General features: G+C 43.6%; 5 protein-coding genes and 1 long non-coding RNA gene across 6 annotated transcripts; 5 read left to right on the forward strand and 1 right to left on the reverse strand.

The window, feature by feature from the left end:
* Window positions 1-5,936: 5,936 nt before the first annotated feature.
* Window positions 5,937-63,851, reverse strand: LOC142256988 (uncharacterized). The gene is made up of 3 exons (XR_012727586.1): window positions 63,799-63,851; window positions 6,657-6,808; window positions 5,937-6,167 (listed from the first exon to the last, which is right to left on the reverse strand). It is a non-coding gene; the product is annotated as an uncharacterized LOC142256988 (long non-coding RNA).
* On the forward strand, window positions 9,667-59,486 carry LOC142256987 (indolethylamine N-methyltransferase-like). Its single transcript, XM_075329025.1, has 5 exons — window positions 9,667-9,831; window positions 14,884-15,091; window positions 46,877-47,210; window positions 48,126-48,333; window positions 58,982-59,486. The coding sequence occupies exons 3-5, from the start codon at window positions 47,060-47,062 to the stop codon at window positions 59,403-59,405; spliced, it is 783 nt and encodes a 260-aa protein (XP_075185140.1). The 5' UTR covers window positions 9,667-9,831; window positions 14,884-15,091; window positions 46,877-47,059; the 3' UTR covers window positions 59,406-59,486.
* A 1,287-nt stretch (window positions 63,852-65,138) lies between the features above and the next one.
* On the forward strand, window positions 65,139-71,592 carry LOC142256986 (nicotinamide N-methyltransferase-like). Its single transcript, XM_075329024.1, has 3 exons — window positions 65,139-65,322; window positions 67,292-67,499; window positions 71,092-71,592. The coding sequence occupies exons 1-3, from the start codon at window positions 65,172-65,174 to the stop codon at window positions 71,534-71,536; spliced, it is 804 nt and encodes a 267-aa protein (XP_075185139.1). The 5' UTR covers window positions 65,139-65,171; the 3' UTR covers window positions 71,537-71,592.
* A 9,802-nt stretch (window positions 71,593-81,394) lies between these two features.
* Window positions 81,395-85,073, forward strand: LOC142256650 (indolethylamine N-methyltransferase-like). Its single transcript, XM_075328456.1, has 3 exons — window positions 81,395-81,566; window positions 82,109-82,316; window positions 84,318-85,073. The coding sequence occupies exons 1-3, from the start codon at window positions 81,416-81,418 to the stop codon at window positions 84,739-84,741; spliced, it is 783 nt and encodes a 260-aa protein (XP_075184571.1). The 5' UTR covers window positions 81,395-81,415; the 3' UTR covers window positions 84,742-85,073.
* Window positions 85,074-93,349: 8,276 nt separating this feature from the next.
* On the forward strand, window positions 93,350-108,618 carry LOC142256649 (nicotinamide N-methyltransferase-like). The gene is made up of 3 exons (XM_075328455.1): window positions 93,350-93,515; window positions 95,582-95,789; window positions 108,180-108,618. Exons 1-3 carry the CDS (start codon window positions 93,365-93,367, stop codon window positions 108,601-108,603), a joined length of 783 nt encoding a protein of 260 aa, XP_075184570.1. The 5' UTR covers window positions 93,350-93,364; the 3' UTR covers window positions 108,604-108,618.
* Window positions 108,619-114,506: 5,888 nt separating this feature from the next.
* Window positions 114,507-120,154, forward strand: LOC142257034 (nicotinamide N-methyltransferase-like). The gene is made up of 3 exons (XM_075329086.1): window positions 114,507-114,672; window positions 116,648-116,855; window positions 119,702-120,154. Exons 1-3 carry the CDS (start codon window positions 114,522-114,524, stop codon window positions 120,123-120,125), a joined length of 783 nt encoding a protein of 260 aa, XP_075185201.1. The 5' UTR covers window positions 114,507-114,521; the 3' UTR covers window positions 120,126-120,154.
* The last annotated feature ends 24,025 nt before the right edge of the window (window positions 120,155-144,179 follow it).

The following is a 144,179-nucleotide window of genomic DNA, read 5'->3' on the forward strand; positions in this document are numbered from 1 at the left end:
GGGCGTGGTTGCCATGAGGTCATCAATGACATGGCGGTTCCGGATAGGTCGCTGGTGACGTCACTGATGACATAGCACTCTGCTATTGGACTTTGGTGGTTCCACCCTGGGTTTGGGGCGGACCCAGGTTATAAAAGGGGCTGGAGACAACATGGAGGTGCGCAGTTTTCGTTTATAGTTTATGGTGGCATAAGCCTTGTTGGAAGCGGTAGGTAGGGCTAGGCGAACGGTGCCTGTCACGCCAAGATTCGTGGCTCAGCGCATGAGGGTCAGGCACCGTGCTTCCTTGCTACCATTCCTGTTGTGCTATAGCAGTCCAGTGGCATTAACTGGGCTGCGGCTGCTGCGTCACCTGTCCAGTTGTGCCTCCTTCGCACACGGACAGAATACCTGTTGCGTCACCTGTCCGAGAGTGCCCTCTACGCACACGGACAGTGTACCTGCTGCGCCACCTGTCCGGTTGTGCCCTCTACGCACATGGACAGCGCACCCCAGAACCCCTGTGAATTTAACAGGGTGTTCCTGGATTGGGTGTGTGAACCCTATTATCCTCCTCGGCTTCCCAGTCAAATGCTACTGGTGTGATTACCTGGTCTGACATGTCCTTTACACATGTGGCCAGTCGAGTGGTGGCCAGAAACGCTAATCCGAGGACCGCTCGGCCTGACGTGTCTTACACACGTGGCCGACAGGGCGCTGTCACAGTGGTCTTCTTGGTCAACGCTAACTGGTTACCATCCGGCCTGACGTGTTCCCTACACACGTGGTCGGAGTAGCGTCCGCTCCACCGAAATGCTAACTGGGTTGTCGTCCGGTCTGACGTGTTCCTACACACGTGACCAGTACCCTGGGTTATCTCAGAGCCGTCCAGCTCTATAGTCTCCGCCTAACCCACAGGGCACCAGCAGCTCCATTGCCATCTGGAGCACGGTGGACCCCGACTGGCGATTGGGATATATACCCCCTGGTCCTAATCCGCCGGTCCCCCGTAACATAAGACTGCGCCAGGGTCTGGCTGGCATGGCAGAGATGGAGCAGCTACGTCAGTTCATACTGCAGCTTGATGCCAGAGTGAGGTCTCTGGAGAAGTCTGCTCTTGCTGCTGATATGGATGATGTGGCTCAAGCGGCTGCAATGGTGTCGGTCACCAAGCCTACTCCAACCCTTCCTCACTTCTCGCTGCCCAACAAGTTTACGGGGAACAGCAAGGCATGTAGGGGATTCGTGAACCAGTGCTCAGTCCATTTAGAGCTGTTGGCTGCACGGTTTCCTACAGAGAGGTCGAAGGTGGGGTTTATCATCTCCTTGCTCTCTGATAGAGCACTGGAGTGGGCTACTCCATTGTGGGAGAGGAATGACCCCATAGTACAGGACTCTAAGGAGTTTTTGGAGACCTTGCGGCAAGTGTTCCTGGGGCCTCAGGTCACTCATGACTCAGCCCTACAGCTACTGACTTTGGAGCAGGGGCGTACCTCCTCAAGTCAATATGCTGTGAGTTTCAGGACACTTGCTGCTGAACTGAGGTGGTCAGAGAGGACTCTAATTCCACTGTTTTGGAAGGGATTAGCCTCGCACGTGAAGGATGCATTAGCGTCACGTGAGGTACCAACTACCCTTGAGGGCCTCATGACTCTGGCTACCCGCATTGACCTGCGTTCCTCCAAACGTCAGCTGGAGCGCAGGTCAGAGGGTCGTTCAGCCACTGTAGTGGTCTCTCCTATTTCACCTCCCTTAGAGGATGTCTCTGTCCCTATGGACATCGCTAGGGTTGGTGCTGCTAGGTCATCGAGTCGCAAGGGCATTTCCTGTTTCGCTTGTGAGCAGTATGGTCATTATGCGAACCGTTGCCCAAAGCGTCAGGGTAAGCGACTGCGATTGGTGACCATAGCTGGAGGTAGACTGGACTCTGCGTCATCCATTAGGGTGACATTTCCCGCGTCCATTTCCTTTAAGGGGTCAACATGGTCCACAAGGGCAAGTGTGGACACAGGTGCTGGGGATAGTTTCATCTCCTCCTCTTTTGCCCGGCGGCATGCCATCCCGCTGGTGCAAATGCCAAGGCCAATGAGAGTCTATGTGGTGGATGGGTCCTTGTTGCCCAAGGTAATTCACCAGCGGACATTGCCCATTACCCTTGCCATGTCATCTGGGCATAGGGAGACCATTTCATTTCTGGTTCTCCCTAAGGGTGCAGATGATATTCTGCTGGGTATTCCTTGGTTGAAGCGGCATTCCCCACATATCGACTGGTCGTCTGGGGTGATTACGCGGTGGAGCGAGTCTTGTAGCTCCCACTGCATGTCTCCATCTTCCGCCCGTCGCTCAGTGGTATCTGTGGCGACTATAGACCATTCGAGTGGGAGGGCCGCTAGAGGGGGGGTTGTTATGATCCGGAACTATGGCAGACCACCACAAATCATTGGCAAAAGGTGATAAGAGCATTGGCAACTAATCTGGCCGCCATCCCCTTACTAACCATCACAACTAGAAGTAGCCGAGGGGTGAACTAACATCCTGTGCACCGCGAACCCAGCCAGAAAACTAACTATCCTAAAGGTAGGAAAGATGAATAACTCCCTGCCTCAGAAAATAGACAAGAATAGCTAGCCCCCCACATTCAAAGACTGCGGTGATAGAGGAAAACACAATACACAGGTAGATGACAGGATTAGCAAAAGGTGAGGCCCCCGCTGACTAAAATAGGAAAGGACAGGAAAGGGACTGATGGTGGCCAGAGAAAAACCCTGCAAAATACCAACTTCCTGATAGTACAAAAAGGCCCTCAGATCGCACCATCTGAATTCCGTCCTATACCAGGTGCCCTTGTCATACCAATGAACAGAAAACAAGAATCATAACAAATTCAACAAGCCACAAACACATGGACCCAAAGGAGATATACTCCACACAGAACTGCAGGGAGTTCCCCAACAAACCACTGAGGGGGAAAATCCCTGCAAGCAAATAAACTGAAAACAACCACAGCAAATGACAAACCCAGATAAGCAACAGAACCAGACAATAAATAAAGAGCAAGCATTTATCTGGAGTAGATGAGGTGAAGAGCAGGATGAAGCAGGCTGGAGATACAAAGAACAACTGACATCCGGCAACCGCCTGCAATCAGACCAGGATTTAAATAAGCAGAGAGTTAGCAAAGGAAACACCCATTGCACAACACACCTGGTCCAAGTCCAAAGCATTCCTAGCCACCAGAGGGAGCCTCCCAGCAGCCAAAACATAACTAACATTCACAACAGGGGGTACTGTTACGAACCGGCGCCGCCATAGCTGCAAGCAGTCTGCTGCGGTTCCTGTTGCGCCCAGGCGCCGGCTGCCGTTCTTGGCAGTGCCTCGGGTCATCCAGTTGGCTGCTCTTTCCACCACATCTAAGTGTGGAGAGGCGGCTAGTGCGCATGCGTGCGCCGATTTACCCCAGCTGGAGTCTAAGCCCGGTGTTTTGCCTAGTGAGCATGCTCAGCCTGATTGTGTTATTTCTGAGACTAAGTCCTCAGTTCAGGCTACTGAGCATGCTCCCACAATTAACCCTAACAGCCTCTTTGCACAGGTACTTGGACTTCGTGCTGTGTCTAAGTTCTGGGATGTGCCAACTGAGCATGCTCAAACTGATAGTCTGCTTTCTGAGCCTGTTGCTCAGGCTACTGAGCATGCTCAGGCACTTAGTGCATAAGAGGCTAGGTCCGATAAGGACCTCACTGAGCATGTCTGTGAGGTGGCAGGCCCTGATAGGGCAGAGGGTGTCAGGTGTCCTGATGACGTGGCAACTCCGGACTGGTTCGCAGAGGCCCGCTCCTATGATCTGGCACCTCACAATTGGTCATCAGACGATGACTGGTGAAGTGTTTGGGGCGTGGCTGCCATGAGGTCATCAATGACGTGGCAGTTCCAGATAGGTCGCTGGTGACGTCACTGATGAGATGGCACTCTGCTATTGGACCTTGGTGGTTCCACCCTGGGTTTGGGGCGGACCCAGGTTATAAAAGGGGCTTGAGACAACATGGAGGCGGGCAGTCTTCATTTAGAGTTCATGGTGGCATAAGCCTTGTTGGAAACGGTAGGTAGGGCTAGGCGAACGGTGCCTGTCACGCCAAGATTCGTGGCTCAGCACTTGAGGGTCAGGCGCCGTGCTTCCTTGCTACCATTCCTGTTGTGCTAGAGCAGTCCAGTGGCGTTAACTGGGCTGCAGCTGCTGCGTCACCTGTCCAGTTGTGCCTCCTACGCACACGGACAGAATACCTGTTGCGTTACCTGTCCGAGAGTGCCCTCTATGCACATGGACAGTGTACCTGCTGCGCCACCTGTCCGGTTGTGCCCTCTACGCGCACGGACAGCGCACCCCAGAACCCCTGTGAAGTTAACAGGGTGTTCCTGGATTGGGTGTGTGAACCCTATTATCCTCCTCGGTTTCCCAGTCAAATGCTACTGGTGTGATTACCTGGTCTGACGTGTCCTTTACACACGTGGCCAGTCGAGTGGTGGCCAGAAACGCTAATCGGAGGACCGCTCGGCCTGATGTGTCTTACACACGTGGCCGACAGGGCGCTGTCACAGCGGTCTTCTCAGTCAACGCTAACTGGTTACCATCCGGCCTGACGTGTTCCCTACACACATGGTCGGAGTAGCGTCCGCTCCACCGAAACGCTAACTGGGTTGTCGTCCAGTCTCACGTGTACCTACACACGTGACCAGTTCCCTGGGTTATCTCAGAGCCATCCAGCTCTATAGTCTCCGCCTAACCCACAGGGTACCAGCAGCTCCATTGCCATCTGGAGCACGGTGGGCCTCGACTGGCGATTGGGATATATACCCCCTGGTCCTAATCCGCCGGTCCCCCCGTAACAATACCCTCATACAACCATCTCCACAACAAAGTTCCTCTTGGCAAAGAAGATCAAGGTGCTCAAGAATTGGCCAGCCCAGTCAACAGACATGAACATCATTGAGCATGTGTAAGGTTGGATGAAAGAGGAAGCTTGGAAGACAAAACCAAAGAATCTAGATGAACTCTGGGAGGCATGTAAGACTGCATTTTTTGCTATTCCTGATGACTTCATCAATAAATTGTATGAATCATTGTTGCACCGCTCATGGAAGTCACACAAAATATTAAATGTGGCTCTAATAGTACCACAATTTCATTCACCAATGTTATGTAACATATCTTTGTATTAAGCGGGCTTTACATGCTGCGGCATCGCTAGCCGATGCTAGCGATGGCGAGCATGATAGCACCCGCCCCTATTGTTATGCCGATATTTGGTGATCGCTGCCGCAGCGAAAGTTATCGCTACGGCAGCGTCACACGCACTTACCTGGTCGTCGTCGTCGCTGTGACTGCCGAACAATCCCTCCCTCAAGTGGGAGGGGCGTTCAGCATCACAGCGACGTCACCGCGACGTCACTAAGCCGCCGGCCAATCAAAGCAGAGGGGCGGAGATGAGCGGGACAAACATCTCGCCCACCTCCTTCCTTCCTCATTGCTGGCGTGTGGCAGGTAAGGAGAGGTTCCTCGTTCCTGCGGCGTCACACGTAGCAATGTGTGCTGCCGGAGGGACGAGGATCAACTTCGCACACGCGACAGCAGCGATATTTGAGAATGGACTCCCATGTCAACGAGGAGCGATTTTGGACGTTTTTACAACAATCCAAAATCACTTCTTGGAGTCACACACAACGAGATTGCTACAGCGGCCGGATGTGCGTCACAAAATCCGTGACCCCAACGAGATCGCTGTAGCGATCTCGTAGCGTGTAAAGCCCACTTTAGAATTTAAATATTTGTTTAAATTTCACATTACTTTCTGTGGACGACAAAACTTTTGTCTTGCCAAAATCTGACCTTTCTGTGTTCATTAAATCAATATTTCAGCTTTGCAGCAGCTTTATTTTCATAACCTAAACCAAATTTGGGAGGGTTTAAGCTTTCAAAAGAGTAATTTATAAAACCAATGGATGAATTTAAAGTCAGGTTATAAGCTTTTGTTTACATAACATGGATAAGCAACAGCACTTCTTTCAGGGAGTGTATAGGATTTGACAGTGGGTCAAGTTTAGGTCGCGAACCAAACTTTCTTTTAAAGTCTGGGCAATTCGGACATCCATCATTAGCTGTTGGCTCCACCGGTATGATATAGAGATGACAGAATCTGCTGAGACACAAAAAAGCAAATTGCTCAAATTTAACAGGAAATTTTGATTTGAATTGAAGTTAGTATTTGCAATCTGAATGTTCTTTTAGGTTATGTGCACACATTGTATTTTTGAGGCATATTTTAATGTGTTTTGGGTGCAGTTTGGTCTCGAAATCCATTGCCTATCCTTATGCCAGCATAGTTAATGAGAATTCTGAAGTGTTGTGCACATGTGGCTTTAATTTTCCCTTGCAGATTTAGTCCCAAAAATAATTTTCAGCACATCAATTCCAATTCTTACAGTATTTTTGCCAACGTTTTTCCACCCGAAATCCATGGGAAAAAAACGCAGCAAAAACGAATGTTTTTCTTCCAAGAGATGCAGATTTGGTGCATAAATTCCTGCAACCAAATATATAAACACATAGCCTATTATTTTCTGGGGTCTTCCCAAGTCCCAGAGCATTATTAATGTAAGGAGTAGAAAAGAAATGTAATACTCACATTGCTGCTTTCTTGTGCCACTCCCAAAGCCATCCAGTCTTCAACTTCATCCTTCCTCTACTTTTTTCCAGCGCATTTTGTATTGTTTTGGATCCTTCATTCTGCCCCAGGGCATCCGGCACCGAGCAATCTTCTGATATTATTTAGTCACACTGGTGGTGGAACATGTGAGCTGATAAATGAATATTCATTGTTCTTAACCCTTTCCCCATCCTTCTTCCATTCAGCTAAAAGGTGGCATTTCACCAGATGCCGGATCCAGCACGCATGTAGTACAGTACATTCATTTACATTGGAAGCGCGACACCATGCAGACAAATGCGGTTGTGCATGAAGCACCCAACCACATGGTGTCACGCTTCCACTGTAAATGAATGTACTGTACTACAAACGTGCGGGATCCGGCATCCGGTGAAAAATATTACATTTGGAAGGCTATGTTCTGATGAGTACATGTCCTTTCAAAAATTTCACTGAAGACAAGAACAATTTTAAAAATGTTGACAAGACTAAGTTTCTTAGAACATTTTTAACCCATAACATGAAAGTAAAGTTAATAATAAAACTTTCATTACAAAATAATCAGTTTTATTCAAATTAGTTGATGCAAAAATCAGAACACCACACATCAAAAATTACTACATATAGTACATTGTGTGACCTCCATGATTGACAGCACCAAGTTTTCTAGGCTTGGAAAGAATAAGTTGGTGACATATTACAACATGTAACTTTTCCAATCCTAAAGAATGAGCTCTTTTAAGCCTGGATGCTGCATGGAGAATGATTATAACTTGTACCTTCACAATTCCCTATAGGTGCTCTGTTGGGTTCAGATCGGGAGACACTCAGCCACTAAATCACTTCCACTCTGTTCTCCTTCAGAAATGCAACAGATAAGTATTCTGCATCATTGTCATTTTGGAAAAGTGCACGTCTACCAAGGGCACAGAGCAATAGCAGCATTTTCTCTTTCAAAATAAAGCAGTACATCTGTGAGATCATGATATTGTCAATGACATGTAACCCTTGACATCAGCAGCACTCATGCAGCCCCACATAAGGACACTGTCACCGCCATATTTCACTGTAGGCACTGTAAGTAGTGAGCCCTCTCTATCAGATAACAAATAGTATACCCAAGACAACTAGCACTGAAGGTAGTCAACAAAACAAATTAAAACAATTAGCATTTCAAAATTTTACTCAGAATTTCCATACAGACACCAATGATGGTGAGCCTTCCAGTCCAATGGTTCGCCAAGTTTAACACCCTTACTGGCGTCCCCGCACTATCCTTCCCCTTTTCCATGGTGGGGACTCCAGTACAGTACTGCTCAGCTGTGACTGTTCTGACCTTTGTCCCTGAAGCTTTCTCCCAGGGCCCACACATGCCACACGAGTCTCTTGGGAGTGCTCTTAGGGTACACACTTTTTCTTAAGGGGTCAGCAAGTATTTAAGGCATCCTTCCCTTATGGAAGGTGCCTGGGCAACATGGTCTAATCCTAGAGATGCATTGCTAAGAGTGATGAGTGGCCCCAGACTGTAAAAGTTCGGATCTACACAGTTTCAAACTTCCCAAGTGCCATGCCCAGGCATTGATCTATATGCAGCACTTGGGAAATAAAGAAAGAAAACAAGAATGAAGCAAGTGCTTCAACTTACCGAGGCTCTGGCACAGCTGTACACTGTTCCCATTAGCCGCTCATTCTTCATCTAGGGCTACTGATTATTGCTCATCCATACTCACAGCTTTCCCTGCCCACCAGTAGTAATGGTGTCTCTGATTGGCTGTAGTCAGACACGCCCACAGTCTATGTGACAGCATCTGAATGCAACCAATCACAAGTGTGATCTGAGGGTCACTATCATTGTATCAAGAAATAAATAAATAAAACAATTGGCATAGGGTCCCCCATATTATGATAACCAGCACAGATAAAGCACAAGGCTACAAGCTGCAGATCCCAGCAGAAACTGCATGCATTTTTTTTTAATTATTTAAATAAATAATTTTAAAAAAACTAGCATGCATCCCTCCAATTTTGATACCCAGCCAAGATAAAGCCTGACAGCTGGGGGCTAGTATTTTCAGGCTAGGTATTATTGAGCCACGTGCTTATTGAGCCACCCGCAGCCTAACAATATCAGCCTGCAGCCACCTGGGAATGCTATATCCATTAAATGCGACAAGCCCGGCACTTTACCCAGCTCTTTCCGATTGCCCTATTTTGGTGGCTATCGGGGTAATGAGGGGTTAATAGCAGCCAACAGCTGCCACTAAGCCCTAGATTTGTAATGGAAGGCATCTGTGAGACCCCTCATTCCTAATCTGTATGTGAAAATTGATAACACAAACACTGAAAAAATCCTTTATTTGAAATAAAATACAAAAAAAGAACCTTCTTTCACTACTTTATTAACCCCCAAAACACCCCTACATGAGATCCCAAGATGATTCAGCTCTGCTACATATGAAATTACAGAGTGTGATCATGGAACATGTCTATACGCTGTAACTGCAGGCATAGAATGAGCACAGCAGAAAAGGTTCCCACAGTCCTAAACTAATGTCAGGTGATCTCAGTAAAGTCAGTGACCCCACCACCGGTCACCACTCAGTCTCTGCCTGAAGTAACAGTGTGTGAACATGTTCCATGATCACATGTTATAATTTCAGATGTAGCAGAGCAAAATCATCATGGGACCTTGTGTGGAGAAAAATATATTTGCAGGGGTGTTTTGGGGATTATAAAGTGGCGAAAGAGGGTGCTTTTTTGTCTTCTATTACAAATAAAGGATTTTTTTGTTGTTTGTGTTTATTTAATTTCACTTGCAGGTTAGTAATGGGGGGGATATCAATACAGGACCACATGACTCTATAAATAAAGATAAGAACTTGTGATAGGAAAAGTAAATGTAATGTTTACTAAAGTGTCTTGTAAATTGATACCTGGTGCTACATAAAGACCTCAGGCACCAACGTAGAAGCAGTCACCTCGCCTGTGATACAAGATTAGACGATGGAGTCCAGTCCCTATAAGTTCTACCATGTGGATGGCTTTGATTCCAGGCAACATTTGTAAAGCTATTTTTCAGCTAACCCTGATAGGATCTCTGAAGAGGATACCTTGATATTTCCTATTGAAAATCTTAAAAAAACGTTTACAGAGGGTATGTATCCTAATTGTTCTGTTTAGATGGGTTTAACTAGATACAAATTTTGCAAACTTGATTTATAGTGCTTTAGGAGGTCAGCGGGGGAATGTGCAGTCCCTGTCTCGTACGAGGGAAATAGAGCAAAGATTGGTTTATATCATATGATGAATAGTATAGGATCCCTGGGGTTAGTAATGGAATTGTTTTCCTCTCTGTAATTTTTAGAACTCAGGAATTTATGTTGAAGATGACAAAAATTTAAACAAACAATATCAGTTATTGGTATAATTAATTTTAAATCTACTGTAAGGATATACATTTTCATTTGATACGAGTTTGTCATGCAGACAGACGTCGCTATGATTGTTCAGTTCCTTCTTGAGGATCAGAAATGGAGAAGATGAGATAACTACGCTGCTCATGATAACCAATAGAAGAATCAAAGAGAATCCAAGAGACGGAGATTTCAATGCGGTGTTTTATCTAAAAGTTATTTACAAAGTCATCCAACTTCATTAGGACAAATCACATGTTGTCCTGATTCATGATGCAGAACTCAAATAACTTTGGAACGCGTAGCTAGTAAACCATGTTGGAATGTCCTCAGTCTCCTGGATTCTTCTATTGGTTATCAGCAGCAGTGCAGTTACCCCACTCTTCTCCATTACTGATTTCCACTGAATTTCCATTATGGGCTTGCAGAAGCTGACATTTTGAGCTACTATAGTCGTTGTGTTTCACACAACTTCATCAGGTGAGCAACTTCTTACAACATATTTTGTCATGCTGGGTGTGGAGAGAGACACCCAACAAGTGGACTCCTGGAAATAAGGGAGGCAGAAACACAAAGAGGGGAGTAACCAGGGACATCTGCGATGACCTTGACACTGGGTGGCCCTGCGCTTGCCCTCAAACAACAGGTACCAATAAGGGTAAGAAGGTGTGGCCCACCAACGTGCCCTGTCTCCTAGCCAGACCCTAGGACTAAATCCCACCACCTACCAATCCACGGAGGGAAAAACAGACACAAAATAAAAAGCAAAAAGGGGAAAAAGGAAAAACAATAACTTATCTTGATAGGGAATCTTCAGCATGTACAGCAACAGTAGTCTGAAGCCACAACAAGGAAAAACAACAACTTATCTTGAGAGGTAATCTTCAGAATATACAGCAACAGTAGTCTGAAGCAACATGCACTCCTAAGCAAGCAACTTCTCCAAGTGAAGAGTATAACCCATGCTGGAGTAGTGAGAGGCCCCACATTATAAAGGCCCTTAATTACCAGCTGGAGGAAAGGCTCCTCTAACCTGGCAAGGAAACAGAAAAAAACCTAAATCAAGCCCTTAAAGGGACAGCGTCCATTAACGTCTGGACAATCGCCAAGCCCTTCTGCACCTAGTCCCAGCAGTAACACCTGAAGGTCCAGACACATCTGTGACAATTCATTCATCATCAGATAAGAAGCTATCTTTATATTGTTTCTCCAGCCTCCCTCATAGTTCCTTCTTGAGGACAAGGCCTGTATCTGAGATCTAAACATTACATATAAATTAATTTTCTGCTTTTCTTGAAATATGGTTTTTGAACTCACATCCTCTAGCATGGTAGGCAGCAGCCTTAGCTGTCAACCAGAAGCTGTGTCACTAAAGATAGAGGCATTTTCTCTGACAGCAAATCTATATGCTGTACCTCCAAAAGGTGACAAGGATGGTCTAATATGACCTTTTTCCAATGACTGCTTAATATAGGTTCCCATAGCATCATGTTCAGGAACAGATAGATTGAAAATCCGTCCCTTAGGACATTTGCAACCTAGCACTAATTCAATGGCACAATCACACTTCCTGTGGGGGGCAATGATTCAGAACCAGTCTCATTAAACACCTCAAGGAAATCTGACAAATATTCAGGTACATCGTGTGGCTGAGTAGAAACAGACAACACAGAAAGGTCATTAAGCACACATTGACAACCCCAACTAACCACAGACAAGGATTTCCAATCTAGAACTGGATTATGGGTCTGCAGCCAAGAGAATCCCAGTACCAAAATATCATGCAAGTTGTGTAATACTAAAAATGTACAATCCTCCTGATGAGCTGGCGCCACCTTCCTAGTCATCTGAGTCCAAAACTGGGGTTTATTTTCAGCTAGGGGAGTAGCATCAATGCACCTTAAAGGAATAGGAGTTTGCAAAGGCACCATAGGAAAACCACAATTCTTAGCAAACCCAAAATCCACCGAGTTCAGAGCGCCCACTGAATCACGAAAAGCCATAGCCAAAAATGAGGATAAAAAGCAAAGAGATGGACAAAGGAAATTAAGGCTCCACAGTACCCATAGTAAACAAACAAGCACATCTTTTTTTCCCATTTAGGGCAGGCAGAAATATTGTGAGATGCGTCCACACAATAGAAACACATCTTGTTCTTCCGTCTAAAACCCTGCCGCTCAGCATTAGAGAGAACACTATCACACTGCATAGGCTCCGAAGACTGTTCCGCAAGCAATACATTAGCATGTATCGTTTTGTGCTTGCATAAACGTCTATCAATATGAATGGCTAAAGTCATAGAGGCATCAAGACCAGAAGGGATAGGAAATCTCACCATAATATCCTTCACTGCATCCGCGAGGCCCTTCCGAAAAAGTGCTGCAAGTGCATCATCATTCCATTTGGTAAGGACCACCCACTTTATGAATTTCTGACAAAGAATCTTGATCTTGGATTAAAGCCAACAAGGCCTTCTCAGCTTGATCAATCACATTAGGTTCATCATACAACAATCCCAGGGCCTGAAAAAAGAAATCCATAGTAGCAAGAATCGGATCATCAGGAGCAAAAGAAAAGTCCTAGTCCTGAAGGTCACCGCGCAACAAGGAGATGACAATCCTAACCTGCTGAACGGGACTTCCTGAGGACTTAGGCTTTAAGACAAAAAACAAATTACAATTGTTTTTAGTGTTCAGGGATTTAGACCTATCCCCCGAAAACAATTCAGCAACAGGAATTTTAGGTTCTAAAACAGGTGTCTGTCTAAGATAAGCTGATATGGCCTGAATCTCAGAGGAGAGATGCTCAACACACTCAGCCAACTGTTTAGTATCCATACCAGCAGAGGATCTTCCACCGAACTCAAAAATAAGAGGGGGGGGGGAAATTCCTTCTTTTGAGTTCCTGTTTTTTTTGTAAAGAGCGCCCACATGCAGGAACGGGGAGTCGACCATGTGTCAGAGCATTTTGCCTGTACACGGACATGCTGGAATGATCACCGCGTACCAGAGAGATGCACTGACAGGACCTAGCATGACGTCATAGCCATGTGACCAGTCTGTAGCCAATGAGATAATAGACACGTGACTGGTCACATGCTATTTTGACATCATGATAGGTCCTATCATCAGTGCTGGTTACCGGGAGAACGCAGCGATTATCGGAAGGAAAAGCGGCGGGAGACAGAGTGCAGGACGCGTAACTGGGACCTGTAAGTGTAATGACAATGTTTATTAACTGTATGTGTACATTTATAATGTGTTTTTATGTGTTTGTGTTTGCCTCCCATTGTTTTCAATGGGGTTTGAGAGGTTCGTCGAACGGTTCATCGGGGCCTCCGTTCGACGAACCGAACCAAACTTGAACCTTCAGAGGCTCGCTCATCTCTAATTTTGATACCGATTTGTCATGCGGACAGATGTTGTTATGATAGCTCAGTGCCTTGTTGAAGATCAATCATGGAGAAAGTGTGGGATAACTGGACTGCTGCTGATAACCAATGGAAGAATCAAAGAGAATCCAAGAGATTGAAAAAATTTCACTGCAGTTTTTTACCTCCAAGTTTCAAAGTCATCCGACATCTTCATCAGGACAAACCATTTGTGGTAGCTAGTAAACCACATTTAAATGTCTTTAGTCTCTTGGATTCTTCCCTTGGTTATCAGCACCAGCGCAGTTCCCCCTCTTCTCCACTGGATTTCCATTGTAGGTTTGCAGCAGCTGACATTTTGAGCTACTATAAACGTTGTGTTTCACACAACCTCATCATTTGAGGTTCTTCTCGCAACCTATTATTCTTTATCACCAAAGATGCTATTGTGCTTCATATTATTTTCCCAGCCTTTCTCACAGTTCCTTTTTGAGGAGAAAGCCTGTATCTGTGTTCTATATAAAATTACATAAAAATTAATTTTCTGCTTTATTTGAAGTTTGATTTTTGAACTCACATCCTCTAGCATTGCAGGCAGCAGCCTTAGCTGTATTGCCAATGATAGAAGCATTTTTTCTGACAACATCTCTGCATGCTGTTCTTCCTTATAGGCACCTTGTACTGGTTCATTGAGATACAGCACTATATACAAGTTTTTCTGTATGTACTAAAAAAATAAATATTCACATATAGATGCATACCATTGTGGTTGTGTAGTTTAGTGTCACCCTATAATACACATATTTGGGGAAAAAAATTGCACCATTTAGCTAAGGTTGTGACTTTTTGAAACATGAAAGAAAACAGGTCAAAGACAATAAGCTAAAAAATTCATCCACATATGATGGCTGACAAGAAACATATACTAGAGGACACCCGTAATTGAATAGATCACATATTTGTGTATAAACTATACAGTAAAGAAACACTGAAAATGCTTTTAAATAGGGGCAACAATGGCCCTTTAAGAATTATACTGCTAGCCAAACATATAAAAAGCAGTTCAAGTCATGAAAAGAGAATTGCTGATAGCATATAACAATACCTAGGGCACAAAGCCAATAGCTTGATACCACAGCAACACAAATTTATTAATGCATAGCCTAAATATATAAGGGCACAGTTGGTCCACTATGTGACACTCACATTCCAATATGATGGTGCTCCCCCGCAGCCTCACAGCCTCGACACAACTTTGAAAACTAAAACTTTATCTCATAAAAAGAGAATATATAAAAAGAAAAAAAATCTGCAGTAGATGAACCCACCTATACTTTGCATTGGAAGTAGTGTGTTTATAGGTGACAAATATTGTGATTTTTTCACTTGTATGTATATTTCAATATGTGAATTTTTTTCACAGGTCATATCAAAGGAGACGTCTTGATTGACCTCAGTGCTGGTTCCTTGGTTCATCACCTATTTGCGGCCTGTGACTTTTTCAAGCACATCATAGTCTTGAAGATGAGAGACAGATGCATCATGGAGCTGAAGAGATGGGTGGGCGAACGTACCGGAGCGTTTGATTGGGACCACGTCACAGAACTTCATGTAGACATTGGAGAAAACAGGTGAGGAATTTGGCCAAAAATGTGGAGAAATCCACTGTCATTGTCTGCGCATTAGACAAGATATGACTGCAATTTCAATGCAATATCATTACAATTAGTGATGGACGAACCCGGACTGAAAAAGTCCGGATCCACGTGGTTTCAAATTTACCCGAGTGCCGGACCCGGACCCGATGTTTGATCCAGATTTAGCAGTCGAGAAATTAAAAAAAAAATAAAGAAAATAGGAATGAAGTCAGCGCTTCATACTTACCGAGGCTCCACCGCAGGTGTAAACTGCTCCCGAGTGGCTGTATGCACTGCTTTCCCCTCCCACTGTCCCTCCTGGTGTCTGTGATTGGTTGCAGTCAGACGTGCCTTCAGCCTGTGTGACAGTGTCTGACTGCTTCCACTCACGGCAGTAGCATAGCTATTGGCGTGCGGGGTGGCTTCGCCCCCTTGCATGATTATAGTGGACAGGATACTGGAAGCTGATGAACCAGCACTAACCACTAAGCTCTAATACTATACGATTCAGAATTGACTTTGGGAAAATCATTAACATAATTTTCCCATTTCTTTCAGAGATCTGTTACAGGACAAAGAAGGAAAAGTGAAATCGGCTCTTCAACATTAGAGATGAGCGAACCGGTCGCGGTTCGGCTCGAGGTTGGTTCGCCGAACGGACCTCCCGTTCGAGTTCGGTTCGTCGAACGTTCGACGAACCGAACTCGAACTGCATAGGAAACAATGGCAGGCAATCACAAACACAGAAAAACACCTAGAAAACACCCTCAAAGGTGTCCTAAAGGTGACAAACAACTCAAACACATTGGAAAGTGACAAGGACATATACTCATGCGAAAACAAAACAGCTGGACAAGGAAAAAGAGGAGGACACACAGATATAGGCATGGCACGCCCTTCTAAAATCATGTAAAACACCGCAAGGTGACTCCAAGCGGAGTCTCCCGTTTTTCCAAAAATTGGGCCACACACACACCCACCCCTTCAGTGGTAGCAGTTGTGCCCTAGTTGTACACTTCACAGCTACATTTGCATCAAGCACATTCAAAAATACGCCATTCTTATCCGTCCCCAGGATGACACCGGGGTAGGTAGCAAAGTCTTTGCTGACCCATGACTTGTTCATCTTGGCTTCTTTTAAAAACAATGTAAGCAAGGGTTACTCCAAGCGGAGTCTCCCTTTTTTCCAAAAATTGGGCCACACAGACACCCACCCCATCAGTGGCAGCACTTGGGCCCTAGTTGCAAACAGGATGTTTTGATTTGCATCAAGCACATTCAAAAATACGCCATTCTTATCCGTCCCCATGATGACACCGGGGTAGGTAGCAAAGTATTTCCTGATCCCAGCTCTGTTCATCTTGTCTTCTTTTAAAAACAATGTAAGCAAGGGTTACTCCAAGCGGAGTCTCCCTTTTTTCCAAAAATTGGGCCACACAGACACCCACCCCATCAGTGGCAGCACTTGGGCCCTAGTTGCAAACAGGATGTTTTGATTTGCATCAAGCACATTCCAAAATACGCCATTCTTATCCGTCCCCAGGATGACACCGGGGTACGTAGATAAAGTCTTTCCTGATCCCAGCTCTGTTCATCTTGGCTTCTTTTAAAAACACAGCAAGCAAGGGTTACTCCAAGCGGAGTCTCCCTTTTTTCCAAAAATTGGGCCACACAGACACCCACCCCATCAGTGGCAGCACTTGGGCCCTAGTTGCAAACAGGATGTTTTGATTTGCATCAAGCACATTCAAAAATACGCCATTCTTATCCGTCCCCAGGATGACACCGGGGTAGGTAGCAAAGTCTTTCCTGATCCCAGCTCTGTTCATCTTGGCTTCTTTTAAAAACACATCAAGCAAGGGTTACTCCAAGCGGAGTCTCCCTTTTTTTCCAAAAATTGGGCCACACAGACACCCACCCCATCAGTGGCAGCACTTGGGCCCTAGTTGAAAACAGGATGTTTTGATTTGCATCAAGCACATTCAAAAATACGCCATTCTTATCCGTCCCCAGGATGACACCGGGGTAGGTAGCAAAGTCTTTCCTGATCCCAGCTCTGTTCATCTTGGCTTCTTTTAAAAACACATCAAGCAAGGGTTACTCCAAGCGGAGTCTCCCTTTTTTCCAAAAATTGGGCCACACAGACACCCACCCCATCAGTGGCAGCACTTGGGCCCTAGTTGCAAACAGGATGTTTTGATTTGCATCAAGCACATTCAAAAATACGCCATTCTTATCCGTCCCCAGGATGACACCGGGGTAGGTAGCAAAGTCTTTCCTGATCCCAGCTCTGTTCATCTTGGCTTCTTTTAAAAACACAGCAAGCAAGGGTTACTCCAAGCGGAGTCTCCCTTTTTTTCCAAAAATTGGGCCACACAGACACCCACCCCATCAGTGGCAGCACTTGGGCCCTAGTTGAAAACAGGATGTTTTGATTTGCATCAAGCACATTCAAAAATACGCCATTCTTATCCGTCCCCAGGATGACACCGGGGTAGGTAGCAAAGTATTTCCTGATCCCAGCTCTGTTCATCTTGGCTTCTTTTAAAAACACATCAAGCAAGGGTTACTCCAAGCGGAGTCTCCCTTTTTTTCCAAAAATTGGGCCCCACACACCCACCCATTCAGTGGCAGCAGTTGTGCCCCAGTTGTACACTTCACAGCTAGATTTGCATCAAGCACATTCCAAAATACGCCATTCTTATCCGTCCCCAGGATGACACCGGGGTAGGTAGATAAAGTCTTTCCTGATCCCAGCTCTGTTCATCTTGGCTTCTTTTAAAAACACAGCAAGCAAGGGTTACTCCAAGCGGAGTCTCCCTTTTTTTCCAAAAATTGGGCCACACAGACACCCACCCCATCAGTGGCAGCACTTGGGCCCTAGTTGCAAACAGGATGTTTTGATTTGCATCAAGCACATTCAAAAATACGCCATTCTTATCCGTCCCCAGGATGACACCGGGGTAGGTAGCAAAGTATTTCCTGATCCCAGCTCTGTTCATCTTGTCTTCTTTTAAAAACAATGTAAGCAAGGGTTACTCCAAGCGGAGTCTCCCTTTTTTCCAAAAATTGGGCCACACAGACACCCACCCCATCAGTGGCAGCACTTGGGCCCTAGTTGCAAACAGGATGTTTTGATTTGCATCAAGCACATTCCAAAATACGCCATTCTTATCCGTCCCCAGGATGACACCGGGGTAGGTAGCAAAGTATTTCCTGATCCCAGCTCTGTTCATCTTGGCTTCTTTTAAAAACACAGCAAGCAAGGGTTACTCCAAGCGGAGTCTCCCTTTTTTCCAAAAATTGGGCCACACAGACACCCACCCCATCAGTGGCAGCACTTGGGCCCTAGTTGCAAACAGGATGTTTTGATTTGCATCAAGCACATTCAAAAATACGCCATTCTTATCCGTCCCCAGGATGACACCGGGGTAGGTAGCAAAGTCTTTCCTGATCCCAGCTCTGTTCATCTTGGCTTCTTTTAAAAACACAGCAAGCAAGGGTTACTCCAAGCGGAGTCTCCCTTTTTTTCCAAAAATTGGGCCACACAGACACCCACCCCATCAGTGGCAGCACTTGGGCCCTAGTTGAAAACAGGATGTTTTGATTTGCATCAAGCACATTCCAAAATACGCCATTCTTATCCGTCCCCAGGATGACACCGGGGTAGGTAGCAAAGTATTTCCTGATCCCAGCTCTGTTCATCTTGTCTTCTTTTAAAAACAATGTAAGCAAGGGTTACTCCAAGCGGAGTCTCCCTTTTTTCCAAAAATTGGGCCACACAGACACCCACCCCATCAGTGGCAGCACTTGGGCCCTAGTTGAAAACAGGATGTTTTGATTTGCATCAAGCACATTCAAAAATACGCCATTCTTATCCGTCCCCAGGATGACACCGGGGTAGGTAGCAAAGTCTTTCCTGATCCCAGCTCTGTTCATCTTGGCTTCTTTTAAAAACACATCAAGCAAGGGTTACTCCAAGCGGAGTCTCCCTTTTTTCCAAAAATTGGGCCACACAGACACCCACCCCATCAGTGGCAGCACTTGGGCCCTAGTTGCAAACAGGATGTTTTGATTTGCATCAAGCACATTCAAAAATACGCCATTCTTATCCGTCCACAGGATGACACCGGGGTAGGTAGCAAAGTCTTTCCTGATCCCAGCTCTGTTCATCTTGGCTTCTTTTAAAAACACAGCAAGCAAGGGTTACTCCAAGCGGAGTCTCCCTTTTTTTCCAAAAATTGGGCCACACAGACACCCACCCCATCAGTGGCAGCACTTGGGCCCTAGTTGAAAACAGGATGTTTTGATTTGCATCAAGCACATTCAAAAATACGCCATTCTTATCCGTCCCCAGGATGACACCGGGGTAGGTAGCAAAGTATTTCCTGATCCCAGCTCTGTTCATCTTGGCTTCTTTTAAAAACACATCAAGCAAGGGTTACTCCAAGCGGAGTCTCCCTTTTTTCCAAAAATTGGGCCACACAGACACCCACCCCATCAGTGGCAGCACTTGGGCCCTAGTTGCAAACAGGATGTTTTGATTTGCATCAAGCACATTCAAAAATACGCCATTCTTATCCGTCCACAGGATGACACCGGGGTAGGTAGCAAAGTATTTCCTGATCCCAGCTCTGTTCATCTTGGCTTCTTTTAAAAACACAGCAAGCAAGGGTTACTCCAAGCGGAGTCTCCCTTTTTTTCCCAAAATTGGGCCCCACACACCCACCCATTCAGTGGCAGCAGTTGTGCCCCAGTTGTACACTTCACAGCTAGATTTGCATCAAGCACATTCCAAAATACGCCATTCTTATCCGTCCCCAGGATGACACCGGGGTAGGTAGATAAAGTCTTTCCTGATCCCAGCTATGTTCATCTTGGCTTCTTTTAAAAACACATCAAGCAAGGGTTACTCCAAGCGGAGTCTCCCTTTTTTTCCAAAAATTGGGCCCCACACACCCACCCATTCAGTGGCAGCAGTTGTGCCCCAGTTGTACACTTCACAGCTAGATTTGCATCAAGCACATTCCAAAATACGCCATTCTTATCCATCCCCAGGATGACACCGGGGTAGGTAGCAAAGTCTTTGCTGACCCATGACTTGTTCATCTTGGCTTCTTTTAAAAACAATGTAAGCAAGGGTTACTCCAAGCGGAGTCTCCCTTTTTTCCAAAAATTGGGCCACACAGACACCCACCCCATCAGTGGCAGCACTTGGGCCCTAGTTGCAAACAGGATGTTTTGATTTGCATCAAGCACATTCAAAAATACGCCATTCTTATCCGTCCACAGGATGACACCGGGGTAGGTAGCAAAGTATTTCCTGATCCCAGCTCTGTTCATCTTGGCTTCTTTTAAAAACACAGCAAGCAAGGGTTACTCCAAGCGGAGTCTCCCTTTTTTTCCCAAAATTGGGCCCCACACACCCACCCATTCAGTGGCAGCAGTTGTGCCCCAGTTGTACACTTCACAGCTACATTTGCATCAAGCACATTCAAAAATACGCCATTCTTATCCGTCCCCAGGATGACACCGGGGTAGGTAGCAAAGTCTTTCCTGATCCCAGCTCTGTTCATCTTGGCTTCTTTTAAAAACAATGTAAGCAAGGGTTACTCCAAGCGGAGTCTCCCTTTTTTCCAAAAATTGGGCCACACAGACACCCACCCCATCAGTGGCAGCACTTGGGCCCTAGTTGAAAACAGGATGTTTTGATTTGCATCAAGCACATTCAAAAATACGCCATTCTTATCCGTCCCCAGGATGACACCGGGGTAGGTAGCAAAGTATTTCCTGATCCCAGCTCTGTTCATCTTGTCTTCTTTTAAAAACAATGTAAGCAAGGGTTACTCCAAGCGGAGTCTCCCTTTTTTCCAAAAATTGGGCCACACAGACACCCACCCCATCAGTGGCAGCACTTGGGCCCTAGTTGCAAACAGGATGTTTTGATTTGCATCAAGCACATTCCAAATCCACAAGCATTTACTCTCCCCAGGATGACACAGGGGTAGTAAATTCCTTCTGGATCCATGACTTGTTCATTTTGATGAACGTCAGTCTGTCCACATTGTCACTGGACAGACGCGTGCGCTTATCTGTCAGCACACACCCAGCAGCACTGAATACACGTTCAGAGACAACGCTGGCAGCTGGACACGACAAAATCTCCAAGGCGTAACTGGAGAGCTCTGGCCATTTTTCTATGTTTGAAGCCCAAAAGGAGCAAGGCTCCAGTTGCACAGTCATGGCATCGATGTTCATTTGGAGATACTCCTGTATCATCCTCTCCAGCCGTTGAGTATGTGTCAGACTTGTTGTCTCTGGTGGCCTTGCAAAAGAGGGTCTAAAAAAATTATGAAAAGATTCCATAAAATTGCTGTTACCGGCACCAGATACGGTCCTACTGGTACGGGTAGACTGGTGAAGATGACGAGACCGTCCCATGTTTGTCAAGTTACAACTGGGAGATTCCCTCCCTGCACCTGCACGGTTGTTTGGTGGAAAAGCCGAGCTAAGATCGAGTAACAGCTTCTGCTGATACTCCTGCATACGTGCGTCCCTTTCTATGGCTGGAATTATGTCACAAAATTTGGACTTGTACCGGGGATCTAATAGTGTGGCAATCCAGTAGTCATCATCACTTCTAATTTTGACAATACGACTGTCATGTTGGAGGTAGTGCAACAAGAAGGCACTCATGTGTCTTGCGCAGCCATGCGGACCAAGTCCACGCTGTGTTTGTGGCATAGAGGTGCTACCCGTTCTTTCTTCCTCTGACATCTCCCCCCAACCTCTTTCAACTGAAATTTGACCAAGGTCTCCCTCATCCGCTGAGTCTTCCATGTCCATGGACAGTTCGTCCTCCATTTCTTCATGTTCTCCTGCACCTTGCTCAACATTTCGCCTGCGACTATGCGCCCTTGTCGATCCCTGTTCCCCATGGTCCCATGCCTGCTGCGTTGGTGATGATGAACGTCTGGACCTTGGTGATGTTGTTGTCCCTTGCGCATATGAATCCTCCTGTAGTTCCTCCCCTTCATGTTGTCCCACCCCCTGACTCCGAATAGTGTTTAGCGTGTGCTCCAGCATGTAAATGACTGGAATCGTCATGCTGATAATGGCATTGTCAGAGCTAAACATATTCGTCGCCATGTCGAAACTGTGCAGAAGGGTGCATAGGTCCTTGATCTGAGACCACTCCATCAGGGTGATCTGCCCCACCTCTGCATCTCGTTGGCCCAGGCTATACGTCATGACGTATTGCACCAGGGCTCTGCGGTGCTGCCACAGTCGCTGTAACATGTGGAGAGTTGAATTCCAGCGTGTCGCCACATCGCATTTCAGGCGATGAACCGGCAGGCCGAAAGACTTCTGGAGCGATGCAAGTCGCTCAGCTGCGGCGCTTGAACGCCGGAAGTGAGCAGACAGTTTTCGTGCCCTGTTCAGAAGGCCATCTAGGCCGGGATAGTGTGTTAAAAATTGCTGCACGACAAGGTTCAACACGTGAGCCATACAAGGTACGTGTGTCACCTTGCCCAGGCGAAGGGCCGCACCCAGGTTTGCAGCATTGTCGCACACGGCCTTACCAGGCTGCAGGTTGAGTGGAGACAACCATTTATTAAACTCGGACCGCAGAGCTGACCACAACTCCTCAGCTGTGTGACTCTTATTACCAAGACATGTCAAGCTAAAGACCGCCTGATGCCGTTGCGCTCGGCTGCCAGCATAGTAATGAGGCGTGTGTGATTCCTTCTGCGCAGTGAGAACGCTGGTGGCCTGACCAGGCAGGCTTGGGGCGGAGGTGGAGGACCCAGATGAGGTGGAGGATGCAGAAGCTGTGGCGGAACTTGGACAGACAGAGGATTGACACACAAGTCGTGGGGACGGCAAGACTTGTGCAGCAGACCCTTCACCATCTATCACCATAGTTACCCAGTGCCCAGTCAGCGACATGTAACGTCCCTGTCCATGCTTACTGGTCCAAGTATCGGTGGTGAAATGCACCCGTTGACACACAGAGTTTCTCAAGGAAGCGGTGATGTTGTGTGCGACATGCTGGTGTAGCGCGGGCACACCTTTCTTAGAGAAGTAGTGGCGACTAGGCATCTGGTACTGGGGCACAGCGACAGACATAAGCTCTCTAAAATCATGTGTGTTCACTAGGCGGAAAGGCAGCATTTCGGTAGCCAACAGCTTACAGAGGGATAGAGTCAACCTCTTAGCTTTGTCATGGGTCGGAGGAAGTGGCCTTTTATTTGACCACATCTGAGGGACAGAGATCTGGCTGCTGTGTGTAGACGGTGTTGAGTAGGGTGTCCCTGGAAAAATGCAGGTTTGTGAGGAAAGTTCAGGCGGAGACATGATGTTGCCTTCATCCAACGTTGGTGCTATCGATGTCTGAGAGAGCTGTACACACTCACTTGTTTCCCCTTCCAAACCAACTGACGACCTTACAAGCAAACTGCCTGTTGCGGTTACAGTGGTGGAAGTTTTGCGTGGAAAAACAGGTGTGACAGCTGTCCCCACAGTCCTAGAAGATGAAGAGCGCGCGGATGCACTGGAAGGGGCGGGCGGTGGATGGTTCGCTCCGCTAGCCGGCATTGCAGCACGGTGAGCTTCCCACCGGGACTTATGATATTTATTCATGTGACGATTCATGGAAGAAGTTGTCAAACTGCTGAGGTTTTGACCTCTACTAACAGAATCATGACAAATGTTACATATCACATGAGTTGGGCGATCTTTTTCGATGTGAAAAAAGGCCCAGGCTAGGCAAGGCTTAGAGGCCATGCGACCTGTTGATCCACCCTGAATAATGCTCATAGGCAGAGTGGTGGCTGAGGATGCAGTTGTAGACGTGCTACCAGTGCTCCGACTCTGTCCAGGAAGGCGCAAGGTAACTTCGTCGTCGGTTGCATCCTCCTCCACCGCCTCTGTTGACCTCCTCGAGTGCCTGACTGGGGGTTGACAGTAGGTGGGATCTAGAACGTCATCATCAATTGTTGTGTTTGCACTCCCCTCCCCCTCAGACCGAGCCTCTTCTTGCCCTGACCGAATATTTAAGTTGTCATCCCAATCGGGTATCTGAGTCTCATCTTCATCAGTATGTTCCTCATTGTCTATAACCACAGGTGTTACAGTTTGTGACAAAGGGTCAACATTATGCTCAGAAACTTGGTCCTCACGGCCTGAATCTGAGTCACAAAGGTTCTGGGCATCACTGCAGACCATTTCCTGTTCTGTACTCACTGTAGCTTGGGAGCAGACCTCTGATTCCCAGGCTATAGTGTGACTGAACAGCTCTGCAGACTCAGCCATCTCAGTTCCACCATACTGTGCAGGGCTGATGGAGACTTCAGAGCTGGGAGAAATCAAGTGTGATTGGGATGACAACTCAGAGGAATGGTGTTTTTTGGATGCGGTACTTGAAGTGGCTGAGAGGGCACTTGTTGGACCACTTGAGATCCATTCAAGCATTTTCCTTTTTTGCCCATCATCTACCTTTGTTCCTCTTGTTCGTGTCCGTAATAAAGGGAGCACATCGGATTGTCCACAATAAGTAGTAGACATCTTACTTTTGCTAGTAGATGGTCTATCTTCAGCAGATGATAATGGAGCTTTGCCACCTTCCCCACTGACAAAACCTTTTTTGCCTTTTCCACCACGCCTCTTCCCCTTTCCACCAGCATCTGTCATTTTGCCACTCATGTTGATTGCGACAAGATTGTGGACTGAAAATGTGGTAGTAAAAATTGAGAGGTGGTGAAGATTGCAGTGGTGGTCTAGCTTTATTAACAGCAGAATAATAAAGAATAAATATCCCTGACAATGTAACTTAGTTATAATGAGTTGGAGTGTGCAACGCAGGCAGACGTGCTGCAAATGTCTTTGCACTAGTGGGACTATAGCAAAGTCCAATAGCCACGTATAGGATGCCACTAGGTACACTGAGTGTGTGCTAGTATAATGGCTTAGTTATAATTAGTTGGAGTGTGCAACGCAGGCAGATGCGTTCTGCAAATGTCTTGGCACTAGTGGGACTAAAGCAAAGTCCAATAGCCACGTATAGGATGCCACTAGGTACACTGAGTGTGTGCTAGTATAATGGCTTAGTTATAATTAGTTGGAGTGTGCAACGCAGGCAGACGTGCTGCAAATGTCTTTGCACTAGTGGGACTATAGCAAAGTCCAATAGCCACGTATAGGATGCCACTAGGTACACTGAGTGTGTGCTAGTATAATGGCTTAGTTATAATTAGTTGGAGTGTGCAACGCAGGCAGATGCGCTCTGCAAATGTCTTGGCACTAGTGGGACTATAGCAAAGTCCAATAGCCACGTATAGGATGCCACTAGGTACACTGAGTGTGTGCTAGTATAATGGCTTAGTTATAATTAGTTGGAGTGTGCAACGCAGGCAGACGTGCTGCAAATGTCTTGGCACTAGTGGGACTATAGCAAAGTCCAATAGCCACGTATAGGATGCCACTAGGTACACTGAGTGTTTGCTAGTATAATGGCTTAGTTATAATTAGTTGGAGTGTGCAACGCAGGCAGACGTGCTGCAAATGTCTTGGCACTAGTGGGACTATAGCAAAGTCCAATAGCCACGTATAGGATGCCACTAGGTACACTGAGTGTGTGCTAGTATAATGGCTTAGTTATAATTAGTTGGAGTGTGCAACGCAGGCAGACGTGCTGCAAATGTCTTGGCACTAGTGGGACTATAGCAAAGTCCAATAGCCACGTATAGGATGCCACTAGGTACACTGAGTGTGTGCTAGTATAATGGCTTAGTTATAATTAGTTGGAGTGTGCAACGCAGGCAGATGCGCTCTGCAAATGTCTTGGCACTAGTGGGACTATAGCAAAGTCCAATAGCCACGTATAGGATGCCACTAGGTACACTGAGTGTGTGCTAGTATAATGGCTTAGTTATAATTAGTTGGAGTGTGCAACGCAGGCAGATGCGTTCTGCAAATGTCTTGGCACTAGTGGGACTAAAGCAAAGTCCAATAGCCACGTATAGGATGCCACTAGGTACACTGAGTGTGTGCAAGTATAATGGCTTAGTTATAATTAGTTGGAGTGTGCAACGCAGGCAGACGTGCTGCAAATGTCTTTGCACTAGTGGGACTATAGCAAAGTCCAATAGCCACGTATAGGATGCCACTAGGTACACTGAGTGTGTGCTAGTATAATGGCTTAGTTATAATTAGTTGGAGTGTGCAACGCAGGCAGATGCGCTCTGCAAATGTCTTGGCACTAGTGGGACTATAGCAAAGTCCAATAGCCACGTATAGGATGCCACTAGGTACACTGAGTGTGTGCTAGTATAATGGCTTAGTTATAATTAGTTGGAGTGTGCAACGCAGGCAGACGTGCTGCAAATGTCTTGGCACTAGTGGGACTATAGCAAAGTCCAATAGCCACGTATAGGATGCCACTAGGTACACTGAGTGTTTGCTAGTATAATGGCTTAGTTATAATTAGTTGGAGTGTGCAACGCAGGCAGACGTGCTGCAAATGTCTTGGCACTAGTGGGACTATAGCAAAGTCCAATAGCCACGTATAGGATGCCACTAGGTACACTGAGTGTGTGCTAGTATAATGGCTTAGTTATAATTAGTTGGAGTGTGCAACGCAGGCAGACGTGCTGCAAATGTCTTGGCACTAGTGGGACTATAGCAAAGTCCAATAGCCACGTATAGGATGCCACTAGGTACACTGAGTGTGTGCTAGTATAATGGCTTAGTTATAATTAGTTGGAGTGTGCAACGCAGGCAGATGCGCTCTGCAAATGTCTTGGCACTAGTGGGACTATAGCAAAGTCCAATAGCCACGTATAGGATGCCACTAGGTACACTGAGTGTGTGCTAGTATAATGGCTTAGTTATAATTAGTTGGAGTGTGCAACGCAGGCAGACGTGCTGCAAATGTCTTGGCACTAGTGGGACTATAGGAAAGTCCAATAGCCACGTATAGGATGCCACTAGGTACACTGAGTGTTTGCTAGTATAATGGCTTAGTTATAATTAGTTGGAGTGTGCAACGCAGGCAGACGTGCTGCAAATGTCTTTGCACTAGTGGGACTATAGCAAAGTCCAATAGCCACGTATAGGATGCCACTAGGTACACTGAGTGTGTGCTAGTATAATGGCTTAGTTATAATTAGTTAGAGTGTGCAACGCAGGCAGATGCGCTCTGCAAATGTCTTGGCACTAGTGGGACTATAGCAAAGTCCAATAGCCACGTATAGGATGCCACTAGGTACACTGAGTGTGTGCTAGTATAATGGCTTAGTTATAATTAGAGATGAGCGAACCGGTCCCGGTTCGGCTCGAGGCCGGTTCGCCGAACGGGGGTCCCGTTCGAGTTCGGTTCGTCGAACGTTCGACGAACCGAACTCGAACGTATAGGCTAGAATGGGAGGCAATCACAAACACATAAAAATGCATTATAAATGTACACAAACAGTTAATAAACATTGCCATAACACTTACCGGTCCTCGCGATCCCTTCTGCACTCTGTCTCCTGCCGCTATTCCATCCGATGATCGCTGAATCCTCCCGGTGACCTGCACTGCCAGCAGAGAAGCAGGACCTATCGTGACGTCAAAATAGCCATGTGACCAGTCACGTGGCTATTATCTCATTGGCTACAGACTGGTCACATGACTATGACACGTCATGTAGGACCTGCGAGTGCATCTCTCCGGTACACGGTGCACATATGTGTATCGTCGTGTACCGGCGACATGCTCTAGCACACGGTCGACTCCCCGTTCCGTTAGGGACCGGCTGACACAGCCGGTCATTAACGGAGATCACCGTTGCCATAGCAACGCAGTTAGCGGTGACGTCACCGCTAACCGCGGCTCCGGGAGCACCGTTGCTATGGTAACGCGTCTGTCAGCGTTACCGCTGTTACCGCTAGCAGCCAGCAGTGATCACTCACGGAGTGAAGGCTGCACGCTGCTTCCCGATTGTAGTGAGCATTGTAGTTAGGATGGAGGTTCCCCAGCCCCAAGTGATGCCCCTCACTACAATCGTCACTACTACTACACTAGAAAGAAAGAAGACAGAAGAGCAGGATCGTGGAGGGCTGACAGGGGGTAATAAAGATGGAGTCTCTAATGTGTCTGTGTATTTATTTCTATTAAAGTATTTTTTCTCTGTGTGGTGTCTTTTTTTAACCCTTTATTGGAGATTCTTAATGGCCGGGTCAAACGTGCCTGACATTAAGAATCTCTGGCTTAATACTGGCTGGTAAAACAAAGCCAGTATTAACTCATGATTACCCAACAAGCCACCCGGCTCCAGGGCTGTTGGAAGAGTTGGATACAGCGCCAGATGATGGCGCTTCTATGAGAGCGCCATTTTCTGGGACGGCTGCGGACTGAAATCCGCAGCAGAGGCGCCCACAAACCTCGGGCTAACCTGTGCTGCGGATTCCAATCCCCAGCTGCCTAGTTGTACCCGGCTGGACACAAAAATAGGGCGAAGCCCACGTCATTTGTTTTTTAATTATTTCATGAAATAAGTGAAATAATTAAAAAAAACGGGCTTCCCTATATTTTTGGTTCCCAGCCGGGTACAAATAGGCAACTGGGGGTTGGAGGCAGCCCGTGGCTGCCAGCTGTACCTGGCTAGCATACAAAAATATGGCGAAGCCCACGTCATTTTTTTGGTGGGCAAAAAACTTCTGCATGCAGTCCTGGATGGAGTATGCTGAGCCTTGTAGTTTTGCAGCTGCTGTCTGCTCTTCTCCATACAGACAGACAGCAGCTGCAGAACTACAAGGCTCAGCATACTCCATCCAGGACTGTATGCAGAAGTTTTTTGCCCCCTGAAAAAATTATGTGGCTTCGCCATATTTTTGTATGCTAGCCAGGTACAGCAGGCAGGTACGGCTGCCCCCAACCCCCAGTTGCCTATTTGTACCCGGCTGGGAACCAAAAATAAAGGGAAGCCCTTTTTTTATTATTTCATGAATTTCATGAAATAATTAGAAAACAAATGACGTAGGCTTTGCCCCATTTTTGTGTCCAGCCAGGTACAACTAGGCAGCTGGGATTGGAATCCGCACCACCGGTTGGCCTGAGCTTTCTGGGCCCCACTGCTGCGAATTGCAGTCTGCAGCCACCTCAGAAAATGGCATTTTCATAGAAGCGCCATCTTCTGGCGCTGTATCCAACTCTTCCAGCACCTGCCTGCTATACCTGGCTAGCATACAAAAATATGGCGAAGCTCACGTCCTTTTTTTGTAGCTTTTTGGCAAAAAAAAAAAAAAATGCTTCCCTGGATTTTCCATTGCCAGTGAAGGTAACACCAAGCAGTGGGGGTTAGCAGCCAGTAGCTGCTTGGATTACCCTTAGCTAGCAATACAAAAAATGCAGTGGGAGCTAACATATATTTTTTTTAATTATTTATTTAAATAACTAAAAATAAAATGGGCTTCCCTGTATTTTGATTGCTGGACATCACAGTGCTGTAAAAATAAATCTTTAAAAAAATGACGTAGCGCTCCGCGGTATTTTTGATTCTCAGCGCAGATAAAGCAGACAGCTATGGGTTGCCACCCCCATCTGCCTGCCGTTACCTTGGTTGGCAATCAAAATACAGGGAAGCCCATTAATTTTTTCTATTTAAAAAATAGTTAAAAAAAAAAAATTACGTTGGGTCCCCCCATTTTTGATAGCCAGCTAGGGTAAAGCAGACGGCTGTAGCCTGAAAACCACAGCTGGCAGCTTTACCGTGGTTGGGGATCCAATGTGGAGGTCCCCTCAGGCTCTTTTTTATAATTATTTTATAAATATTAATAATTACACAATAAAAGTAGGGGACCCCCCAAATTGGATCACCAGCCAAGGTAAAGCGGACAGCTGTGGTCTGGTATTCTCAGGGTGGGAAGGTCCATAGTTATTGGGCCTTCACAGCCTAAAAATAGCAGGCCGCAGGCACCCCAGACGTGGCGCATCCACTAGATGCGCCAATCCTGGCGCTTCACCCCAGCTCATCCCGTGCCCTGGTGCAGTGGCAAACGGGGTAATAAATCGGGTTGATACTAGCTGTAAAGTCACCTGAGATCAAGCCCAGCAGTTTGTGATGTCATGGCGTCTATTAGATACCCAACATCATAAACTGTCAGTACTAACAAAAACAAAAAATCGACAAAAGAAATTTATTTGAAAAAACAGTCCCCAAAACATTTCCTCTTTCACCAATTTATTGTAAGAAAAAAAATAAAGGGGTCCCACGACGACTCTGGACCGTCTAGAATATGGGGGGGAGACACTCAGGGAACGTATCCCCCATTTTCTAGGAGTGCGGACCCTTCATGTGAGGAGTGTGGGTGCAATGAATCTGCACTCACTCTCCCCGGGTCCACAGCAGCAGAGTCCATGTCGTAATGGTTGCTACCAAAGCTGCAATGCCCTGCTCATGAGGTAAGGGCATGCCTAATCAGGAGAACTACTGTAGAGGAAGCTCTGCTCACTGGTATATAGGTGCTCAGAGGTAATAATAGATAAAATTAGTGAGTAACCTCGGCACTCTATATCTCCCAGACTAAGTCAGTAAGTCACAACGGATAGTAATGCAAAATCACTCTTTATTGGTCCGTATTAAGAAAATTTTTTTTTCATAAGCATATATGTTTTTGTCCAAAACAAGTTACAAATGACGTTTCGGCCTGAGCCTTCGTCAGATTGGACTTATCTGCATGTAATCATGAAAAATGACAATAATCAGTATCACATAAGAGTGAGAGAACAATAACATAAACTCGAACAATGTAGAGGTACAATTGGGATGCAGCAAAAAAATTGCAACACAGCAAGAAATGAAACACATGATACAAATGTCATAATACAGTACAAGGACAATATAGTAATGACAAATATGGGGTCAGAGTAGACTTAGACAGCTCTGGTACGAAAGAGATGTCAATCATAAAGTAACATGTGCAGTAGGTGTAGAGCTACACTATGCATGGCAGAGCTAATGGGTAGACCGACCATAGAAAAAGTAGAGAAAAAGTGGAGAAAAAGTGGAGAATAAGTGGAACATAAGAGGAGAAAAAGTGGAGAAAAAGTGGAGAAAAAAGTGGAGAAAAAGTGGAGAAAAAGTGGAGAAAAAGTGGAGAAAAAGTGGAGAAAAAGTGGAGATTAAGAGGAGAAAAAGTGGAGAAAAAAGTGGAGAAAAAGTGGAGAAAAAGTGGAGCATAAGTGGAGAAAAAGTGGAGAAAAAGTGGAGAAAAAGTGGAGCATAAGAGGAGAAAAAGTGGAGAAAAAAGTGGAGAAAAAGTGGAGAAAAAGTGGAGCATAAGAGGAGAAAAAGTGGAGAAAAAGTGGAGAAAAAGTGGAGCATAAGAGGAGAAAAAGTGGAGAAAAAGTGGAGAAAAAGTGGAGCATAAGAGGAGAAAAAGTGGAGATTAAGAGGAGAAAAAGTGGAGAAAAAGTGGAGCATAAGAGGAGAAAAAGTGGAGAAAAAGTGGAGAAAAAGTGGAGAAAAAGTGGAGCATAAGAGGAGAAAAAGTGGAGATTAAGAGGAGAAAAAGTGGAGAAAAAGTGGAGAAAAAGTGGAGAAAAAGTGGAGAAAAAGTGGAGCAAAAGAGGAGAAAAAGTGGAGAAAAAAGTGGAGAAAAAGTGGAGAAAAAGTGGAGAAAAAGTGGAGATTAAGAGGAGAAAAAGTGGAGCATAAGAGGAGAAAAAGTGGAGAAAAAAAGTGGAGAAAAAGTGGAGAAAGTGGAGAAAAAAATGGAGAAAAAGTGAAGAAAAAGTGGAGAAAAAGTGGAGAATAAGAGGAGAAAAAGTGGAGAAAAAGTGGAGAAAAAGTGGAGAATAAGAGGAGAAAAAGTGGAGAATAAGTGGAGAAAAAAATGGAGAAAAAGTGGAGAAAAAGTGGAGAAAAAGTGGAGAAAAAGTGGAGAAAAAGTGGAGAAAAAGTGGAGCATAAGAGGAGAAAAAGTGGAGAAAAAAGTGGAGAAAAAGTGGAGAAAAAGTGGAGCATAAGAGGAGAAAAAGTGGAGAAAAAGTGGAGAAAAAGTGGAGCATAAGAGGAGAAAAAGTGGAGAAAAAGTGGAGAAAAAGTGGAGCATAAGAGGAGAAAAAGTGGAGAAAAAGTGGAGAGAAAGTGGAGAAAAAGTGGAGAAAAAGTGGAGCATAAGAGGAGAAAAAGTGGAGATTAAGAGGAGAAAAAGTGGAGAAAAAGTGGAGAAAAAGTGGAGAAAAAGTGGAGAAAAAGTGGAGAAAAAGTGGAGCATAAGAGGAGAAAAAGTGGAGAAAAAAGTGGAGAAAACGTGGAGAAAAAGTGGAGAAAAAGTGGAGAAAAAGTGGAGCATAAGAGGAGAAAAAGTGGAGAAAAAGTGGAGAAAAAAGTGGAGAAAAAGTGGAGAAAAAGTGGAGAAAAAGTGGAGAAAAAGTGGAGCATAAGAGGAGAAAAAGTGGAGAAAAAGTGGAGAAAAAGTGGAGAAAAAGTGGAGGATAAGAGGAGAAAAAGTGGAGAAAAAGTGGAGAAAAAAGTGGAGAAAAAGTGGAGAAAAAGTGGAGAAAAAGTGGAGAAAAAGTGGAGAAAAAGTGGAGATTAAGTGGAGAAAAAGTGGAGAAAAAGTGGAGAAAAAGTGGAGCATAAGAGGAGAAAAAGTGGAGAAAAAAGTGGAGAAAACGTGGAGAAAACGTGGAGAAAAAGTGGAGAAAAAGTGGAGAAAAAGTGGAGAAAAAGTGGAGAAAAAGTGGAGCATAGGAGGAGAAAAAGTGGAGAAAAAAGTGGAGAAAACGTGGAGAAAAAGTGGAGAAAAAGTGGAGAAAAAGTGGAGCATAAGAGGTGAAAAAGTGGAGCTTAAGAGGAGAAAAAGTGGCGAAAAAGTGGAGAAAAAGTGGAGAAAAAGTGGAGAAAAAGTGGAGCATAAGAGGAGAAAAAGTGGAGAAAAAAGTGGAGAAAAAGTGGAGAAAAAGTGGAGAAAAAGTGGAGATTAAGAGGAGAAAAAGTGGAGCATAAGAGGAGAAAAAGTGGAGAAAAAAGTGGAGAAAAAGTGGAGAAAGTGGAGAAAAAAATGGAGAAAAAGTGGAGAAAAAGTGGAGAAAAAGTGGAGCATAAGAGGAGAAAAAGTGGAGAAAAAGTGGAGAAAAAGTGGAGAAAAAGTGGAGCATAAGAGGAGAAAAAGTGGAGATTAAGAGGAGAAAAAGTGGAGAAAAAGTGGAGAAAAAGTGGAGAAAAAGTGGAGAAAAAGTGGAGCAAAAGAGGAGAAAAAGTGGAGAAAAAAGTGGAGAAAAAGTGGAGAAAAAGTGGAGAAAAAGTGGAGATTAAGAGGAGAAAAAGTGGAGCATAAGAGGAGAAAAAGTGGAGAAAAAAAGTGGAGAAAAAGTGGAGAAAGTGGAGAAAAAAATGGAGAAAAAGTGAAGAAAAAGTGGAGAAAAAGTGGAGAATAAGAGGAGAAAAAGTGGAGAAAAAGTGGAGAAAAAGTGGAGAATAAGAGGAGAAAAAGTGGAGAATAAGTGGAGAAAAAAATGGAGAAAAAGTGGAGAAAAAGTGGAGAAAAAGTGGAGAAAAAGTGGAGAAAAAGTGGAGAAAAAGTGGAGCATAAGAGGAGAAAAAGTGGAGAAAAAAGTGGAGAAAAAGTGGAGAAAAAGTGGAGCATAAGAGGAGAAAAAGTGGAGAAAAAGTGGAGAAAAAGTGGAGCATAAGAGGAGAAAAAGTGGAGAAAAAGTGGAGAAAAAGTGGAGCATAAGAGGAGAAAAAGTGGAGAAAAAGTGGAGAGAAAGTGGAGAAAAAGTGGAGAAAAAGTGGAGCATAAGAGGAGAAAAAGTGGAGTTTAAGAGGAGAAAAAGTGGAGAAAAAGTGGAGAAAAAGTGGAGAAAAAGTGGAGAAAAAGTGGAGAAAAAGTGGAGCATAAGAGGAGAAAAAGTGGAGAAAAAAGTGGAGAAAACGTGGAGAAAAAGTGGAGAAAAAGTGGAGAAAAAGTGGAGCATAAGAGGAGAAAAAGTGGAGAAAAAGTGGAGAAAAAAGTGGAGAAAAAGTGGAGAAAAAGTGGAGAAAAAGTGGAGAAAAAGTGGAGCATAAGAGGAGAAAAAGTGGAGAAAAAGTGGAGAAAAAGTGGAGAAAAAGTGGAGGATAAGAGGAGAAAAAGTGGAGAAAAAGTGGAGAAAAAAGTGGAGAAAAAGTGGAGAAAAAGTGGAGAAAAAGTGGAGAAAAAGTGGAGAAAAAGTGGAGCATAAGAGGAGAAAAAGTGGAGAAAAAAGTGGAGAAAACGTGGAGAAAACGTGGAGAAAAAGTGGAGAAAAAGTGGAGAAAAAGTGGAGAAAAAGTGGAGAAAAAGTGGAGAAAAAGTGGAGCATAAGAGGAGAAAAAGTGGAGAAAAAGTGGAGAAAAAGTGGAGAAAAAGTGGAGGATAAGAGGAGAAAAAGTGGAGAAAAAGTGGAGAAAAAAGTGGAGAAAAAGTGGAGAAAAAGTGGAGAAAAAGTGGAGAAAAAGTGGAGAAAAAGTGGAGCATAAGAGGAGAAAAAGTGGAGAAAAAAGTGGAGAAAACGTGGAGAAAACGTGGAGAAAAAGTGGAGAAAAAGTGGAGAAAAAGTGGAGAAAAAGTGGAGAAAAAGTGGAGCATAGGAGGAGAAAAAGTGGAGAAAAAAGTGGAGAAAACGTGGAGAAAAAGTGGAGAAAAAGTGGAGAAAAAGTGGAGCATAAGAGGTGAAAAAGTGGAGCTTAAGAGGAGAAAAAGTGGCGAAAAAGTGGAGAAAAAGTGGAGAAAAAGTGGAGAAAAAGTGGAGCATAAGAGGAGAAAAAGTGGAGAAAAAAGTGGAGAAAAAGTGGAGAAAAAGTGGAGAAAAAGTGGAGATTAAGAGGAGAAAAAGTGGAGCATAAGAGGAGAAAAAGTGGAGAAAAAAGTGGAGAAAAAGTGGAGAAAGTGGAGAAAAAAATGGAGAAAAAGTGGAGAAAAAGTGGAGAAAAAGTGGAGAATAAGAGGAGAAAAAGTGGAGAAAAAGTGGAGAAAAAGTGGAGAATAAGAGGAGAAAAAGTGGAGAATAAGTGGGGAAAAAAATGGAGAAAAAGTGGAGAAAAAGTGGAGAGAAAGTGGAGAAAAAAATGAAGAAAAAGTGGAACACCCTTTGGTACCTTTCATGTGGCACTAAGGGGTGCTTAGCTTTGTATTTAGCCAAAAAAATGAAAAAAAAATGACATAGGGTTCCCCCTAGTTTTGTAGCCAGCTAGGGTAAAGCAGACGGCTGCAGCCTGCAGACCACAACTGGCAACCTCACCTTGGCTGGTAATCCAAAACTGAGGGCACCCCACGCTGTTATTTTAAATTAAATAAATAATTGAAAAAAAAAACACGTAGGGGTCCCCCAAAATTGGATCACCAGCCAAGGTAAAGCAGACAGCTGGGGCCTGATATTCTCAGACTAGGGAGGTCCATGGTTATTGGAATCTCCCCAGCCTAAAAATAGCAGGCCGCAGCCGCCCCAGAAGTGGCGCATCCATTAGATGCGCCAATCCTGGTGCTTCGCCCCAGCTCATCCCGCGCCCTGGTGCGGTGGCAAACGGGGTAATATTTGGGGTTAATACCAGATGTGTAATGTCACCTGGCATCAAGCCCTGGGGTTGGTGAGGTCAGGCGTCTATCAGATACCCGACATCACCAACCCAGTCAGTAATAAAAAAAAAATACCCGACAAACACATTTTTATTTGAAAAAACACTCCCCAAAACATTCCCTCTTTAACCAATTTATTAGATTGAAAAACAAATCCAGGTCTGGTGTAATCCAAGGGGTTGCCATGACGATGCACACTGTCCCAGTCAATGAAGAGCAGGATGTTCCCCATTGGCTGGGAGAGCAATGCAGTGACCTGAGCTAACATCAATGGGTCAGCCCAGGTCACTGCAGGGGGGTGACAAGTGCTGCTGTCAGTGAGGTACATTACCTGCGCTGATCTCCAGCACTGCCGACAGCCCCTGTCACTGAGCTCAATGACCGCCCGGCGCCTTCACACCAAGTATCGCGAGAGGTCCGTGACGTCACCGCTAGTCAGTCTCGGGTCGGAAGCGATAGGTGATGTGACAAGCGGCGGCCATGGAGGACAGTGACAGCGCTGAGGTCGGGATGGCGGGACTTCATCACCGCAGGTAAGCTGAGCGAGCGAGCGAGGGGGGGGGGGGGGGTGGATGTGTGTGTGTGTGTTTGTGTATGTGTGTGTATGTGTACATGCCGCGGGCAGGAGGGGGTGGAGCGAGCTGAGCGGGAAAGTGTGGGCTTCCTGCACGTAACTAAGATAAACATCGGGTTACTAACCAAAGCGCTTTGCTTGGATACCCGATGTTTATCTTGGTTACCAGCTTGTGGCAGGCTGCCAGCGATGGCTCCTGCTCACTGTAGCTGTAAAAAGCCCTGCTTTTTGCTGCTAGAACCGTTCTCGAACGTATCTAGAACTATCGAGCTTTTAGCAAAAAGCTCGAGTTCTAGTTCGATCTCGAACAGCCCAAAAATCACTCGAGCCGCGAACTGGAGAACCACGAACCATGAACCGCGCTCAACTCTAGTTATAATTAGTTGGAGTGTGCAACGCAGGCAGACGTGCTGCAAATGTCTTGGCACTAGTGGGACTATAGCAAAGTCCAATAGCCACGTATAGGATGCCACTAGGTACACTGAGTGTTTGCTAGTATAATGGCTTAGTTATAATTAGTTGGAGTGTGCAACGCAGGCAGACGTGCTGCAAATGTCTTTGCACTAGTGGGACTATAGCAAAGTCCAATAGCCACGTATAGGATGCCACTAGGTACACTGAGTGTGTGCTAGTATAATGGCTTAGTTATAATTAGTTGGAGTGTGCAACGCAGGCAGATGCGCTCTGCAAATGTCTTGGCACTAGTGGGACTATAGCAAAGTCCAATAGCCACGTATAGGATGCCACTAGGTACACTGAGTGTGTGCTAGTATAATGGCTTAGTTATAATTAGTTGGAGTGTGCAACGCAGGCAGACGTGCTGCAAATGTCTTGGCACTAGTGGGACTATAGCAAAGTCCAATAGCCACGTATAGGATGCCACTAGGTACACTGAGTGTTTGCTAGTATAATGGCTTAGTTATAATTAGTTGGAGTGTGCAACGCAGGCAGACGTGCTGCAAATGTCTTGGCACTAGTGGGACTATAGCAAAGTCCAATAGCCACGTATAGGATGCCACTAGGTACACTGAGTGTGTGCTAGTATAATGGCTTAGTTATAATTAGTTGGAGTGTGCAACGCAGGCAGACGTGCTGCAAATGTCTTGGCACTAGTGGGACTATAGCAAAGTCCAATAGCCACGTATAGGATGCCACTAGGTACACTGAGTGTTTGCTAGTAAAATTGCTTAGTTTAAAAAAGTTGTAGTGTGCAATGCAGGCAGACGTGCTCTGCAAATGTCTTTGCACTAGTGGGACTATAGCAAAGTCCAATAGCCACGTATAGGATGCCACTAGGTACACTGAGTGTGTGCTAGTATAATGGCTTAGTTATAATTAGTTGGAGTGTGCAACGCAGGCAGATGCGTTCTGCAAATGTCTTGGCACTAGTGGGACTAAAGCAAAGTCCAATAGCCACGTATAGGATGCCACTAGGTACACTGAGTGTGTGCTAGTATAATGGCTTAGTTATAATTAGTTGGAGTGTGCAACGCAGGCAGACGTGCTGCAAATGTCTTTGCACTAGTGGGACTATAGCAAAGTCCAATAGCCACGTATAGGATGCCACTAGGTACACTGAGTGTGTGCTAGTATAATGGCTTAGTTATAATTAGTTGGAGTGTGCAACGCAGGCAGATGCGCTCTGCAAATGTCTTGGCACTAGTGGGACTATAGCAAAGTCCAATAGCCACGTATAGGATGCCACTAGGTACACTGAGTGTGTGCTAGTATAATGGCTTAGTTATAATTAGTTGGAGTGTGCAACGCAGGCAGACGTGCTGCAAATGTCTTGGCACTAGTGGGACTATAGCAAAGTCCAATAGCCACGTATAGGATGCCACTAGGTACACTGAGTGTTTGCTAGTATAATGGCTTAGTTATAATTAGTTGGAGTGTGCAACGCAGGCAGACGTGCTGCAAATGTCTTGGCACTAGTGGGACTATAGCAAAGTCCAATAGCCACGTATAGGATGCCACTAGGTACACTGAGTGTGTGCTAGTATAATGGCTTAGTTATAATTAGTTGGAGTGTGCAACGCAGGCAGACGTGCTGCAAATGTCTTGGCACTAGTGGGACTATAGCAAAGTCCAATAGCCACGTATAGGATGCCACTAGGTACACTGAGTGTGTGCTAGTATAATGGCTTAGTTATAATTAGTTGGAGTGTGCAACGCAGGCAGACGTGCTGCAAATGTCTTGGCACTAGTGGGACTATAGCAAAGTCCAATAGCCACGTATAGGATGCCACTAGGTACACTGAGTGTTTGCTAGTAAAATTGCTTAGTTTAAAAAAGTTGTAGTGTGCAATGCAGGCAGACGTGCTCTGCAAATGTCTTTGCACTAGTGGGACTATAGCAAAGTCCAATAGCCACGTATAGGATGCCACTAGGTACACTGAATGTTTGCTAGTATAATGGCTTACTTAGAATGAGTTGGAGTGTGCAGAGGACAAGAGGGTACAGTGGCAGGATTGTGGTGCTCTGGGTAGAGGAATGGAAGCCTGCCTTTCTATTCCCTCCTAATGGTGAAATGCAGGGAGGAAATCCCTGACCTGGGCTACACAGACGCTGTTGCTGTTTGCAGGACCTGTCACTTATGGCTCTCTGACCCTGCCGGTACGAGCCCTTAAAAGGACTGCTAGAATGTGCTCTCCCTATGCTGTCTAACGCTGTGTATGCAGCGCATACAGCTGTATCGGCTATAGGACTCAGGAGGACGAAGCTGCGACACTGATGTCTGACACCAAAGACGCAGAAGGCAGATAATGGCGTTCGTGAAGAAAATGTCCGGTTTTATAATGCAGGGACATGTGACATGCAGATCCTATCACACATGCCGTTGCTTCTCTGGCTCAAAGTCCACTTAGGTGTGTGTGTGTCTGTGATTGGCTGACATGCTGGCCCGCCCCACAAGACGCGCGCGCTTAGGGAAGGAAGACAAGAAAAAAAAAAAAAAAATGGCGATCGCCATTATAGAAACAGCAGTGATCTGAAGGCGCTGTTCACGCACACTATACACTGAAATGTGATAATAGTTTGATTCACAGAGTGACTTACACTATTACAGCAGAAACCAAGCTAGGATTTAGCTGTTTTTTGGCTGCTAGAACCGTTCTCGAACGTTTCTAGAACTATCGAGCTTTTGCAAAAAGCTCGAGTTCTAGTTCGATCTAGAACATGCCCCAAAATCACTCGAGCCGCGAACTGGAGAACCACGAACCACGAACCGCGCTCAACTCTATTCAACATGTTGTGAAATGTGACCTTGAGAAAGAGCATATGATGGATCCGATTGTCTTACCACCAGCAGATTGTGTCATCTCTTTTGTGCTCCTTGATGCTATTTGCAAAGACCAAGATGATTACATCAAATATCTCAGGAAGTTCTCATCTTTGCTGAAGCCTGGAGGCCACATTATATTAATTGGGGGTTTAGGTATGACATATTACACAGTTGGGAAACACAAGTTTCGTGCTTTCAGTTATGATGAGCATTTAGCCAGGAAAGCTCTGGTTGGAGAAGGTTTTATCATTGACCGATGTGAGGTTAAGAAGAGATCAGGTGTGAATGACCACCTTGACTATAAGGCCATGATGTTCATTGCAGCTCACAGAGAGAAATATGTCAGACATGGCACAAGATGAGTCTCTATGTCAAATGTTATATGTAATACTTATATCCTTCCATTAAAGCCCTACCATGAAGGTTTTTTTGTTGTTTTTTTTCCCCTAAATCTGTGTGCATGTGTACGTAGTGTACATCGTTGGACTGGCTACGGGAGGAATCTCTAGTAATGTTAAGCCTGGATTCAGTTCCCTGCATTGCACTCCAAAGCTCTCACCTGAGCTCCAGAGTGCAGCCTAGACTGAACCGCCAGCGCCGAATGATTGATTCCTCGGCGATTGCGGTTCAGTTCATGACAGCGGCAGACATGCCAGGCTGATCTCCGGTGCTCTCACCTGAACTCCGGAGATCAGAACGGCCTGTCCGCAGCTGTCATGAACTGAACCGCAATCGCCGGAGAATCAATATCTCAGCGCTCGCGGTTCAGTCCTGCAAACTCTCTGAGATCAGTCCAGGCTGCAAGGGAGAGCTCCGGAGTGCAATGCCGGTAACTGATTCCAGGCCTGGCATTAATGGAGATTCCTCCGGTAGCCAGTCTGACGCTGGTAGTGTAGTATGTGTTTACTAGTATATTATGGAGGCGAATGGGAGGGAAACGTCAGCTCACCATGTGGCTTTTGAATCATCAAAAAATTGGAGAGGAGCATGAATCTTCCGAGCTGGCGTCTGTGAATGTTGAGGTAGTAAGGTGAAGTCTTGTTCAGCTGCTCTATAGACTTTCATTGGAAAAGCTGCTTCCAGGTCACACAGAGCATAATTTGACCCGCAGAAACTGAAAAGCGGTGACTGAGAAGAAGATAACGGAACGGCTCTGGATTCCGCAGAAGGCAATTATATTAAAAATAAATAATAAGAATAATTGAATTTATTTAGTGCCAATTTATTCCGCTGCACATGACTTTTAAAGCATATCTGTAGTTTAAATTTTTATTTCATAAATCAATAGTACACATGAAAATAAGCAACTTTCTAACATATTTTATCAGACAAACCTGCTTCTTTCTCTGCCTGAATTTAGTAGTCGTTATCAAAATTCTCCATTCTGAGATAAAAACTGTATTCAGTGAAGAATTTTCCATTACTGAGATAGGAGATGGCAGCTATTACTGATGAGGAAAGAGGGGGCGGAGCTCTGTCTCTACCTCCTCCCTCTTACTCTAGCTCCTCCTTCTGCCTGTTGCTCCTCCCTCCTCCCATTTTCATAGAATCTCATTAGCTGCCATCTCCTATCTCAATAATAAGAAAGTCTTCCCTGAATACAGATATAACTGCAGAACTGAAAGTAGCAAATTTGTCAAAGTTTCATATTTTCATATGTACCATTGAAGACGATTACACTTTAATCAGATTCATGTTCAGACAATAAAAACATTACACAGTAAACACAATTAGTCAAGGAAGTGAAGAAACGGCATCTTCCAAGGAGACATCAATAAAATCATAAAGCCTTTATTCCAAGCAATTCCAATACACTGAAAAAACTGCAGCATAATAACAACTGACGCGTTTCTGGTGCACAAAAAGTCCTTAGTCAAAGTCTTAAGGGGACTTTACACGCTGCGACATTGCTAGCGATAGCTAGCAATGTTGAGCACGATAGCACCCGCCCCCATCGTTCGTGCGACATTTGGTGATCGCTGCCGTAGCGAACATTATCGCTACGGCAGCGTCCCACACACATACCTTCTCAGCGACGTTGCTGTGACCGCGGAACAATTCCTCCTTCAAGGGGGAGGTGCGTTCGTCATCACAGCGACGTCACCGCGACATCACTTAGCGGCCGGCCAATAGAAGCGGAGGGGCGGAGATGAGTGGGACGTAACATCCCGCCTACCTCCTTCCTTCCGCATTGCTGGTGGACGCAGGTAAGGAGATGTCTGTCGTTCCTGCGGTGTCACACACAGCGATGTGTGCTGCCGCAGGAACGACGAACAACATCGTACCTGTGGCAGCAGCGATATTAAAGAAAGGAGCGACGTCAACGATCACCGGTTTTGGACGATTTTGCGATCGTTGATCGTCGCTCCTTGGTGTCACATGCTGCGATGTCGCTACCGGCGCCGGATGTGCGTCACTAACGACGTGACCCCGACGATATATCGGTAGCGATGTCGCAGCGTGTAAAGCCCCCCTTAGTCATCACTCCTTGAAAGACATTGTTCCTTAGTTATGATGAGGATTTTGCAAGGAAAGCTCTGGTTGTAGAAGGTTTTATCATTGACCGCTTGAGGTTAAGATGAGTGTTATACGAAAACATTAAATCCTTCCATTGAAGCCCTACGATGAAATGTTTTTGTCCTTCCTAAATCTATGTACGAGTGTATATAGTGTAGTATGTGAGTGTTAATATTCCACCACCACCTTCTTCTTTATCCATTGTCATTCTGCTCCTCTCTTGGTGACGTCACTGCTCTTTACAGTATATGACTCACTCTATGTGCGAGCCGGAAGTTTCTTTTACAATATAAGTTAATGAAGCCTAGTTCCGATGGATGCCACTTCCATGTCACGCAGAGCATAGTTAGACTGCCAGAGACCAAAGAGCGGTGACTAAGATAAGGAGAAAAACAGCACTGGATCCCGTAGAAGTTAGTATTTTAAAAATAAATAATCAGAACAATTTAATGTATTTATTGCCAATATATTCAGCTGCACTGTACTTTTAATCATCGGGGACATGTAGAGAAAATTAAGACACTACAGAGTAAATACATAAATCAAGAGTGACAAGAGAAGTTAGGGTCCTGCTCGCAATCTTATAATCTATAAGGAAATAGGGGGACACAATAGGTAAAAACTGGATGATCCAGCCATCATTATAATAAATAGTGTTTAAGATTTGAATTTGCTTGTTTGCATTGATTTTTCCAGAAAATTCTATTTGCGGACAAATTATTGCCTGGAATTGAATGTTCCTTATTTTGGTCTGGGCACTTCCAAACCCCAGAGTATAATAAATGTGGTACAAAAAAAAAATAAAAAAAATGTTTTATACTTATTTCATCACTTACCCTCCACTCCTTACAGTCACCTGTACAGTCTTCCCTCGTTCTGTAGATCACCGGCTCTCACACTAAAATGCCCGGGCTTCTCATACTGGGCAGAGACATCTGACTCTGATGAGGGCACAGGACTGTCCTGTGCAAGTACTTTAATGATCATGGTGTCGCGAGGTCACGGTGTGGACTGTGGTCTTGTGTGTGCACAGAATCCTCCCACAGGCTCAGCATAGCTGTAATCCCTGGGCCAGAGATTTTAGCTCTTGTAATGACAATTAGAACATGCAGCGAGGCCAAGATTAGTGAGGGGAGAAGTGGAGAGGCCAGAAAGGGGAGCGGTGAGATGAGTAAAAGTTTATGTTTTACATTTAGATGGCCTTAAACTTTTTTGATTACCAGCACCTACCATTCTACTCAATCCACTCAGAAATAAATGATAAAAAAAATCAACATTTTGGTAAATGCAAATTTTTAAAAACTTTAAGTAGAATTCAATTTAACTTGAATTTCTTAACTCCTCTCTAATATTGTTCCTTCTCCTTTATATTAACCGATCGGGATTATTAATCTGCACTCCGCACTTACCCACGTTATGGTTGTGTTTCCATGCTTCACCTTTGTGCAAACTATAAAAACATGGTCTTCACCGGGCATTTAGGTTTCAAATTTTAAAATTATATATTAAAAAAATAAATAACAGCAATATACACTGCTCAAAAAATAAAGGGAACATGTAAATAACACAATATAAGTCCAAGTCTAGTGATAGGCGAACCCCTCGATGTTCGTGTTCGGGAGACTTTGTAAACTTCGAGTTCAGGTTCTGAGATAACGCGAACTTGCGTCTTAACACCGAACTTGGACTTTACAGTTATGGGATGAGGCGGGGAGGGCTGTAAAATAAAGAATATAGTTAATAATAAACATTTTCATTATACTTAACACTAGAACTACTGGACTCGTGACACCTACTAGAACTACATAGTGCAAAGTAGTCAAAATGACTACCTCAGTAGTTCTAGTGTTAAAGGTCTCGCGTCGCGAGGCGTCCTGCAGACTCTGTCCCCCGGCCGCTTCTGCTTCCGGGTCCGATCATTGCTGTGCCCCCGGTTAACCACCACTGACTTACAGGACCTTCCATGACGTCAGTGGTGGTTACAGGTAGACAGGTAGAAATCATCGGCAATTAGCAATTAGCACCGAGTAGGCTTCTCAGGTTAATAAGTCACAATGGTGGTGGAACAGATGAGCTAAGAATTGAGTATTCATTTTTCTTAACCCTTTAACGCCCTTCTTCAATTCAGCTGAAAGGTAGCCAGTATGAAGTGAATTGTAAAAAAAAACCTGGATTGAAAAGAATGCAACATTCATTTGTTTAAAATTCTAGGCAAATTTAATTCATATCAATTAAATTTCCTCATCTCTATATGCATGCAATGTATTGACTGCTTGTTATTGAAAATTGGTATAGAAAGTGTTGCGTGAAAAACTGCACTTCTGGAATGTTTATTTTTTTGTTCCACTTTTACTACATGGGGTAAGTCATTTATTATTTTGATATATAACATTTTTTAAATAAGTTGAAATAAAAAATGTGCAATTTTGGAAATTCTTCTTGCAGTCACTGATTAAAATTTTACATTTGGAAGGCTATGTTCTCATGAGTACATGTCCCTTCAAATATTTCACTGAAGACAAGAACAATTTTCAAAATTTGCACAAGACTGAGTTTCTTAGAACATTTTTTTAACCCATGAAAGTAAGGTTAATAATACAACTTTCATTACAAAATCTTCAATTTCGTTCAAATTTGATTGCAAATGATGCAAATGATGCAAAAATCAGAAAACCACACATCTAAAATTACTACATATAGTATATTGTATGACCTCCATGATTGTAAGGACAGCATCAAGTTTTCTAGGCCTAGAATGAGCAACTTGGTGACTTTTTGCAATATGTAATTTTTTGAATTTTCAAGAATGAGCTCCTTTGAGCCTGGTTGGTAGATGGAGAATGATAATAACTTGTATCTTCAGAATTCCCTATAGGTGCTCAGTTGGGTTCAGATTGGGAGACACTCGGCCAGTGAATCCCTTTCACCCTGTTCTCCTTCAGAAACAAAACAGATATGCATTTTGGATTATTGTCATGTTGGAAAAGTGCACGTCTACCAAGGGCACGGATCAATAGCTGCATTTTCTCTTTCAAAATAAAGCAGTACATTTGTAACATCATGATATTGTCAATGACATGTAACCCTTGACATCAGCAGCACTCATGCAGTCCAACATAAGGACACTGTCACAACAATATTTCACTGTAGGCACTGTAATAGTGAGCCCTCTCTATCAGATAATAAACAGTATTCCCAAGACAACTAGCACTGAAGGGGGTCAGCAAAACAATCAAGAACAATTAGCAATACAAAATTTTGCTCAGAATTTCCGTGCAGACCGTATGATACTGAGCCATCCTGTCTCATGGTTCTCCAGGTGTATCGTCCTTACCGGCGTCCCACACTGTCCTTCCCCTCTTCCATGGTAAAGACACCAGTAATCCCAGCTGCTCAATGGTGGCAGCTCCTCGGTGCATGAAGCTGTCTCTCAGGGCCTGCACATGCCACACAAGACTTTTGCGGGCACTCTTAGGGTGTGCACATTTTCTTAAGAGGTCAGCGCTCCCTAACCTGGAAGTATCTCTCAGCCATAGTCTGAGAGTCACCCAGTATTTAAGGAACCTTTCCCTTATGGGAGGTGCTTGGGCAACATGGTCTAATCCTAGAGAGGCATTGCTAGTAGTGAAGTGCGGATCAAACTTACCTGAGTGCCTGGCCCGTGTCCGAGGTTCCGGGTGCTGATCTGGATCCAGCACTTGGGAAATAAAATAAAAGGATAAATAAAGAAAACAAGAATGAAGCAAGAGCTTCAACTTACAGAGGCTCCGGCACGGCTGTAAATTTGTCCACGGCCGCTCATTGTTCTTCTGGGGCCGCTCATTCCCTCATTTACCTGCACACCGGCAGTCCTGGCATCTATGATTGGTTGCAGTGAGATGCACCCCAAGCCTATGTGACAGTGTCTGAATGCAGCCAATCACAGGCGCTGTCTACGGGTCACTATCATGGTATAAAAACAAATAAATGAGTAAAACAATTGGCGTAGGCTCCCGCCATATTATGATACCCAGCACAGATAAAGCAAAAAGGCTGCAGTCTGCAGCCCCCAGCCCTGCGCTTATCTTGGCTGTGTATCAAACAAAGAGGAACCATATGCGCCTTTTTTTTATTATTTAAAAAGTAATTAAAAAAAAAAATAGCTTGCAGTCGCACCAATTTTGATACCCAGCCAAGATAAAGCCCAGCATTTGGGGACTGGTATTCTCAGGCTGGGGAGACCAATGCTTATTGGACCACCTACAGTCTAACAATATCAGCCTGCAGCCGCCAGGAATTGTCGCATCCCTTAGATGTGGTATGCCTGGCGCTTTACCTGGCTCTTCCCGATTGCCGTGGTGTGGTCGCAATCATGGTAATAAGGGGTTCATAAAAGCCCACAGCTGCCACTAACCCCTAGATTAGTAATTGGAGGCATCTGTGAGACCCCCAAAAACAAACATGGTCCTCTACCTTTGACCGCAGCTAACCTGACCTCACGTGATCTCAGTAAAGTCAGTGACTCCACCTCCGGTTGGAGTCACCAAGTTTAATGAAGTATCCTGAGGTCAAGTTACCTTCAGTCGCAGGTGGAGAACCGTGCGAACCTTTCTGCTGTGACTGAAACTAACCTGAGTAACATCATTGCTAAGCACAGCTCATTCTCTGCCTGTAGTTACACAGTGCAGACATGTTCCATGATTGTATTCTGTATTTTCATATGTAGCATTGCTGAATCGTCATGGGACCTCAGAGGTGTTTTAAGGGTTTATAAAGCGGTGAAAGAGGGTGTTTTGTTATCTTTTATTGCAAATAAATAATTTTTTCTGTGTTTCTTACAGAGTAGTATTGGAAGATGGTATAAATACAAGACCGCATGACTCCATAAATGAAGACAAGAACTTGTGATATTAAAAGTAAATATAGTGTTTACTAATGTACTTTGTAAATTGATTCCTGGTGCTACAAAAAGTCTTCAGGCACCAACGTAGAATCAGTCACTGCCTGTGATACAATATTAGACGATGGATCCCAGTCCCTATAAGCTCTACCATGAAGATGACTTTGATTCCAGGCAATATTTGCAAAGCTATTTTTCAGATAACCCTGATAGGATCTCTGAAGAGGATTCATTGATATTTCCCATTGAAAATCTTCTAAAAACGTTTTCAGAAGGTATGTATCCTAATTGTTCACTTTAGATGGGTTTAACTAGATACAAACTTGATTTTTAGTGGTTTGGAGATCAGAGGGGGAATCTGCAGCCCCTGACTCACATCAAACAAGGCAAATAGAGAAAAGCTGTGTTTATTTCATATGAAGAATATAAGACGATCTCTGGCGTTAGTAATGGAATTGTTTTCCTCTCTTTAATTTTTAAAACTCTGAAAAATATGTTGAAGATGATAAAGTTTAAACAAACATTTCGGTTTTTCTCTATCATCAGATAAGATCCTATTGTGCTTTATATTGTTTCTCCAGCCTTCCTTCTTGAGGATGAGTCCAGTGTCTGCGTTCTACACAACATTGCGAATAAATTAATTTTCTGCTTTACTTGACTTTTGATCTTTTTAACTCACATCCTCTAGCACGGTAGACACCAGCCATAGCTGTCAGCCCCAAGCTGTGTCACCAAAGATAGAAGCATTTTCTCTGACAACATTTCTACATGCAGTTCTTCCTTATAGGCACATTGTACTGGTACGTAGAAATATAGCACTATATACCAGTATTAAGAAACGAATGTGCGGCCAGGGCAGGGCCGGATCCGAGTTTGAGGCACGGTGAGGTCAGACGTGGGTGAGCTGGATTTTCACACAAGCATATACCAGTATAGTATACCTGTATCTACTAAAAAGAAATATTCAAATATAGATACATACTATTGTCGGTGGGTACTTTAGTCTCACCCTATAATACACATCATATTTTGGAAACAATTTAGCACCATTTAGTGAAAATAAAAAGAACGAAAAAAACACAATAGATGAAGCCACCTATACTTTACATTGAACTTAGTGTATTTATATGTGATTAATGAATTTTTTACCTCTATGTAAGTATATTTGAACATGTGAATTTTTTTTACAGGTCGTATTAAAGGAGACGTCTTGATTGACCTGAGTCCTGGTTCCATGGTTCATCACTTATTTGCGGCCTGTGAGTTTTTCAAGCATATTATAGTGCTGAAGATGAGAGACAGCTGCATCATGGAGCTGAAGAGATGGGTGGACGAACGTACGGGAGCGTTTGATTGGAGCCATGCCACACAATTTCATGCGAACATAGAAGAAAACAGGTGAAGAAGCATAAAATTAGGAGAAATCCAGTGTCATTGTTTCTGCAGTGAAAAGATATAATTGTAATTTTAGTGTAATATCGTGTATCTTCTCTCTGTGTTACAAATTACAATCAGAGAATATTCAATATGATATCTTAGGTGTCAGTGAAGTTTACAGTTATCCATTCAGATAAAACTTAAATTCTTGGAAGCTGTAGAATAATAGGTACTGTTGGAAGGTTCAGTGCATATCACATTCGAGTTGGATGTATAAAATAGGATTATCAAAACCACAACTGTGATGTGTATGCCCAACATGTTCCTCCAATTATCCATAGAGTAAAATGACTGTCATTCAGGGGTGGACGCTGACAGCTTGGGGCCCCTGTGCAAGACATTATGTCTAGGTCCCCCCTTCTCTTATGGTGACAAAGCTGCAGATTATATATATACATATATATATATATATATATATATATATATATATATTTATATACAGTGCCTACAAGTAGTATTCAACCCCCTGCAGATTTAGCAGGTTTGATAAGATGCAAATAAGTTAGATCCTGCAAACTTCAAACAAGAGCAGGATTTATTAACAGATGCATAAATCTTACAAACCAACAAGTTATGTTGCTCAGTTAAATTTTAGTAAATTTTCAACATAAAAGTGTGGGTCAATTATTATTCAACCCCTAGGTTTAATATTTTGTGGAATAACCCTTGTTTGCAATTACAGCTAATAATCGTCTTTTATAAGACCTGATCAGGCCGGCACAGGTCTCTGGAGTTATCTTGGCCCACTCCTCAATGCAGATCTTCTCCAAGTTATCTAGGTTCTTTGGGTGACTCATGTGGACTTTAATCTTGAGCTCCTTCCACAAGTTTTCAATTGGGTTAAGGTCAGGAGACTGACTAGGCCACTGCAACACCTTGATTTTTTTCCCTCTTGAACCAGGCCTTGGTTTTCTTGACTGTGTGCTTTGGGTCGTTGTTTTGTTGGAAGATGAAATGACGACCCATCTTAAGATCCTTGATGGAGGAGCGGAGGTTCTTGGCCAAAATCTCCAGGTAGGCCGTGCTATCCATCTTCCCATGGATGCGGACCAGATGGCCAGGCCCCTTGGCTGAGAAACAGCCCCACAGCATGATGCTGCCACCACCATGCTTGACTGTAGGGATGGTATTCTTGGGGTCGTATGCAGTGCCATCCAGTCTCCAAACGTTACGTGTGTGGTTGGCACCAAAGATCTCGATCTTGGTCTCATCAGACCAGAGAACCTTGAACCAGTCTGTCTCAGAGTCCTCCAAGTGATCATGAGCAAACTGTAGACGAGCCTTGACATGACGCTTTGAAAGTAAAGGTACCTTACGGGCTCATCTGGAACGGAGACCATTGCGGTGGAGTACGTTACTTATGGTATTGACTGAAACCAATATCCCCACTGCCATGAGATCTTCCCGGAGCTCCTTCCTTGTTGTCCTTGGGTTAGCCTTGACTCTTCGGACAAGCCTGGCCTCGGCACGGGAGGAAACTTTCAAAGGCTGTCCAGGCCATGGAAGGCTAACAGTAGTTCCATAAGCCTTCCACTTCCGGATGATGCTCCCAACAGTGGAGACAGGTAGGCCCAACTCCTTCGAAAGGGTTTTGTACCCCTTGCCAGCCTTGTGACCCTCCACGATCTTGTCTCTGATGGCCTTGGAATGCTCCTTTGTCTTTCCCATGTTGACCATGTATGAGTGCTGTTCACAAGTTTGGGGAGGGTCTTAATTAGTCAGAAAAGGCTGGAAAAAGAGATAATTAATCCAAACATGTGAAGCTCATTGTTCTTTGTGCCTGAAATACTTCTTAATACTTTAGGGGAACCAAACAGAATTCTGGTGGTTTAAGGGGTTGAATAATAAATGACCCTCTGAATAAACTTTTCACAATTTAAAAAAAAAAAAAAAAAGAAATAACATTCTTTTTTGCTGCAGTGCATTTCACACTTCCAGGCTGATCTACAGTCCAAATGTCACAATGCCAAGTTAATTCCGAATGTGTAAACCTGCTAAATCTGCAGGGGGTTGAATACTACTTGTAGGCACTGTATATACAGTGCTCTGCAAATTAATTAATTATTGGGACAAACAAAAAAAACACATTTTTGAATATTTAATAATAAAATGTTATAATGCACTGTTACATACCAATTTTAGTAAGAAATATGCCCTACTTTAGCAGATATGAGATTTTCAATGCATTCTGGCATTGATTCTACCAAGTTGTTGCATAAATTCTTTAATTCTTCATCATGGAGCCACACTTGTATGGCAATGTTTATCATGCGTTCTTCAGTTGTACAGTCCATTTTGCCGTCTCTTCACAATGCTCCACAAATTTTCTATAGCATTTAAGTCTGGTGAATTGCCAGGCCAGTCCAGCACTCTTACTTTATTTTTTTCCAGGAATTTCTTCACACACATGGAATTGTGGCATGGAGCCAAATCTTGTTGGAATGTCCCTTCAACTACAAGGTTCAGCATACTCCATCCAGGACTGTATGCAGGAGTTTTTTGCCTCCCAAAAAAATTACATGGGCTTAGCCATGTTTTTGTATGCTAGCCAGGTACAGCAGGCAGCTATGGGCTGCCCCCAACCTCAAGCTGCCTAGTTGTATCCGGCTTGGAACCAATAGGGAAGGCCTTTTTTTTTTTAATCATTTCATGAATTTCATGAAATAATTAAAAAAAAAATGATGTGGGCTTCGCCCAATTTTTATGTCCAGCCAGGTACAACTAGGCAGCTGGGGATTGGAATCCGCAGCGCAGGGTGCCCAAGCTTCCTGGGCACCCCTGCTGCGAATTGCAGTCTGCAGCCACCCCAGAAAATGGTGCTTTCATAGAAGTGCCATCTTCTGGCGCTGTATCCAACTCTTCCAGCTGCCCTCGTGACAGGTGGCTCACTTGGTAATAATGGGGTTAGGGATAGCTGTATATGATCAACTGGCCCTACGCCCGAAATTCATGGTGTCACGCCAATTAGACATGGCCACCATGAATTTCTAGTACAGATTAAAAAAAAACACAACACTCAGAAAAATATTTTTATTAGAAATAAAACACAACACAATTAGTGACTCCATCTTTATTGAAATAAAGAACCCCCCTCCGCAGTAATCCTGTGTCAAGGGTCCCACGCCATCCAATCCGGATCCAATATGATCTGATCGGTTCGCTGGAAGGCAAAGCAATCAGATGATGTGTCAGGTTCAAGGGCCTGAATCACATGACACAGCAGATGATTGTATAAACAGCTTTTATACAATTAGCTGATGCATCAGTGCAAAAAAACGAAAAAACTACACACTTCAGTGCAGACTCCTGTCCGACAGCATCAGCTGATAGTTTAGCCAGCCAGGCGGTAAAAAGCCGGCCTCACCACTCGACTTATAGTGTCAGCTGATTCAGTCAGGTGACCGCATCAGCTGATCATCGACAGGTCTGAGAGAGAGAAAAGAGAGCGAGAAAAGAGAGAGAAAATAAAGAGAGAAGAGAGAGGGAGAGAGAGAGAAGAGAGGAGAGGAGAGAGAGAAGAGGAGAGAAGAGAGAGAAGAGAGAGAGGAGAGAGAGAGAAGAGAGAGAGAAGAGAGAAAGAAGAGAGAGAAGGAAAGAGAGAGAGTAGAGAGAATAGAGAGAGATAGAGAGAGGAGAGAGAAGAGGAGAGAAGATGAGAGAAGAGAGAGAGAGAAGAGAGAGAGAGGAGAGAGCGGAGAGAGCAATGCAGCCTCATTCCGTGAACTGCTCCGATTTTAGAGGTTTGTCCCGCGGCTCACAGCTGATGTACGGTTTCTCCCCTCAGTGCATAATTAAATTATAATTATAAATAAATAATAAATATAATTTAAATTAAATTTTTTATCGGAATGGCCTGGACTCGAACTCGTGAACTAATTCTCCTAATGCAGTAGATCTAACCATTGAGCCACTGCCTCTAATGAAAAGCATAGTAAGATTTGGTAATCTTGACCTCTATATTGCACTAGAGAATCCAGAAGCAGATTGTTCAGCTGCAAGAATGGATGAATGGATGGGCGGATGGGCGGATGGATGGGCGGATGGATGGGCGGATGGATGGGCGGATGGATGGGCGGATGGATGGGCGGATGGATGGGCGGATGGATGGGCGGATGGGCAGGCAAAAACCGGCACTACCGCACTCATCACCGCACACACGCAGGCACCTTCACCCCAATCATCACAGCACATGCAGGCATTACCTCAGTGAGGTCCCCGCTGACATCGCGATTAATTTCAGTTGCTGCGTGAACCTGACACAGAGTGCTCGTGTTCTACGGCGCTCCTGTCAGCTTCATGTAGCAGAGCTGGATGCATCGCGGGACCTCTGTGGATTACGTCGGACCTGGAGGGGTATTTGGGGATTTTAATAAAATGGTGAAAGAGGGTGTTTTTTGTCTTTTATTCCAAATAAAGGATTTTTCGCTGTGTGTGTTTATTTACTTTCACTTACAGGTTAATCATGGAAAGTATCTCGGGGAGATACCTGTCATGATTAACCCCTTATTACCTCGATTGCCACTGCACCAGGGCAATTCGGGATGAGCTGGGTAGAGTCCTGAGACTATGGCATCTAATGGATGCGGCAATTCCGGGTGGCTGCTGGCTGATATTGTTAGGGTGGTGGGCTCCCCAAAATGTGGCGCTCCCCATCCTGACAATACCAGCCTCCAGCCGTGTGGCTTTATCCTGGCTGGTATCAAAATTGGGGGGAACCGCATTTTTTTTTTTATTTATTTATTTTACTGCACGATATAGACCCGCCCACCGGCGGCTGTGCTTGGTTGACAGCTGTCACTCATCATGGGGGCGTGTTTGACTGCAACCAATCATGGGCACCGGTGGGCGGGGAAGGCAGGGAATACCTGATTGAATAAGGAACGGCAGCCATTTTCAAAACAGGAAAAGCCGCCGGAGCTTTGTGACAACTGTGCAGTGCCGCGCCCGTGATCAGTGAGTAGGAAAGAGAGAGGGATTGTGCTGGGGAAACAGGATACAGATACGCAATGTGCGCACATAGCCTTACTGTGAAAAGCCACGCTTTTGGTGATCGAACCGTTATCGAATAGTAAGTCGAACTGCTGAACTTGAAGCAAATCGTTCGAGTTCGTCGAACGACTCGAAAACACCGACTAAAATCACTAGAATTTGAAATTGGCGAACCGTTCGAATCGAACATCGCTCAACTCTACTTACCACCAGTCTTTAACACTTTAGGAAAGCATGCCAGGTGTAGAGATTGGGCTGGCCATGATAGGGTTTTGATGTGGTGGTCCTTCATCCACACATTGATTGACCTACCTGTGTGGCATGGTGCATTGCCCTGCTGAAAAAAACAGTCCTCAGACTTGGGGAACATTGCCTGAGCAGAAGGAAGCAACTGTTTTCCAGGATAACCTTGTATGTGGCTTGATTCACACGTCCTTCAAAAAGTTTAATCTGCCCAATTCAAGCTTTGCTGAAGCATCCAACAGATCATCACTGATCCTCCACCAAATTTCACAGTGGGTGCAAGACGCTGTGGCTTGTATGCCTCTCCAGGTCTCCGCCTAACCATTAGATGACCAAGTGTTGGGCAAAGCTGAAAATTAGACTCATCAGAGAAGATTACCTTATGGTCTTTGGGAAATTTCAGCCTTGCTCTCCATTGCTTCTCATTGATGAAAGGCATTTTTCTAGCTTTACATGACCTGAGCCCTGCCTCCAGGAGCCTGTTACCAACTGTTCTTGTTGTGCACTTCACCCCAGCTGCCATTTGGGAGAGGGATACGGGTGTATGCCGTGCTTAAACCACAGAATCCAGAAGATTTAAAAAAAATCCCTTTATTTTCATAAGTCTACGCGTTTTAGAGATATTCTTCAGGACAAGAAAAATCATACATGTATGTATGGCATACACCCGTATCGCTTTCCCTGTTTAAAACACTATTAATTTTCGGGGCCGCTGCTGACACCACCGCTACTTGTGCAGAAGGGAGTTGTGACTGGCACAACCCTATCAGGTGAGTGTGTTCTCAGCACTAGTCAAAAACCCTATACCGGGTAACAACCTATTTTGCGCTTTCATTCCACAGTTACATCATGTTTTGTAGGTCTCGTTCATGCCCAATCTCCAGACCTGAACCCCATTGAAAACCTCTGGAATGTAATCATAAGGAAGATGGATAGTTAAAAGCCATCAAACCAAGAAGAACTGTTTACATTTTTGCACAAGGAGTGGCATAAGGTCACCCAAAATCAGTGTAACAGACTGGTGCCAGGATACATGAAAGCTGTGATTAAAAGTCATGGTTATTCCACAAAATATTGATTTCTGAACTCTTCCTGAGATAAAACATTATTAGTATTGTTGATTCTAAATGATTATGAACTTGTTTTCTTTGCATTATTGTGTTCTAAAAGCAACACATTGTTGTTGTTATTTTGACCATTTCTCATTTTCAGAAAAGAAATACAAAATGTATTGCTTGGAAATTCAGAGACGTTGTCAGTAGTTTATAGAATAAAAGAACAATTTACATTTCACTCAAAAATATAAACAGAAAAATCAGAAAAACTGACAATTTTGCAGTTGTCTCTTAACTTTTACCAGAGCTGTGAATATATATATATATATATATATATATATATATATATATATATATATATATATACAGTCAGGGCCAGAAATATTTGGACAGTGACACAAGTTTTGTTATTTTAGCTGTTTACAAAAACATGTTCAGAAATACAATTATATATATAATATGGGCTGAAAGTGCACACTCCCAGCTGCAATATGAGAGTTTTCACATCCAAATCGGAGAAAGGGTTTAGGAATCATAGCTCTGTAATGCATAGCCTCCTCTTTTTCAAGGGACCAAAAGTAATTGGACAAGGGACTCTAAGGGCTGCAATTAACTCTGAAGGCGTCTCCCTCGTTAACCTGTAATCAATGAAGTAGTTAAAAGGTCTGGGGTTGATTACAGGTGTGTGGTTTTGCATTTGGAAGCTGTTGCTGTGACCAGACAACATGCGGTCTAAGGAACTCTCAATTGAGGTGAAGCAGAACATCCTGAGGCTGAAAAAAAAGAAAAAATCCATCAGAGAGATAGCAGACATGCTTGGAGTAGCAAAATCAACAGTCGGGTACATTCTGAGAAAAAAGGAATTGACTGGTGAGCTTGGGAACTCAAAAAGGCCTGGGCGTCCACGGATGACAACAGTGGTGGATGATCGCCGCATACTTTCTTTGGTGAAGAAGAACCCGTTCACAACATCAACTGAAGTCCAGAACACTCTCAGTGAAGTAGGTGTATCTGTCTCTAAGTCAACAGTAAAGAGAAGACTCCATGAAAGTAAATACAAAGGGTTCACATCTAGATGCAAACCTTTCATCAATTCCAAAAATAGACAGGCCAGAGTTAAATTTGCTGAAAAACACCTCATGAAGCCAGCTCAGTTCTGGAAAAGTATTCTATGGACAGATGAGACAAAGATCAACCTGTACCAGAATGATGGGAAGAAAAAAGTTTGGAGAAGAAAGGGAACGGCACATGATCCAAGGCACACCACATCCTCTGTAAAACATGGTGGAGGCAACGTGATGGCATGGGCATGCATGGCTTTTAATGGCACTGGGTCACTTGTGTTTATTGATGACATAACAGCAGACAAGAGTAGCCGGATGAATTCTGAAGTGTACCGGGATAGACTTTCAGCCCAGATTCAGCCAAATGCCGCAAAGTTGATCGGACGGCGCTTCATAGTACAGATGGACAATGACCCCAAGTATACAGCCAAAGCTACCCAGGAGTTCATGAGTGCAAAAAAGTGGAACATTCTGCAATGGTCAAGTCAATCACCAGATCTTAACCCAATTGAGCATGCATTTCACTTGCTCAAATCCAGACTTAAGACGGAAAGACCCACAAACAAGCAAGACCTGAAGGCTGCGGCTGTAAAGGCCTGGCAAAGCATTAAGAAGGAGGAAACCCAGCGTTTGGTGATGTCCATGGGTTCCAGACTTAAGGCAGTGATTGCCTCCAAAGGATTCGCAACAAAATATTGAAAATAAAAATATTTTGTTTGGGTTTGGTTTATTTGTCCAATTACTTTTGACCTCCTAAAATGTGGAGTGTTTGTAAAGAAATGTGTACAATTCTTACAATTTCTATCAGATATTTTTGTTCAAACCTTCAAATTAAACATTACAATCTGCACTTGAATTCTGTTGTAGAGGTTTCATTTCAAATCCAATGTGGTGGCATGCAGAGCCCAACTCGCAAAAATTGTGTCACTGTCCAAAGATTTCTGGACCTAACTGTATATATATCTGAAGCTTTGTCACCATAGAAGGGGAGTCCCAGACACAATGTCTTGCATAGGGGGCCCAAGCTGTACTACACCCCCATATACTACATCAGTAATATACTACATCACTACATCCCTACATCCCCATATACTACATCAGTAATATACTACATTCTTACATATCTGTATACTACACCTGAAATATACTATATTACTAAATCCGCATATACTACAACTGTAATATGCTACATCACTACACCCCCATATACAACACCTGTAACATACTACATCCCTACATCCCTATATACTACACCTGTAATATACTACATCACTAAATCTGCATATAATACATCTGTAATATGCTACATCACTACACCTCCATATACTACACCTGTAATATATTACATCACTACACCCCCAATATTAGTCACCACTCACTTCCCCCTGTTTATTGTGCCCTTCTCAGGCTATTACAAAAAAATAGTCACCCCTCACCTCTCCGCACTGGCCCCTCAGCACTGCATCTTCTCTCTGCACGGGCCCCACATCATCGCTTCTTCTCTCCTCATGGGCCCCGCAGCACTTTCTTCTCTCTGCACAGGCCCGCTTCTTCTCTCCGCACAGGCCGCACATCAATGCTTCTTCTCTCTGCATGGGCCTTGCTTGTTTTTCCATATGGGCCCCGCAACATTGCTTCTTCTCCCAGCATGGGCCCCGCAGCACTGCTTTTTCTCTCCACATGAGCCTCGCTTCTTCTCTCTGCATGGGCCCCGCAGCACTGCTTCTTCTCTCCACATGAGCCTCGCTTCTTCTCTCTGCATGGGCCCCGCAGCACTGCTTCTTTTCTCCACATGAGTCTCGCTTCTTTTCTCTGCATGGGCCCCACAGCACTGCTTCTTCTCTCCACATGAGCCTCGCTTCTTCTCTCTGCATGGGCCCCGCAGCACTGCTTCTTCTCTCCACATGAGTCTCGCTTCTTCTCTCTGCATGGGCCCCACAGCACTGCTTCTTCTCTCCACATTAGCCTCGCTTCTTCTCTCTGCATGGGCCCTGCAGCACTGCTTCTTCTCTCCACATGAGCCTCGCTTCTTCTCTCTGAATGGGCCCCGCCGCACTGCTTCTTCTCTCCATATGAGCCTCACTTCTTCTCTCTGCATGGGCCCCGCAGCACTGCTTCTTCTCTTCACATGAGTCTCGCTTCTTCTCTCTGCATGGGCCCCGCAGCACTGCTTCTTATCTCCACATGAGCCTCGCTTCTTATCTCCGCATGGGCCTTGCAGCACTGCGTCTCTTACACGAGCCACGCTTCTTCTCTCTGCTCGGGCCCTGCAAGACCGCTGCTTCTACCAACAGGAACTTTTCAAATGACACAGGCGCGCATGTTGTACTGATAACATCAGGGTGCACACGTGTGTGTCACAGAGAAAGTGCTGGGCAGGAAACAGAGGGCAGACAGCTCTGTTCTGTACATATCTGTGCAGCGACGTCGCCGAACAATATCTCCTTCAAGGGGGAGGTGCATTCGGTGTCACAGCTCTGTCACCTCGACGTCCAATAGAAGCGGAGGGGCGGAGATGAGCGGAATGTAACATCCCACCCACCTCCTTCCTTCCGCATTGCCGATGGACGCAGGTAAGGAGATGTTTGTTGTTCTTGCGGTGTCACACATAGCGATCTGTGCTGCCGCAGGAACGACAAACAACATCGTACCTGCAGCAGCAGCGATATTAAGGAAAGGAGCGACGTGTCAACGATCACCATTTTTGAACGATTTTGCGATCATTGATTGTCGCTCCTTGGTGTCACACGCTGCGATGTCGCTACCGGCGCTGGATGTGCGTCACTAACGAAGTGACCCCCAACGATATATCGGTAACGATGTTGCAGCATGTAAAACCCCCTTGAGACAGAATCTTTAATGCAGGTAACAAGTTGATTAAAAGCATCTAAGTGTCTGTAGGAGCCAGAACTCTTAATGGTTTGTAGGGGATTGAATACTTATCTCTGTAAAATGAAAATAAAGTTATATAATTTAGAGAATGTAATTTTCTGGCTTTTATTTTTTATATTCTATCTCTCACAGTTAAAATTAACCTACCCTTAAAATTATAGTTTGTTCATATCTTTGTCAGTGGGCAAACTTTCAAAATCAGCAAGGGATCAAATACTTATTTCCCCCACTGTACAATAGGCGGATTCAATAGTTTTCTCCAGTGCTGGAAGCTGATGAACCAGCGCTAACCACTAAGCTCTAATGTCATGTGATTCAATATTGACCGTGGGACAATCATCATCATCAGTTTCCCATTTCTTTCAGAGATCTGTTACAGGACAAAGAAGGAAAAGTGAGATCAGCCCTTCAACATGTTCTGAAATGTGACCTCGAGAAAGAAGATATCATGGATCCGATCGTCTTACCACCGGCAGATTGTGTCCTCTCTTTTGTGCTCCTTGATGCTATCAGCAAAGACCAAGATGATTACATGAGATATCTCAGGAAGTTCTCATCTTTGCTGAAGCCTGGAGGCCACATGATATTAATTGGGGGTTTAGGTATGACATATTACACAATCGGGGAACACAAGTTTCATGGTTTCACTTATGATGAGGATTTTGCCAGGAAAACTCTGGTTGGAGAAGGTTTTATCATTGACCGCTGTGTGATTAAAAAGAGAATGGATGTGAATGAGCACACTGACTATAAGGCCATGATGTTCATTGCAGCTCACAGAGAGACATAGATCTGAGATGACACAAGATGAGTCTCCATGTCAAGTGTTATATGTAATACTTATATCCTCCCATTAAAGCCATAACACGAAGTTTTTTTGTTGTTTTTTTTACCCTAAATCTGTGTACATGTGTATGTAGTGTAGTATGTGATTATTAGTATATTACGGAAAAGAGTGGGAGGGAAAAGTCAGCTCACTATGTGTCTGTTGAATCAATAAAAAATTGGAGAGGAGCATGAATCTTCTGAGCTGGCGTATGTGAATGTTGAGATGGTAAGGTGAAGAGATTGTAATGAGATTGTATGCCCCCTTAAGATCAAGTTTCGTAAACCACTTAGCCACCTTTAAGGCCCATTTACACACAACAATATTGCTAACGAGATATCATCGGGGTCACGGTGTTCATGTCGCAAATCCGGCATCGTTAGCGTCATTGTTGCGTGTAACAGCTAGGAGCAAGTGTTAACAATCAAAAATACTCACCTAATCGTTGATCGTTGACACGTCATTCATTTTCAAGATCTCTTTGTTTGTTGTGGACATAGGTTGTTTGTCATTCCTGAGGCAGCACACATCGCTACGTGTGACACCCCGGGAATGACGAACAACAACTTACCTGCGTCCTCCGGCAACAAGGTGGGCGTGTCGATAATACGGCTGCTCTCCGCCCCTCCGCTTCTATTGGACGCCTGCCGTGTGATGTCACTGTGACGCCGCACGAACTGCCCCCTTAGAAAAGATGTTTTTCGCTGGCCACAGCGACGTCACTTGGAAGATAAGGCCGTGTGACGGGGCCTAGCGATATTGTGCTCCATGGGCAGCGATTTGCCCGTGACGCACATACAATGGGGGCGAATGCGATTGGCAGCAACATCGCTGCTTGTAAAGATGTCTTTACTCTGGAAAACAGGTCTGACATCAGGGGTAATGGATACTGATATTTAACATTGATTTTATTAAGGAGACGATAGTCAATACAAGGTCTCAATGACCCATCATTCTTGGACACAAAGAAAAAAACGGCACCCAACGGGGACGAGGATGGTCTAATATGACCTTTTTCCAATGACTCCTTAACCCTAGAACGCATACCTGGGGCTTCGCAGGCCTGCTAGGTTACTTGTTTTCTATGGTTGATTTCTATGGTTGCGCGTTCTAGGGTTAATATAAGGTCACATAGCATCATGTTCGGGCACAGATAAATTGAAAATCTGTCCCTTAGGAAATTTGCAACCTGGCACTAATTCAATGGCCTAATCACACTCCCTGTGGGGAACAAGGAATCAGAACCAGTCTCATTAAACACGTCAAGGAAATCTGACAAATATTCTTGTACATCGTTGTGGCTGAGAAGAAATAGACAGCACAGAAAGATCATTATGCACACATTGACAACCCCAACTAACCACAGACAAGGATCTCCAATCTAGAACTGGATTATGGGTCTGCAGCCAAGAGAATCCCAGTACCAAAATATCATTCAAGTTATGTAATACTAAAAATGTACAATCCTCCTGATGAGCTGGCGCCACCTTCATAGTCATCTGAGTCAAAACTGGGGTTTATTTTCAGCTAAGGGAGTAGCATCAATGCCCCTTAAAGGAATAGGAGTTTGCAAAGGCACCATAGGAAAACCACAATTCTTAGCAAACCCAAAATCTATCAAGTTCAGGGCGGCCTCTGAATCAAGAAAGACCATAGCTGAAAATGAGGATTAAGAGCAAATACAAGAGACGGACAAAAGAAATTTAAGTTGCACAGTACCCACAGTAAACGAACAAGCAAATCTTTTTTTCCCATTTTGGGCAGACAAATATTGTGAGACGCGTCTCCACAATAGAAACACAACTTGTTCTTCCATCTAAAACCCTGCCGCTCAGCATTAGAGAGAACACTATCACACTGCATAGGCTCTGAAGACTGTTCCTCAAGCAATACATCAGCACGTATCGTTTTGTGCTTGCGTAAACGTCTATCAATCTGAATTGCTAAAGTCATAGAGGCATCAAGACCAGAAGGGATAGGAAATCCCACCATAACATCCTTCACTGCATCCGCGAGACCTTTACGAAAAAGTGCCGCAAGTGCATCATCATTCCATTTGGTAAGGACCACCCACTTTCTGAATTTCTGACAAAAAATTTCAGCGGAATCCTGACCTTGGATTAAAGCCGAGAAGGCCTTCTCAGCTTGATCAATTACATTGGGTTCATCATACAACAAACCCAGGGCCTGAAAAAAGGGATCCACAGTAGCAAGAATCGGCTCATCAGGAGCCAAAGAAAAGGCCCAGTCCTGAAGGTCACGGCGCAACAAGGAGATAACAATCCTAACCTGCTACATGGGACTCCCTGAGGACTTAAGTCTTAAGGCAAAAAATAATTTATAATTATTTCTAAAGTTCAGGAAGTTAGACCTATTCCCCAAGAACAATTCAGGAACAGGAATTTTAGGTTCCAAAACAGGTGTCTGTCTAAGATAAGCTGATATTGCCTAAACCTCAGAGGAGAGATGCTCAACACGCTCAGCCAACTGTTTAGTATCAATACCAGCAGAAGGTCTTCCATGAAACCCAAAAATAAGAGGGAAAAAAAAATTCCTTCTTTTGAGTACCTGTTTTTTTTGTTTGGCTGGTTATACTGTTATGATCTGGTCACCGTGGATGATCACAAAAATCCCATCAGCAGAAAAAACACAAGAGTAGTTGGAACCTGAGCTGACCGCAATCCCCCATCTGTCATACCACACTAGAAGTAGCCGTGGAGTCTTCCTAAACACACCTAGATGCCACGTTACTACACCTCACAGATAGAAATGAGGAAACCTATCTTGCCTCAGAGTAGTCCCCAAAGGAATAGCAAGCCCTCAACATATAAAGCCAATGGTGATGTAAGAAAACACAATACACAGATAGGAAATATAGATTAGCAAAGGCGAAGCCAGACTTCCTGGATAGAGCAGGACAGGAGAGATAACTGATTGGGGTCAGGGAAAACCCTGCAGAAAAAATACCAATCTCCTGATATCAAAAAAGACCCTGAGACCACACGGTCTCTACCCCACTATATCAGGTACTCTGGTAACTAATGGGAAAAACAAAATACAAAAAACCCCACAAGAAATACAAAATTCCAAATAATCAAATAGAACAGGGAGAATCTACCTTTTCTTGCAGTGAGACCTGCAAAAGGGAAACCCCCATGCTCATCAAAACAGAGAGACAATTCCTCTCCTGAAAGAAAACAGACTTTAAGCAAAACAAAAAGAAAAAAAAACACCCTTAGGTGTGGATCAGGCAATAAAGCAATTAAGTAGCAACTTCTCTGGAATGGGACAGGCACAGAAGAAATGGAACGACAACTCAAAGCTAATTCAGAAACAAAGGAACAGAATCTATAACCGACCCCAGCAGCAGACACTGCTCTACTATGTAACACAGGCTGATCTGAAATTGGGCTTCCCAAACTCCCAATTAATTCCCACACCTGTTGAAACACAGTCAGCTTCACCCCCAGTTTTGACCACCAGAGGGAGGTCTAAACCCGTACCCCCTCAGATAACATTCACAACATACACATCTACCAAGGGCACAGATCAATAGAGGCATTTTATCTTTCAAAATAAAGCATCGCATTTGTAACATCATGATATTGTCAATGACATGTAACCCTTGACATCAGCAGCACTCATGCAGTCCAACATAAGGACACTGTTACCACAATATTTCACTGTAAGCACTGTAATAGTGAGCCCTCTCTATCAGATAATAAACAGTATTCCCAAGACAACTATCACTGAAGGTAGTCAGAAAAGCAATAAAGAACAATTAGCAATAAAAAATTTTCCTCAGAATTTCCATGCAGACCCCATAATGCTGAGCCATCTTGTCCCATGGTTCACCAGGTGTAACACCCTTACCGGCGACCCCGCACTATCTTTCCCCTCTTTCATGGTAAGGACACCAGCACTCCCATGTGTTCAGTGGTGGCTGCCCCGACCTCATTGCATGAAGCTGTCTCCCATGGCCTGCACATTCCACACAAGACTTTTGGGAGCACTCACAGAGATAAATCTGCGACAGATCTGTGGTTGCAGTGAAATTGTGGACAATCAGTGCCAGGTTTGTGGCTGTGTACAAATGGAACAATATGTCCATGATTTCACTGCAACCACAGATTTGCCAAAGATTTATCTCTGTGTGTGACGGGGTGTATGAAACTCTTAAGAAAAGGGTGAGCACCTTTTCTTAAGAGGTCAGAGCTCCCTAACCTGGAAGTGCCTATCAGGCTATGGCTGAGAGGCACCCAGTATTTAAGGAACCCATCCCTTATGGGAGGTGCTTGGGCAACATGGTCTAATCCTAGAGAGGCATTGGTAGTAGTGATGGGCGGATCAAACTTACCTGAGTGCCAGACCCAGGTGTGAAGTTCCAGGTGCTGATCTGGATCCGGCACTTGAGAAATAAAAAAAAAGGATAAATAAACAAGAGTGAAGCAAGAGCTTCAACTTACAGAGGCTCTGGCACAGCTGCATACTGGATCCACGGCCGCTCATTCTTCTTCTGGGGTCGCTCATTCCCTCATTTACCTGCACACCGGCAGTCCTGGCATCTATGATTAGTTGCAGTGAGATGCACCCCCAGCCTATGTGACAGTGTCTGATGCAGCCAATCACAGGTGCTGTCTGCGCGTCACTATCATGGTATAAAAAGAAATAAATGAGTAAAACAATTGGCATAGGCTCCCCCCATATTATGATACCCAGCACATATAAAACAATAAAGTCTGCAGTCTGCAGCCTCCAGCACTGCGCTTATCTTGTCTGTGTATTAAACTAAGAGGAACCATATGCGCCTTTTTTATTTAAAGAGTAATTAAAAAAAAATAGCTTGCGGTCACCTTAATTTTGATACCCAGCCAAGATAAAGCTCAGCAGTTGGGGACTGGTTTTCTCAGGCTGGGGAGACCCATGCTTATTGGGCCACCTGCAGTCTAACAATATCAGCCTGCAGCCGCCAGAAATTGTCACATCTCTTAGATGTGGTATGCCTGGCACTTTACCTGGCTCTTCCCAATTGCCATGGTGTAGTGGCAATCATGGTAATAAGGTGTTCATAACAGCCTGCAGCTGCCACTAAACCATAGATTAGTAACGGGAGGCATATATGAGACCCCTCAAAAACAAACACATCTTCTACCTGTGACCGCAACTAACCTGACCTCACGTGATCTCAGTAAAATCAGTGACCCCACCTCCGGTTGGGGTCACCAAGTTTAATGAAGTACCCTGAGGTCAAGTTACCTTCAGTCACAGGTAGAGGACCATGCAAACCTTTCTGCTGTGACTGAAATGAACCTGAGTAACGTCATCACTGAGGACAGCTCATTCTCTGCTTGCAGTTACACAGTGCAGACATGTTCCATGATTGCATGTTGTAATATCATATGTAGCAGAGCTGAACCGTCATGGGTCATCGGTTTGATTACATTGGCCCTGCAGAGGTGTTTTTTTGGGGGTTAATAAATTGGCGAAATAGTTTTTTTTGTCTTTTATTTTAAGTAAAGGATTTTTTCTGTGTTTGTTACAGAGTAGTATTGGGGGATGGTATAAATACAAGACAGCATGACTCCCATAAATGAAGGTTAAGAACTTGTGATATGAAGAGTAAATGCAATGTTTACTAAATTATTTTTGTAAATTAATTCCTGTTGCTACATAAAGACTTCAGGCATCAACGTAGAATCAGTCACCTCGCCTGGGATACAAGATTAGACGATGGATTCCAGTCTCTATAAGCTCTACCATGAAGATGACTTTGATTCCAGGCAACATTTGCAAAACTATTTTTCAGCTAACCCTGATAGGATCTCTGAAGAGGATTCCGTGATATTTCCCATTGAAAATCTTAAAAAAACCTTTACAGAGGGTATGTATCCTAATTGTTCTCTTTAGATGGTTTTAACGAGACACAAATTTTGCAAACTTGATTTATAGTGTTTTAGATCAGAGGGGGAATGTGCAGTCCCTGTCTCATATGAGGGAAATAGAGCAAAGAAGTATTTATTTCCTATAATGAATAGTATAGGATCTCTGGGGATAGTAATTGAATTGTTTTCCTCTCTTTCATTTTTACAACTTTGAACAATATGTAGAAGATGAAAAAAGTTTAAACAAACATTTCAGTAAATGATACAATTAGTATTAAATCTGCTTTAAAGGCCCATTTACACACAACAACATCGCTAACGAGATGTCGTTGGGGTCACGGAATTCATGACGCACATCCGGCCTCGTTAGCGACGTTGTTGAGTGTAACAGCTCCGAGCGAGTGTTAACAATCAAAAATACTCACCTTATCGTTGATCGTTGACACGTCAATCATTTTCAAAATCTCGTTGGTCGTTGTGGACGCAGGTTGTTCTTCATTCCTGAGGCAGCACAATCGCTACGTGTGACACCCCAGGAATGACGAACAACACCGTACCTGCGTCCTCCGTCAACGAGGTGGGCGTGTCTTTCATGTGGCTGCTCTCCGCCCCTCCGCTTCTATTGGACGCCTGCCGTGTGACGTCACTGTGACGCAGCATGAACCACACCCTTAGAAAAGAGTCTGTTTGCCGGCCACAGCGACGTTGCTAGGAAGGTAAGTACGTGTAACGGCTCCTAGCAATATTGTGCACCACGGGCAAATCGCTCGTGACGCACAAACGACAGGGGCGGGTGCTTTCACGAGTTGTCGCTGCGTGTAAAGCAGCCTTATGGATACATTCACATTTACACTTTTTCATTTTTATACCAATTTGTCATGCAGACAGATGTTGCTATGATTGTTCAGTGCCTTCTTGAAGATCAGTAATGGAGAAGATGAGATAACTTCTCTGCTGCTGATAACTAATGGCAGAATCAAAGAGAATCGAAGAGACCGAAGGAATTTCACTGCAGTTTTTTATCTACACGTTTCAAAGTCATCCGACATCTTCATCACGACAAACCATTTGTGGTAGCTAGTAAACCACAATCTCTTGGATTCTTCCATTGGTTATCAGCAGCAGCGCAGCTACCCCACTCTTTTCCAGTAATACTACTATAGTTGTTGGGTTTCCTACAACCTCATCAGGTGAGCACCTTCTTCTCGCAACCTATTATTCTCTATCATCAAGTAAAATGCTATTGTACTTTATCTTGTTTCTCCAGCCTTACTTCTTGAGGAAGATTCCTGTATCTGCTGCGTTCTATACAACATTACATATAAATTAATTTTCTTTACATGAAGTTTGATTTTTTTTAACTCACATCCTCTAGCATTGCAGGCAGCAGCCTTAGCTGTATTGCCAATAATAGAAGCATTTTCTATGACAGCATCTCTACATGCTGTTCTTCCTTACAGGCACCTTGTACTGGTCCATAAAGATACTGTACTACATACGAATATCTCTGTATGTATTAAAATAAAAAATATTCTAATATAGCTACATACCATTGTTGGTGGATACTTTAGTCATACTCTACAGTACACATCATATTTTGGAAAAAACATTGGCACCATTTAGCGAAATGTGTGACTTTTGGCAACATGAAAGAAAACAGGTCAAAGACAAAAAAAAATACAGATGAGAAAATCAGCCAAATTTCTAATTTATCAGTTTGTGCGGTTATTCCCAGGAAATTCCTCCATTATTATAAGCTGGGGTAGATAAACATTTTGAAGAATTTGACACAAAACAACTGAATATCACAAGACATAAAAAGGAAATATATACAGTAAAAAGTAAAAAAAAATTTGCAGTAGATGAACCCACCTATACTTTGCATTCAAAGTAGTGTGTTCATAGGGGACTAATATTGTGAATTTTTCATCTGTAAGTATATTTCAATTTGTGAATTTGTTTTTACAGGTCATATCAAAGGAGATGTCTTGATTGACCTCACTCTTGGTTCCCTGGTTCACCACTTATATGCAGCCTGTGACTTTTTCAAGCATATCATAGTCCTGAAGATCAATGACCGATGCATCATGGAGGTGAAGAGATGGGTGGACGAACGTACAGGGGCATTTGATTGGGGTCATGTCACAAAACTTCATGGAGACATAGAAGAAAACAGGTGAAGAATTTGGCCAAAAATTTGGAGAAATCCAGTGTCATTGTCTGTACATTAGAAAAGTATGACTGCAATCTCGTGTCTCTTCCGTCTATCTTGTGTTACAATTAGTGATGGGTGGACCTGGACTGTAAAAGTCCTGATCCACGCAGTTTCAAACTTACACAAGTGCTGGACCTGGACCCGGGTGTTTGATCTGGATCTGGCACTCAAGAAATAAAAAAAAATAAAGAAAATACAGTTAGGTCCAGAAATATTTGGACAGTGACACAATTTTCGCGAGTTGGGCTCTGCATGCCACCACATTGGATTTGAAATGAAATCTCTACAACAGAATTCAAGTGCAGATTGTAACGTTTAATTTGAAGGTTTGAACAAAAATATCTGATAGAAATTGTAGGAATTGTCACATTTCTTTACAAACACTCCACATTTTAGGAGGTCAAAAGTAATTGGACAAATAAACCAAACCCAAACAAAATATTTTTATTTTCAATATTTTGTTGCGAATCCTTTGGAGGCAATCACTGCCTTAAGTCTGGAACCCATGGACATCACCAAACGCTGGGTTTCCTCCTTCTTAATGCTTTGCCAGGCCTTTACAGCCGCAGCCTTCAGGTCTTGCTTGTTTGTGGGTCTTTCCGTCTTAAGTCTGGATTTGAGCAAGTGAAATGCATGCTCAATTGGGTTAAGATCTGGTGATTGACTTGGCCATTGCAGAATGTTCCACTTTTTTGCACTCATGAACTCCTGGGTAGCTTTGAATGTATGCTTGGGGTCATTGTCCATCTGTACTATGAAGCGCCGTCCAATCAATTTTGCGGCATTTGGCTGAATCTGGGCTGAAAGTATATCCCGGTACACTTCAGAATTCATCCGGCTACTCTTGTCTGCTGTTATGTCATCAATAAACACAAGTGACCCAGTGCCATTAAAAGCCATGCATGCCCATGCCATCACGTTGCCTCCACCATGTTTTACAGAGGATGTGGTGTGCCTTGGATCATGTGCCGTTCCCTTTCTTCTCCAAACTTTTTTCTTCCTATCATTCTGGTACAGGTTGATCTTTGTCTCATCTGTTCATAGAATACTTTTCCAGAACTGAGCTGGCTTCATGAGGTGTTTTTCAGCAAATTTAACTCTGGTCTGTCTATTTTTGGAATTGATGAATGGTTTGCATCTAGATGTGAACCCTTTGTATTTACTTTCATGGAGTCTTCTCTTTACTGTTGACTTAGAGACAGATACACCTACTTCACTGAGAGTGTTCTGGACTTCAGTTGATGTTGTGAACGGGTTCTTCTTCATCAAAGAAAGTATGCGGCGATCATCCACCACTGTTGTCATCCGTGGACGCCCAGGCCTTTTTGAGTTCCCAAGCTCACCAGTCAATTCCTTTTTTCTCAGAATGTACCCGACTGTTGATTTTACTACTCCAAGCATGTCTGCTATCTCTCTGATGGATTTTTTCTTTTTTTTCAGCCTCAGGATGTTCTGCTTCACCTCAATTGAGAGTTCCTTAGACCGCATGTTGTCTGGTCACAGCAACAGCTTCCAAATGCCAAACCACACACCTGTAATCAACCGCAGACCTTTTAACTACTTCATTGATTACAGGTTAACGAGGGAGACGCCTTCAGAGTTAATTGCAGCCCTTAGAGTCCCTTGTCCAATTACTTTTGGTCCCTTGAAAAAGAGGAGGCTATGCATTACAGAGCTATGATTCCTAAACCCTTTCTCCGATTTGGATGTGAAAACTCTCATATTGCAGCTGGGAGTGTGCACTTTCAGCCCATATTATATATATAATTGTATTTCTGAACATGTTTTTGTAAACAGCTAAAATAACAAAACTTGTGTCACTGTCCAAATATTTCTGGACCTAACTGTATGAATGAAGCGAGTGCGTCATATTTACCGAGGCTCCATTGCAGCTGTAAACTGCTCCTGCACGGCTGTACGCTGGTCCTGTAGCCTCCCTGGCCGCTCATCATTGCTCATCCATATGCACTGCTTTGACCACCCTCTGTTCTTCCTGGCTTCTGTGATTGGTTGCAGTCAGATGTGCCCCCAACCTGTGTGACAGCATCTGACTGCTTCCATTCACAGCAGTAGTGTAGCCACTAGGATGCGGGGGGTGGAGGGGCGGTAAAGTCCCCCCTTGCATGATTATAGTGAACAGAAGGAAGCATCGCGGGAGCTGAAATCTGCTCATCCTGAGCCTCCTGGTTCATGAATAAATGTGCAGCACTTTAATAGTGACAGTTCCAGCAGGGGGTTCGAGCTTTACTCTCCGACCCCCAGCTAGCGCTGAATCATGGACCAGGAGGCTCAGGATGAGCAGGGGAGGAAACATCGCGGGTGCAGAGATCTGCTCATCTGAGCCTCCTGGTTGATGAATCATGCACCAAGCGGATCAGGATGAGCAGAGGAAGAAACATCGCGGGCACAGAAATCTGCTCATCCCCCTATCTTGGCGTTTTACTCCCAGACCCCCACTTCTGCCCACACGGACTTAGAAAAAGAATGTTTTTCATGTGACAAATTACATCATACCTGGAATGTGCCCGTACATTTTAAGTTCATGGCAGATGCTAGAGTTTATGGGATCCTTCAGCTGCACTGCTTTCCCCAGCCACCGGTCGTCCTGGCACCTGTGATTGGTTGCAATCAGCTGACACGCTGACACTCAAGATGGGGGTGCATCTGACTGTAACCAATCACAGGCACAGGTGGGTGGGGAAAGCAGTGCATATGCAGAAACATTAATTAGCTGCTTAGGAAGTGAATGCGAGGTCTGGGAGCAGCGTAAAGCCATGGTAACTTGATAAGTACAGCATGCTTGCTCCCATTCACCTATCCCTTCTACCACCATTTTTAATCTTTGGATTCTGTTACCCATAGACTTATATGAGGGCCAGATTCCATGATGGATTCAGATTTTTTTTTAAAAAGAACAGGGACCTACCGGTTCCGATTGTCTGTGAGTCCGCCCATCTCTAGTTACAATCATAGCCTACTGCAAATGATATTTAAGATGTCAGTAGTAAAGTCTATATTTATCCATTCAGATCAAAATTCTTTCTTGGAAGCTGTAGAATAATGGGTACTGTTAGAAGGGCGCAGGAAGGGTCAGTGCATTTCACATTTCAGCTGGATGTATAAAATGGGATTATCCAAGCCACCACTCTGATGTGCATATCCAACATGCTCCCATGATTAGCCATAGAGTAAAATGACCGCCATTGATTATACCACTGATTTTTTGTATTGCAGCGGTTCTATATAGGATATAGCTATTTGCTGCACAAATCTATTTAGTAAATAAGTTTTAGTCGCATATAATATCTTATCAGAGAACAATAACACAAGATATACGCCCTCAGTTATGTGAATGGAATTCTATGGATTACTGCACTTTTTAAGAAAATGAAATATTTTGGAATAGAAACATTGTGTGAAAATTCAAAAATTGGATTTGTTTCCCCCGATACTGGAAGCCGATGATCCCGCGCTAACCCCTAATCTCTAATGTCAGGTGATTCAATATTGACTGTAGGACAATCCCGTTCATCATTTTTCCCATTTCTTTCAGAGATCTGTTACAGGACAAAGAAGGAAAAGTGAGATCGGCCCTTCAACATGTTCTGAAATGTGACCTCGAGAAAGAAGATATTATGGATCCGATCATCTTACCTCTAGCAGATTGTCTCATCAGCACTTGGCTCCTGGATGTTATCAGCAAAGATCAGGATGATTACATGAGATATCTGAGGAAGTTTTCATCTTTGCTGAAACCTGGAGGACATATTATATTACTTGGGGCTTTAAATATTACATATTACACAGTCGGTAATCACAAGTTCCATGCTTTCAGTTATGATGAGGATTTTGCCAGGAAAGCTCTGGTTGGAGAAGGTTTTATCATTGACCGCTGTGAGGTTAAGATGAGAATGGATGTGAATGACCACATTGACTATAAGTCCGTGATATTCATTGCAGCTCACAGAGTGATAAAGGTCGGAGATGACACAAGATGACTCAACATGTCAAATGTTTTATGTAAAACTTAAATCCTCCCATTAAAGCCCTACCACAAAGATTTATTTGTTATTTTTTCCTTTAAATCTGTGTACATGTGTATGTAGTGTAGTATGTGATTTTTAGTATATTACGGAGGAGTTTTAAGGCCACTTTACACGCTGCGATATCGGTACCGATATCGCTAGCATGGATACCCGCCCCCATCGGTTGTGCGACATGGGCAAATCGCTGCCCGTGGCGCACAACATCGCCCAGACCCATCACACTACTTTCCTGCCCTGCGACGTCGCTGTGACCGACGAAACGCCTCCTTTCTAAGGGGGCGGGTCATTCAGCGTCACAGCGACGTCACAGCTGCGTCACTGAACCGCCGCCCAATAGAAGCAGAGGGGCGGAGATGAACGGGACAAACATCCCGCCCATTTCCTTCCTTCCGCATTGTGGGCGGGAGGCAGGTAAGGAGAGCTTCCTCGTTCCTGCGGTGTCACACGTTCCGATGTGTGCTGCTTCAGGAACGAGGAACAACTTCGTTACTGCTGCAGCAACGATATTAGAGAATGGACCCCCATGTCACCGATGAGCAATTTTGCACGTTTTTGCAATGATGCAAAATCGCTCATATGTGTCACATGCAACGTCATTGCTAAAGCGACCGGATGTGCGTCACAAATTCCGTGACCCCAACGAGATTGCTTGAGCGATGTCGCAGCGTGTAAAGTGGCCTTTAGAGGGAAAAGTCAGCTCACTATGTGTCTGTTTAATCCACACAAAAAGTGGAGATGAGCATGAATCTTCCGGGCTGGCGTCTGTGAATGTTGAGGTGAAGGTGAAGTCTCGTTCAGCTGCTCTATAGGCTTTCATTGAAAAAGCCACTTCCAGGTCACGCAGAGCATGATTTGACCTGCATAAACTAAAAAGCGGTGACTAAGAAGAGGAGCGTAACGGCTCTGGATCTCGTAGAAGGCGAGTATATTAAAAATAAATAATTTTCTAATTTATTCCGCTGCACTTTATTTTTAAAGTGTAATTGTAGTTTTAATTTTTATTTCCTAAATCAATAGTACACATGAAAATAAGCAACTTTGTAATGTATTTTATCAGACAAATCTGCTTCTTTCTCTGCCTGAATTGATTAGTCGTTATCAAAATGTTCTATTCTGGGATAAAAACTGTATTTAGTGAAGACTTTACCATTACTGAGATGACAGTTGTTACTGATGAGATTCTGCATAGATAGATAAGGGAGGAGAGGTGGAGCTCTGCCTCTAGCTCCACCTTCTGCATCTAGCTCCTCCTTCTGCCTCTAGCTCCTCCATCCACCTCTAGATCCCCCTTCCGCATCTAGCTCCTCCTTACACCTCTAGCTCCTTCTTCCGCCTCTAACTCCTCCTTCCGCCTCTATCTTCTCCTTCTTCCTCTAGCTCCTCTTTATGCCTCTAGCTCCTCTTCCACCATTAGCTCCTCCTTCCACCTCCATCTTCTCCTTCCGCCTCTAGCTCCTCCTTCTGCCTCTAGCTCCTCTTCCGCCTCTAGCTCCTCCTTCTGCCTCTAGCTCCTCTTCCGCCTCTAGCTCCTCTTCCACCTCTAGCTCCTCCTTCCACCTTTATCTTCTCCTTCCGCCTCTAGCTCCTCCTTCCACCTCTAGCTCCTTCTTCCGCCTCTAACTCCTCCTTCCACCTCTATCTTCTTCCTCTAGTCCTCCTTCTGCCTCTAGCTCCTCTTCCACCACTAGCTCCTCCTTCCACCTCTATCTTTTCCTTCCACCTCTAGCTCCTCCTTATGCCTTTAGCTCCTCTTCCGCCTCTATCTCCTCCTTTTGCCTCTAGATTCTCCTTCTGCTTCTAGCTCCTCCGTCTGCCTCTGGCTCCTGATTCCTCCCGTAATCACAGAATCTCATCATCTCCTATGTCAGTAATAAGAAAGTTTTAAATGAATACAGATTTAACCTTAGAATTAAAAGAAGCAAATTTGTTTGATAAGATATATTTCAAAGTTTAATATTTTCATGTGTATTATTGAAGATACTTTAATCAGGTAATGTGAAGACAATAAAGATATTACAGAATAAACACATAATCGGTTACAGAAGTTAAGGTCCTGCTCACAATTTTACAACCTACAAAGAAATAGGGGTAAACAGTAGGTACTAAGTGTATGATCCAACCATCATTGTAATAAATAGTATTTAAAATTAAGATTTGCTTGTTCGTACAGATTTTCCCAAAAAATTCTACTTGCAGAGAAGTTATTGTCTGAGAATTGAATGTTCCTTATTTTTGTCTGGGAGCTCTTCAAACACCAAAAGCATAATAAATGTAGTATAAAAAGAAAATTCCTATGCTCATCTCATCACTTACCCTCCACTCCTTACAGTCACCTGTTCTGTCTTCCCTCAATCTTTAGATCCCCACCCCTCGCACTAAAATGCCCGGGCTTCTCACACTTGGCAGGAACTTCTGACTCTGATGAGGGCCCAGGAGGCTTCTGGACAACATTGTGAATGCTCATGGTGTCATCATGTCACGGTGTGAACTTTGAACTTGTGTGTGCATGCACAGAATCCTCCCGCAGCCTCGTCACAGTTGGAAGCGCTGCCCTATAGATTTTACCAAGAAAGTAAATATTCCAGCTCACCAATCTGCAGATCTAGATGTCCATTTGGGCCAGTGCACGGTGTCTGTGGTTGGCTTCCACAGGTGTAGAACTCATTGAAGGGAGGAAGGATTGATCCATTCTAATTTTTATGATGAATTTGAAATAAAGAAGAATATTTTTTTATGGACATCGGTGCTGGATTTGTTTTCTACCCCTTCCTCCCTTCAATAATTCCTATAGATTTTAGCGGAACATGCAGCGAGGACAAGATTAGTGAGGGTGAGAAGTGGAGAGGCCAATGAAGTCAGTGGTGAGGCCAATAAAAGGCTTTTTATTTTTTAACATTTAGATGGTCTTTATCATTTTTGATGGACTAGTGCCTATCATTCTGCTGAATCCGAAAGGACGTAAATTACAAAAAAAATCAGCATTTTGGTAAATGTAGATTTTTTTTTTAAAACTTTGAGTAGAATTCAATTTAACTCAAATTCCTTTATTCCTCTCTAATAGTGCTCCTTCTCTTTGTATGAACCAATCGGGATTAATAGGCTGCACTCCGCACTCATGACTCTAACTTAAGAATCAATTATTATCAATACATAAAAGGTGCACATGGATTGGATTTTGTGTATACATATTTTACATCTACATAGTTCTTTTTATATGGTGTTGTAAAGGAGTGGAAAAGCCGCACACACTATCCCTTGAAGAAATTGCTTTTATATAATGGATTGTCGTGTTTTAAGTGCTGTTTATCTTGTTTGTGCGCTGATGTCGTGGGCTACCTGCATACAGGGTTAAATATTGGGACCAGCCCAGGATTTGAGAACTTACATGTGCACGGGAATCCAATTTCCTATTTGTTGGCAGAGTTTAGCGTTGACAAATGATAGACCTATGGTTTAACCACATACAGACCGCAATGAAAACGGTGTAGTGTAAAGAGGGAAGACCACCATGTGTAAGGTAGTATGTTTTAAAGTAAAGAAAAGATATAAGTGACAGCAATATTCCAGATCTTAGGCAGAGAGGGCCCTAGTTAAGATGAAGTGCAGGATGGAGTCCTTACTGTAGGCCAGGAAGCCTAACTAATGGTACATAGAACCAGTCAGGCGAGCATCAGGACAAGTTTGGTTCTTATTCAAGCCAGGAGGCCTAGATAATGGAACAGGAAATCTCCCAGGTAAGCATAAGCAGTGGAATAAGGTACATATTATAGGCCAAAAGGCCTAGGTAGGCATATGTGATTCTCTCAAGGAGAACAGTGGGTCCGGAGACTGAGGGAAAATTAAGATCTTAGAGATACAGTACAAGTTCTCCTACAGAAACATAAAGATGAAATGACATAGCAAGGAACATAAGGCCATAATCGAATGGACATCGAGAGTATAAGTGAGGAGTCGTACCGGCACACCTCAGGAAGTGGCGTCCTCACATTTCATCTGGGAGTTAAGGTTAGCTGTGAGCGACCATAGCACTACACCTTGATCTGTTCAATCCTCACAGGGGAAGGTGGAATTTCCCACATTGTTTTGGACTGTTATGATGAAGTGGTGTGCTTATTATTTGAACTTTACACATTTCGTCAAGTTGTTTGGAAAAAAATTATTCATGGACTTAAGCTTCCCTAGATTATTCTTCAATTCTACTCCATTTGGGGATAGCCTGCCATGTCCAACAGTAATCCACCTAGAAATAGCCTCTCATAAGAAAAATTGATTCCCACCTAATGCTTATATAACCTACAATCAATATACAGGAATCCAACAGTAGCATGGGGTCTGCAGAGGTGTATTGCACTGTTAATAGCATCACACACCTAGCCAGGGCCCCCATTTTCATGTAGCATGGCAGGGCATGGAAGATGAGTTCCTCAACGATGGCTAACCCTCAACACCACACACTGGCAGACACAGACAGAAAAAGCACACTGTCCAAATACAGTGTATAGGCCCTTTTCGGCCCAACAAAGAATCAAAATGCACAAATCTACCTGCCTTGAAGGTACAAATGGTTCCCCCTTAGCTCTTAAACTCCTGTGCAGCTGCACAGGTAATTTAACTCATATTTTACAAAAAATCCCCATTTTGGTGTGAATTCCGCTGTGGCCGTTATGTTGATGAAAATTAGAGGCCAAGGTAAAGGTTAAAAAAACACCTCCCAGCTCACATTTCAAGCCACCCCTACTGCTCCCTTATTGCTGTCTGGACCATTGTGCCTCACCAGCCTAATTTTCACTCTAGGCTGGGTCTTCTAGCTTCAAGCAGGCCCTGAAGATGAAATGCATAGATTTTCTAATATTCATCTATTTTTTTTACTCCTAAAAATCATACAAGCTTCACACGCTAGTTTCTAAACTAAATGTGGGAGGTGTTAAATGTAGCGATGAGCGAGCATGCTCGGCATTGCTTGATAGTCAATCAAGCATTGGGGTGCTCAGGTATGTTCGTTACTCTATTGAGCATCGTGGGTGTTCGAGAGAAACATCGAGTCCTAGACTCTAAAGTTTTGCGGCTGTTAGACAACCAATCAGCATGCAGGAACTGGCTGACATACATGGTAATGCCGTAGCCATGTTGGCTACTCGCATTACTGTGATTGACAAGCTGCATCACGTCATCGGGTCTAATACAATACAGTATATAACTTCAGGTGCAATGCTGGGCACACTCTCCTCTGGGAACAGTTCAGGGAGAGCTGATGTAGGAGGGAGAGCTTGGATTAGAGCATGCATATAGGCAAGGTTTTCCTCTTGCACCCTTTAGTGCATATCATGTGACACTAAAGGGTGTTTTTAGGCTTGCTTAACTCAATAAAATAAATACATAATTTTAAAAAATTACGTGGGGTCCTCCCTATTTTTTGATAACCAGTCAAGATAAGCAGACAGGACAATAGGGAAGAGCCCGGTAAAGTGCCATAGTTGGTGCACTTAATAGATGTGCCAGTTTTGGGGCAGCAGCGGGCTGCAATTTTTAGACTGGGAAGGGCCTAATAACAATGAGTTTTCACAGCCTCATAATACCAGCCTGCAGATTTCTACTTTAACTTGGCTGGTTATCAAAAATTAAGGGGACCTCAACTTATTTTTTTAATTATTTATTTACATCCCAGCAGTGACATGAACATCAGAGATGTGTCCAGGTGTCTTCCCCATGCTGTTCCCATTACATTTGAGTGTTGTTTCCATCCATTTCAGTGAATTTTCCTGTCACCCGAGCCCTCCAGAGGAATCTTGAAAATGCTTGAGCTTCCCACAGACTTTTGTTATATTCGTTACTCGAATCAATTCTGTCTTAGTGTTGGACCTCATCAAAAATAGCAGCTGCACTCAAGTAGATGGAGGGAGAAAAAGCAAAGAGATGTATATTGAGAACATTACAATGTGAAAATGCATAACTGCAAAGAAAACATGAAAAATGTGAAAAAAATTTGGGAAAAAATTAGTTATTTTGCAAATAAAATTGGCCAAGTTTAATTGAGCCCAGTTACCACGCCAAGGTGTAACTCTCAACTGGGTCCTAATCTAAATTTCTGCCTATTTTCATGTCATTTCTGACCTCTTTATAAGGGCTAGAGAAGAACCTTCAAAAGGAAAATTAAAACACCTGAGGTCACTAGGAGGAGTGCGCAGACAAAGGACAGGACTCCATAATATAAAATACAAGAATTGCCAGCACTTCTTCCTAATCTTATAGTCTGAACTGGTGCAAAATAAACATAGCGTACATTATCAAAAATAGCAGCTGCACTCAAGTAGAGGGAGGCAGAAAAATGAGACGTATATTGTGAACATTGGAATGTGAAAATGCATTACTGCAAAGAAAACATGAAAAATGTGAAAACAAATTTGGGGAAAAAATGAATTATTTTGCAAATAAAATTGGCCAAATTTAATTGTGCCCAGTTACCACACCAAGGTATAACTCTCAACTGGATCCTCAGAGCTGACATTTCGTGCCTGTCTATCATGTTCTTTACTGGGCAGCTGCTGCTGCAAACACTCTCCTGCACAGGTTAATCGCATAATAAATCTGAAACTGATCCCCTCCCAAAAAAGTTGTATTTTTCATTTGATGGATAAAAGAAGCCATTTATTTTTCACTTTCCAAATGGCAAATTTCTTGCTGCTTTCTAAAAAAAAGGGGCTTTTTGAGAATTGTTGCTTTGTGCAGGAACTCTGATATCAGTGTTTGTGGGGGCGCTCTTACAATGTTTAGTTTACTCATTTACTTCCTATGTAACCATTCCTCTGGTGACAGAACCCATTTAAGTTATTTCCCTATTCACATTTGCTTGAAGAGGAATTGTCCTGCTCTTACCCCCGTTTTGCTTCTTTTTGCACGCCCCTATCATTTGTTACAACCATTTTACAGCATACAAGTTCTGATCTCCATTAACTTATATGGGGTTCGACGTTCAGGTTAAGTTCAGGTCCCGACCCGAACTTTGTTTTAAAGTTTGGCCAACCCGGACATCCACAAGTCCACCCACCATTAGCCATTAGCATTACCGGTATGATATAGAGATGACAAAATCTGCCGAATACAAGATTGCTCAAATATAACAGGAAATTTTGATTTGAATTGAAGTTAGTATTTGCAATCTGAATGTTCTTTAAGGCTTTGTGCACACAATGTGTTTTAGTGCATTTTTTATTTTGCAGTTTGGTCACAAAACCAATTGCCTATTCTTAAACCTGTTCTTTGGTTTATCTCCCCTGTTTGTCCTAAAAAAAAAATCTTTTTTTTTATTTTTTTGAAATATATTTCAATAAAAATTATTTATCAATTGTTATAATTATGGCTATCTACTCTGGTTATTTTGTTGGAATTGCCTATTCTTATACTAAGAAAGTTAGAGAATTCTGAAGTGTTGTGCAAATGTTGCTTATGTTTCCATTGCAAATTTGGTGCCAAAAATAATCTGCAGCTTATCAATTCCAATTCTTTCAGCATTTTTGCCAGCATTTTTCCACCCCAAATGAATGAAAAGCATGGAAAAAATACAGCACAAATGCATGTTTTTTCTGCCAAGAGATACTGATTTGGTGCACAAATGTCTGCAACCAAATACTCAGTGTGCGCACATAGCCTATTATTTTCTGGAGTCTTCCCAGATCCCAGAGGATTAGAAATGTAAGGAGTAAAAAAGAAATATAATACTCACCTTGCTGCTTTCTTGTGCATCCATCCAGTCTTCAGCTCATTCCATCCTCTTCTTTCTTCTTTTCTCCAGTGCATGATGTAATGTTTGGGATTCTTCACTCTGCTCCAGGGCATCCGGCACCGAGTAGGCTTCTGATGTTACTGAGTCACACTGGTCTGGTGGTGGAACAGGTCTTAGGGGTACTTTGCACACTACGACATCGCAGGTGCGATGTCGGTGGGGTCAAATTGAAAATGACGTACTTCCGGCATCGCATGCGACATCGTAGTGTGTAAAGGCTCGATGATACGATTAACGAGCGCAAAAGCGTCGTAATCGCATCATCGGTGCAGCGTCGGCGTAATCCATGATTACGCTGACGCGACGGTCCGATGTTGTTCCTCGCTCCTGCGGCAGTACACATCGCTGTGTGTGAAGCCGCAGGAGCGAGGAACATCTCCTACCGGCGTCACTGCGGCTTCCGTAGGATATGCGGAAGGAAGGAGGTGGGCGGGTCATCTCCGCCCCTCCGCTCCTATTGGCCATCTGCCGTGTGACGTCGCAGTGACGCTGCACGACCTGCCCCCTTAATAAGGAGGCGGGTCGCCGGCCAGAGCGACGGTGCAGGACAGGTGAGTCCATGTGAAGCTGCCGTAGCGATAATGTTCGCTACGGCAGCTATCACAAGGATATCGCAGATGCGACGGGGGCGGGCACTATCGCGCTCGGCATCGCAGCATCGGCCTTTGATGTCGCAGCGTGCAAAGTGCCCCTTAGAAATGAGTATTCCTTTTTCTTAACCCTTTCCCCATCCTTCATCAATTTAGCTGAATGATGGCCAGTATGAAGTGAATTGTAAATAAAAACTGGATTTAAAAGAATACGAAATTTGTATAAAATTCTAGGCAAATTTAATTCATATCAAACAAGTTTTCTCATCTCTATATGCATGCAATGTATTGACTGCTTTTTATTGAAAGTTCTTGTAGAAAGTGTTGAATGAAAAAATGCACTTCTGTCATTTTGATTTTTTTGTTCAGCTTTTATTACATGAATTAAGTAACTTTTGGTTCTAATATACAACATTTTTAAAGATGCCGTAATAAGAAATGTTCAATTAGGTTAGTTGCGGTCACAGCAGAAAGGTTCTCGCGGTCCTACACCTGTGACCGCAGTTAACCTGACCTCAGGTGATCCCAGTAAAGTCAGTGACTCCACTTCAGGTAGCGTCACTGAGTTTAATGAAGTGCCCTGAGGTCAAGTTACCTCTGGTCACAGGTGGAGGACTGCGAGAACCTTTCTGCTGTGACTGCAACTAACCCGAGTAACCTCATCATTGAGCGCAGCAGTTCAGCTCATTCTCTTCCTGCAGTTACAGAGTGCGGATGTCACGATATTGCTGGTAATAGCTGGAGCCCAATGGCGGGGAACCAGGGAGAACGCTGGAAGCGGCAAGTACAGTGACAAAAGGAAGCTCAGGTACAGTCTGGGAATTGTAGTTCCACAGCAGGTGCAGACGATAAACAGGTTGCTGACAGGCGTGTCTGATACAGATTAGGAGGAAGGAACGATCCAGAAAGAGACGGTTTCAGCAAGAGAACTGCAAGCAGATGCTTTACACAATACTGAAGCAATGAGTGTTGAACCAGGCTGGATATTTAAGACAAACAGGTGGCGAGGGAGAAGCTTATTGGAAGCATTCTCCGCCATCTTGGCTGAGGGCAACGTTAAGGGCGGGGTAACCAGAGCATTCCTGACAGCGGACATGTTCCACGATCGCGAGCTGTAATTTCATATGTTGGAGAGCTGAATCGTCGTTGGACCTCATGTGGATTATGTCGAACCTGCAGGGGTGTTTTAGGGGTTTATAAAGTGGTGAAAGAGGGGCTTTTTTTGTCTTTTATTGCAAATAAGGGACTTTTTCAGTGCTTGTATTTAATTTCCCTTACAGATTAGTATTGGGGGATGGTATAAATACATAACCGCATGACTCATAAATGAAGATAAGAACTTGTGATATGAAAAGTAAATATAATGTTTACTAATGTATTTTGTAATTAATTCCTGGTGCTACATAAATACTTCAGGCACCGACGTAGAAGCAGTCACTGCCTGTGATACAAGATTAGACAATGGATTCCAGTCCCTATAAGATGTACCATGAAGATGACTTTGATTCCAGGCAATATTTGCAAAGCTATTTTTCAGATAACCCTGATAGGATCTCTGAAGAGGATTCCTTGATATTTCCCATAGAAAATCTTACAAAAACGTTTTCAGAAGGTATGTATCCTAATTGTTCACTTTAGATGGGTTTAACTAGAAACAAACTTGTTTTTTAGTGGTTTGGTGATAAGAGGGGGAATGTGCAGTCCCCGACTCACATCAAGCAAGGCAAATAGAGCAAAGATGTGTTTATTTCATATGAAGAATATTATAGGATCTCTGGGGTTAGTAATGGAATTGTTTTCCTCTCTTTAATTTTTAAAACTCTGAAAAATATGTTGAAGATGATACAAGTTTAAACAAACATTTCAGTAATTCTCTATCAACAGATAAGATGCTATTGTGCTTTATATTGTTTCTCCAGCTTTCAGTTTGTGCAGATGTTCAGAGGACATTCCTCCATTATCATATTCTGGGGTGGATACATTTTGAAGACTTTGATACAAAACGTAATCGAATTTGACAAGACATAAAAATACTGAAAAACTACAATAGATGAACCCACCTATACTTTACATTTAAAGTAGTGCATTTATATGTGATTAATGAATTTTTTACCTCTATGTAAGTATATTTGAACATGTCAATTTTTATTACAGGTCATATCAAAGGAGATGTCTTGATTGACCTGAGTCCTGGTTCCATGGTTCATCACTTATTTGCGGCCTGTGACTTTTTCAACCACATCATAGTCCTGAAGATGAGAGACAGATGCATCATGGAGCTGAAGAGATGGGTGGATGAACGTACCGGAGCGTTTGATTGGAGCCATGCCACACAATTTCATGCGAACATAGAAGAAAACAGGTGAAGAATTTGGCCAAAAATTTTGAGAAATCCACTATCATTGTTTCTACAGTGGAAAAGATATAACTGTAATCTTAGCGTAATACTGTGTATCTTCTTTCTGCCTTCTGCAACAATCATAGAGTATTCAAAAGGATATTTTAGGTGTCAGTGAAGTCTACATTTATCCATTCAGATCAAAAATCTTATTTTTGGAAGCTGTAGAATAATAGGTACTGTTGGAAGGGTCAGTGACATACATTTGGGTTGGCTGTATAAAATGGGATTATCAAAACCACAGCTCTGATGTACATACCCAGAGTAAAATGAGCACCATTCAGGGGCAGACACTGACAGCTTGGGGTTAATTTTAACAGTGAGAGATAGAATATCAAAAATAAAATCCAGAAAATCACATTGTATAAATTATATAAATTTATTTGCTTTTTGCAGAGAGAAATAAGTATTTGATCCCTCTGGCAAACAAAACTTAATACCTGGTGGCAAAACCCTTGTTGGCAGCCCAGCAGTCAGACTTTTTTTGTAGTTGATGATGAGGTTTGATGTCAGGAGGAATTTTGCTCCACTCCTCTTTGCAGAAAATCATTAGGCATAAGATTTTGAGACTGTCGCTTGGCAACTCCATATGTTTTCTATAACCTTAATGTGCTTATTTTTGAGCCACTCCTCTGGTGCCTTGGAACTATGTTTTAGGTCATTGTCGTGCTGGAAGAACCAGCCATGACCCAATTTTAATGTCCTGGCGGAAGGAAGGAGGTTGGCACTCAAGATGCTACAGTTCATGGCTCCATCCATTGTCCTATTGATGCGGTAAAGTAGTCCTGTGCCCTTAGCAGAGAAACACCCCAAAAACAATATGTTTCTACCTCCATACTTGACAGTGGGGATGGTGTTCGTTAGGTAAAAGACAGTATTTTCCTTCCTCCAAACATTGCGAGTTGAGTTAATACCAAAGAGCTCAATTTTGGTCTCATCTGAACACAGCACCTTCTCCCAATCCCTCTCAGACTCATCCAGGTGTTCACTGGCAACCTTCAGAGGGGTCGGCTGCACATGGGCCTTCTTTAGACAGGTCGGCTGCACATGGGCCTTTTTAGACAGGCCGGCTGCACATGGGCCTTCTTTAGATGGGCCGGCTGCACATGAGCCTTCTGCAGACGGGCCGGCTGTACATGGGCCTTCTTGAGCAGTGGGACTTTGCGGGCTCAGCAGGATTTTAATCAATTACAGTGTAATGTGTTACCAATGGTTTTCTTGGTGACAGTGGTCCCAGCTGCCTTGAGATCATTGACAAGTTCCTCAGGATGTTCCTCATGATCCTGGATACCCCCAAGGTGAGATTTTTCATGGAGCCCCAGATCGAAGTCGGTTGTCACTCATTTTGTATTTTTCCCATTTTCTTACTATTGCACCAACAGTTGTCTCCTACTCCCTTATGGTTTTGTAGCCCATTCCAGCCTTGTGAAGGTCTGTGATCTTATCCCTTTCATCCTTAGAAAGCTCTTTATTCACCCATGTTGTAGAGGTTAGAGTCAAACAGATTAATTGAGTCTGTGGACAGGAAATTTTTATAGAGGTGACAATTTAAGATACCTGTCTATAATGCAGGTAACAAGTTGATTAGGAGCATCCAAGTATTGTACGAGCCAGAACGCTTAATGGTTTGTAGGGTATCCAATACTTATTTCTCTCTGTAAAATGCAAATAAATTTATGCAATTTAGAAAATGTGATTTTCTGGCTGTTAATTTTTATATTCTCTCACTGTTAAAATTAACCTACCCTTAAAATTATAGACTGTTCATGTCTTTGTCAGTGGGCAAACTTACAAAATCAGCAAGGGATCAAATACTTTTTTCCTCCACTGTACAATAGGTGGATTCAATAATTTTCTACAATGCTGGAAGCTGTTGATCCAGCGCTAACCACTAAGCTCTAATGTCATGCAATTCATTATTGACTGTGGGACAATCCCGTTCATCATTTTTCCAATTTCTTTCAGAGATATGTTACAGGACAAAGAAGGAAAAGTGAGATCGGCCCTTCAACATGTTCTGAAATGTGACCTCGAGAAAGAAGATATTATGGATCCGATCGTCTTACCACCAGCAGATTGTATCATCTCTTTCGGGCTCCTTGAAGCTATCAGCAAGGACCAAGATGATTACATGAGATATCTCAGGAAGTTCTCATCTTTGCTGAAGCCTGGAGGACACATTATATTAATTGGCACTTTAGATGCAACATATTACACAATCGGGAAACACAAGTTTCGTGCTTTCAGTTATAATGAGGATTTTGCCAAGAAAGCTCTGGTTGGAGAAGGTTTTATCATTGACCGCTGTGAGGTTAAGATGAGAACGGATGTGAATGACCACCTTGACTATAAGGCCATGATGTTCATTGCAGCTCACAGAGAGATATAGGTCAGAGATATCTCTGGATCCCTTATAAGGCGACTATATTAAAAATAAATAATAAGAACAATTTAATTTATCGCCAATATTTTCAGCTGCACTTTTCCTTTATGAGGGGACATGTAGAGACAATAAAGACATTACAGAGTAAACACATAATTCATGAGTAACAAGAGAAGTTAGGGTCCTGCTCGCAATTTTATAATCTATAAGTAAATTGGGGGAACACAATAGTTAACAAGTATATGATCCAGCCATCATTGTAATAAAATGTTTAAAATTTAAATTTTCTTGTTTGCATGGATTTTTCCAGAAAATTTTATTTGCAGGCAAGTTATTGTCTGAGAACTGAATGCTCCTTAGTTTGGTCTGGGAGCCTCTAAACCCCAGAGCATAATAAATGTAGCATAAAAAAAAATTCCTATACTCATGTCATCACTTACCCTCCGCGCCTACAGGCTGCTTTACACGCAGCGACATCGCTAGCGATGTCGCTGCCGATCGCACCAGCCCCCGTCATTTGTGCGTCATGGGCAAATCACAGCCCGTGGTGAACAATATCGCTGGTACGCGTCACACATACGTACCTTCCTAGCGACATCGCTGTGTCCGGCAAACAGCCTCTTTCCTAAGGGGGAGGTTCGTGCGCCGTCACAGCGGCGTCACTAAGTGCCCGCCCAATAGAAGCGTAGGGGCGGAGACCAGCCACATGAATGACATGCCCACCTCATTGCCGGAGGATACAGGAACGCTGTTGTTCATCGTTCCCGGGGTGTCACACGTAGCAATGTGTGCTGCCTCAGGAATGACGAACAACCTGCGTCTAGAACAAGGAATGATATTTGGGAAATGAACGACGTGTCAACAATCAACGATTAGGTGAGTATTTGAGATCATTAACACTCGTTCGTATGTGTCACACGCAACAGCATCGCTAACGATGGTGGATGTGCGTCACGAATTCCGTGACCCTGACGACATATCGTTAGCGATATCGTTGCATTTAAAGCCCACTTTACAGTCACCTGTCCAGTCTTCCCTTAGTCTTTAGATCACTAAAATGTGCGGGCTTCTCACACTGGGCAAGGACGTCAGACTCTGATGAGGGCCCAGGAGGCTTCTGCACAAGTTCATGAATGGTCATGGTGTCGTAAGGTCACGTGTAGGCTGTGATCTTGTCTGCGCATGCACAGAATCCTCCCGCAGACTCGGCATAGCTGTAATCCCTGGACCAGAGAATTTAGCTCTTGTAATGACAATTAGAACATGCAGCGAGGACAAGATTAGTGAGGGGGAGAAGTGGAGAGGCCAGAGAGGGGAGCGGTGAGAAGAGTAAAGTTGTTTTATCTTTCTACATTTAGATGGCCTTTAACATGGACCAGTGCCTACCATTCTACGCAATCTGCTCGAAAACAAATTATTAAAAAAAAATCAGTATTTTGGTAAATGAAAATTTTTTAAAAAAATTAGGTTCAATTCAATTTAACTCTAATTTCTTTACTCTTCTCTAATATTGTTCCTTCTCATTTACTCCTTTATATGAACCTATCGGGGTTAATAATCTGCACTCCACACTTAGCCACGTTATGGTTGTGTTTAAATGCTTCACCTTTGTGTAAACTATAAGAACATGGTCTACTCTTCACCGGACATTTAGGTTGTAAATTTTAAAATGATATATTAAATAGATAATAAGTAGAAATATACACTGCTCAAAAAATAAAGGGAATATTTAAACAACACAATATAAGTCCAAGTCAATCACTTCTGGGAAATCCCCCGTTCAGTTATGAAGCAGCACTGATTGTGAATCAATTTCTCCTGCTGTTGTGCAAATGGACAACAGGTAGAAATGATCAGTAATTAGCAAGACACCCCCTATAAAGGAGCGGTTCTGCAGGTGGTGACCACAGACCATTTCTGTGTTCTCATCCTTTTTGGCTGTTGTTTTGGTCACTTTTGCATTTTGTTATTGTTTTCATCCCTAGAGGTAGTATGAGGAGGTGTCTACAACCCACATAAATAGCTCAGGCAGTACAGCTCATCCAGGAGGGCACATCAATGTGGTAAAAAAGTTAGCTATGTCTGTTAGCACAGTGTCTAAAGCATAGAGCAGATGCCAGGAATCAGGCCAGTACACCAGGAGATGTGGAGGGGGCCATAGGAGGGGAACAACCGAGGATGCAGGGATGGACTCATGTGCAGGCAGGATGGCTGGAACAGACTGGTCGCTGGTTCAGACAGGTAAAGCAGGTATGACAGGTTTTGTCAGGTACAGAAGGCACAGAGAGTACAGCAGGTATGAAGGGTACGACAGGTACAGCAGGTATGACAGGTACAGCAGGTATGACAGGAACAGAAAGTAGAGCAAGTTTGACAGGTACAGCGTGTCTATTGCAGTAAGACCACATTGCTCCAACACCTCCCCTCCCGCCCACTCCTGTAGAGGAGGATGCCGTACATACCTAGTGCCTCTCAGGCATTGACTAAGAGGCACTTCCAGCTTAGGGTTAGGATTTCAATAAACCCCTATGTTGCTGTAAGTCAATATTAGTAGAGTCTCCCAAGTCTCACCCCTTTGACCTGTCGATCATGTTCTTTACCGTACTGCTGCTGCTGCTGCTGCAAACACTTTCCTGCACAGGTTAATTATAAAAAATCTGAAACTCCTCTCCTCCCAAATTAAGTGATATTTTTTTCCTTTGATGGACAAAAAAAGGCATTGATTTTTCACTTTCCAAAGAGTAAACTTGTTTCTGCTTCCTACAAAGAGCCTTTCTGAGAATTGTTGCTTTGTGTAGGAAATCTGAAACCATTGCCTGGGGGTCACTCTTAAAATTTTTACTTTATTCATTTGCTTCCTTTGTAATCATGATTGCTCTGGTGACATAACCCATTTAAGTCATATACTGTACCTACCGTATACACATTTGTTTGCAGGGCAATTGTCCTGCTCTTTCCCCTGTGAGGAAAGAGTTAACTAAAATTTAAAAGATAGATATTCACGCTGCTCGCGAAGAAGCACAAACAGACTCTACGTTCAAGGCGCTGAGAAAGAACCAAGGACGCTGAAAGATATGTCTTGCCGAGGACAGATAAGACTTGTGCTTAGCCAAGGACAAACTTAGTTATGAGAAATGAACCTTGGTCATGCTTTGCTGGGAAATTAACTTTACACTTATGCTGGAAAGCTTAACTTAGTTATACCTTCGTACACGGCATCGCTACGCCCCTATTAGCTTGATAAAAGCCTTTATATTTCAATAAACGTTCAGTTCAGAGCGCACACTCTCTTGCCTTATGTGCAGATACCTGTCTCTGTTTGTATCTCATTGAGGTTGTGAGAAGCCGAGGGGGTGACCAAGACCCTCTCCGCATTTGGTCATCGCTGGCAACAGTTGTGATCCATCCAGGGGTCACCTTATCACCCCCGTTTTGCTTCCTTTTGCAGCCCCTTATCCCTTACTATGACTATTTTGCCGCCATTTTACAACACACATTTTGGGGTCTCCTTTAACTTATATGGGGTTCAGCCAAGAGAGTTAAGTTCAGGTCATGTTTGGTTCTCAAATCAAACATTTTTTCAAGTCTGGCCAAACCTGGTGAATCCGAACATCCACCGGGCCCGGTCATCATTAGCTTTTGGCATTATCGGCATGATTTTGGTTTGTATATAAAGATGAGCGAATCTCACGAGACTCGAATATAGCAGATTGCTCAAATTTAATAGGAAAATTTGATTTGCATTGAAGTTAGTTTTTGCAAGTTAAATGTTGTTCATTATGTCCTGGAGTCTTCCCAGAGCTCAGAGCATTAGAAATGTAAGGAGTAAAAAAAGATATGTACTACCCATATTGCTGCTTTCTTGTGCTACTCCCAAATCCATCCAGTTCTCCACTTCGTCCGTCTTCTTCCTTCTTCTTTTCTCCAGCGCATGATGTAATCTTTGGTTTTCTTCATTCTGCCTCAGGGCATCCGGCACCGAGTAGGCCTCTGATGCTAATGAACTTCAACAAAATAAGATTGACCCAAAAATATCATAAAAAAGAATTCTTTATTAGACAAACATACATATAATATTAAAATCAGATGAAAGATGGATAATGATGAAAATTCCTGGGCAAAACATTTTTCATGAGGTAGTATACAAAATATCAATGCAGTTTCAGGAAAATCTCCGCATCACGATGTAAAGTTGGTTTCCTGAGAAAGTATTCAACCCCCAAATTATTTATTCTACTAAAATGATCTCATAATAATATAAGAAATATAATAACGTGCTAGTGCATATTAGTTATTAAATATTAAATAAATTGGTACCTAGTAAATGGGAGATCAAAATGGTCATATGTCAAACAATGAGGGGTTGAATACCATACTAGTTAATAATTAACATCAAAGGGGAAAGAACTTCATCATATTCAGTTTCTAAATAATTAGTCTTCTCAGATAATCTCTATGTAGTAGGGAGAACACATAAATATACCAGCAGCTAAAGGTTGATGGTTTGAAAACCTAAATTATCAATGTGAATTACACAATTTCAAACATCTCCACCTAAATCAGGTAGGACCTCATTAACATAAGTGATACCACAACAATTCAATACATTATTCTTACGTGAATGCCACAGGACCCCTCTTGACGATTGTTTCGTCTGCCTTTCTCAGAAGAGGTGGAAGGCAGATGAAACGATCGTCAAGGGGGGTCCTGGTAATGAGGTCCTACCTGATTGTATAGTGATTATCAAGCCTCTGCACTTATCTTGGCAAACGCCTATAATGGTATGCACATAGGCGTTGATTACACAGGCTTTGATTATGCACTACCGGGGATCTAACCCATTCAGGTACAGGCACTTTAGGTGGTGATGTTTGAAATTGTGTAATTTACATTGATAATTTAGGTTTTCAAACCATCAACCTTTAGCTGCCATTATATTTATGTGTTCTCCCTACTACATAGAGATTATCTGAGAAGACTAATTACTTAGAAACTGGATATGATGAAGTTCTTTCCCCTTTGATGTTATTTATTAATTAGTATGGTATTCAACCCCTCATTGTTTGACATATGACCATTTTGATCTCCCATTTACTAGGTTCCAATTTATTTAATAACTAATATGCACTAGCACGTTATTATATTTCTTATATTATTATGAGATCACTTTAGAAGAATAAATATATTGGGGGTTGAATACTTTCTCAGGAGACCAACTTTACATTGTGATGCGGAGATTTTCCTGAAACTGCATTGATATTTTGTATACTACCTCATGAAAAATGTTTTGCCCAGGAATTTTTATCATTATTCATCTTTGATCTGATTTTAATATTATATGTATGTTTGTCTAATAAAGAATTATTGTTTATGATATTTTTGGGTCAATCTTATTTTTTGGAAGTTCTGTATTGGGTGACCCCCATTATTTTGTTTGGATAAGTCAGAGATTTTTTATTTTTTTTTCTCTGATGTTAATGAGTCACAGTGGTTGTGGGATAGGTGAGCTGCAAAATGGGTATTCATTTTTTTAACCTTTTTCCTGTTCTTCTACAATTCATATAAAAATAGCAACAAAAAGAGGAATAAATATCCTCCAAAAATTAAGCATTACTTACAGCAAATATAGGGCTGCAGTTGTAAAGCGCCAGGGCCAAAAACTCGTACTCTAGCAGGATACAGCTAAGCCCCCACTAAGTGAAGGCATCACAGGTGCAGGAGGAGCAAATCACACACACACTTCCAAAAAATGGAGGGAGCAATTGCTGGATGATAAAACTGCACACTGATGGCTTGCATAGAGCGCTGTTCACACATGCAGATGCACAGTCACAAACCCGCAGCTTATTACTGTGTTTTACCAAAAATAAGACTCTGTCTTATTTTTTTTTTTGCCTCCCAAAAAAGCACTAGGGCTTATTTTTGGAGGAGGTCTTATTCTTGGAGAAACACGGTTGGGGAGTAAGTATACCCCCAAAAATTCCGGCCCCCCCACTTCCCAGGAGACTCCTACTCACCAGACTCGGACGTCTGCGTGGTTCCCAGGTCCTCCTGTGATCTCCGGTGGTTGTTGCACGCCGTTCTCCCCTGCTGCTAACTGACACGCTGACACACACAGCAAATCACACACATAGCAGATCGCAGACACACACAGCAGATCCCAGACACACACAGCAAATCACACACACAGCAGATCCCAGACACACACAGCAAATAACACACACAGCAGATCCCAGACACACACAGCAAATAACACACACAGCAGATCCCAGACACACACAGCAAATAACACACACAGCAGATCCCAGACACACACAGCAAATCACACACACAGCAGATCCCAGACACACACAGCAAATCACACACACAGCAGATCCCAGACACACACAGCAAATCACACACACAGCAGATCGCAGACACACACAGCAAATCACACACACAGCCGATCGTAGACACACACAGCCGATTGTAGAAACATACAGCAGATCCCAGACACACACAGCAAATCACACACACAGCCGATCGCAGACACACACAGCCGATCGCAGACACATACAGAAGATCGCAGACACACATAGCCGATCGTAGACACACATAGCCGATCGCAGACACATACAGCAGATCGCAGACACACATAGCCGATCGCAGACACATACAGCAGATCGCAGACACACATAGCCGATCGCAGACACATACAGCAGATCACAGACACACATAGCCGATCGCAGACACACAGCAGATCACACACACACAGCCGATCGCACACACACACAGAAAATTGCACGCTCACATAACATCACATCAGATCCAGCGCTTCCGGCTGAAGGGAATGATGAGTGCAAGTCACGGGTCCGGCCGCAGGTCCTGTTCTGCAGGTCGTTGCGCTCCACCGCACTGCCTCTCAGGATTCTGCCGGCGAGAAGAGATCGGTGTCTCTGGATGAGGTGAGTGTGTATACGATCCGTTGTGTGTGTGATCCGATGTTTGTGTGTGAGATCGGGTGTGTGTGTGGGTGTGTGTGAGATCGGATGCTTGTGTGTGAGATCTGATTGTGTGTGTGTGTGAGAGCTGATGTGTGCGGGTGTGCGATCACTGCTGGTCCTGCCGCTCAGTGTCGGGTGAGTGATTGCGGGGTGCCCCGCTGTCTATAATTACGTGTCCTGCAGTATCTGTATCTTTTTTAGCTGCATGGACACATCATTACTGAACCGCGACTAGGGCTTATTTTTGGGGGAGGGCTTATTTTTGGAAAAACACGGTATGTGACGCCCATACTATTAGATCAGGCGGGCTGCCAAGCTGTACTTCATCTGTGTACCAGACAGGGACAGTAACTCTAATATGCAAGGCCTAACAGAAAGAGGCCTGGCAGTTCCTGTACAAAAAAATATGAGGTGTTAGTTGGTATTATGGCCATAAAACGGAAGCCTACAACCCTCGTCACGGGAACCTCATGCTTGTAGGTCCCTACACTAAATATATCTTTTACAATTCAGCTGAATGGTGGCCAGTAGGAAGTGAATTGTAAAGAAATTGGATTTAAAAGAATACAATTTTATTTTAAATACATTTCTAGACAATTTGACTTCATATCAAACAAAAAAATGCAAAATTGCCCGAGGATGAAGGGGTTAATATTAAAACTTTCATTACAAAATCTTCAGTTTACTCAAACTAGTTGATGCAAAAATGAAAACCCCAGACATCAAAATGTACTACTTCTAGTATATTATACTACCTCCATGATTGTAAGGACAGCACCAAGTTTTCTAGGCCTAGAATGAGCAGCTTGGTGACATATTGCAACATCTAACTTTTGCAATATTCAAGAATTAGCTCTTTTGGGGCCTGGATGCTGATTGGAGAATGATTTTAACTAGTCTTGAGAATTCCGTATAAGTGCTCAGTTGGGTTCAGATAAGGAGACACTTGGCCACTGAATCACTCTCACCCTGTTCTTCTTAAAAAATGCAACGGATGTGTATTCTGGATCATTGCATGTCTACAAGGGGCATGGAACGATCGCGTCATCTTCTATTTCAGATAAAAACAGTACATATGTGACTTCATGATATCATCAATGACATGTAACTCTTGACACCAGCAGCACTCAGCTCCATATAAGGACACTGTCACCACCATATTTCACTGTAGGTACTATAAGTAAGCAATGAGCCCCCTCTAACAGATACTACACAGTATACCCAAATCAACTAGTGCTGAAGGAGGTCAGCAAAGCAATCGAGAGCAATCAGAAATACAAAATTTTACTCAGAATTTCCATACAGATCCTCTGGTGGTGAGGTACCTTGTCCCATGTTTCGCCAGGCTTAGTCACAGGAAATGTACAATCATGGACAAAATAATATTAGTTTTTCAATGGTAAAAGTAAAACACAAAATTGTGTGTACTCCTGAACGTCTGGTCCTTATATTATGTTATATTTTACTCAACATGCAACTACAGGACCGCATGACTCCACAAATGACAATAAAAACTTGTGATATGGTAAGTAAATGTAATCCTTTAATCCTTATTAACAAGTTTTGTAAATTAATTCCTGGGGATTATATAAAGACCTGGAGCACTGGTGTAGAAGCAGTCACTGCCTGTGATACAAGATTAGACGATGGATCCCGGCACCTATAAGCTCTACCATGTGGATGACTTTGATTCCAGAAAACATTTGGAAAATTACTTGTCAGATAACCCTGATAAGGTCTCTGAAGAGGATTCCTTGATATTTCCAATTGAAAACCTTATAAAAACGTTTACAGAGGGTATGTAACTGTTTTTTTTAGACGGTTCTAACTAGATGTAAATTTTAACAAATTTGATATTTAGCTCTTTGGGAAATCAGAGGGGGAATGCACAGTGCCCCACTAATATTAAACAAGGGAAATATAGTAAATAAGTTTTTATTTCATAGGATGAATAGTATAGGATCCCTGGGGTTAGTAATATAATTGTTTTCTCTCTGTAATTTTTAGAACTCTGGAAAATTTGTTGAGGATGATAAAAGTTTAAACAAACATATCAGTCAATAATACAATTAATTTGAAATCTGCTGTAAGGATACATTTACACATTTTTTTTTTATACTGATATTTCATGCGGACACACATTGCTATGATTGCTCAGTTCCTTCTTGAAGATCAGCAATGGAGAAAAGTGGAATAACTGCCCTACTGACGATAACCAATGGATGAATCAAAGGGAATCCAAGAGACCTCGGAAACTTCAATGCAGTTTTTTATCTACATGTTTCAAAGTAATCCGATATCTTTATCAGGACATATTCATCAGTATTCTGACATCTTCATCAGGACATCTTCATCAGTAATCTGACATCTTCATCAGGACATCTTCATCAGTAATCTGACATCTTCATCAGGACATCTTCATCAGTATTCTGACATCTTCATCAGGACATCTTCATCAGTAATCTGACATCTTCATCAGGACATCTTCATCAGTATTCTGACATCTTCATCAGGACATCTTCATCAGTAATCTGACATCTTCATCAGGACATCTTCATCAGTAATCTGACATCTTCATCAGGACATCTTCATCAGTAATCTGACATCTTCATCAGGACATCTTCATCAGTAATCCGACACGACATCTTCATCCACTTGTTCTTGTCCTGATGTATTCAAATGACTTTGAAATGTATAGCTAGTAAGATAAATTGAAATTTTCTGGTCTCTTGGATTCTTGCATTGGATATCAGCAGCAGCAACCCTTCTCTATTACTGATCTTCATTGAATTTCCATTGTGGGCTTACAGAAGCTGACATTTTGAACTACAATAGTCATTGGTTTTCAGAGAACCTCATCAGGTGGGCACCTTCTTGCAACTTATTAGGGGCACTTTGCACACTACGACATTGCAGCTGCGATGTCGGTGGGGTCAAGTTGAAAGTGATGCACATCTCGCATCGCAGGCGATATCGTAGTGTGTAAAACCTTTTTGATACGATTAACGAGCGCAAAATCATCGTAATCGTATGATCGGTGTAGCGTCGGTCATTTACATAATTTGGAAATGACCGATGTTACGATGTTGTTTCTCGTACCAGCGGCAGCACACATCGCTGTGTGTGAAGCCGCAGGAGCGAGGAACATCTCCTACCTGTGTCCTGTGACTCACGCCAGCTATGCGGAAGGAAGGAGGTGGGCTCCTCCCCTCCGCTTCTATTGGCCGCCTGCCATGTGATGTCGCTATGACGCCACAATAAGGAGGCGGGTCGCCGGCCAGAGCGACGTCGCAGGGCAGGTGAGTGCATGTGAATCTGCCGTAGCGATATTGTTCGCTACGCCAGCTATCACCATAATATCGCAGCTGCGATGGGGGTGGGGATTATCGTGCTCGGCATCGCAAGCATCGGCTTGCGATGTCGTAGTGTGCAAAGTGCCCCTTAGTCTCTATCACCAATTAAGATGCCATTGTGCTTTATATTGCTCCTACAGCTTTCCTCACAGTTCCTTCTTGAGGAAGAGGCCTGTATCTGTGTTCTAAACATGACATATAAATTAATTTTCTGCTTTACTTGAAGTTTTTTTTTTTTTAACTCACATCCTCTAGCATGGTAGGCAGCAGCCTTAGCTATCAGCCACAAGCTGTACTGCAAATGATAGGAGCACTTTCTCTGGCAACATCTCTACATGCTGTTCTTCCTTATAGGCACATTGTACTAGTTCATCGAGATACAGCACTATATACCAGTATGTTTGTACTAATCCACCTTACTTTACATTGAAAGTAGGGTATTTAAATATTGGTGACTAATTTTGTGACTTTTTCACCTATGTATATCAATCTTTGAATTTTTTTTCATAGGTCATATCAAAGGAGATGTCTTGATTGACCTCAGTCTTGGTTCCATAGTTCATCACTTATTTGCGGCCTGTGACTTTTTCAAGCACATCATAGTGCTGAAGATGAGAGACAGATGCATCATGGAGCTGAAGAGATGGGTGGACGAACGTACTGGAGCATTTTATTGGGGTCATGCCACTAAGCTTCATGTAGACATAGAGGAAAACAGGTGAAGAATTTGGTCAAAAATTAGAAAAAATACACTGTCACAGTAAAAAAGATATGACTTATTGTAATATTGTGTATCTTCTGTATTCACTTTGTTTCAATCATAGCCTAATCCAAATGATAATTTATATGTCAGTAGTAAAGTCTACATTTATCCATTCAGATCAAATTTCTTATTCTTGGAATTTGTAGAATAATGGGTATTTGTAATGATACAGGATAGTAGATGGAACTTTGACTACCAGGCTGACCCTAATGCCGGCGTCACACGGTACGATCTATCGTGCGATCGCACGAGCGATCATACCCGCCCCCGTCATTTGTGCATCCCGGGCAATTAGTTGCCCGTGTCGCACAAAGTCGTTAACCCCCTGTCACAGACACTTACCTCCCGGACGACCTCGCTGTGGGCGGCGAACATCCACTTCCTGAATTGGGAGGGACGTTCGGCGTCACAGCGACGTCACACAGCGGCCGGCCAATAGAAGCGGAGGGGCGGAGATGAGCGGGATGTAAACATCCCGCCCACCTCCTTCCTTCCGCATAGCCGGCGAGATGCAGGTAAGCTGTGTTCATCATTCCCGGGTGTCACACGAAGTGATGTGTGCTTCCCCGGGAATGATGAACAACTGGCGCACAGAAGAGGAAACAACTTTTTGAAAATGAGCGGCGTGTCAATGAGCAACGATAAGGTGAGTATTTTTGCTCATTCACCGTCGCTCGTAGCTGTCACACGCTACAATATATCAAACGATGCCGGATGTGCGTCACTTACGACATGACCCCATCGAGATATCACCCGATATATCGTACCGTGTGATGCCGGCATTAGTTTATGAGTAGAGATGAGCCACCATCCTAGTGTTCGAGTTCGGTTTGATTCGTTGAATGGCGGATGTGTTCGTCGAACGTTCTACGGAAAGGGCTTCTTGGTTACCCGATGTTTACTGTGGTTACATCTTACCGCAGGCTGCCAGACGCCGGCTCCCTGCTCGCTTCAGTTCGTCGCTCTCTCGCTGTCACACACAGCGATGTGTGCTTCACAGCGGGAGAGCAACGTCCAAAAAATGAAGCAGGACATTCAGCAACAACCGGCGACCTCACAGCAGGGGCCAGGTGGTTGTTGGATGTTACACACAGCAACAGCGACGGGACATCGCTGCTACGTCACAGAAAATGGTGACTTAGCAGCGACGTCGTTGTCGTCGTCGCTATGTGTGCCACCACCTTAAGTCCCCACCACCCAGGGGATGACCTCAACGGAGCCGAACAACCCACCAAAACAGAAACAAACAGGGGTAACAAAAACCTATAAATACCAATAACTTGCACCAGGGAATAACCACAGAGTAAGGATAGGGTATAACAAAAAGACAATAAGAGGGTAGACGAAACCACTTAACTTGCACTAATAGCAGTAAATAGCACAGAAGCATTATTCACATCCTCTCTGCTCCAGGTTAGCTCCCAAAATAAATTGAATAACCAGCAATGTGTCCTACCATTCAAGACCATTTCCTCTCTCAGATGGTAGGTGAACCGACCAGGGGAGATAATTTGCTAGATCTGGTCCTGTCAAATAGACCGGATACAATTTCAGATCTACAGGTCCGTGAGCACTTGGGCACCAGCGATCATAATATGGTAAGCTTCAACATAATATTCAATAGAACATTTCAAAGGGGGAATGCTAAAACCTGGAATTTTAGGAAAGCTGATTTCAACAAATTAAGGGAAGAGCTTAAATGTGTAGATTGGGACAGAGTCATGGTAACTGGGGATACTGAACATAAATGGGGTAAGTTTAAGGATATACTACTAGAGTCCTGTAAAAAACGTATACCCTCTGGTAATAAAATGTCCAGGAATAAAAAAAACCCACTATGGATAAATAAGACTGTACAAAGTATAATAAAACAAAAACAAAGGGCGTTTAAAATCTTAAAGGCTGAGAATACACAAATAGCATTGCAGGAGTATAAAGATATCAATTGGCAATGCAAAAAAGAAATCAAACAAGCAAAACTAGCTACTAGAGATGAGCGAACCGGTCCCGGTTCGGCTCGAGGCCGGTTCGCCGAACGGGGGTCCCGTTCGAGTTCGGCTCGTCGAACGTTCGACGAACCGAACTAGAACCAATAGGCTATAATGGGAGGCAATCACAAACACATAAAAATGCATTATAAATGTACACAAACAGTTAATAAACATTGCCATAACACTTACCGGTCCTCGCGATCCCTTCTGCACTCTGTCACCTGCCGCTATTCCATCCGATGATCGCTGAATCCTCCCGGTGACCTGCACTGCCAGCAGAGAAGCAGGACCTATCGTGACGTCAAAATAGCCATGTGACCAGTCACGTGGCTATTATCTCATTGGCTACAGACTGGTCACATGACTATGACACGTCATGTAGGACCTGCGAGTGCATCTCTCCGGTACACGGTGCACATATGTGTATCGCCGTGTACCGGCGACATGCTCTAGCACACGGTCGACTCCCCGTTCCGTTAGGGACCGGCTGACACAGCCGGTTATTAACGGAGATCACCGTTGCCATAGCAACGCAGTTAGCGGTGACGTCACCGCTAACCGCGGCTCCGGGAGCACCGTTGCTATGGTAACGCGTCTGTCAGCGTTACCGCTGTTACCGCTAGCAGCCAGCAGTGATCACTCACGGAGTGAAGGCTGCACGCTGCTTCCCGATTGTAGTGAGCATTGTAGTTAGGATGGAGGTTCCCCAGCCCCAAGTGATGCCCCTCACTACAATCGTCACTACTACTACACTAGAAAGAAAGAAGACAGAAGAGCAGGATCGTGGAGGGCTGACAGGGGTAATAAAGATGGAGTCTCTAATGTGTCTGTGTATTTATTTCTATTAAAGTATTTTTTCTCTGTGTGGTGTCTTTTTTTAACCCTTTATTGGAGATTCTTAATGGCCGGGTCAAACGTGCCTGACATTAAGAATCTCTGGCTTAATACTGGCTAGTAAAACAAAGCCAGTATTAACTCATGATTACCCAACAAGCCACCCGGCTCCAGGGCTGTTGGAAGAGTTGGATACAGCGCCAGATGATGGCGCTTCTATGAGAGCGCCATTTTCTGGGACGGCTGCGGACTGAAATCCGCAGCAGAGGCGCCCACAAACCTCGGGCTAACCTGTGCTGCGGATTCCAATCCCCAGCTGCCTAGTTGTACCCGGCTGGACACAAAAATAGGGCGAAGCCCACGTCATTTGTTTTTTAATTATTTCATGAAATAAGTGAAATAATTAAAAAAAACGGGCTTCCCTATATTTTTGGTTCCCAGCCGGGTACAAATAGGCAACTGGGGGTTGGAGGCAGCCCGTGGCTGCCAGCTGTACCTGGCTAGCATACAAAAATATGGCGAAGCCCACGTCATTTTTTTGGTGGGCAAAAAACTTCTGCATGCAGTCCTGGATGGAGTATGCTGAGCCTTGTAGTTCTGCAGCTGCTGTCTGCTCTTCTCCATACAGACAGACAGCAGCTGCAGAACTACAAGGCTCAGCATACTCCATCCAGGACTGTATGCAGATTTTTTTTGCCCCCTGAAAAAATTATGTGGCTTCGCCATATTTTTGTATGCTAGCCAGGTACAGCAGGCAGGTACGGCTGCCCCCAACCCCCAGTTGCCTATTTGTACCCGGCTGGGAACCAAAAATAAAGGGAAGCCCTTTTTTTATTATTTCATGAATTTCATGAAATAATTAGAAAACAAATGACGTAGGCTTTGCCCCATTTTTGTGTCCAGCCAGGTACAACTAGGCAGCTGGGATTGGAATCCGCACCACCGGTTGGCCTGAGCTTTCTGGGCCCCACTGCTGCGAATTGCAGTCTGCAGCCACCTCAGAAAATGGCATTTTCATAGAAGCGCCATCTTCTGGCGCTGTATCCAACTCTTCCAGCACCTGCCTGCTATACCTGGCTAGCATACAAAAATATGGCGAAGCTCACGTCCTTTTTTTGTAGCTTTTTGGCAAAAAAAAAAAAAATGCTTCCCTGGATTTTCCATTGCCAGTGAAGGTAACACCAAGCAGTGGGGGTTAGCAGCCAGTAGCTGCTTGGATTACCCTTAGCTAGCAATACAAAAAATGCAGTGGGAGCTAACATATATTTTTTTTAATTATTTATTTAAATAACTAAAAATAAAATGGGCTTCCCTGTATTTTGATTGCTGGACATCACAGTGCTGTAAAAATAAATCTTTAAAAAAATGACGTAGCGCTCCGCGGTATTTTTGATTCTCAGCGCAGATAAAGCAGACAGCTATGGGTTGCCACCCCCATCTGCCTGCCGTTACCTTGGTTGGCAATCAAAATACAGGGAAGCCCATTAATTTTTTCTATTTAAAAAATAGTTAAAAAAAAAAAATTACGTTGGGTCCCCCCATTTTTGATAGCCAGCTAGGGTAAAGCAGACGGCTGTAGCCTGAAAACCACAGCTGGCAGCTTTACCGTGGTTGGGGATCCAATGTGGAGGTCCCCTCAGGCTCTTTTTTATAATTATTTTATAAATATTAATAATTACACAATAAAAGTAGGGGACCCCCCAAATTGGATCACCAGCCAAGGTAAAGCGGACAGCTGTGGTCTGGTATTCTCAGGGTGGGAAGGTCCATAGTTATTGGGCCTTCACAGCCTAAAAATAGCAGGCCGCAGGCACCCCAGACGTGGCGCATCCACTAGATGCGCCAATCCTGGCGCTTCACCCCAGCTCATCCCGTGCCCTGGTGCAGTGGCAAACGGGGTAATAAATCGGGTTGATACTAGCTGTAAAGTCACCTGAGATCAAGCCCAGCAGTTTGTGATGTCATGGCGTCTATTAGATACCCAACATCATAAACTGTCAGTACTAACAAAAACAAAAAATCGACAAAAGAAATTTATTTGAAAAAACAGTCCCCAAAACATTTCCTCTTTCACCAATTTATTGTAAGAAAAAAAATAAAGGGGTCCCACGACGACTCTGGACCGTCTAGAATATGAGGGGGAGACACTCAGGGAACGTATCCCCCATTTTCTAGGAGTGCGGACCCTTCATGTGAGGAGTGTGGGTGCAATGAATCTGCACTCACTCTCCCCGGGTCCACAGCAGCAGAGTCCATGTCGTAATGGTTGCTACCAAAGCTGCAATGCCCTGCTCATGAGGTAAGGGCATGCCTAATCAGGAGAACTACTGTAGAGGAAGCTCTGCTCACTGGTATATAGGTGCTCAGAGGTAATAATAGATAAAATTAGTGAGTAACCTCGGCACTCTATATCTCCCAGACTAAGTCAGTAAGTCACAACGGATAGTAATGCAAAATCACTCTTTATTGGTCCGTATTAAGAAAATTTTTTTTTCATAAGCATATATGTTTTTGTCCAAAACAAGTTACAAATGACGTTTCGGCCTGAGCCTTCGTCAGATTGGACTTATCTGCATGTAATCATGAAAAATGACAATAATCAGTATCACATAAGAGTGAGAGAACAATAACATAAACTCGAACAATGTAGAGGTACAATTGGGATGCAGCAAAAAAATTGCAACACAGCAAGAAATGAAACACATGATACAAATGTCATAATACAGTACAAGGACAATATAGTAATGACAAATATGGGGTCAGAGTAGACTTAGACAGCTCTGGTACGAAAGAGATGTCAATCATAAAGTAACATGTGCAGTAGGTGTAGAGCTACACTATGCATGGCAGAGCTAATGGGTAGACCGACCATAGAAAAAGTAGAGAAAAAGTGGAGAAAAAGTGGAGAATAAGTGGAACATAAGAGGAGAAAAAGTGGAGAAAAAGTGGAGAAAAAAGTGGAGAAAAAAGTGGAGAAAAAGTGGAGAAAAAGTGGAGAAAAAGTGGAGAAAAAGTGGAGAAAAAGTGGAGATTAAGAGGAGAAAAAGTGGAGAAAAAAGTGGAGAAAAAGTGGAGAAAAAGTGGAGCATAAGTGGAGAAAAAGTGGAGAAAAAGTGGAGAAAAAGTGGAGCATAAGAGGAGAAAAAGTGGAGAAAAAAGTGGAGAAAAAGTGGAGAAAAAGTGGAGCATAAGAGGAGAAAAAGTGGAGAAAAAGTGGAGAAAAAGTGGAGCATAAGAGGAGAAAAAGTGGAGAAAAAGTGGAGAAAAAGTGGAGCATAAGAGGAGAAAAAGTGGAGATTAAGAGGAGAAAAAGTGGAGAAAAAGTGGAGCATAAGAGGAGAAAAAGTGGAGAAAAAGTGGAGAAAAAGTGGAGAAAAAGTGGAGAAAAAGTGGAGCATAAGAGGAGAAAAAGTGGAGATTAAGAGGAGAAAAAGTGGAGAAAAAGTGGAGAAAAAGTGGAGAAAAAGTGGAGCATAAGAGGAGAAAAAGTGGAGAAAAAGTGGAGAAAAAGTGGAGAAAAAGTGGAGATTAAGAGGAGAAAAAGTGGAGCATAAGAGGAGAAAAAGTGGAGAAAAAAGTGGAGAAAAAGTGGAGAAAGTGGAGAAAAAAATGGAGAAAAAGTGGAGAAAAAGTGGAGAATAAGAGGAGAATAAGAGGAGAAAAAGTGGAGAAAAAGTGGAGAAAAAGTGGAGAATAAGAGGAGAAAAAGTGGAGAATAAGTGGAGAAAAAAATGGAGAAAAAGTGGAGAAAAAGTGGAGAAAAAGTGGAGCATAAGAGGAGAAAAAGTGCAGAAAAAGTGGAGAAAAAGTGGAGAAAAAGTGGAGCATAAGAGGAGAAAAAGTGGAGAAAAAAGTGGAGAAAAAGTGGAGAAAAAGTGGAGCATAAGAGGAGAAAAAGTGGAGAAAAAGTGGAGAAAAAAGTGGAGAAAAAGTGGAGCATAAGAGGAGAAAAAGTGGAGAAAAAGTGGAGAAAAAAGTGGAGAAAAAGTGGAGAAAAAGTGGAGAAAAAGTGGAGAAAAAGTGGAGAAAAAGTGGAGATTAAGAGGAGAAAAAGTGGAGAAAAAGTGGAGAAAAAGTGGAGCATAAGAGGAGAAAAAGTGGAGAAAAAAGTGGAGAAAAAGTGGAGAAAGTGGAGAAAAAAATGGAGAAAAAGTGGAGAAAAAGTGGAGAAAAAGTGGAGAATAAGAGGAGAAAAAGTGGAGAAAAAGTGGAGAAAAAGTGGAGAATAAGAGGAGAAAAAGTGGAGAATAAGTGGAGAAAAAAATGGAGAAAAAGTGGAGAAAAAGTGGAGAAAAAGTGGAGCATAAGAGGAGAAAAAGTGGAGAAAAAGTGGAGAAAAAGTGGAGCATAAGAGGAGAAAAAGTGGAGAAAAAGTGGAGAAAAAGTGGAGCATAAGAGGAGAAAAAGTGGAGAAAAAGTGGAGAAAAAAGTGGAGAAAAAGTGGAGAAAAAGTGGAGAAAAAGTGGAGATTAAGAGGAGAAAAAGTGGAGAAAAAGTGGAGAAAAAGTGGAGCATAAGAGGAGAAAAAGTGGAGAAAAAGTGGAGAAAAAGTGAAGAAAAAGTGGAGCATAAGAGGAGAAAAAGTGGAGAAAAAGTGGAGAAAAAAGTGGAGAAAAAGTGGAGAAAAAGTGGAGAAAAAGTGGAGAAAAAGTGGAGATTAAGAGGAGAAAAAGTGGAGAAAAAGTGGAGCATAAGAGGAGAAAAAGTGGAGAAAAAAGTGGAGAAAACGTGGAGAAAACGTGGAGAAAAAGTGGAGAAAAAGTGGAGAAAAAGTGGAGAAAAAGTGGAGCATAAGAGGAGAAAAAGTGGAGAAAAAAGTGGAGAAAACGTGGAGAAAAAGTGGAGAAAAAGTGGAGAAAAAGTGGAGCATAAGAGGAGAAAAAGTGGAGATTAAGAGGAGAAAAAGTGGAGAAAAAGTGGAGAAAAAGTGGAGAAAAAGTGGAGAAAACGTGGAGAAAAAGTGGAGAAAAAGTGGAGAAAAAGTGGAGAAAAAGTGGAGCATAAGAGGAGAAAAAGTGGAGAAAAAAGTGGAGAAAACGTGGAGAAAAAGTGGAGAAAAAGTGGAGCATAAGAGGAGAAAAAGTGGAGATTAAGAGGAGAAAAAGTGGAGAAAAAGTGGAGAAAAAGTGGAGAAAAAGTGGAGAAAAAGTGGAGAAAAAGTGGAGCATAAGAGGAGAAAAAGTGGAGAAAAAAGTGGAGAAAAAGTGGAGAAAAAGTGGAGAAAAAGTGGAGATTAAGAGGAGAAAAAGTGGAGCATAAGAGGAGAAAAAGTGGAGAAAAAAGTGGAGAAAAAGTGGAGAAAGTGGAGAAAAAAATGGAGAAAAAGTGGAGAAAAAGTGGAGAAAAAGTGGAGAATAAGAGGAGAAAAAGTGGAGAAAAAGTGGAGAAAAAGTGGAGAATAAGAGGAGAAAAAGTGGAGAATAAGTGGAGAAAAAAATGGAGAAAAAGTGGAGAAAAAGTGGAGAGAAAGTGGAGAAAAAAATGGAGAAAAAGTGGAACACCCTTTGGTACCTTTCATGTGGCACTAAGGGGTGCTTAGCTTTGTATTTAGCCAAAAAAATGAAAAAAAAAATGACATAGGGTTCCCCCTAGTTTTGTAGCCAGCTAGGGTAAAGCAGACGGCTGCAGCCTGCAGACCACAGCTGGCAACCTCACCTTGGCTGGTAATCCAAAACTGAGGGCACCCCACGCTGTTATTTTAAATTAAATAAATAATTAAAAAAAAAAAACACGTAGGGGTCCCCCAAAATTGGATCACCAGCCAAGGTAAAGCAGACAGCTGGGGCCTGATATTCTCAGACTAGGGAGGTCCATGGTTATTGGAATCTCCCCAGCCTAAAAATAGCAGGCCGCAGCCGCCCCTGAAGTGGCGCATCTATTAGATGCGCCAATCCTGGTGCTTCGCCCCAGCTCATCCCGCGCCCTGGTGCGGTGGCAAACGGGGTAATATTTGGGGTTAATACCAGATGTGTAATGTCACCTGGCATCAAGCCCTGGGGTTGGTGAGGTCAGGCGTCTATCAGATACCCGACATCACCAACCCAGTCAGTAATAAAAAAAAAATACACGACAAACACATTTTTATTTGAAAAAACACTCCCCAAAACATTCCCTCTTTAACCAATTTAGTAGATTGAAAAACAAATCCAGGTCTGGTGTAATCCAAGGGGTTGCCATGACGATGCACACTGTCCCAGTCAATGAAGAGCAGGATGTTCCCCATTGGCTGGGAGAGCAGTGCAGTGACCTGAGCTAACATCAATGGGTCAGCCCAGGTCACTGCAGGGGGGTGACAAGTGCTGCTGTCAGCGAGGTACATTACCTGCGCTGATCTCCAGCACACTGACAGCCCCTGTCACTGAGGTCAATGACCGGCGCCTTCACATCAAGTATCGCGAGAGGTCCGTGACGTCACCGCCAGTGTCAGTCTCGGGTCGGAAGCGATAGGTGATGTGACAAGCGGCGGCCATGGAGGACAGTGACAGCGCTGAGGTCGGGATGGCGGGACTTCATCACCGCAGGTAAGCCGAGCGAGCGAGCGGGCGAGCGGGCGAGCGGGCGAGCGGGCGGGCGGGCGGGCGGGCGGGGGGGGGGGGGGGGTGGATGTGTGTGTGTGTGTGTGTTTGTGTATGTGTATGTATGTGTACATGCCGCGGGCAGGAGGGGGTGGAGCGAGCTGAGCGGGAAAGTGTGGGCTTCCTGCACGTAACTAAGATAAACATCGGGTTACTAACCAAAGCGCTTTGCTTGGATACCCGATGTTTATCTTGGTTACCAGCTTGTGGCAGGCTGCCAGCGATGGCTCCTGCTCACTGTAGCTGTAAAAAGCCCTGCTTTTTGCTGCTAGAACCGTTCTCGAACGTATCTAGAACTATCGAGCTTTTAGCAAAAAGCTCGAGTTCTAGTTCGATCTCGAACAGCCCAAAAATCACTCGAGCCGCGAACTGGAGAACCACGAACCACGAACCGCGCTCAACTCTACTAGCTACTGAAACAAAAATCGCCAATGACATTAAAATAAATCCCAAAATCTTTTATAAATACATTAATGCCAAAAGGAAAACAAAGGATAGTATCGGACCCTTAAAATATAATAACAAGTTAGTTATAGAGGACAAACAAAAGACTGAGATATTAAATAGGCATTTCTCATCTGTATTCACCAAGGAACTGACTGTACCAGGGATCATTCAACAAGTGAAAAATCAAAGTCCACCACCCGATATAATTAATTTAACACAAGATGAAGTACGCCTACGTCTGAGTAAATTAAACATTGACAAATCCCCAGGGCCAGATGGCATTCATCCACGAATATTGAGGGAATTGAGCTCCGTAATCGACAGACCGCTGTATCTCATCTTTTTAGACTCACTTGTAACGGGGTTGGTGCCTCAGGATTGGAGGATTGCTGATGTGGTACCGATATTTAAGAAAGGTAAGAGGGTAGATCCAGGCAACTACCGTCCAGTAAGCCTGACATCAGTAGTATGCAAAGTTTTTGAGGGCATTTTAAGGGATGACATGCAAAAATATATTGCAGAAAATAATATGATAACTGACAAACAGCATGGATTCATGAAAGATAAGTCGTGTCTAACCAACCTGTTGGGGTTCTATGAGGGGGCAAGTTCAAACCTGGATATTGGTAATGCAGCTGATGTGATTTATTTGGACTTTGCAAAGGCATTTGATACTGTACCACATAATAGCCTTATACTAAAGCTCCAGAAGCAAGGACTAGGGGACACAATATGCAACTGGGTAAGGAATTGGCTAAAAGATAGGAAACAAAGAGTAGTCATAAATGCTACATTCTCTAAATGGGCTATAGTCAGCAGTGGGGTGCCGCAGGGATCTGTGCTTGGACCGATTCTTTTTACTCTCTTTATTAATGACCTTGTGGATGGGATTGATAGTACAGTGTCAGTCTTTGCCGATGACACCAAACTATGTAGGATATTAAAAACTGACCTGGATAGTACAATATTACAAAAAGATCTGGATAAGATGTCAGAATGGGCAGATACTTGGCAAATGAGATTTAATGTTGATAAATGTAAAGTAATGCACCTAGGACGGAGTAATCCTATAGCTGCGTATACATTAAATGGAAGTAAACTCGGGACTACAGAACAGGAGAAGGACTTGGGTATTCTCATTACAAATAAGCTGAGCAGCAGCACTCAATGTCAGGCAGCAGCTGCTAAAGCAAACAAGATTTTAGGGTGTATAAAAAGAGAGATTAGATCCCGTGATCCCAACGTATTGTTACCCCTCTATAAATCACTTGTAAGGCCACATCTGGAATACGGGATCCAGTTTTGGGCTCCACATTTTAAAAAGGACATTCAGAAGTTAGAGTCAGTTCAAAGGCAGGCAACTAGACTATTACAAGGAATGGAGGCCGCCCGTATGATGGCAGGTTGAAAAAGTTAGATATGTTTAGCTTAGAATAAAGACGTCTCAGAGGAGATCTCATTTATATGTATAAATACATGTGTGGTCAATATAAAGGACTGGCACATGACTTATTTCTTCCAAAAACAATACTAAGGACCAGGGGGCACTCACTGCGAGTGGAAGAAAAGCGATTCCGACACCTAAATAGGAAAGGGTTCTTTACAGTTAGAGCAGTCAGACTGTGGAATACCCTACCACAAGAGGTAGTAATGGCAGATACTATAACAGCTTTCAAAAAAGGGCTGGATGATTTCCTCACTACACACAACATTGTTGGTTATAAATGACTTAGTGACTAAATGTAGAACTGGTGGAGGAAGGTTGAACTAGATGGACCTAGGTCTTTTTTCAACCTAAGTAACTATGTAACTATGTAACTATGTCCTGGAAGCAGAGGGATTAAATACAGCCAATAATTGCTCAACTAAAAGCAGCTAAGCAAGTCTGCTGCTAAAGCAGGGAAGGGATTAACCCTTAATTGCCCAAAGGAAAAAGAAGGCAACATTAAATTGTGCATGGTCTCCGGTGGTAATTGAGAACTCAGATTCTGAGACTGTTCCTATAGATGTGACAGTATTGTTGGAAAGGTATAGTAAGGGTCAGGTCATATGACAATTGGATGTATAAAATGAGATTATCCAATCCATATATATTATCCAATATATTACTCTGATAAGCCATAGAGTAAAACAAGCACCAGTTATTATAAAATTTGTTTTGTTTTTTTGTATTGCAGCGGTTCTGTATAGGACAAGTCTATATGCTGCACTTATTTTTAGTGAATAAGTTTTGCCAGCATGTAATATTTTATCAGAGAACAATACCAAGTTATATACAGCCTCAGTTATGTAAATAAAATGTTATGGCTTACTGTATTGTAAGATAATTACACATTTTGAATACAAATATTGCATGAAAATATAATTAGTTGGCTTCAATTTTTCCCCCAATACTGAAAGCCGATGATCCAGCGCTAACCACTGACTAAGCTATAATGTCATGCGATTCAGTATTGACTGAGGGGCAATCACTTCATCCTTTTTCCCATTTATTTTAGAGATCTGTTACAGGACAAAGAAGGAAAAGTGAGATCAGCTCTTCAACATGTTCTGAAATGTGACCTCGATAAAGAAGATATTATGCATCCGATCGTCTTACCACCAGCAGATTGTGTCCTCTCTTTTGGGCTCCTTGATACTATCAGCAAAGACCAAGATGATTACATGAGATATGTCAGGAAGTTCTCATCTTTGCTGAAGCCTGGAGGCCACATTATATTAATTGGGACTGTGGAAATGACATATTACACGATTGGGAAACACAAGTTTCGTGCTTTTAGTTATGATGAGGATTTTGCCAGGAAAGCTCTGGCTGGAGAAGGTTTTATCATTGACCACTGTGAGGTTAAGATGAGAACATCTGTGAATGACCACAATGACTATAAGGCCATGATGTTCATTGCAGCTCACAGAGAGACATAGGTCTGAGATGACACAAGATGAGTCTCTATGTCAAGTGTTATACAAAAAAATTAAATCCTCCCATTGAAGCTCTACCATGAAGTTTTATTATTTTTTTCTTCATAAATTTGAGTACATGTGTATGTAGTGTAGTATGTGAGTGTTAATATTCCACCATTGCCTTCACTAGTATATATTATCATTCTGCTCCTCTTCTCGGTGACATCACTGCTCTTCAGATTATCTGACTCACAATATGTGGGAGCTGGAAGTCTCTTTTACATTGTAAGTCTATGGAGCCTTGTTCCAATGCTCTTTAGACTTACAATGAAAAAGCCACTTCCAGGTCTTGCAGAGCATAGTTTGACCGGCAGAGATCGAAAAGCGGTGACTGAGAAGAGGAGCAGAACAGCATTGGATCCCGTAGAAGTTAGTATTTTAAAAATAAATAATAAGAACAGTTTACTTTATTTAGCGCCAATATATTTAGCTGCACTTTACCTTTAATAGGGGACATAAAGAGGCTACAGAGTAAACACATAATTCATGAGTTAACGGAGAAGTCAGAGTCTTGCTCACAATCTTATAGGATCCGGAGAAAAGGTAAAAATCACGGTGTCGTCCGCGCTGCTAAGGGATGGTAGTATTATTAAAGAGGATGTTAGAGATGAGTTTATTGATAATAGATATGCCACAATGCGTTTTGGGGATGCATCTTCCCCCTTCCTTAGGTAGCAATGATTATACAGGGTGATCAACCTTATATACAGTACATGAAATTACAAGTTCCCCCCCCTCCACTCCCCAATCAAATTAAATACCCATCAGGGTGGATTTGTTAAGACAATCAGTCAATTGAGAAGATTCCCCCACACAGGGTTAAAAAAAGCCCTGAATTACAAAGGGCAATTACATACACTATTCATATTGAAAAACAATTGCATACATAGGTTTAAGATAAAAATATATATAGGTTCATAGTAAAAAATATATATATATAAAAAATACTGATAAAATACACCAATGTTGTTGGTTGTTGTTTTTAAAAAGGTGGATGTAAATAGTTACTTAGAATTCTCCAGTAGTCATCTCCCTACCTGGACAAGAAATAGTCCATATGGCCAATATTGGCGCATCAGGAAGAATTGCACCAATACAACATCCTTCAGAGCTGAATCCGAAACATTGCAGAGTAGATTTATGAGCAAAGGCTACCCTAGAAAAATATTAGCAGATGCCTTTCAAAAAAGTCTAAAATCAACAGGATCAGGATAAATGTTTGAGGAAAATTGAGGAAAAAAAGATGGTTTCGGAGGAGGAAAAGACAAGCAATGGCTATGATAGTTGCTTAGTGACCACCTACAGTGACTCCTACAAAAAGGTAAAGGAATTAGTGGGTAGACACTGGCACATCCTAAGAAGCGATAGAATTCTCTCAGGAATCCTACCTGAAAAACCCCAGGTTATTTTTAGAAGAAGTAGGAATTTAAAAAATATGATTGCTCCCAGCAAAATATCACAAGATAATTCCCGTATGTCCCAAAATGGATCAGATACCATGAAACCAATAGGTAACTATTGTTGTGGCCAATCCAGGTGTTTGTTCTGTAAAACATTAAATCAGGGCACACAATCATTTAAATCTAACATTACAGGGGAGGAATTTCCAATAAAACAATATCTCACCTGTACTAGCTCCTATGTTATTTATTTATTGGAATGCCCTTGCGGCCTACAGTATGTAGGTCGCACAACACAAATGCTACATAATAGATTAAATGGTCATAGATATAATATCCGTCATGGTACGGTTACCCATAGTCTTTCAAAACATTTTTTATGTGAACATGATAAAAGTAGGGACACTTTTAAAACAGTGATCCTTGAACAAATTATGGCTGATGACACAGACAGACACTGGAAGCTGATAGAACGGGAATCTTTTTGAATATTTAAATTAGCCACATTAAACCCAGAAGGCCTAAATATCATGACAGAGAGAATCAAATAGAACAAACAATAATATTAAAAATTATAATTCATTTATAAATCAATAAATTGATAATTGATTTCAAAAGTAGTAGATTCCCCTATGGATGTACAGTGATCCCTCCGGACAATAATCATTGGACAGGAGGGACATAAGGAGTATAGTTATGAAAAAAATCCTTTAAAAATTTCCTTTAGAAAAAAAATTCCTTTAATCCTTTGGTCTTGTTGGTGTATTTTATTATTATCCTTTTTTCTTAAACTAATTGGTTTGATCTGAGTCTCTACTTGCTTTTTCGTATCAATCAGTCTGTCACAGCTAATCATATAGTCATACTTCCACGGACATCTTCATTTAGTAACCCATTCGATATATACATTTATAAAAAAAAAATTTAATTTTCTTCTCAAGTGCGTCACAGTTAGTTATGTAATCTCAATCCCCTTGGGGAAAAACATTTTTTTTTTTATTTTTTTTTTAAGAAACAATTTTTTTTTGAAAAATACTCTCATTTAAGGGAGGGGGGGAGTCCCCTCGTGCATGAATTACCTTATTAGTATATTAATAATTTTTAAACCCCGAAAGGAAGAGCGTGGGACTCATATATTAATCACAATTTATTATAATTCTATTTTCTAATGAGTGTTTTATTTTTTAACCATTTTTCATGATGTTAATATTTATCCTTTTTAAATGTTATGTAGCATTCTGATTATATCAACAACATTGGTGTATTTCATCAGTATATTTTTATATATATATATATATATATATATATATATATATATATTTTTTTTTTTTTTTTACTATGAACCTATATATATTTTTATCTTGAACCTATGCATGCAATTGTTTTTCAATATGAATAGTGTATGTAATTGCCCTTTGCCCTTGCAGCTATTCCAGGATCCATTCGATTCAATTAATGATAATTCAAGGGGCTGGTAAATCACCGTTATCATGATCACGGGACTTTCCGACCCGAGGAGCTGCTGCCTGACGCCGGTCCGGCGGCTGTGATTCACACGTGGGAATATCGATCGCGTGAGTGGCCGCCTAAGTCAGGACTCCTGTGGGTCCGAGAGGACAGGATCCCCGTTGATGAGGAGCGGTGAACCCGACATTTCCCCTTCAGCATCCTTGTCAGTGTTGTACCTGCCGTACAACATTACCAGGTGAGTGTGAATTTCACACCATTATCATTTGTGCTTTAAAGATACCACACAGGAGCGCCCTCTTTTCTTTATCTATCACAATCTTATGAGGAAATAGGGAGACACAATAAGTAAAAAGTGTATGATTCAGCCATCATTATAATAAATATTGTTTAAAATTTGAATTTTCTTGTTTGCACGGATTTTTCAGAAAATTCTATTTGCAGAGAAGTTATTGTCTGAGAATTGAATGTTCCTTATTTTGGTCGGGAAGCCTCCAAACCCCAGGACATAATAAACATAGTATAAAAAAAAAAAATTAAAATAATTCCCATACTCATCTCATCACTTACCCTCCACTCCTTACAGTCACCTGTCCAGTCTTCCCACAGTGTTTATATTGCTGTCCCTTGCATTAACAAGCCCGGGCTTCTCACACGGGTCAGGGACTTCAGATTCTTATGAGGACCGAGGACTGCTCTGCACAAGCTCATGAATGGTCATGGTGTCGTGAAGTCGCGGTGTGGGCTGTGATCTTGTGTGTGCACCTAATCCTCCTGCTACCTCGGCATGGCTGTAATCCCTGGACCAGAGATTTTAGCTCTTGTAATGACAGTCAGAACATGCAGTGAGGACAAGATTAGTGAAGGGGAGACATGGAGGCCAGAGAAGGGAGCGGTGAGACGAGAAAATGTTTTCTTAATTTTCTACATTTAGATGGTCAAAACATTTTTGATGGAACAGCGCCTACCATTCTACTTGATCCGCTGGAAAACAAATTATAAAAAAAATCAATATTTCGGTAAATTGAAATTTTTAGAAAAAAAAAATTAAGCAAAATTCAATTTAACTCTAAGGCGGGCTTTGCACGCTGCGACATCGGTAACAATGTGTTACCGATGCTGCAGCGATAGTCCCGCCCCTGTCGCACGTGCAATATCTAGTGAAAGCTGCTGTAGCGATCATTATCGCTACGGCAGTTTCACACGCACATACCTGCCGTGCGATGTCCCTCTGGCCGGCGACCCGCCTCCTTCCTCAGGGGGTGGGTAGTGCGGCGTCACAGCGACGTCACACGGCAGGCGGCCAATTGAAGTGGAGGGGCGGAGATGAGCAGGATGTAAACATCCCGCCCACCTCCGTCCTTCTCATTGCAGCCGGGAGGCAGGTAAGGTGATATTCCTCGCTCCTGCGGCTTCACACAAAGCGATGTGCGCTGCCGCAGGAGCGAGGAACAACATCGCACCTGTCGCTGCACCGGCATTATGGAAATGTCGGAGGCTGCAGCGATGATACGATAACGACGCTTTTGCGCTCGTTCATCGTATCAAAAAGGATTTACACGTTGCGATATCGACTGCGACGCCGTATGTGCGTCACTTTCGATTTGACCCCATCGACATCGCACGTGCAATGTCGCAACGTGCAAAGCCGCCCTAAATTCTTTACTAAATTCTATTTCTGTTCCTTCTGCTTTGTATAAACCAATCTGGATTAATAGTCTGCACTCCACACTTAGCCACGTTATGGTTGTGTTTCCATGCTTCACCTTTGTGCAAACTATAAAAACATGGTCTTCACCGGGCATTTAGGTTTCAACTTTTAAAAGTATATGTTAAATAGATAAATAGCAGCAATATACACTGCTCAAAAAATAAAGGGAACATGTAAATAACACGATGTAAGTCCACGTCAATCACTTCTTTGAAATCCACCTGTCCAGTTATAAAGCAATACTGATTGTGAATAAATGTCTCTTGCTGTTGTGCAAATGGAAAAGACAACAGGTAAAAATTACTTGCAATTAGGAAGACAATCCTTAAAGGGGATGAATAATATTTCACACCCCACTTTTCAGTTATTTTTTTTTTAAAAAGTTTAAAATAAGCAATATATTTCGTTCAACTTCACAATTGTGTCCCACTTGTTGTTGATCCTTCACCAGAACATTACATTTTTTATCTTTATCTTTATGTTTGAAGCCTGAAATGTGAGAAAAGGTTGAAAAATTTAAGGGAGCCGAACACTTTCGCAAGGCACTATATATATATATATATATATAGAGAGATATATACTGTATATATATATAAAATGTCCTTCTTCAGAAATGCAGCAGATGTGTATCCTGGATCTTTGTCATATTGGAAAGTGCACGTTTACCAGGACCATGGAATGATTGCGGCATTTTCTCTTTAAAAATAAAGCAGTATAGTTGCGTTTTCATGAGATCATCAATAACATGTAACTCTTGATACCAGCAGCACTCAGCTCCACATAACGACACTGCCACCACCATATTTCACTGTAGGCACTGTGAGGAAGCAGTGAGCCCCCTCTATCAGATACTAAACAGTATACCCAAGTCAACTGGCACTGAAGGTACTCAGAAAAACAATCAAGAGCAATCAGAAATACAAAATTTTACTCGGAATTTCCATACAGATCCTATTGTGGTGAGGTACCTTGTCCCATGGTTCGCCAGGATTGGTCATATGAAATGTGAAATCATGCGCAAAATAATATTAGTTTATCATTGGTAAAAAGAAAACTCAAAAATTATGTGTACCCCTGAAAGTCTGGTCCTTGATATGTTAGAACTTTTTTTCTTGCTTTTGTTATATTTTACTCACTGTGGAAATACTGGACCGCATGACTCCACAAACAAAGATAAGAACTTGTGATATAAGTAAATATAATCCTTACTAACATGTTCTGTAAATTAATTCCTGGTAATTATATAAATACCTCGAGCACAGGTGTACAGTCAGTCACTGCCTGCGATACAAGACTAGACAATGGATTCCGGTTCCCATAAGTTCTACCATGAAGATGACTTTGATTCCAGACAACATTTGGAGGATTACGTGTCAGATAACCCTGATAGGATCTCTGAAGAGGATTCCTTGATATTTCCCATTGAAAATCTTATAAAAACATTTACAGAGGGTATGTATCCTAATTGTTTTCTTTAGATAGTTCTAACTAGATGTAAATTTGGTAAATTTGATTTTTAGTGCTTTTGCAGATAAGAAGGGGAAAGCACAATTCCGACTCACATCAAGCAAGAGAAATAGAGCAAGGATGTGTTTATTTCATATGATGAATAGTATAGGACAGGGTTCCCCAACTCCAGTCCTCGAGGGCCGCCAACAGTGCATGTTTTCAGGATTTCCTTAGCATTTCATGGGTGTGGGAATCATCAACTGCGCAGGTGATTAAATTATCACATGTGCAATACTAGGGAAATCCTGAAAACCTGCACTGTTGGCGGCCCTTGAGGACTGGAATTGGGGACCCATGGTATAAGATCTCTGGGGTTAGTAATGTAATTATTTTCCTCTCCTTAATTGTTAGAACTCCGGAAAATACGTTGAGGATAATAAAAGTTTTAAAAAAATATTAGTTATTGATACAATTGGTATTAAATCTGCTGTAAGGATACATTCATATTTACAACTTTTCATTTTGATAATGATCTGTTATGCGGACAGACGTTTCTCTGTTTGCGCAGTCCATTCTTGAACATCAATAATGAAGAAGATGGAATAACTGCGTTGCTGATGATAATCAGTGGAAGACTCAAAGGGAATCCAAAAGACCAAGGACATTTCCATGGGATTTATTAACTACCCATTTGAAAGTCATCCAAGTCTTCATCAGGACAAATCACTTATGATATCCTGATAAAGAAGTCAAATGACTTTGAAATATTTAGCTAGTAACCATGTTGAAATGTCCTCAGTCTCTTGGATTCTTCCACTGGTTATCAGCATATTAACAGTTATTCACTCTTCTCCATTACTGATCTTTATTGGATTGCCATTGTGGGTTTGCAGCAGCTGACATTTTAAACTACTATAGTCGTTGGTTTTCACACAACCTCATCAGGTGAACACCTTCTTCTCCCAACGTATTATTCTTTATCAACAATTAAAATGCTATTGTTCTTTATATTGTTTCTTCAGTCTTCCTCAAAATTGCTTCTTGAGTAAGGGCGGCTTTGCACACTACAACATTACAAGCCGATGCTGCGATGTCGAGCGCGATAGTCCCCGCCCCCGTCGCAGCTGCGATATCCTTGTGATAGCTGCCGTAGCGAACATTATCGCTACGGCAGCTTCACATGGACTCACCTGTCCTGCGACGTCGCTCTGGCCGGTGACCCGCCTCCTTATTAAGGGGGCGGGTCGTACGGCGTCACTGCGACGTCACACGGCAGGCGGCCAATAGGAGCAAAGGGGCGGAGATGAGCGGGATGTAAACATCCCGCCCACCTCCTTCCTTCCGCATATCCTACGGAAGCCGCGGTGACGCCGGTAGGTGATGTTCCTCGCTCCTGCGACTTCACACACAGCGATATGTGCTGCCGCAGTAGCGAGGAACAACATCGGACCGTCGCGGCAGCGTAATTATGGATTACGCCGACGCTGCACCGATGATACGATTACGACGCTTTTGCGCTCGTTAATCATATCATAGAACCTTTACACACTACAATGTCGCATGCGATGCCGGAAGTACGTCATTTTCAATTTGACCGCACCGATATCGCACCTGCGATGTCGTAGTGTGCAAAGCCCGCCTAAGAGTCCTGTATCTTTGTTCAAAACATTATATACAAAATCATTTTCTGTTTTCATTGAAGTTTGATTCTTGGACTCACATCCTCTAGCATGGTAGGCAGCAGCTTTAGCTGAATTACCAATGATGGGAGATTTTGCTCTGTCAACATCTCTACATTCTGTTCTTCCTTATAGGCACAATGTACTGGTTCATAGAGATACAGCACTATATACCAGTATATCTATATTAATCCACCTATTCTTTACATTGAAAATAGGGTATTTAAATATAAGTGACTAATTTTGTGACTTTTTCCCCTGTATGTATATATAGTTCAATGTGTGAATTTCTTTTACAGGTCATAACAAAGGAGATGTCTTGATTGACCTCAGTCTTGGTTCCATAATTCATCACTTATTTGCAGCCTGTGACTTTTTCAAACACATCATAGTGTTGAAGATGAGAGACAGATGCATCATGGAGCTGAAGAGATGGGTGGACGAACGTACTGGAGCATTTTATTGGGGTCATGCCACTAAGCTTCATGTAGACATAGAGGAAAACAGGTGAAGAATTTGGTCAAAAATTAGAAAAAATACACTGTCACAGTAGAAAAGATATGACTTATTGTAATATTGTGTATCTTCTGTATTCACTTTGTTTCAATCATAGCCTAATCCAAATGATAATTTATATGTCAGTAGTAAAGTCTACATTTATCCATTCAGATCAAATTTCTTATTCTTGGAATTTGTAGAATTTGGCCTAAAGTGAGAAGAAATCCAGTGTCATTATTTCTACAGTAGTAATGATATGACTGTAACGCCTGCCTGGATCCACAGATTCAGACGGGCTGTAATGGGTAAGCTAAAGGGAAGCCACTCACCAAGCAGGACCCCTAGAACCTTGAAACCCTTTAACCCCTATACAGGGATTTGGAATAACACAGGGCCCAAGGTGACCACTACCTGTGAAAGGCTGCAGTCCAAGAGAGTAAGAGTCAGGCAGGGTCAAACCAGGAATTACAGAACAGGAACAGAATCGGCAGGCAAGGACGTAATCAGAAAACAAAGCAGAGGTCAAATCTGGATCAGGCAGCGAGTTACATAAACAGCAGGCAGGAGAGGTAGTCCGGAAACAAGCAGAAGTCAGAACACTAGAATCACTAAACTGAGGTAAAGGAACCCGGAACACAGAACTATCTCTGGCAGTGATCAGTAGACAGGAGGGGAAATAAGAAGGGTGTGGTGTCTTCCCATTGGTTGTAGCTAAAGGATGGTAACTTCAGCTGGAAGACACATGCCACCTACAGTCAGCCAGTGGTACTGCAGATACCAAGGAAACCCAGCCCAGTGGATGAGCGAAGCCTGCGCCCACCCGTGCCACTGGCATCGACTCCTCTCCCATCACCAGCACTATCCATGGCAGTAGGAAAACGGCATCGCCTGGCAATCAGAGTAGAAGTCGCTGAAGCGGACTCCGGTGGTGACGTAACAATGACTTAGGGCCGCTTTACACGCTGCGACATCGCTAGCAATTGCTAGCGATGTTGAGCGAGATAGCACCCGCCCCTGTCGTATGGCCGATATGTGGTGATCGCTGCCGTAGCAAACATTATCGCTACGGCAGTGTCACATGCACATACCTGTTCAGCGACGTCGTTGTGACCGCCGAACAAACCCTCCCTCAAGGGGGAGGGACGTTCGGCGTCACTGTGACTTCACTAAGCGGCTGCCCAATAGAAGCGGAGGGGCAGAGATGAGCGGGACGAACATCCCGCCCACCTCCTTCGTTCCTCATTGCTGGCGGGATGCAGGTAAGGTGAGGTTCCTTGTTCCTGCGGTGTCACACATAGCGATGTGTGCTGCCGCAGGAACGACGAACAACATCGTAACTGCAGCAGCAACGATAATTGAGATTAGGGGGGGTGTCATCGATTAGCGATTTTGAACATTTTTGCAATGATTCAAAATCGCTAATAGGTGTCACACACAACGACATCGCTAACGGCCGGATGTGCGTGAAAAAATCCGTGACCCCAACGACATCGCTTTAGCGATGTAAAGCGGCCTTTAGTGTAATATGGTGTATCTTCTGCGTTCCCTAAGTTACAATCATAGACTAATGATAATTTAGATATATATCAAAACTTCATTCCCAATTAATCAATAACTGTATCTTATCTAAGCCTAACTAATAAATCAGGCGAGAAAAGGCTATATTATACTAAATTTTCTATACAATTAAAAATTAAACATACAATTTTTTTTATTAATAAAAATTAAAATATCAAAGACAATTTTAAACAAAATGCTGCGGTATCTTTGAAAGTTGTTTATACTGTAAGTATTGCACTTGTTCTGTCCATAGATGCACTTTATTCCTAAGGTATTCTTTTCCTATTTAGTGTTTATTTACATTTAGTGGTATATTTATTGAGTTTATCTCTGCTATTGTAGTCTACTTATCCTTAACATACCCTAATTAACTTATAGGAGGGAAAATACTATTATTAACTTAAATTGGCCGCAAAGTGCAATCATTGTATTTATCTTTGAATCTTGAGGTTGGATTTGGGAACTGGGCTTTTTATGGTACATTTATATCCTTATTTATATATTTATTTATTATCCTTTTTGGATTTTTTTTTATTGAAATAGGAATTTTTATATGGGTGCCCCATGAGAAGCCTTTTTCCTATATTCACAGACTCTATACATTTACATATTTAGGTCTGGAGATACCCCAGCATTTTGTTTGTTTAACATTGTCTTTGTTTTATTAATAAAAATTTTTTTGTATGTTTGTTTTTTAATTGTCAATAAAAAATTTGGTATAATATACTCTTATTTCGCCTGATTAATTTATTAATGATAATTTAGATCTCAGTAGGAAAGTCTACAGTTATCCTTTCAAATCAAAATTCGCATTATTGGAAGCTGTAGAATAATAGGTACTGTTGGAAGGGTCAGTGCATATCACATTCGAGTTGGATGTATAAAAAGGGATTATCCAAACCACAGGTCCGATTCCTCTGAATAGCTGTAGAGTAAAATGATCACCATTGATTATACCACTGTTTTGTTTTTTTTAATTGCAGCCATTCTGTATTGGAGAACGCTATTTGCTACATTTATCTATTAGTAAATCAGTTTTGCGTAAGATCTTATCAGAGAACAATAAAACACAATATATGGGCTCATTATGTGAATGGAATCTTAAGGCTTACTGTATTGAAGATAATGAAACATTTTTTAATTCAAACATTGTGTGAAAAAACAAGAGATGGATTCAATAGTTTCCCCCGATACTGGAAGCCGATGATCCAGCGCTAACCACTAAGCTTTAATCTTATGCGATTCAATATTGACTGTAGAACAATCCCGTTCATCATTTTTACCATTTATTTCAGAGATTTGTTACAGGACAAAGAAGGAAAAGTGAAATCGGCCCTTCAACATGTTTTGAAATGTGACCTCGAGAAAGAAGATATCATGGATCCAATCATCTTACCACCAGCAGATTGTGTCATCAGTGCTTGGCTCCTGGATGTTATCTGTAAAGATCAAGATGATTACATGAGATATCTCAAGAGGTTCTCAAGATTGCTGAAGCCTGGAGGACACATTATATTAATTGGGTGTTTAGATATGACATATTACACAATCGGGAAACACAAGTTTCGTGCTTTCAGTTATGATGAGGCGTTTGCCAGGAAAGCTCTGGTTGGAGAAGGTTTTATCATTGACCGATGTGAGGTTAAGATGAGAACGAATGTGAATGACCACAATGACTATAAGGGCATGATATTCATTGCAGCTCACAGAGAGACATAGGTCTGGGATGACACAAGATGGGTCAATATGTCAAGTGTTATATGTACAACTTAAATCCTCCCATTGAAGCCCTACCATGAAGTTTTCTTAGTTGTTTTCTAAATGTGTGTACATGTGTATGTAGTGTAGTATGTGAGTGTTAATATAGTACCACTGCCTTCACTGTTATCTATCGACATGTTGCTTCTATTCTCAGTGACGTGACCGCTCTTTAGAGTACCAGACTCACTGAATTTATGAGCCAGAAGTCTCTTTTACAATGTAAGTCTATGGAGCCTTGTTCCGATGTTCTATAAACTTGAATTGAAAAAGCCATTTTTCAAATAATGCAGACCATAATTTGACCAGCAGACTCTGAAAATGATGACAGAGAAGAGGAGCGAAACGGCCCTGGATGCCACGGAAGACGAGTATATTAAAATAAGTAATAAGTTTGTTTTAATGTCTTTCATGTGGTAAGAAAAAGTATCAATTACTTGTATCCATCTCCTTCCACTGGCATGGCACCAGGCCCCAACGCGCTTTTCGGTGCTAACCTTTGTTGAGGGATGAGGTGTCAGACCAGCAGGAGACCCATTATATTTATTTTCTAACCAATGGGAGCAGAAAGGTAATTCTTGAGATGCAGTGGCAAGTGACGCAAGTGCCACCCATCAAAGGTGGGCCATGAAACACGTCATTCAAAGCCCAGCACGAATCACGAGTAAAACTTCCAGCCACATGAATCAGGGTGGACATATGAAAACCCATATAGAAAAATCAACAATTTCCCCCATAATCAATCATTTCGGTTAGTATCTTATTAAAACTTATGATGATAGTTATAAGTCATAAGTGCTAAGTCTCCAACAGGCATCACAGTCAATCGGAAAGGTTGATTCATCTGGCTTAAAAATAAGACTCACAACCTCAAGACCAGTAATGAATGTGCAAAGAAGCAGTCTGCTAATAGATTAGTATCAAATATTAACAAGCACCATCCTGGCATATATTCTAACTATGAAGACCCCCTTTAATTTGCTTGTGTTAGGGATTTTCAACCAAAGCACACTTATGACATGTCAGTCCAATTAGATCTGAACTGTTGGAATTAGAAAGGGGAGCTGGATTGGGGATTTCCATATTCGTAGGCATTGTGACAGAACAGAGTTTGTGACAGCGTGTGATCACACAAGGGCTCCGAGTCCTAAGAACGGTGTAAAGGGTTAAATAAACCTCTCATTGCTATGTGACTTTGTAACCTATAGGTTTAGTTAGCGGATGATCGGTGCTCCTGATCCTCATGCTCTGTCATTATTTGATAAGGATGACTCTGTTAAACAGACATTGCTCGTAGAGTCAGATGATTACATGGTGATATTTACTAAGCAGGTAATTTATGAACATTGCAAAAACGGATCTTGGGCGGCACATACTGTATTCTCTATTTACCTTGCTTCTCTGGGAACCTTAGAACTAGCCTTATAGCTAGTGCTCATAGCGCCATACAGTGCACACATAGGGATATATTATGCTCAGATATAACCAGTTGTGTTGACCAATATCCAATTAGTGACAATTAAGGATGAGCGAGTATACTCGTTGCTACTCGGTACTCACCGAGTAGTACGGTATTTGGGCTACTTGCTACTCTGCGAGTATTCTTGTAATTACTCGTTAGAAGTAGCGAGGCTTTACACGTTGCGACATCGCTTCCGAAATATCGTCGGGGTCATGTCATTAGTGATGCACATCTGGCGCCGGTACCGTCATCGCAACTTGTAAATCCTAGGTGCGATGATTAAACGATCGCAAAAGCATTGAAAATCGTTGATCTGTGTAGCGTCGTTCATTTCCATAATGTTGGGTCGACCGCAGGTACGATGTTGTTTGTCGTTCCTGCAGCACCACACATCGCTGTGTGTAAACTCGCAGGAGCGACAAACATCTCCTTACCTGCGTCCCAACGGCAATGCAGAAGGGAGAAGGTGGGCAGGATGTTATGTCCCGCTCATCTCCGCCCCTCCGCTTCTATTGGCCGGCCAATTAGTGACGCCGCGGTGACGTCGCTGTGATGCCGAACACACCTCCCCCTTGAAGGAGGGATATTTCGGCAGTCACAACGACGTCGCAGAGCAGGTATGTGCGTGTGACGCTGCCGTAGCGATAATGTTCACTATGGCAGCAATCACCACATATCGCATGTGCGACGGGGGCGGGTACTATCGCGCTCGGCATCGCTAGCCGATGCTAGCGATGTTGCAACGTTTAAAGTACCCCTAAGTCAATGGGAAATGTGAGCAATTGTCTGCTAGACCCTACAAAGTGGTCTGGGGGCTGAGTAAAAGGCTGAAATGGATGCATGAGTGTTTAAAAGCCGGGCGGTAAAAAGTCGCCGGCTTTTTAAACAATAAGCTGATGCATGCTCCCACCTGGTGCTTCTCTCCCCGCTGCCCGGTGATTCCCTCCCCCGCCGCCTCCCCACCCGATCCTAAGTTAGGACCAGGCGGGGAGTGCAGCACCAAGCAGCGGGGAGCAAAGCACAGGGCAGCGGGGAGCGCAGCACAAGGGAGCGAAGGACCCAGCATTCATTTCAGCCTTTTTCTCAGCCCCCAGACCGCCTTGTAGGGTCCAGCAGACAATTACTTGCATTTTTCATTGACTTTCATTGGAGTCGCTACTCGTATCGAGTACCTGAGTATTAGGACCTACTCGTTACGAGTATAGCAAGTCTGAGTAATTCACTACTCGCTCACCCCTAGTGACAATCAGTCCCCAAGGTGCCATACTGAGGACATGTATTGCTACTAACATTATTGGAGTCCGAGTAATTCACTACTCGCTCACCCCTAGAGACAATCAGTCCCCAAGGTGCCACGCTGTGGACATGTATTGCCACTAACATTATTGGTGCCATTTTGGATTACGCTATATCTTGTGATGAACAAATCTCCCGAGACTCGAATTACAAAGTTTGATCAAATACATCAGGGAAATTTGGTCCATATCAAAGTTATTCAATGTGAGCTGAATGTTTCTTCTTATGATTTTTGTCACTCCAAACAGCATAATATATGTAGGGTGTAAAAAAACAATTCTCACACCTCTTCCAGTGCATGACATCATCTTCAGCCATCTTCATTCTGCCCTTGGGCTTCAGATGCCAATTAGTTCTCTGATGTAAAGGCAATAGGGCCAGGATTAGGAGGGGGGCAAATTGGGCACTTGTCCAGGGCATCCGCTCCTTTGGGGACGGCCACAGCCTACGGTAGGAGATACACTGATAGTAGCTTTATAACTATTTTAAAAAAGGGGAAAAAATTGGGTCAGCTCACCATTCCAGAGGTCACCTCAAGATTCCTCTCTGCTTCTGCCTGGGATTCTGGCACGGACAAAGCGGTACCCAACCGCACAATAAGTATAAATTAAAGACATTAAAAGGCCAGCTAGGCATCCAACTTGGCAAAAGTAAAATGTAACTTTTATTCCAGATAAGTAAAAAGTGTGAGGCATTAAAAACACTGGCTGTAGGCAGAAGTCCTGCAAGACTACGTGTTTCGGCAATAATCGCATTCTTCAACGTCTGGAATCTTCATTCTTCAGCTGTTCATGAAGGGTTAACTAACACCATTAAAAAATAATCAATCATATCTATAAAATCTAATTGTCATGATCCAGGCCAACTTCCGCTGTTGGGTTTTCCCCAGCTCCGGTCTGGACATGTCGGGGATTAATTCCTTCCTGCCTCGTTACGGCTCCCTGGCCGCTATCTCTTGGCGCTGTCCCTCCGGTTCAGCGCCAATGATATTCTATGCTCCACAGGATGTGTTTCTGGCTCCGGTGAGTTACCCGACCTATCCTGCCCTCCTGCTTCCTAGTTCTGGCCCGTGTCTCCCTTTGTTCGTCCTTCTGTCTCAGTTCCTTACTATTCATTCCTGTCTGTCTTATTCCAGTACTGACCTACGTGTCCTCCTCCCTTGTCTGTACTTGGAATTCCTGGCATCTGACCTATATCCTCATTAGCAACTCCGGTCTTGTCTTACCCTTCGGCTGTATCCATGACTTCTCGGCTTATGAAGCTCGGCTATCACCTAACCATGATTTACATATCCCTGTGAACTGTCTTGACCGCCTGCTGCTAACTCAGTGTGTTGACTACTTTGCTGCCCTCTGCTGGTTCACCTGCTAACTGCACTCTGAAGTTACATTGCTGGCAACTTCAGTATCTTCCTAGTGCAGTGTGACAGTAATTAGAGTTAAGGCCCCGTCACACTAAGAAACATCGCTAGCAACATCGCTGCTAACGAACAACTTTTGTGACGTAGCAGCGATGTTGCTAGTGATGTTGCTTAGTGTGACATCCAGCAACAACCTGGCCCCTGCTGTGAGGTCGTTGGTTGTTGCTGAATGTCCTGGGCCATTTTTTAGTTGTTGCTGTCCCGCTGTGAAGCACAGATCGCTGTGTGTGACAGCGAGACAGCAACAACTAAATGTGCAGGCAGCAGGAGCCGGCTTCTGCGGAGGCTGGTAACCACAGTAAACATCGGGTAACCAAGAAGCCCTGTCCTTGGTTACCCGATATTTACCTTTGTTACCAGCCTCCGCCGCTCTCACTGTCAGTGCCGGCTCCTGCTCTGTGCACATGTAGCTGCAGGGCACATCGGGTTAATTAACCCGATGTGTGCTGTAGCTAGGAGAGCAGGGAGCCAGCGCTAAGCATTGTGCGCTGCTCCCTGCTCTGTGCACATTTAGCTGCAGCACACATCGGGTAATTAACCCGATGTGTGCTGTAACTAGGAGAGCAGGGAGCCAGCGCTCAGTGTGCGCTGCTCCCTGTTCTCTGCACGTGTAGCTCCGTGCGCTGGTAACCAAGGTAAATATCGGGTTGGTTACCCGATATTTACCTTAGTTACCAAGCGCAGCATCTTCCACGCGGCGCTGGGGGCTGGTCACTGGTTGCTGGTGAGCTCACCAGCAACTCGTGTAGCCACGCTCCAGCGATCCCTGCCAGGTCAGGTTGCTGGTGGGATCGCTGGAGCGTCGCAGTGTGACATCTCACCAGCAACCTCCTAGCAACTTACCAGCGATCCCTATCGTTGTTGGGATCGCTGGTAAGTTGCTTAGTGTGACTGGACCTTTAGGCTACCACCTTAATTCCTGAATTTGTAGACAATTATCAGGCAGCCAGATCTTACAAGGCATTAAGTTAAACATTTCCACTAGTGACCACCCTAGTGACCCCATAACTGCACTAGACAGGAAGTGATGTCATAGAAATCCTGGGAACATCGGGGTGGCGCTTAATCAGTCACATATAACCTTTCCTTGTGCAAAATTACAAATTTGTATGAAGCATATAGGAGTTCATCATTAAAAATTACATTAAAGTAGATGACCCTGTGAAAATGTTCTTCTAAATTACTCTCCAGTTTGTAAAATCTACTTTATTAAACATTTTTAAATAATTCTTAATTACTATAAGGAGTCCTGTGTTCAAAATCCCCATCTTTTGGTCAGAGTATAAGTGGTTACAAAGAGCAGAGGGAAGCTGGAAGACAGGAGCGCAAAAATAGGGTCTTATCAGATAGTACCGGGGGAGGTGATCAAATGGGGAGGCCCACCTTGTATAGTTGTGCGAGTCACAACTAACTATAGATGCTTGTAAGTAATAGCTTCTATGGCCCCACGTGGAAAAGAGGATAACCGTTAGCTAGATAAGGATGATTGCTGTGCTGCCATAGGGAGGAGACAGTCAATAGGTCATCGAAGGGATTTATTTTGAAATCTCAGCATGGCAATCACCCATATCTAGCTAATGGATATCATCTGGTTACAAAAAGCATCACTTCCCGGAGGACCCATCTGGTATGACACAGACGCCCGATGATGTACGGACTCTTGTATAGATATATATACTGTATATATATGTGTGTGTGTGTGTGTGTGTGTGTGTGTGTGTGGGAACACATATATGTGTAAGTATGTGCTCTATTTATATATCTAATATATAAAGCTGAATGTGTGTATGTATGTATGTGTGTGTTTATGTATGTATGTCCGGGATTGGCATCTGCACCGTCGCAGCTACAGCCACAAAATTTTTCACACTCACACTTCTGGACCCCGAGAGAGTCATAGGCTATGTTTTGAGGGGAAATTTTAACCCCGCGCTTTACAGTTATTCACCAAAAAAACCGCCTCCATTAAAGCAAATGGAGCTGGGAGCCACAGTGCAGCCAGAACTTCAGAAGAATGCGCAGCCACTCCCTTAAATGGAATGTTGGCATGTCACAATGCAGCCAGGGAAAGAGACAGACACAGACAGGGAAAGAGGCAGACACAGACAGGGTAAGAAACAGACATAGACAGGGTAAGAGACAGACACAAAGAGACAGACACAGACAAAGAGACAGACTGACAGGGAAAGAGACAGACAGGGAAAGAGAGGGAAAGAGAGAGTCAGGTTAAGAGACAGACACAGACAGGTAAAGAGACAGACACAGACAAAGAGACAGAGACAGGCACAGAGAAACAGACAGACATGGAAAGAGAGGGAAAGAGACAGAAAGGGTAAGAGACAGACAAAGACAGGTAAAGAGACAGACAAAGAGACAGACACAGGGAAAGAGACAGAGGGAAAGAGGGAAAGAGACAGACAGGGAAAGAGAGGGAAAGAGACAGACAGGGAAAGAAAGGGAAAGAGAGGGAAAGAGACAGACAGGGAAAGAGACAGACAGGGAAAGTGACAGAGATAGAGAGACAGGTAAAGAGATAGATAGACAGACAGGGAAAGAGATTGAGACAGATGGAGAAAGAGACAGAGACAGTCAGAGACAGCCAGGGAAAGAGACAGACAGAAAAAGAGATAGAGAGTAGAGTTGAGCGCGGTTCGTGGTTCGAGGTTCTCCAGTTCTAAGCTCGAGTGATTTTGGGGGCTGTTCGAGATTGAACTAGAACTCGAGCTTTTTGCAAAAGCTCGATAGTTCTAGATACGTTCGAGAACGGTTCTAGCAGCAAAAAGCAGGGCTTTTTACAGCTACAGTGTGCAGGAGCCATCGCTGGCAGCCTGCCACAAGCTGGTAACCAAGATAAACATCGGGTATCCAAGCAAAGCGCTTTGGTTAGTAACCCGATGTTTATCTTAGTTACGTGCAGGAAGCCCACACTTCCCCGCTCAGCTCACTCCGCCCCCTCCTGCACGCGGCATGTACACATACATCAACACACACACACACACACACACACACACACATGGTCCCGCTCGGCTTACCTGCGGTGATGAAGTCCCGCCATCCCGACCTCAGCGCTGTCACTGTCCTCCATGGCCGCCGCTTGTCACATCACCTCTCGCTTCCGACCCGAGACTGACTAGCGGTGACGTCACGGGCCTCTCGCGATATTTGGCTGTGAAGGCGCCGGTCATTGAACTCAGTGACAGGGGCTGTCAGCAGTGCAGGAGATCAGCACAGGTAATGTACCTCGCTGACAGCAGCACTTGTCTACCCCTGCAGTGACCTGGGCTGACCCATTGATGTTAGCTCAGGTCACTGCATTGCTCTCCCAGTCAATGGGGAACATCCTGCTCTTCATTGACTGGGACAGTGTGGATCGTCATGGCAACCCCTTGGATTACACCAGACCTGGATTTGTTTTTCATTCTAATAAATTGGTTAAAGAGGGAATGTTTTGGGGAGTGTTTTTTCAAATAAAAATGTGGCTGTCGTCTATTTTTTTTTTATTACTGACTGGGTTGGTGATGTCGGGTATCTGATAGACGCCTGACCTCACCAACCCCAGGGCTTGATGCCAGGTGACATTACACATCTGGTATTAACCCCATATATTACCCCGTTTGCCACCGCACCAGGGCGTGGGATGAGCTGGGGCGAAGCACCAGGATTGGCGCATCTAATGGATGCGCCACTTCTGGGGCGGCTGCGGCCTGCTATTTTTAGGCTGGGGAGAGTCCAATAACCATGGACCTCCCTAGTCTGAGAATATCAGGCCCCAGCTGTCTGCTTTACCTTGGCTGGTAATCCAATTTTGGGGGACCCCTACGTGTTTTTTTTAAAAATTATTTATTTAATTTAAAATAACAGCGTGGGGTGCCCTCAGTTTTGGATTACCAGCCAAGGTGAGGTTGCCAGCTGTGGTCTGCAGGCTGCAGCCGTCTGCTTTACCCTAGCTGGCTACAAAACTAGGGGGAACCCTACGTCATTTTTTTTTTTTCATTTTTTTGGCAAAATACAAAGCTAAGCACCCCTTAGTGCCACATGAAAGGCACCAAAGGGTGCTCCACTTTTTCTCCATTTTTTCTCCACTTTTTCTCCATTTTTTCTCCACTTTTTCTACATTTTTTTCTCCACTTTTTCTCCACTTTTTCTCCACTTTTTCTCCACTTTTTCTCCACTTTTTTCTCCACTTTTTCTCCACTTTTTTCTCCACTTTTTCCTCCACTTTTTCTCCACTTTTTCTCCATTTTTTCTCCACTTTTTCTACATTTTTTTCTCCACTTTTTCTCCACTTTTTCTCCACTTTTTCTACATTTTTTTCTCCACTTATTCTCCACTTTTTCTCCACTTTTTCTCCACTTTTTCTCCATTTTTTTCTCCACTTTTTCTCCACTTTTTCTCCACTTTTTCTCCACTTTTTCTCCACTTTTTCTCCATTTTTTTCTCCACTTTTTCTCCACTTTTTCTCCACTTTTTCTCCACTTTTTCTCCACTTTTTCTCCATTTTTTCTCCACTTTTTCTCCACCTTTTCTCCACTTTTTCTCCACTTTTTCTCCACTTTTTCTCCACTTTTTCTCCATTTTTTTCTCCACTTTTTCTCCACTTATTCTCCACTTTTTCTCCACTTTTTCTCCATTTTTTTCTCCACTTTTTCTCCACTTTTTCTCCACTTTTTCTCCACTTTTTCTCCATTTATTCTCCACTTTTTCTCTACTGTTTCTCCATTTTTTTCTCCACTTTTTCTCCACTTTTTCTCCACTTATTCTCCACTTTTTCTCCACTTTTTCTCCATTTTTTTCTCCACTTTTTCTCCACCTTTTCTCCACTTTTTCTCCATTTTTTCTCCACTTTTTCTCCATTTTTTTCACCACTTTTTCTCCACTTTTTCTCGATTTTTTTCTCCGCTTTTTCTCCACTTTTTCTCCACTTTTTCTCCATTTTTTTTCTCCACTTTTTCTCCATTTTTTTCTCCACTTTTTCTCCACTTTTTCTCCACTTTTTCTCCACTTTTTCTCCACTTTTTCTCCATTTTTTTCTCCATTTTTTTTCTCCACTTTTTCTCCACTTTTTCTCCACTTATTCTCCACTTTTTCTCCATTTTTTTCTCCACTTTTTCTCCACTTTTTCTCCACTTTTTCTCCACTTTTTCTCCATTTTTTTCTCCACTTTTTCTCCACTTTTTCTCCACTTTTTCTCAACTTTTTCTCCACTTTTTCTCCACTTTTTCTCCACTTTTTCTCCGTTCTTTTTCTATGGTCGGTCTACCCATTAGCTCTGCCACTTTTTCTCCATTTTTTTCTCCACTTTTTCTCCACTTTTTCTCCACTTTTTCTCCACTTTTTCTCCATTTTTTTCTCCACTTTTTCTCCACTTTTTCTCCACTTTTTCTCCACTTTTTTTCCATTTTTTCTCCACTTTTTCTCCACTTTTTCTCCGTTCTTTTTCTATGGTCGGTCTACCCATTAGCTCTGCCATGCTCTCCACTTATTCTCCACTTTTTCTCCACTTTTTCTCAACCTTTTCTCCACTTTTTCTCCACTTATTCTCCATTTTTTCTCCACTTTTTCCTCCACTTTTTCTCCACTTTTTCTCCACTTTTTCTCCACTTATTCTCCACTTATTCTCCACTTATTCTCCACTTTTTCTCCATTTTTTTCTCCATTTTTTTTCTCCACTTTTTCTCCACTTTTTCTCCACTTTTTCTCCACTTATTCTCCACTTATTCTCCACTTTTTCTCCATTTTTTTCTCCATTTTTTTTCTCCACTTTTTCTCCACTTTTTCTCCACTTTTTCTCCACTTATTCTCCACTTATTCTCCACTTTTTCTCCACTTTTTCTCCACTTTTTCTCCACTTTTTCTCCACTTTTTCTCCATTTTTTCTCCACTTTTTCTCCGTTCTTTTTCTATGGTCGGTCTACCCATTAGCTCTGCCACTTTTTCTCCATTTTTTTCTCCACTTTTTCTCCACTTTTTCTCCACTTTTTCTCCACTTATTCTCCACTTATTCTCCACTTATTCTCCACTTTTTCTCCATTTTTTTCTCCATTTTTTTTCTCCACTTTTTCTCCACTTTTTCTCCACTTTTTCTCCACTTATTCTCCACTTATTCTCCACTTATTCTCCACTTTTTCTCCATTTTTTTCTCCATTTTTTTTCTCCACTTTTTCTCCACTTTTTCTCCACTTTTTCTCCACTTATTCTCCACTTATTCTCCACTTTTTCTCCATTTTTTCTCCACTTTTTCTCCACTTTTTCTCCATTTTTTCTCCACTTTTTCTCCGTTCTTTTTCTATGGTCGGTCTACCCATTAGCTCTGCCACTTTTTCTCCATTTTTTTCTCCACTTTTTCTCCACTTTTTCTCCACTTTTTCTCCACTTTTTCTCTACTTTTTTTTCCATTTTTTCTCCACTTTTTCTCCACTTTTTCTCCGTTCTTTTTCTATGGTCGGTCTACCCATTAGCTCTGCCATGCTCTCCACTTATTCTCCACTTTTTCTCCACTTTTTCTCCACCTTTTCTCCACTTTTTCTCCACTTATTCTCCATTTTTTCTCCACTTATTCTCCATTTTTTTCTCCACTTTTTCTCCACTTTTTCTCCATTTATTCTCCACTTTTTCTCCATTGTTTCTCCATTTTTTTCTCCACTTTTTCTCCACTATTTCTCCACTTTTTCTCCATTTTTTTCTCCACTTTTTCTCCACTTTTTCTCCATTTATTCTCCACTTTTTCTCCACTTTTTCTCCACTTTTTCTCCATTTTTTTTCTCCATTTTTTCTCCACTTTTTCTCCACTTTTTCTCCGTTCTTTTTCTATGGTCGGTCTACCCATTAGCTCGGCCACTTTTTCTCCATTTTTTTCTCCACTTTTTCTCCACTTTTTCTCCACTTTTTCTCCATTTTTTTCTCCACTTTTTCTCCACTTTTTCTCCACTTTTTCTCCACTTTTTCTCAATTTATTCTCCACTTTTTCTCCATTTTTTCTCCACCTTTTCTCCACTTTTTCTCCATTTTTTCTCCACTTTTTCTCCATTTTTTTCTCCACTTTTTCTCCACTTTTTCTCCACCTTTTCTCCATTTTTTTCTCCACTTTTTCTCCACTTTTTCTCCACTTTTTCTCCACCTTTTCTCCATTTTTTTCTCCACTTTTTCTCCACTTTTTCTCCACTTTTTCTCCACTTTTTCTCCATATTTTTCTCCACTTTTTCTCCACTTTTTCTCCACTTTTTCTCCACTTTTTCTCCATTTTTTTCTCCACTTTTTCTCCACTTTTTCTCCACTTTTTCTCCACTTTTTCTCCACTTTTTCTCCACTTTTTCTCCACTTTTTCTCCACTTTTTCTCCACTTATTCTCCATTTATTCTCCACTTTTTCTCCACTTTTTCTCCACTTTTTCTCCACTTTTTCTCCATTTTTTTCTCCACTTTTTCTCCACTTATTCTCCACTTTTTCTCCTTTTTTTCTCCATTTTTTTCTCCACTTTTTCTCCATTTTTTCTCCACCTTTTCTCCACTTTTTCTCCATTTTTTCTCCACTTTTTCTCCATTTTTTTCTCCACTTTTTCTCCACTTATTCTCCACTTATTCTCCACTTTTTCTCCTTTTTTTCTCCATTTTTTTCTCCACTTTTTCTCCACTTTTTCTCCATTTTTTTCTCCACTTTTTCTCCACTTTTTCTCCACTTTTTCTTTACTTTTTCTCCACTTTTTCTCCATTTTTTTCTCCACTTTTTCTCCACTTTTTCTCCACTTTTTCTCCACTTTTTCTCCACTTTTTCTCCACTTTTTCTCCGTTCTTTTTCTCCGTTCTTTTTCTATGGTCGGTCTACCCATTAGCTCTGCCACTTTTTCTCCATTTTTTTCTCCACTTTTTCTCCACTTTTTCTCCACTTTTTCTCCACTTTTTCTTCATTTTTTTCTCCACTTTTTCTCCACTTTTTCTCCACTTTTTTTCCATTTTTTCTCCACTTTTTCTCCACTTTTTCTCCGTTCTTTTTCTATGGTCGGTCTACCCATTAGCTCTGCCATGCTCTCCACTTATTCTCCACTTTTTCTCCACTTTTTCTCCACCTTTTCTCCACTTTTTCTCCACTTATTCTCCATTTTTTCTCCTCTTTTTCTCCATTTTTTTCTCCACTTTTTCTCCACTTTTTCTCCATTTATTCTCCACTTTTTCTCCATTGTTTCTCCATTTTTTTTCTCCACTTTTTCTCCACTTTTTCTCCACTTATTCTCCATTTTTTCTCCACTTTTTCTCCACTTTTTCTCCACTTTTTCTCCATTTTTTCTCCACTTTTTGTCCACTTTTTCTCCATTTTTTTCTCCACTTTTTCTCCACTTTTTCTCCACTTTTTCTCCATTTTTTTCTCCACTTTTTCTCCACTTTTTCTCCACTTTTTCTCAATTTATTCTCCACTTTTTCTCCACTTTTTCTCCACCTTTTCTCCACTTTTTCTCCACTTTTTCTCCATTTTTTTCTCCACTTTTTCTCCACTTTTTCTCCATTTTTTGTCCACTTTTTCTCCACTTTTTCTTCACTTTTTCTCCACTTTTTCTCCATTTTTTTCTCCATTTTTTCTCCACTTATTCTCAACTTATTCTCCACTTTTTCTCCATTTATTCTCCACTTTTTCTCCACTTTTTCTCCACTTTTTCTCCACTTTTTCTCCACTTTTTCTCCACTTTTTCTCCACTTTTTCTCCATTTTTTTCTCCACTTTTTCTCCACTTATTCTCCACTTTTTCTCCATTTTTTTCTCCACTTTTTCTCCACTTTTTCTCCACTTTTTCTCCACTTATTCTCCACTTTTTCTCCATTTTTTTCTCCACTTTTTCTCCACTTTTTCTCCACTTTTTCTCCACCTTTTCTCCACTTTTTCTCCACTTTTTCTCCACTTTTTCTCCATTTTTTTTCTCCACTTTTTCTCCACTTTTTCTCCACTTTTTCTCCACTTTTTCTCTATTGTTTTCTCCACTTTTTCTCCACTTTTTCTCCACTTTTTCTCCACTTTTTCTCCACTTTTTCTCCACTTTTTCTCCACTTTTTCTCCACTTTTTCTCCACTTTTTCTCCACTTATTCTCCACTTATTCTCCACTTATTCTCCACTTATTCTCCACTTTTTCTCCATTTTTTCTCCACTTTTTCTCCACTTTTTCTCCACTTTTTCTCCACTTTTTCTCCACTTATTCTCCACTTTTTCTCTACTTTTTCTCCATTTTTTCTCCACTTTTTCTCCACTTTTTCTCCACTTTTTCTCCACTTATTCTCCACTTATTCTCCACTTTTTCTCCACTTTTTCTCCATTTTTTTCTCCACTTTTTCTCCACTTTTTCTCCATTTTTTTCTCCACTTTTTCTCCACTTTTTCTCCACTTATTCTCCACTTATTCTCCACTTTTTCTCCATTTTTTCTCCATTTTTTTCTCCACTTTTTCTCCACTTTTTCTCCACTTTTTCTCCACTTATTCTCCACTTATTCTCCACTTTTTCTCCACTTTTTCTCCATTTTTTCTCCATTTTTTTCTCCACTTTTTCTCCACTTTTTCTCCACTTTTTCTCCACTTTTTCTCCACTTTTTCTCCACTTTTTCTCCACTTTTTCTCCACTTATTCTCCACTTTTTCTCCATTTTTTCTCCATTTTTTTCTCCACTTTTTTCCACTTTTTCTCCACTTTTTCTCCACTTTTTCTCCATTTTTTCTCCACTTTTTCTCCGTTCTTTTTCTCCGTTCTTTTTCTATGGTCGGTCTACCCATTAGCTCTGCCATGCATACTGTAGCTCTACACCTACTGCACATGTTACTTTATGATTGACATCTCTTTCGTACCAGAGCTGTCTAAGCCTACTCTGACCCCATATTTGTCATTACTATATTGTCCTTGTACTGTATTATGACATTTGTATCATGTGTTTCATTTCTTGCTGTGTTGCAATTTTTTTGCTGCATCCCAATTGTACCTCTACATTGTTCGAGTTTATGTTATTGTTCTCTCACTCTTGTGTGATACTGATTATTGTCATTTTTCATGATTACATGCAGATAAGTCCAATCTGACGAAGGCTCAGGCCGAAACGTCATTTGTAACTTGTTTTGGACAAAAACATATATGCTTATGAAAAAAAAATTTTCTTAATACGGACCAATAAAGAGTGATTTTGCATTACTATCCATTGTGACTTACTGACTTAGTCTGGGAGATATAGAGTGCCGAGGTTACTCACTAATTTTATCTATTATTACCTCTGAGCACCTATATACCAGTGAGCAGAGCTTCCTCTACAGTAGTTCTCCTGATTAGGCATGCCCTTACCTCATGAGCATGGCATTGCAGCTTTGGTAGCAACCATTACGACATGGACTCTGCTGCTGTGGACCCGGGGAGAGTGAGTGCAGATTCATTGCACCCACACTCCTCACATGAAGGGTCCGCACTCCTAAAAAATGGGGGATACGTTCCCTGAGTGTCTCCCCCCCATATTCTAGACGGTCCAGAGTCGTCGTGGGACCCCTTTATTTTTTTTCTTACAATAAATTGGTGAAAGAGGAAATGTTTTGGGGACTGTTTTTTCAAATAAATTTCTTTTGTCGATTTTTTGTTTTTGTTAGTACTGACAGTTTATGATGTTGGGTATCTAATAGACGCCATGACATCACAAACTGCTGGGCTTGATCTCAGGTGACTTTACAGCTAGTATCAACCCGATTTATTACCCCGTTTGCCATCGCACCAGGGCACGGGATGAGCTGGGGTGAAGCGCCAGGATTGGCGCATCTAGTGGATGCGCCACGTCTGGGGTGCCTGCGGCCTGCTATTTTTAGGCTATGAAGGCCCAATAACTATGGACCTTCCCACCCTGAGAATACCAGACCACAGCTGTCCGCTTTACCTTGGCTGGTGATCCAATTTGGGGGGGACCCTACTTTTATTGTGTAATTATTAATATTTATAAAATAATTATAAAAAAGAGCCTGAGGGGACCTCCACATTGGATCCCCAACCACGGTAAAGCTGCCAGCTGTGGTTTTCAGGCTACAGCCGTCTGCTTTACCCTAGCTGGCTATCAAAAATGGGGGGACCCAACGTCATTTTTTTTTTTTAACTATTTTTTAAATAGAAAAAATTAATGGGCTTCCCTGTATTTTGATTGCCAACCAAGGTAACGGCAGGCAGATGGGGGTGGCAACCCATAGCTGTCTGCTTTATCTGCGCTGAGAATCAAAAATACCGCGGAACGCTACGTCATTTTTTTAAAGATTTATTTTTACAGCACTGTGATGTCCAGCAATCAAAATACAGGGAAGCCCATTTTATTTTTAGTTATTTAAATAAATAATTAAAAAAAATATATATGGGCTCCCGCTGTATTTTTTGTATTGCTAGCTAAGGGTAATCCAAGCAGCTACTGGCTGCTAACCCCCACTGCTTGGTGTTACCTTCACTGGCAATGGAAAATCCAGGGAAGCATTTTTTATTTTTTTTGCCAAAAAAACTACAAAAAAAGGACGTGAGCTTCGCCATATTTTTGTATGCTAGCCAGGTATAGCAGGCAGGTGCTGGAAGAGTTGGATACAGCGCCAGAAGATGGCGCTTCTATGAAAATGCCATTTTCTGAGGCGGCTGCAGACTGCAATTCACAGCAGTGGGGCCCAGAAAGCTCAGGCCAACCTGTGATGCGGATTCCAATCCCCAGCTGCCTAGTTGTACCTGGCTGGACACAAAAATGGGGCGAAGCCTACGTCATTTGTTTTCTAATTATTTCATGAAATTCATGAAATAATAAAAAAAGGGCTTCCCTTTATTTTTGGTTCCCAGCCGGGTACAAATAGGCAACTGGGGGTTGGGGGCAGCCGTACCTGCCTGCTGTACCTGGCTAGCATACAAAAATATGGCGAAGCCCACATCATTTTTTCAGGGGGCAAAAAACTTCTGCATACAGTCCTGTGTTACGAGGGGGACCCGGGGAAGCGTGCCAAGATGGGAAATGGACTGCTTCCGCCGGTCAAGGTCCACTGTGCGGTGTAAGGGACCGCCGCTATGGTGGGTGAAGAGTGAGCGGGTTGCTGCTAGCGATCGTCTGGAATGTCACAGACGATCTATGTACACCGATCTGCCCTAACCCGTGAGGGTTGTATGGCACAGATCTCACGGCTCGGTGTACAAGTTGCACGGGGAAGCACAGAGGTGCCCACGCACGTGTGCCAGTGGAAGTCACGAGAATATGGCACGAGGGTAGCACAGAGGTGCCCACGCACGTGTGCTTTCAATAACCAGGTGAGTCTAATGGAGACTTGAGGAGCTCACCTGGGACAGGAACACGGCCTGTTGACGGGGGTACTGCCGGAGCAGCAAGGCAGGAACACGGCCTGCAAACGAGGTACTGCCGGAGCAGCAAGGGCCAAGCCCACAAGAGACAGTAATGACTGAGCAGTGGCGTGGCAGCACGCTGCCAGACATCCAAACATAGAAGGACGGTCGCGCGCCGCCATGATGGCAGGGGGAGCTTTTAAGGAGGTGCAGCTCCACCCGAGGGCGGGCGCGAGGCGGAGATGACGGACTTGACCCAATCAGGGTCCACGACGTCCCAGCCTGGCCAGTCAGGATTCACCACGTCACCAGCCTTGTCATCAAGCCGTGTGACGTCAGTGAGCGAATCAGGACCCACCACGCATTGCACATGCTCACCCTCCTGCCTCTGGGAAATAGAGGCGGGATCCTCGGTCTCACAATGTGCAGAGATAACGGGAATCTCACTGCTTCCCTGAGCAGTAAACCTCTGCACATTGCGCAACCTCGCAGACCTTCGGGGCCGCTGAGCAGGAGAGTCTGCGGCAGGCCAGGAATGGGAGACCGCTTCACTCCTTGTAACAGGAGAACCACTAGGTGTCACCCTTCTGCTGCCTCTCTGAGAAGGTATCTCCTGCACACTGCGCAGTCTCGCAGACCTTCGGCGCTGCTGAGTAGGAGTGCTCGTGGCAGGCAAGGAATGGGAGACTGACTCAGTCCTTGCCTCAGGAGAGCCACAAGATGTAACATTACCCCCCCGTCTAGGCCCCCCCCCCTGTCCGTGCTTGAAGGCCGCTATCAAACCCGGGGCGCGGATATGATCCTCCAACTCCCAGGATCTATGCTCTGGACCACGGCCGGCCCACTCCACGAGGTAGTACCTCTTGCCCTGTATGACTTTTGTCTCCACAAGTTTTGCCACCTCAGGGTCGTCGGACGGGGAGTCGGTTTGAGCCAGCAGGGACCCCGAGAATTTATTAAGTCGTATGGGTTTCATTAGGGACACGTGAAAGGTGTTGGCTATAGCCCAGCGTGGAGGGAGCTGGAGTCGATATGCCACTGGGTTTACCTGCTGTAGTACTTTAAACGGACCCAGATACCTAGGGGCGAATTTGGCTGCCTGTACCCGTAGGTTAACATTCTTAGAGGACAGCCATACTAGGTCACCAGGGGCGAAGGATGGTGCAGGGCGGCGGCGAACATCAGCCGTTGTCACCATCCGGTCTTTAGCCCTTTTAAGAGCCTCTTGGGTGTCATCCCAGATCTCCCGGGCCTTGGTCGCCCAATCCTCCACTCTAGTATCGGGTGACGTAATGGGCATCGGAACCGGGATTCTGGGATGTTGTCCGTTATTGAGTAGGAACGGAGTCTGGCCAGAGGATTCATGGACCGAATTGTTAATGGCAAATTCGGCCCAAGGAAGGAGGTTAGCCCAGTTGTCGTGGTGCGCGGATATAAAATGGCGGAGGTAAGTTACCAAGGTCTGATTAGTCCTCTCCACTAGTCCATTGGTCTCGGGATGGTATGCGGAGGAGATGTTCAGCTCTATCTGCAGGAGTTTACAGAGCTCTCTCCAGAAGCGAGACGCGAACTGGGGACCCCGGTCGCTCACCACCTTGTCAGGCATGCCATGCAACCTAAATACATGCCGAATGAACAAGGTGGCGAGAGCACGTGACGTCGGGAGTCGTGGGAGAGGCACCAAGTGGACCATTTTAGAGAAGTGGTCCGTGATGACCCATACGACCTTGTGACCTGCTGACTTAGGCAGATCTCCCAGGAAGTCCATTCCCACCACTTCCCAGGGACGATCCGGCACTGGCAGTGGGTGAAGAAGACCTGCCGGTCTCTGCCGGGACGGCTTATTCCGAGCACACGACATACAGGCTCCCACATATTCCTGTATGTCCTGGGGTAGTCTCGGCCACCAATAATGCCTGGTCACCAGGTCTCTGGTCCTTTTGACCCTGAAGTGACCCCCGACCTTGGAGGCATGGGCCCACGATAGCACCTCGTTCCGTAGTTCAGGGGGAACGAGGGTTTTGCCAGGTGGCACCTGGTCCAAAGAAGTGGGAGTGACCATCCTCAAGCTGTCCGGGGGTAGTATAAGACGAGGCTCCTCCTCGTCCTCCTCCAACACAACCATACAACGTGACAAGGCATCGGCCCGTACGTTCTTCTCACCGGCCAGGTGGCGGATAATAAAGCGGAACCGGGAGAAGAATAAAGACCAACGGGCCTGCCTTGGGTTCAGGCGTTGTGCTGTCTGGAGGTATGTGAGGTTTTTGTGGTCAGAAAAAACCTCAAATGGATGCTTCGCACCCTCCAGGAGATGCCGCCATTCCTGGAATGCTAGTTTCATCGCCAGTAACTCCCTATCCCCTATAGAGTAGTTCCTCTCGGCCGGAGAAAAGGTCTTGGAGAAAAAGAAACACGGATGTTTCCTTCCTCGTTCGTTTTTCTGGTACAGGACTGCACCTGCACCGACCGAAGAGGCGTCTACCTCCAGTAGGAAGGGTTTGGAGATGTCTGGACGATGAAGGATGGGAGCTCTGGAGAAGTGAGTTTTGAGAGTGTGAAATGCCTCTACCGTTTCCCGTGTCCATGCTTTGGGATTAGCGCCCTTGCGGGTAAGGGCAATGATGGGTGCTGCCACCGTCGAGAAGTTGGGAATGAACTGGCGATAATAATTGATAAACCCCAAGAATCGCTGGATCGCCTTCAGCGAGCGGGGCTCAGGCCAGTTCATCACTGTCTCCAACTTCCCCGGATCCATTGCTAACCCCTGACTGGACACTATGTACCCCAGGAACGGCAAGGATTCCTGTTCAAAAACGCACTTTTCCAGCTTAGCATATAACGAATGGGTGCAGAGCCTCTTAAGTACTCGGATGACATCCCTCCGATGGGTGGTAAGATCGGGGGAGAAGATAAGAATGTCATCCAGGTATGCAACCACGGAAAGATACAAATCCCGGAAAACATCATTCACAAAGTCTTGAAATACGGCGGGGGCATTGCAGAGTCCGAAGGGCATTACTAGATACTCGTAGTGACCGTCCCTGGTGTTAAAGGCGGTCTTCCACTCATCGCCCTTTCGGACTCGCACTAGATTATACGCCCCGCGTAGATCCAGCTTTGTGAAGACCTTTGCCACGCGGAATCGATCAAATAGCTCAGTAATGAGGGGCAAAGGGTATTTGTTCTTGATTGTGATTGCATTTAATCCCCTGTAATCGATACAGGGGCGCAGATCCCCTTCCTTCTTCTGCACAAAAAAGAACCCTGCACCAGCCGGTGAAATAGACTTGCGAATGAACCCCTTCGCCAGGCTGTCCTGAATATATTTGGACATAGCCTCCGTCTCTGGAGCAGAGAGTGGATACACTCTGCCCCTGGGGGGCTCGGAGCCTGGCTTCAGGTCTATTCGGCAATCATATGGCCGGTGGGGAGAAAGAGTATCTGCGGCCCTTTTGGAAAAGACATCCCTGTAGGCCTCATAAGGTGTCGGTAAACCCGGCCCCTCAGTATTCCCTGAGGACCCAACCGACCTAATGGTAGCGGGTGGTTCGGTAGTCACGAGGTGCTCTCTACAGGATCCTGCCCAGGATGAGATCTCCCCTGTTGCCCAGTTGAGTATAGGAGCATGCTGTCTCAACCAGGGAAGGCCCAGTAGGATCTCATCCGTCCCCCCTGGAAGCACCAGGAAGGACACCTGCTCATGGTGTCCCGGTGGTACATCCATCCTGAGAGGGATGGTGATCTGGGTGATAGGATCGAGTAGTATGGACCCGTCGACTACCCGGACCCTGAGTGGCTTGGGCAACAGAACCAGGGGAACTGAGTATCGGGTTGCCAGGGAGGTCGAGATGAAATTGCCTTCAGCGCCTGAGTCCAAGCAAGCCAGGGCAGAGAAGAGAGTAGTGCCGAACTGCAACTGGGCGCTGATAGTCAACCTAGAGGGAGAAGTAGCGTCTAGAGTCCCCCCTCTGATAGAAACTAGACGCTGTCTTTTCCCGACGGTTTGGGACATCGGGTAGCTATGTGTCCCCTCTGCCCACAGGAAAAGCAGATGACACAAGACCGAGAACCTGGGGCAGAGGAGACCACCTTGGACACCTCCATTGACTCCACGGAGTCGCCTACAGGACTGGCTGGGGGACCTGTCTGATGGAAGACGGGAGTCAGACGCTTTTTAGGCCGAGAAGACGTGGGTGCTGAAGAGACCTCGAGCCTTCGCTCCGCCTGGCGGATGTCTATGCGAGAGGCAACCTGAATCAAGGACTCTAAAGTGGCAGGCACCTCACGTGTGGCCAGTGCGTCTTTGACAAACCCTGCCAGGCCCTCCCAAAACACAGGGACAAGGACCTTATCCGGCCAGTCCAGCTCTGCGGCCAGTGTCCTAAAGTGTACAGCAAAGTCCCCGACTGAAGCAGACCCTTGCCGAAGTCGTAGGAGGCGCAGCGCGGAATCGTGGGTGACTTGAGGCCCGAGGAACACCATTCTCATGGCCCCAAGATAAGCTGCTAAGTTATTCACCACACGATCTCCGCGCTCCCACAACGGCGTGGACCACTTCAGCGCTCTCCCTGTGAGCAGGGACTGGACGAAGGCTACCTTCGCCTTCTCGGTAGCGTAAAGAGTCGTGGACAGCTCTAAGTAGGTGGTAACCTGGTTTATAAAACCACGGCACTCAGAGCTGTTGCCGCTAAAGCGCTCTGGAAGCGCAAGGCGAGGAGACCTTCCGCCCAATAGCACAGCCTGGATAGCCGCCTGGGTGGCGACTGTCATCAGAGTAGTCTTATCGGAGGAAGACTGCTCCACTGCTGCCAATCGTGACTCCAACTGCTGCACATAACGCAGCAACTGCTGCTGCTCTTCAGCCATAGCCAGACCTTTGGCGCGACCGTAATGTTACGAGGGGGACCCGGGGAAGCGTGCCAAGATGGGAAATGGACTGCTTCCGCCGGTCAAGGTCCACTGTGCGGTGTAAGGGACCGCCGCTATGGTGGGTGAAGAGTGAGCGGGTTGCTGCTAGCGATCGTCTGGAATGTCACAGACGATCTATGTACACCGATCTGCCCTAACCCGTGAGGGTTGTATGGCACAGATCTCACGGCTCGGTGTACCTGTTGCACGGGGAAGCACAGAGGTGCCCACGCACGTGTGCCAGTGGAAGTCACGAGAATATGGCACGAGGGTAGCACAGAGGTGCCCACGCACGTGTGCTTTCAATAACCAGGTGAGTCCAATGGAGACTTGAGGAGCTCACCTGGGACAGGAACACGGCCTGTTGACGGGGGTACTGCCGGAGCAGCAAGGCAGGAACATGGCCTGCAAACGAGGTACTGCCGGAGCAGCAAGGGCCAAGCCCACAAGAGACAGTAATGCCTGAGCAGTGGCGTGGCAGCACGCTGCCAGACATCCAAACATAGAAGGACGGTCGCGCGCCGCCATGATGGCAGGGGGAGCTTTTAAGGAGGTGCAGCTCCACCCAAGGGCGGGCGCGAGGCGGAGATGACGGACTTGACCCAATCAGGGTCCACGACGTCCCAGCCTGGCCAGTCAGGATTCACCACGTCACCAGCCTTGTCATCAAGCCGTGTGACGTCAGTGAGCGAATCAGGACCCACCACGCATTGCACATGCTCACCCTCCTGCCTCTGGGAAATAGAGGCGGGATCCTCGGTCTCACAATGTGCAGAGATAACGGGAATCTCACTGCTTCCCTGAGCAGTAAACCTCTGCACATTGCGCAGCCTCGCAGACCTTCGGGGCCGCTGAGCAGGAGAGTCTGCGGCAGGCCAGGAATGGGAGACCGCTTCACTCCTTGTAACAGGAGAACCACTAGGTGTCACCCTTCTGCTGCCTCTCTGAGAAGGTATCTCCTGCACACTGCGCAGTCTCGCAGACCTTCGGCGCTGCTGAGTAGGAGTGCTCGTGGCAGGCAAGGAATGGGAGACTGCCTCAGTCCTTGCCTCAGGAGAGCCACGAGATGTAACAGTCCTGGATGGAGTATGCTGAGCCTTGTAGTTCTGCAGCTGCTGTCTGTCTGTATGGAGAAGAGCAGACAGCAGCTGCAGAACTACAAGGCTCAGCATACTCCATCCAGGACTGTATGCAGAATTTTTTTGCCCACCAAAAAAATGACGTGGGCTTCGCCATATTTTTGTATGCTAGCCAGGTACAGCTGGCAGCCACGGGCTGCCTCCAACCCCCAGTTGCCTATTTGTACCCGGCTGGGAACCAAAAATATAGGGAAGCCCGTTTTTTTTTAATTATTTCACTTATTTCATGAAATAATTAAAAAACAAATGACGTGGGCTTCGCCCCATTTTTGTGTCCAGCCGGGTACAACTAGGCAGCTGGGGATTGGAATCCGCAGCACAGGTTAGCCCGAGGTTTGTGGGCGCCTCTACTGCGGATTTCAGTCCGCAGCCGTCCCAGAAAATGGCGCTCTCATAGAAGCGCCATCATCTGGCTCTGTATCCAACTCTTCCAACAGCCCTGGAGCCGGGTGGCTTGTTGGGTAATCATGAGTTAATACTGGCTTTGTTTTACCAGCCAGTATTAAGCCAGAGATTCTTAATGTCAGGCACGTTTGACCCAGCCATTAAGAATCTCCAATAAAGGGTTAAAAAAAAGACACCACACAGAGAAAAAATACTTTAATAGAAATAAATACACAGACACATTAGAGACTCCATCTTTATTACCCCCTGTCAGCCCTCCACGATCCTGCTCTTCTGTCTTCTTTCTTTCTAGTGTAGTAGTAGTGACGATTGTAGTGAGGATGAGATTCACCAGCTCATCACTTGGGGCTGGGGAACCTCATCCTCACTACAATCATCACTACAATCGGGAAGCAGCGTGCAGCCTTCATTCCGTGAGTGATCAGTGCTGGCTGCTAGCGGTAACAGTAGTAACGCTGACAGACGCGTTACCATAGCAACGGTGCTCTCGGAGCCGCGGTTAGCGGTGACGTCACCGCTAACTGCGTTGCTATGGCAACGGTGATCTCCGTTAATGACCGGCTGTGTCAGCCGGTCCCTAACGGAACGGGGAGTCGACCGTGTGCTAGAGCATGTCGCCGGTACACGGCGATACACATATGTGCACCGTGTACCGGAGAGATGCACTCGCAGGTCCTACATGACGTGTCATAGTCATGTGACCAGTCTGTAGCCAATGAGATAATAGCCACGTGACTGGTCACATGGCTATTTTGACGTCACGATAGGTCCTGCATCTCTGCTGGCAGTGCAGGTCACCGGGAGGATTCAGCGATCATCGGATGGAATAGCGGCAGGAGACAGAGTGCAGAAGGGATCGCGAGGACCGGTAAGTGTTATGGCAATGTTTATTAACTGTTTGTGTACATTTATAATGCATTTTTATGTGTTTGTGATTGCCTCCCATTATAGCCTATACGTTCGAGTTCGGTTCGTCGAACGTTCGACGAACCGAACTCGAACGGGACCCCCGTTCGGCGAACCGGCCTCGAGCCGAACCGGGACCGGTTCGCTCATCTCTAATAGAGAGAGAGACAGAGAGATATCTA

The sequence above is a fragment of the Anomaloglossus baeobatrachus genome, chromosome 11 (assembly GCF_048569485.1).
Source record: "Anomaloglossus baeobatrachus isolate aAnoBae1 chromosome 11, aAnoBae1.hap1, whole genome shotgun sequence".
Taxonomy (NCBI): domain Eukaryota; kingdom Metazoa; phylum Chordata; class Amphibia; order Anura; family Aromobatidae; genus Anomaloglossus; species Anomaloglossus baeobatrachus.

What these genes read in the sequence shown, in the direction of transcription:
- LOC142256986 (XM_075329024.1), top strand. Translation starts at nt 65,172, where the DNA reads ATGGATTCCAGTCTCTATAAGCTCTACCATGAAGATGACTTTGATTCC. An exon ending in TAAAAAAACCTTTACAGAGG is followed by an intron (nt 65,323 to 67,291) that starts GTATGTATCCTA and finishes TTGTTTTTACAG; the next exon opens with GTCATATCAAAGGAGATGTC. An exon ending in GGAGACATAGAAGAAAACAG is followed by an intron (nt 67,500 to 71,091) that starts GTGAAGAATTTG and finishes CATTTCTTTCAG; the next exon opens with AGATCTGTTACAGGACAAAG.
- LOC142256649 (XM_075328455.1), top strand. Translation starts at nt 93,365, where the DNA reads ATGGATCCCGGCACCTATAAGCTCTACCATGTGGATGACTTTGATTCC. An exon ending in TATAAAAACGTTTACAGAGG is followed by an intron (nt 93,516 to 95,581) that starts GTATGTAACTGT and finishes TTTTTTTCATAG; the next exon opens with GTCATATCAAAGGAGATGTC. An exon ending in GTAGACATAGAGGAAAACAG is followed by an intron (nt 95,790 to 108,179) that starts GTGAAGAATTTG and finishes CATTTATTTTAG; the next exon opens with AGATCTGTTACAGGACAAAG.
- LOC142256987 (XM_075329025.1), top strand. Translation starts at nt 47,060, where the DNA reads ATGGATCCCAGTCCCTATAAGCTCTACCATGAAGATGACTTTGATTCC. An exon ending in TCTAAAAACGTTTTCAGAAG is followed by an intron (nt 47,211 to 48,125) that starts GTATGTATCCTA and finishes TTTTTTTTACAG; the next exon opens with GTCGTATTAAAGGAGACGTC. An exon ending in GCGAACATAGAAGAAAACAG is followed by an intron (nt 48,334 to 58,981) that starts GTGAAGAAGCAT and finishes CATTTCTTTCAG; the next exon opens with AGATCTGTTACAGGACAAAG.
- LOC142256650 (XM_075328456.1), top strand. Translation starts at nt 81,416, where the DNA reads ATGGATTCCAGTCCCTATAAGATGTACCATGAAGATGACTTTGATTCC. An exon ending in TACAAAAACGTTTTCAGAAG is followed by an intron (nt 81,567 to 82,108) that starts GTATGTATCCTA and finishes TTTTTATTACAG; the next exon opens with GTCATATCAAAGGAGATGTC. An exon ending in GCGAACATAGAAGAAAACAG is followed by an intron (nt 82,317 to 84,317) that starts GTGAAGAATTTG and finishes AATTTCTTTCAG; the next exon opens with AGATATGTTACAGGACAAAG.
- LOC142257034 (XM_075329086.1), top strand. Translation starts at nt 114,522, where the DNA reads ATGGATTCCGGTTCCCATAAGTTCTACCATGAAGATGACTTTGATTCC. An exon ending in TATAAAAACATTTACAGAGG is followed by an intron (nt 114,673 to 116,647) that starts GTATGTATCCTA and finishes TTTCTTTTACAG; the next exon opens with GTCATAACAAAGGAGATGTC. An exon ending in GTAGACATAGAGGAAAACAG is followed by an intron (nt 116,856 to 119,701) that starts GTGAAGAATTTG and finishes CATTTATTTCAG; the next exon opens with AGATTTGTTACAGGACAAAG.